At 39.7% G+C, this 142,750-nt stretch overlaps 10 protein-coding genes across 15 annotated transcripts in view; 2 read left to right on the forward strand and 8 right to left on the reverse strand.

Moving 5' to 3' along the window:
• Positions 1-9,665, reverse strand: part of LOC104456633 (COP1-interactive protein 1) — a 12,331-nt gene extending 2,666 nt beyond the window's left edge. The window contains exons 1-8 of one of the 3 annotated variants that reach the window (XM_010071480.3): positions 9,055-9,662; positions 8,574-8,818; positions 6,862-6,999; positions 6,285-6,485; positions 5,974-6,096; positions 5,761-5,798; positions 5,552-5,675; positions 1-4,536 (exon numbers count right to left, since the gene is read on the reverse strand). The exon at positions 1-4,536 is cut by the window's left edge and continues 816 nt beyond it. In XM_010071480.3, coding sequence (XP_010069782.2) covers positions 1-4,536; positions 5,552-5,675; positions 5,761-5,798; positions 5,974-6,096; positions 6,285-6,485; positions 6,862-6,939 — 5,100 coding nt within the window. In that variant the 5' untranslated portion in view covers positions 6,940-6,999; positions 8,574-8,818; positions 9,055-9,662. Of the gene's footprint in view, positions 4,537-5,551; positions 5,676-5,760; positions 5,799-5,973; positions 6,097-6,284; positions 6,486-6,861; positions 7,000-8,573 lie in introns of all 3 variants that reach the window. The other 2 variants (XM_010071481.3, XM_010071479.3) reach the window with 2 other exon arrangements.
• A 44,053-nt stretch (positions 9,666-53,718) lies between these two features.
• Positions 53,719-60,690, reverse strand: LOC104416356 (probable LL-diaminopimelate aminotransferase, chloroplastic). Its single transcript, XM_010027758.3, has 10 exons — positions 60,541-60,690; positions 60,338-60,378; positions 59,444-59,511; positions 59,195-59,311; positions 57,702-57,764; positions 55,610-55,714; positions 55,045-55,095; positions 54,585-54,905; positions 54,255-54,461; positions 53,719-54,150 (listed from the first exon to the last, which is right to left on the reverse strand). Exons 1-10 carry the CDS (start codon positions 60,618-60,620, stop codon positions 53,857-53,859), a joined length of 1,347 nt encoding a protein of 448 aa, XP_010026060.3. The 5' UTR covers positions 60,621-60,690; the 3' UTR covers positions 53,719-53,856.
• Positions 60,691-68,030: 7,340 nt separating this feature from the next.
• Positions 68,031-71,409, forward strand: LOC104456636 (tRNA (carboxymethyluridine(34)-5-O)-methyltransferase). The gene is made up of 3 exons (XM_010071484.3): positions 68,031-68,158; positions 69,411-70,508; positions 70,840-71,409. The coding sequence occupies exons 2-3, from the start codon at positions 69,445-69,447 to the stop codon at positions 70,925-70,927; spliced, it is 1,152 nt and encodes a 383-aa protein (XP_010069786.2). The 5' UTR covers positions 68,031-68,158; positions 69,411-69,444; the 3' UTR covers positions 70,928-71,409.
• A 1,377-nt stretch (positions 71,410-72,786) lies between these two features.
• Positions 72,787-75,099, reverse strand: LOC104456637 (pentatricopeptide repeat-containing protein At4g18520, chloroplastic). Its single transcript, XM_010071485.3, has one exon. The coding sequence runs from the start codon at positions 74,866-74,868 to the stop codon at positions 72,958-72,960; it is 1,911 nt and encodes a 636-aa protein (XP_010069787.2). The 5' UTR covers positions 74,869-75,099; the 3' UTR covers positions 72,787-72,957.
• A 1,041-nt stretch (positions 75,100-76,140) lies between these two features.
• Positions 76,141-87,112, reverse strand: LOC104456638 (vacuolar protein sorting-associated protein 51 homolog). 2 transcript variants are annotated; one of them, XM_010071486.3, is made up of 20 exons: positions 86,753-87,112; positions 86,182-86,321; positions 85,929-85,983; positions 85,684-85,791; positions 85,139-85,237; positions 84,919-84,996; positions 83,765-83,842; positions 83,292-83,447; positions 81,854-81,954; positions 81,682-81,749; positions 80,186-80,259; positions 79,975-80,041; positions 79,522-79,625; positions 78,912-79,178; positions 78,672-78,788; positions 77,893-77,964; positions 77,761-77,811; positions 77,321-77,551; positions 77,062-77,238; positions 76,141-76,458 (listed from the first exon to the last, which is right to left on the reverse strand). In XM_010071486.3, the coding sequence occupies exons 1-20, from the start codon at positions 86,924-86,926 to the stop codon at positions 76,357-76,359; spliced, it is 2,319 nt and encodes a 772-aa protein (XP_010069788.1). In that variant the 5' UTR covers positions 86,927-87,112; the 3' UTR covers positions 76,141-76,356. The 2 variants fall into 2 exon arrangements, with proteins under 2 accessions (XP_010069788.1, XP_010069789.1); XM_010071487.3 differs by lacking the exon at positions 86,753-87,112 and having other exon boundaries at positions 85,684-85,824; positions 86,182-86,261.
• A 1,090-nt stretch (positions 87,113-88,202) lies between these two features.
• On the forward strand, positions 88,203-96,156 carry LOC104456639. Of its 3 annotated transcripts, none has more exons than XM_010071489.3 (13): positions 88,204-88,589; positions 88,766-88,853; positions 89,595-89,694; positions 89,769-89,842; positions 89,978-90,049; positions 90,592-90,669; positions 91,460-91,584; positions 91,777-91,849; positions 92,795-92,856; positions 92,933-93,313; positions 93,756-93,858; positions 94,571-94,801; positions 95,803-96,156. In XM_010071489.3, exons 1-12 carry the CDS (start codon positions 88,510-88,512, stop codon positions 94,769-94,771), a joined length of 1,437 nt encoding a protein of 478 aa, XP_010069791.2. In that variant the 5' UTR covers positions 88,204-88,509; the 3' UTR covers positions 94,772-94,801; positions 95,803-96,156. The 3 variants fall into 3 exon arrangements, with proteins under 3 accessions (XP_010069792.2, XP_010069791.2, XP_010069790.2); XM_010071488.3 differs by having other exon boundaries at positions 95,875-96,156; XM_010071490.3 differs by lacking the exon at positions 95,803-96,156 and having other exon boundaries at positions 88,203-88,589; positions 94,482-94,621.
• Positions 96,157-97,066: 910 nt separating this feature from the next.
• Positions 97,067-99,190, reverse strand: LOC104416357 (ABSCISIC ACID-INSENSITIVE 5-like protein 3). The gene is made up of 3 exons (XM_010027759.2): positions 98,522-99,190; positions 98,337-98,408; positions 97,067-97,147 (listed from the first exon to the last, which is right to left on the reverse strand). Exons 1-3 carry the CDS (start codon positions 99,188-99,190, stop codon positions 97,067-97,069), a joined length of 822 nt encoding a protein of 273 aa, XP_010026061.2.
• Positions 99,191-100,450: 1,260 nt separating this feature from the next.
• On the reverse strand, positions 100,451-103,210 carry LOC104456641. Its single transcript, XM_010071491.3, is given in 4 exon segments — positions 100,451-101,017; positions 101,019-101,404; positions 101,708-102,178; positions 102,851-103,210. Coding segments are annotated over 4 exon segments (1,281 nt in total). The 5' UTR covers positions 102,962-103,210; the 3' UTR covers positions 100,451-100,704.
• Positions 103,211-103,978: 768 nt separating this feature from the next.
• LOC104416358 (GDSL esterase/lipase EXL3) lies at positions 103,979-112,630 on the reverse strand. Its single transcript, XM_039314251.1, has 3 exons — positions 112,409-112,630; positions 104,351-104,546; positions 103,979-104,076 (listed from the first exon to the last, which is right to left on the reverse strand). The coding sequence occupies exons 1-3, from the start codon at positions 112,628-112,630 to the stop codon at positions 103,979-103,981; spliced, it is 516 nt and encodes a 171-aa protein (XP_039170185.1).
• A 3,167-nt stretch (positions 112,631-115,797) lies between these two features.
• Positions 115,798-117,517, reverse strand: LOC104416359 (GDSL esterase/lipase At5g42170). Its single transcript, XM_010027761.2, has 5 exons — positions 117,253-117,517; positions 117,004-117,134; positions 116,670-116,903; positions 116,166-116,421; positions 115,798-115,994 (listed from the first exon to the last, which is right to left on the reverse strand). Exons 1-5 carry the CDS (start codon positions 117,515-117,517, stop codon positions 115,798-115,800), a joined length of 1,083 nt encoding a protein of 360 aa, XP_010026063.1.
• Positions 117,518-142,750: the final 25,233 nt, after the last annotated feature.

Consider the following 142,750-nt stretch of genomic DNA (forward strand, 5'->3'; position numbering starts at 1 on the left):
ACTCTGTTCTTCTATTTTCCCTTCGAGTACCAGAAGTTTCACTTGCAGTTCCTCATTTACAAGTATTAGCCCATCAATCTCTTCTCCAGAAAGTATCGACAGACTCTTGAGCATTTCAACCTCAGAAGCATGCTTTCTCCTTTCCTCACATATGCTAGCATCGCAGTTTTGGTTTCTTTTTCTACATTCCTCAAGCTCTGCCTTAAGTTCATTATTAGCCTCATGGAGTTTTCTATTTTGAGCAATGAAGTCTTCTAAGTTAGAGTTCAGGCAATCAAGACTTTCAGTATGCTTTCTTCTTTCCTCGCAAATGCTAGCTTCCCACGTTTCAAATCTTAACTTATGTTCCTCGAGCTCAGCCATCAGAGCATTATTAGTCTCTTGAAGCTTCCTACTCTGAGCAACTGAGGCTTCCAAGTCAGATTTTAGGGACTCAATACAATCATCATGCTTCCTTCTTTCTTCGCTAGTACTAGCATCCCACATTTCATTCCTCTTTCCGTATTCCTCAAGCTCAGCTTTCAGGCCATTATTAGTACCTTCAAGTACTCTATGCTGAGCAATGGAGGCTTCCAAATCAGATTTTAGGGACTCAAGACTTTCAGCATGCTTGCTCCTTTCCTCACACAAACCAGCATCCAACATTGCAGTTGTATTCCTGTGTTCCTCAAGCTCAGCCTTCAGAATGCCATTAGTATCACGAAGCACTCTATTTTCAGCAATGCATGCTTCCAGATCAGATCTCAGGGACTCGATACTATCAGCATGCTCCCTCCTTTCCTCGCAAATAGTGGCTTCCCAAGATTCACTTCTTTGTCTGTGTTCTTCAATCTCAGCCTTCAGAACATTATGAGTATCATGGAGTAATCTGTTTTGAGCAATCGAAGCATCTAAATCAGATTCCAAGGACTCAAGACTTTCAGCATGCTTCCTCCTTTCCTCGCAAATACTAGCATCCAACATCCTGTTTCTCTTCCTGTGCTCCTCAAGCTCAGTCATCAGAACATTATTAACATCATGCAATTCTCTGTTTTGAGCAATTGAGGCTTCTAAATCAGATCTCAGGGACTCAAGATGTGTCGACAAAATCTCATTTTTCTTCCCGTGCTCCTCGAGCTCAGTTGTCAGAACATTATTAACATCATGCAATTCTCCGTTTTGAGCAATTGAGGCTTCTAAATCAGATCTCAGGGACTCAAGACGTGTCGACAACTTCTTACTTTCTTCAACATGATGTGCCTCATTTGCAAGACAGCAACTGAGTCTCGATTCAAGGTCAAGATTCTTCTGCTGTAACATCTCAAGGTGCCTATCTGAGAACTGAAGCTGCTGGACAAAATCTTGAATTCCTGTCTCATAATGAACTCTAGTGAGAACTTTCTGAATATCTGCAGATATCAAGAATTCATGCATTTCAAATAACTGATTTTCCAATTCAGCAACAGAAGAAGATTCTTCACGGGAAACTTTTAGACATTCTTCACTACGCAAGAGAAGATCAGAAACCCTTGCATTCTCCAGCTCTAAATTTGATACCAATTGCCTCAGGTGGAGCAGTTCAACTCTCTGTTCATCAAGACTAAGCAACTGGCAGTGCTTCTCATTCAATTCGGAGGTAAGATCAGATATACTCATCTCTAATTTTTCTATGTAGCTTCTCTGATTATGCAACTCAGTCTTCTGAGATTTCAAGTTTTCTCTCAATTCAGAAACCTCCAATTCTAGCTGAGAAGATGTTTCAGTTTTGCTCTGTAGAGATGCCATCAAAGCATGATTTTCCTCGGTACATTCTGCTATAATCAACTTACTCTGTCCGAGTTCCTCACTTATGCTTTCTAAAGCCAGGAATTTCTGAGAAAAATCTTCATTCCTTGATATGAGCTGTTCCAGCTCAAGTTCCAAGCGGCAAAGATCAGCAAGTGCTTCTTTCTGCCCCTGTTCATGTCTTTCTTCTGCTTCTGAGCTCGAGCCAAGTCTGTTAGCAAGAGCCTCAACTTCTACTTGCAGCTTCTGTACCAATGAGTTTGACGTGCTTAGTTTATCTAGCATAACACGTAAGTCATGCCCAAATTTCTCTTTCACAGAGAAAATATTAGATTCAGATGTGCTTAAGGAAGCTACTGCTAGATCTTTTTCCTTTTCTAAAGCTTTCCTCTCTTCCACGACTTGTAAATATTTATCACGTGCACTCTGCTGAATGTCCGCCAATTTTGACACAATATTGGTTAGGTACCCCGATTCAGTGTCCTGGTGGTCTGATTCTCTAAGCAGCAATTCCCCATCAAAGTTCTCCTCATGACACATTAACATACTATGCAATTTGTCTTGCAAATAGTGGACAATGTTCTGCAGATGATCCTTTGCAGATGCCACCTCCTCAATTTTCTGTTTAAGAGTTTGCAACTCTCCCTGTAGAGCAGCATTTTCGCTTCTAAGTATCGCAGAATCCTTGACTTCCTTTCTCAGTTGATCTGCCAATTCAATTCTCTCCACATCACTGGTCTCAAATTTGTGTCTGTAACTTCTATATTCAGTCATCAAAGACTCCAACTCCTTAATTTTCTGTTCAAGGAAATGGTTTTCAGAGGTTATGGTCCGTAAATTTGATTCCAACATTTGATTCTGGATAGTCATTCCGTTGTACTTTAGAGAGAAAGCTTCCTTGCAATCACTTAGGGACTGAACCTCATTCATAGCGCTTTCCAGCTTACATGTCAGTACATCTTTGGATTCTGTCACCAGCTCCAGCTGCCTCGTGAGGTAATCTACCCTGTTCTTTGTTACTGTAATATCACTACTTGCTTCACGCAAAGTTTCTCGCAAAGTCTTGGAAAACACATCCAAAAAGATTATCTCAAAATTTGCATCACACACTTCCTCTTCAACCTTCTGGTATAACTCTTCCTGCAAATTCAAGGATCTTCTTAAGTCGTCTAGAAGGATATCTCCACACACTTCTTGTTTTTTTTGCACTTTAGGCATATTCTGACGTTGCAAAAGCTTGTTTGCATGAACATCCCCTGGGTCCAGCTTCTGATTTTGCAAATGTTCAGTCGCTCCTTGAAAGCTTTGTGGTGTGGAATCTTCGAATGCTTTCTTGATGAGATTCTCATTAGCTTCATACATGGATGAAACCTGCCCAGAGAGCAGCTCAAGATCCTTCTGCAATTGGTTGACCGCAATTGAATAATTTAACCGTGCCCTTTTGAGAGCAGCCTCTGCAGTGGCAGCTCTTCTCTCGAGCTCTTTATTAAGTAAATCTAACTCACGCTTCTCCTCTGTAAATCTTAGCAGCTGTTCATTCATATCCTGGCGCATTCTATCCATTTCTGCATTAGCTGTAGAAACAGCATATATGCAAGCAGTATGCTCATTTCTAAGATTCTGCAGTTCTCCCAGCATATGCCTCTGATTTCCCTCAAGCTCTTGAACGAGAGCTTCGTAATAACATTCCATCTGGTCCATCTTACGAGTGAGGCTCTCCCTTTCAGCTTTTGACTCATCCAGCTCTCTTAGAAGTTCAACTATTCTGTCTTTCATTGGATCAGTAACATCAGCAGGACTGGGGTCATGAGACAGGCCCGATACACTAAGATGATGAAGCATGCTTTCAGGTTGATACAAGTCTGTACCGAACTCAACCGGGGAAACAAGTTTCTTGCTCTCATTTATACTTGAATCTCCTACCTGCTTTAGGGCACCTCCTTCTGGGGCTGCAAAGCTGATTCTAGAAACAGCCTGTCCGGTTCCTTGCTTGAGATCCTGCAACATAACAAGCAAGGCCTCCAAGTCAGCTCCCAGAAATCTGAAGTCCCTGTCATTAAGTCCAAAGCACGTCTTGTTCTGAAGCTCTCTGATCTTATCCTCCATAAGAAGAAGTCCCCTAAAGCATCTTAGCTTTAGATCTTGATCCTGGTCCAATCCAACCATGTCTTTTCCAACATAAGGTGAGCTTAATTTATCGATCTTCAGCATCTCAATTTGAGCTTTGAAGTTTGAACATTCAGATTTCAGCACAGCCACCTCTCGTGCCAGATTTTCTCCAGAAGCCATCTCAGCAGCGAGCTGCTGCGCAAATTTCTGTGCTTCAGCGCCTAAATTGTCAGCATGACTTTGTAAAGAGCTTACCTCTGATTTCAGCTCGTGAAGAGATGACTCCGCTGCTTCCAGGCTTCCTCTAAGTCGATTATTTTCCTCATATGTAATTGCCAAGTCATTATCTGCAGAATAATCTGAACCCCAGCCATGAACCCAGTCACTGGTCCCAACATGCCTCTGATCTGAAGGGCCTGTTTTTCCCGGCCGAGGGCTTTGACTAAGGGAAAGCCCACCCAAATCACCAGACACGGTACTCTTGATGCTGTCTATTTCATGTGCACTTGACGTATCATGTTTCTCTGCATATAAAGATTCTGAGGTATTTGAAGAACCATCTAATCCAATGGGCGAATCCACATGCTCTTCATTCAGAACCATCTCTTCTTCATTTGACGGATGCTCTCTAGATCCATGTTTGAATCTGACACTTGCATAGTCCTGTCATCATAAAGGATCACCGTACAAAACACTGATCAGGGAACATAACCTTAGAAATTAATCACAATAATCTGAGTAGAAGGCATGTGAAGAGGCTTTAAGAGAGAGAATGAATTCAGGATGCGTGGAAGCTAAATGTGTAGAACATCCCAACATTAGCACATTTTGCAAATAACTAACAAGAAAAACAACAGAAGTTTTTCAATATTTTCCAGGAGGCTAAACATGGCCTAGGCCATGGTCCTATCTAAGAGGCTGCAGGTTAACAATGCCCCTTTTTCGTGGTTCAAGGAACGTATAAAAGGAAAGGACCCCTATAAACAATGAGCTTTAAGCGTATACAAAAGAATGTGAGCACAAATCTAGTGTAGAATAAAATTAAGACTTTTGTTATCTACATTCTACAAAATAAATTTTCAATACAACAAAAGCTTAGCAAATGACATGCTAAAGAAACATAACAAACAGGTCATGCCTCACAGTAGGCAAGACGATGCACAAAAAAAAATGACCTAGGGATCACATATGTGTGTATTATGAACATACTAATCTAATTATTACAGAGGTGACAAGGCACAGCATCGAGTCCCAATTTACAGCCTCCTATGTCTCATATTGCAGGGCTACAATTTCGTAAACAAGAATTTTGTGAAAATAATATACGACATTAAACTTGAAACAAGTTCGATGTCCATATATCAATCATGACGTCAAGTGACACAACCCCAACTTGAAGAATCCTCAGACATGTGAACAAACATCACTGATTTTGTAGCCTATAGTCCATCCTTAAATAAATAACGATGGTTACATGAAATCATCACTAGTTTTTCGTTCTTTTTTTCAATTTATTAGACTTCCGTTGTTGACATGACCATATAATACTTTCAAAACCCATACAATCCTACTGGGCATCAGCTGTAATTTATACAAAACAATCAAATGAGAGCATGATTATTGGGAGATTCAACCATATATGAACCACAAGGAGACCTGTCAATATAATGAAGCTCACCGTATGGTCACCAACAACATCTTCAGATGATGGCAGTCTTCCACTAACAGATTCACTTCGACCATTTTGGTCAGAAGTAGTCACCAGGCCCCCCTCTCTGAGTTCCCTTTGCTGTTCAAACTCTCTGAAAATATAAACCAGCACGAAATGGCATAAGGTGGTGGAAACCAATGAAATGCTCTAGAATTTTGTAGTGTTTAGTGAGTTACCTGAAACCAGTTTTAGAAGTAAGCAGCTGTACCGTAACCTGCATTACAACAAATGCACTTTCTTAGAGAGAACCCTCATAAAGATCAAAAGGGGACAAAGAATTCGACCAAAAGAACATGAAGTTACCGAAGGCACTCAGCATCTAAAATCATAAAAAAACCATTCAGAACCAGCAATACTGGAGAGCTCAGATATATCCTGACAATCCTTACATGTAATATAGCTCCAGAGTCACATCCCCGAAGAGACAGCGCAACAGAAGAAGGCTTTAGAGCATCAGCATAATCAGAAAGATTGATCGTGGCTTCACCAAGGAGGCTAGACCTCGAAGAACCCTGACGTCAAGAAATTTCAGTAAAAAAGCAAAGTTAGGCACAAGGAACGCAGGACTAGAGATGTTATATCAACAAATCACAGTATCTGTAATTGGTGCATAAAATAGGTTCGGGATGGAGGAGCTTTGGGGATGAGTGATCTTGATGACTAGAAGGTTAAGAATTTATAACACAGATGGAAACTTTACCATTGCCACAACAAGTTTGTATGACTTTTCATCGTATTGTTTGGTTCTAATGTCTTGAAGAAGCCTCGTAGTTTCGTAGATGGGATCTGCCCATTTGCAGGTGCCATTTCTCACATTAGCCTTTGTCGTCTTAGCTGTTGCCTTTCCAGAATCAGCTGGAATGAATGATATAAACAATTTGTCCCATCCAGTTTGAGGAATCTGGACATATATAACATGATTATTCATTTCAGTCATTGTAGAAGTTACCTTCAAACTATTCATTGTTGGCATTTATTAACTGTCACTTCTTGAATCATCAACTATAAGACATATTGGTGTATAATAACACACAAATGCACTCGCGCGTGTGCACGTGCGTACGTGCGCACAGATACACACACACACACACACACGGATGATCATTAAGAAGGAAGCCATGAAGTTTAATTCAACATATGAACTAACAACTTAAAATTTACATTTTCTGGTGAAATTTATAAGAAGGTCAGAAAATAGAATCTTAAATAAAATCGAAAAACTAACGAAAGGGATGCTAGCATTAGCGACTAAGGTTAGGTACTGTGAAGAAACATACATGTGTGGCATGAAATTGTAGCCTAAAGACCACTTTCGTTTTTGTCTTCTCAGGCTTCCACTTGGAGATCCTTGACATCACTGAATGATCAATCAATCATTGGCAACAAGATATTAAGGTCCAGCTTTTGTCTCCTGCCTGTAAAACCAATGCAATTTGAATTGGTCATGTTATTCTCGAAATGAGTGAATGAGTATTTCATGCAAGTACAGTAAACATGAAAACCATAAATCTAAGGACAAAGTTGATGATAAGCACTCGCTCAAAAGAAGCAGTGCCATATGTTTCCTTTTTTTACACACCAAAAGTAGAATCCAAAAAACCAGAGAAGGAAAAACAAGAGAATCGGGATCTTCATCTACAATTTCACTGGAAAGAGACTAAAGATTATTGGACCAAATAGGCAAGCATTCAATCTACTTAAACAATATTGCCAACTCACAATTATTCAATTTTAGGGTTCCTATCTATTTGAAATCAACTTGTTGTCAACAGCTTTAAGTAAGAAATTGAAGGTGGGGCTAGTGTACTGCAGCTTCAAGTAGAAATCGAGAGAGAGAGAGAGCCCCAACAGAGGAGTACTAAGGGCTCAACAAGATCTAAAGGTAAAAGTCTGCAGAGCCCATTGAGGTTGAAACACATCAAGCTGGCCAAACAATCAAAACAAATCTCATAGGTAGTGACTGAAAGTCCAAATGCAAGATAGTGGGCAGCCAGAAAAATTGGGACTTCCAGACAAGACAGATGTAAGGGAAGTGGGGTGGGTAAGAGGCTGATGTCATTTATTCACCATCTAGGACAGAGCTCCATATGAAAATATTTGATAGGGGTGCAATGTGCTTCAGATTGGTCAAACTGTGACATAAACCAATTAAGGAGCTAAATTGTGACTGCATCATCATGTTCACACACTGGATTGCTCTCACAAGCTTCATACCGTGAAGTGCCTCACATGGTTCTTAACATTTTGGATGCCCAAGAACCTTCTCTAGTAAGAGCCATTCTGTGGGTCACTCAATTTGGCAAACTAAGAGACCTTGATCACTAGCCCTTCACGAGTCTAGGGCACATTATATTGGAATACAGTAATGTTTGCCAATTTACACTCAATCGAAGGGGGGGCAAAAGAAACCTTAAAACAAATCCCAGTCTTGAAGACCATTCAAGAACAGGCTGCAAACCGGCCTGATAAATCACAGCAGACTACTCCAAGGCGGGCACAAAGGCGAAGATCCTATTACTAAGCTGAAAAGCACTAAAGAAGAAACCCAAAGCAGAAAGAAAGAAGGCTGCCATGAGCAACGAGCTGCTGATTTAAACTCCAAAATGCAACATGTTCAGGATAAGTTCTTCAATTCACAATATCATATAAGACAGTTGCAACTGGGATATATATGAACACCCAATAACTAAGCGCAAAACAGCAAAAAGAACAGGCCAATGAACATCACCGACTGAACTTAGCGACTTACTAAGAAACGAACTAGTGAGATTTCGAAATGCACACATTCAACCAAAAGCCAAAAACGGTAAGACATTCCAATTTCGCAAAATGCATAAATTGGCAGCTCAGATCAAAGAGAAAGATGACATCATCTCACTCGACCAAGCAGAGAAGACTTCCACATTTGCCAAGATCGACGAATCTAGAAGCTCCAAGTCCAAAAAGATTCAAAAGAAAGGAAGAAAAAGAAGCTGAATGAGGCTCATACCTTGAATGGGGAGGCCAAGATCTTTACACCGAGCGCCAAAAAAGCATGGATTTATATTATAATCGCCCAATGCTCAAGCATAAGATTATCGGATCCGAATAGTATAGCCCGAAGCTCAGCTTTAACTTAGATTTTCCACCTCCGAAGACGACAAGCCAGACCCACTAATAAAAAAGGTTCGATAAACCGAGAGGTTCAAGAAAGGAATGCTCTTTTAACTCCGCAGCGCACTACAACCCAAGAGTCTGACACAGAGCAGAGAAGGGAAAAGCAAAGATAAATTTTAAATGAAAAGACCTTCTGTTTCCAACCCAATGCAGCAAAGAAAAAACGGAACCCAGATGAAAGTGCACGAGGAGGGAGAAGATGAAATGGAGGTCGGAAGCTGTTTTCCCTTTTTCCCTTTTTCTTCCTAATCCCTCTGCAAAGAAATCCACGGGAACCCAGAAAGAGAAAAAGCGAAGTTTGAAAGAAAAAAAACCTGCAATAATTAGACGCCCAACTCTCACGCCTACGCAAAGAAGACGCCAAAAATGGGGAGAGGGAGGAGGGAAAAAGAAATTCACCGGATTTGACAGCGGAATTGTCTGTGAGCTGGGGAGGGTGAACAGAGCATTCTAGTTGAACACTGTAAGAAGCCCGGATCGACCCAAAAAAAAAAAAAAGATTAAATTAAATTCGGCAACTCTGTTTAACCACTAAGAATAAATTAAAGGAAATTAATGTGGTTGGAAAGAGGAACAGGGGAAGGAAGAGGTTAAAAAAAAAAGAAAAGAAAGAAAAGAAAAGAAAATGGGGGGTAGGTTGCTGGATCTGGAGCTGCTTAAGTTGAAAGAAAGAGCAAAGAAGGAATCTTTGAAACCAAGGGTCCTTCTTGGAAACAGGGGAGACAAGAGACAGAGACAGAGAGATTTCAGGGGAAGGCGGTATAAGATTTCGTGTCTTGCGGGTAGAGTGAGCGAGCGAGCGAGCGAGCCCACAGGACAAACCTCATTTACAGCAAAATTGCTAATGGCGGTTAGCCTTGTTGGCTAATGCAGTATGGTGGGATTTTGAGGTGAGACATCAGCTTTCGGAGCGCTTGAGGTTCTCTGATTATGTCTAGAAAATCAAATTAAAGCGGTAGGAGAAGGGGGCGGGGGGGAAAGGGACGTCCCGCCAAAGCCTTTGCTGCTTTGCTGCTTGCTGGCTGCTGCTCCAACCTCAAAGCTTAAGCTTAAACAGCAGTAGCTTTTTGAGGTGGATTGATGATGGCGACGCGGACGGTAATTGGGTCCGGAGTTTGAAAAAATTGGATTCTTTTTTTTTAATCTTTTTGTCCTGCTTGCTTTAGTCCTAATTGAGGGAACTGGAATGACGGTTCTGCCCCCTCCCTCCCCCTTGACTTTGACTGCATTTATAGCTGGTGAGCTGGATGTAAATTTATTTCGAAGATAGATTTGGATCTGTCATCAGTCATCGACTGCCTGTTTACCACCCCAGTGGAGATTAATAAATTGGGCAGAACTTGCACGTTATTAATGGACAAAATTGGGGATGGATGACATTATCGCTACTGACGATGAGGTCACATAGTACAACAGTTAATAATTATAAAGGGTTTGTCACGGTTAAAAGTCATAAATTGATATTCATTGACATGTTGTACCTCGAATTAATTTTCATTTTACAAACTAGCACCCCATTATAAGAAAAAAATTTCAAAATGGTATCACCGTGATATATCTACTAGAAACTAATTTTCATTTCATGAAATATTTCAAACCAATAACCTAGATATGAATCAACATTCGTGCTTTAACATTTGCCCAAAATCTCACTATTGGTGAGATTAGTTCCCAATTGGATTGATTCCACCCTAAAACTAGGAACTGAATGGATTGGTCCCTAATTTAGGATTTTGGTAATTTTCTTTTCTGTACTTTTCAAATTGGTTTTGTTTGATATGGGCAATTGATTTGGCACTTGAAATCATAAACTACTTAGAATCAATAGATTCGATCCAATTCTCATGCACATCCCCTACCCACCGGTATGCATACAAACAACTGTAGCATATGTTAACAAGCATGCATTTCAACATGATACAAGATGAAATGCTAATAGAGGTATATTTTGGTTAGGTGAACCAATTTATGATTTTTAGGGAAGCAAAAAATAATTTGAAATAACCCACCCGTGGGCAGCTGCATTAGCAAGAGCTTGGTGCCTTTATCCCGAAAGTCGCATGTTCGAATCACGTGGTTGTTATTATGATTTAATGAAAGGCTCTAGCAATGGGATACTGGGCTAGTCTCTCCCGAGGTATTGACGTGACTACCGAGGCGTACGCTCAACGGTACCTCAAAGCGTAAGCTCGATGAAGGCCGTGGATCCTCGGTCATCAAAATAATAATAATAATAATAATAATAATAATGTTGTGGATATACCAATTTATCTTTTTTTTAAATGATAATGAATTTAAGATCAATGTGTCATGAAGATATCAATTTATAATTTTTAATGATATGAACCTTAAACCCATATGTCAATATTCATATACAAATGAATAATGTTTTGCTGACTATGCTCCAATATTGCCTTGTCCCGACGAACCTCGCATCGTTGGGGTTTTCTTTCTTTGTTTTCTTTTTCTTTTTCTTTTTCTTTTTTCTCGTCGAATGATTTTAACCTCGTATCGTTGGGGTTGACAAGTCGCCAAGTTGGACTCCATATTACTGCTAGGTGTATGTGATGTCAACATTTCAACGGAAATTTCGGCATATCATTTGCATTATATATACAAAAAATTGGATATCATTTACATTTAGACAATGTGATCAATAACGCATCGATTATTCTAAATATGATTTATCCATTATTTCTGTTGGTCATGAATTACCTCAAACTCACAATAAATTCTATATATTTTGCGGATGATACCCACAATTTTCAAAAATTAGAAGTTTTAATATCTATGTATGTGTAGTCTTACAAAAAATTCGAGCAAAAGATGGGGAGCTTTTGAAACTCGATGGAGCAACTATAATGGATATATCGGTATAATAGTGTAATAATAAACTGATACAACATTATGAGATGAAAGTGTAAAATTAATATATTAGATGGTAATGATTTCGGGGTGATTTTTTCAAACAAGAAAATCTCCAACATTTGAAAGTAAAATTATGATCTGCATACAAGTGATCTCAATTTGATCTTAATTTTTTTTTGTAATTACATCAATATAAATTAGAGTTTTTATTTATAGTTTCACAACAGTGAAATTCAGATACTATCGGTGAGGAATGACACGTGATATAACTAAAAAATTTGTATCTATCATATACTAAAATTCTTGCTCGTGATGTAAAAGTGTTAGCGAGAAACATAGGAATCTACCAAGTCTCCTCACATGATGATTGCACGAAAGAAGAAAAGTAAACAAAATGGAAAAAGCAAACCAGGACTCCACGCCAGAGTAATCGAGGGGGCACCAAGGGCACTTCTGTAATTGCCCACAGGCCACCTCCGTCAGCTTTGCTCTTTTTCTTGTCTCCACTACTATCTTTTTTCCTTTTTTTGCAATCCTCTCTATTCCTTTTCACTGTCTCCACTGCTCTCTTTTTGGTTGATTCTCTTTTTTTCATTGACAAAGCACGTTGGTGCACACGAACAAATCCGTGAAGAAGTAATTACATAAATAATTCACGAATTCTAATATAATATATAATATCATTCCCAAAATTTTAATTTATTTAATATAATTTATAAATCTTATCTAATACATAATATCGTCCTTAAATTTTTAATTTATCCAGTATAATCTCTAAATTTTTGATACATATTAGATATAATTCATGGACTATATGAAAATGTTTAATATTATCTCTAAGTTTAAATTAATGAAAAAATAACATTGAATATTTTCATAAATTTTAGAGATTGAATTAATTGTAGAGAAATATCAAACAAATTAAAAATTTAAGTCTCACAGTACCTATTAATGCAAAATTTCAAAAATCATACTAAACAAATTAAAAATGTAATGACGATATTACTAATTGAGTCTGAAATTCAGAAGTCACTTGCCTGGTTATTTTCCATTCGTGAATTTGGACCACAAAACGGGTCGTGGGTGCGCCCCGAACGGTGGACCCGTTTGCACATGGGGTTTGGTTTAGTGGAGTCCCGGGCAAGATCACTTTCGAAACGGTGACCTGGCATCATCATTCGTCACAAGCTCCACAGCTAAGCGGCCGTCCTTTATCACGTGACGATCCCCCGCCACCCGTCACGTGCTCTCCACACGTGGGGATGCAGCGGTGGAAGTACGTGGCCTTTTCGCTTCGGGGGGAAAAAGCGTGTTCCCGCGGAAAAATCGCATTATTTAATAATAATAATAATAATATTAATAAGAGAACCCCAAAAAAAATAAAAAATAAAAAGGGAGGTGGGTCATCCCATTCGCAAAAGCTGATTTCGACATTGCACGAGATCTCCGGGGTCCTACTAATTTCTGCTAAGCCCATTTTGTCCAAAAAGCCATATAAAAAGGGAATAACTCAAATTACATTATGGGATTAGTAAATTGCGACATTGCTTTTATATCATTGCTAGAGATATTCCTTTATAAAAGTTCAATAACCATGACATCATGGAATTGCCGGATTTCATGAGAACAATCATATTTTAAAGTGAAAGGGGCATTATGATTGATATTTAGGGAGTCCAGAGTATGGTATTGATAATTGACCGCCTGTGTTAAATGGCTCAAAGCTATCGGCCCATGGTGCTATGTCGCATCTATTTGCGCATGTATCTACACATTTGTTGTGTGTATCAATTAAGGTATTTATTGATACGAGTTGAGTAACGTGTCATAAAATTGACGATTTTCAAAGAATTGATCAATTTAGTTCACTTTTGTTAACTAGTTGGTGCATCAATAAGTGTCACATTTAATAAAGTCATCAATGGCACACAGTTGCCTCAATTTGGCAAGATGTCTTCAATTGCGTGTGCATGTATGATGTCACATGGTGCAATCGCATTTATGCTACTCAACACTAGATGAGGATGGTCGAGAAACGATATCACATGTTTGATACAAAAGGATGGGTTTAACTTGACTCGTGGATGAGTTTTAAAGTTGGAGCTACTTTTAACAAGAGATATGCAATGTTTAAGATTGTTAGGACATTTGACCAGAAATAAATCTTTCAACTTTGGCCAAAAGAAAAGGCAAAATCCTCTAGTTTACTATAGTTTCAAATCGTTCTTCTTCTTCTTCTTCTTCTTTTGACTTCTTTTTGCAATTTGATCTGTTCGAGAGTACACTTTCAAGAAATTAAAAAAAGAAGAAACTTTAAAAACAAACCGTTTTTAGCAATCCAATTAGGTAGAGCTGTTCATTTTGCGAGCTGCTCCAATATAATTATGACTTGTGAGCTTTAGCTTCCCTGTCATACAAAGTGGAAATTACTAGGCTAAAGGTATACGCTTGTTGATTAGGCTTAAGTATTAGAACAATATTTATGTAAAATAAACGCTAAACTCAATAACAATACGATCAAATCCTCTTGAACACTTAACTCGAATTATCATTTCTAGACATATATATCACACATAAACTATTTATAGCTCAACCATTCACATGAGTATCTCATGGTACAAAAAAATAGATAGAGTTAATTTATTTCCTTTAAATTTAGAAATCTCATTCTTTGTACAAACTAGGGAGAGAATGCTAAATTGTTAAGTGGAAAAACATATTTTGCTCTACATAATCTCTAGAGCAATTCCAAGGATGAAATACTGTTTGCTATGCTTAAGTTTTGAACTCACTGATTTTCATCTTAATAGTGACTAGGGGTGTCAAGAATACCCGACCCAATAGAATTGATCCGAACTAAAATTTTCGAGTTTTGACCATGATGACATATAATATATAGGACACATAAACATTTTGACATCAAATAACACACTGAAGACAATCTCTTTACGATACATGAGCCATAATAAGACACCTAACTTTGAGCCTCCAACACCATTTTTGGATGAACTTTGTGAAGCAACCACAAGAAACAACCCTGAGAGATCTTCCCTTGATCATCGAAGGTTGCTCTTCCATCTTCATCTCCTCCTTGCTTCTTCTTCTTCTTCTTCCTCTTCTTCTTCTTCTCCTTGTGCTGCTTCCTCAGCAAATAAGCTTCTGCTAGGTCAGGCCCCGCCATGGACGTGATGGACATGTCCTACGATAGAAAACAAAGTGCAATTATTGCGGGGGAGGACGAGAATAATAATTTCAACAACTAATGAGCTGAGCAGATGAGGTGACTTATAGAGGTGGCATGTTCTTGGAGAGCAAGCAAAGCATAAAGCAATAGTTTCAAACCCTAATTTTGCCATCTATAGAGAGACTTGAAAGTGAGTGGGTAGAAGTTTTTAGCTCATCAACAATATCTTAATGTTATCTTTGCCAAGTCACTGTTTATGACAGCTTCAATGTGGACAAAAGTTGGTTATGAGTGAGGAATTCGCAGATACCCTTCAACTCTATTTGAATATGACTTAGGAAATATCATCCTTGTTCTTTCTAATTTGCCCATGTCCGATAAAACTTAAAGCGATGTGGGTACATGACAATTCATAGTCTATGGGCCTTGTTTACTTGCTTGAAAGACATAATCATAAGAAGAATTGAAAAATTTGAGACACTCCTATTAACACATTCAAAACTTATAACCACATTATAAATTTATAGTCAATTTGGTAATACTTTTGTTTGGGGAATAATTTATTTTAGAAATATATATTTTTTATTTCTATTTCTTAGAACAATTTTTCAATAAAAGAACACGTTTGGTAACTACACAAAATTTCTATTTTTGGAATGGAAAAAGAATAGAAATGTGTATAATACAATTGACAACTTTTTTTATAATGTAGAATTTCTTTTGATTTTTTTATTCTTCTTTATTGCCACCGCCCGTCGTCGATGACCATCGATGATGTCGCCGGCCACTCACCACCAACCATCGGCGGTGCTGTCGACTGTAGCAAGCGGTAGGCAACATCGTCGATGGTCATCGGTTGCGATGGCGGTCAGAAGCCGGCGGTGACAATAGTTGGAAGCTGGCGGTGACAGCAGTCCGCGGTCGGTGGCGACACGATTGGTTGACAACGACGGGCGATGAGCTACAGTAGTTGGCCGGCGGCGGGCGGTAGAGGGGGTGGTGGCTGGCAAAGAAGATTAAAAGAAGAAAAAAAAAATGAAAAGAGAAAATAACTTATTTCTAAAAATTGTTCTTGAAAACAAGAATCTATTTTTTCTAGTTTTGTTTCTGTTCCAAATCCATTTCCCAACCACTTTTCTATTTTAGGGAATAAAAAAAATTAATTGATGTTATCAAATGAATTTATGTTATTTATTAGTTTCGGAGAACAAAATAACAAAAATTGGATGCAACCCAATTTGAAGGAAGTACATTTTGTCTCTGGGTTTTGATGACCTGGTCTGCCATTTGATTTGCATCACGGGAGTAATGAGCCCACCTAAGGTGAGCGAAAAGTCTTATTCTGGCCCAAGCCTCATTGATGAGCTCATTGACATCCCAACTAATTTGATATGTGGTCAACACTTTTTGTATCAGATCGGAGTGATACAATTGCAGTTCCAAACTCTCCTCAGATGGCAATTGAAGGAAATTTGGGGTTCAAGAAGAGCCAAAGCTTCAGCTTGAGTTGCAGAAGACGCCCTCACATTCCTTGCAAATCCATCGACCAAGAGACTTGAGTAATCATAAACAACATTGGCTACAACAGCTTCGTTCGTTCTTTTAAGGTAAGATCCATCTATGTTAATATTCAACGTGCCCTGTTTTGGTGGCTCCACTTCCAAGAGGATTTGATCTGACTTGTCCTCCTTTTTTTTAGCCGTCGATGCCCATCGAAAGATGTTTTCGTAAAATCATCTTGCTGATTCTAGCAGTTGGTTTGCTTCGGCATTTCAAAGGACGAGCGAGTTCAAATGACACCGAGGTATAATTAAATCCACACAACCATTCCTCTATGCTTTGCCCGTTTAGGCTCAAAAGGCTCGTGCATCATCAATCGTCTTCCGATAAATATATTCGTACGTTTCCATTATCTATGATCTCTTCTTATGTTTATGATGTGCATTTCTAAGTGCATTGTACTTGTATTCATCTAACTTTTTCTACCAGAGTAATCATATAACACTAAGGTAAAAAGAATCACTAGCAGATTTATCTACAATAGATATGTTTATTGAGAGAAAAAAATTTCTTCGTTGATATAAAAATCACAACCCATTATCTTATTCTGTTCGGTAGTGATAATTTACACGTTTGCTTATTATTTGACTATACAATTTTGACTTTATATAGTGAAAATCAATTACAATCGTTCCATAGTAGAGTTATTACCAAATAACCTTATTTTATCTTCATTGTAAAAGTGCCAAAACTTCAATGGTTATTCAGCTAATCGTGTTGGATGGATGAGAATCACTTCCTACGTCGGTGGCTGGCATGGCCCAGCCTGATAGAGGAAGAAAGGCTGCCGAAAGCACTTAGGAGCAATTGTTGCTTGTATCTCACAAATCGTTATTAAAGTGGGTCCCACATGAGGTATCTTTCATGTGAACAAGGCTATAGAGTGATGCGGACTCAAATTGGAGGTTCTCAAGTTTCAAATACGTGGAATATGAATCTCGAATGAAAGCAAATTTTCTTTTTAGGCGTGTATTATCCGGACTCCTTCATCCATTGGCCAGTATCGATCTCATTTCTCTCGACTATTTCTTCCTGCTCCGGCTTGAACTCCAGAGTGAAATATAGACTTGATCTACTATGGACCTCACTATACGTGCGAATATCCCAAGATTCATCAAAACTGAATGGTCCAAATCGCTTAGCTCATCATGAATTAATTAAACCTTTCAAGCAAATCTGAAGCGAATCAAAGCAAGTTTCTTCAAGTTCGAACCATACAACTAATTCAAGAAACCACCGGTAGTATTACAATATCACTGTTCAACACAATACCCCAGAAAAAAAAAAAGAAAAAAGAAGAAGTAAATCCTCGTGAACTCACGAGAAAAGATTCAGCTATAGACATTTGCACAAACAGAAAGGAAAGAAAAAGCAAGAAATCCCAGCTGAAGCTAAAAACCCTTCATGTCGGGGAGCTACTCCGAGGGAACGACACGGGACGCTTCTGCAGAGGAAGGATGGACATGGGCCTTTCCGAACACCCAAGACAAAGAGAAACGTCCTCTCCCTCCTCCTCTTGCCCTCCTCTCCTCCTTCTTGCGATCGCCCGCGACTGCGCCTGCGTCCTCGGCCATCTTTTCCTTCTTCATCTTCTCCTTGTGAAGCTTCCGCATCACGTACACCTCCGCAAGGCTCGAGCCCATCTGATAAACCCCCGCGCCCGACATTCCTTTCCCCTTCCTTCCTTCCTTCCGAACCCGAAAAGCTTGGATCCCTGGCGGTCGTGATGAGCGATGGAGGGGATGCTGCAAATTATGCAGGGCATGGGGATGCGGGCGTCGTATATATAGAGAGATGGGGGCGGTGTTGGGTTGGGATGGGGGAGCGAGAAGGCGACTCTGACTTTGCCTCTTGCGGGCGCCTTTGCGTGTTCTGCACATTTTCCTCCGCGCTTCGCCTCCAAACTTCGTGAGCAAGGCATAAGGCACGCGCCCGCCCGAAAGCGACCCCACCCGCCTGGGGAATTCGAACGGAAGCGCGATGCCATTGGCGGGGCGGGAGAGCAGGGATGACGCCAGCAGGAGGTGGCGTTCCGCCCTGGGTTTGGGGTTTAAACTAGATGGTAGCGGGGCCGGCCCCATTGGTATTCGGTTCAACCGTCTTTCGTGGAAGGTCGTTTTAAATTCATTTCAACTCCGTGACAGAGCTTTAATTTATATATATATATATATATATAATTTGTACATTATATATGTATTGCTAAATTTGTATTATATGAAAGTGTTTTAGTAATATAATTTTCTAAAAAAAATTAAAAACAAATTTTCCTAGATTTGGTTAAATGAATTAGGTTGGGTATTGATTGAAAAATCTGTATTATGATAAATGGGTTATGACTTAACCCAAATCCGACCTGTCCCACTTGTTTGACAGATCGAGATGAGTATGTCATGATTATAGAAAATTAAATCAAGTTATTTTATCTCCTATATATTTAGAAATTGTGCAAACTAGGGAGATAATGGAAAATTGTTACTGTTGATGATTAATATAATGTTGAGTGGAAAGGCATATTTTGCTCTAACCACAATCTTAAGAGCAATCCCAGGATGAAATACTATTTGTTATGCTTAAGTTTGAACCCACTAATTTCCATCTCGACCATGACTAGGGGTCCGTCAATAATACCTAGATTGACCCAACCCGAACAGAACCCACCCAAACTGAATTTTTCGTGTCTTGACCATGTTGACATATAATATATACATAGCAAACATAAACATTTCGAAATTGAACGAGATATTGAAGATGATCTCTCTACCCTAATGGAAGCCATAACAAGGTGCTCAACTTCGAGTCTTCAGCACCGTTTTTAGGTGAACTTTGTGAAGCCACCACGAGAAACAACCCGGAGAGATCTTCTCTTGATCATCAAAGGTTGCTCTTCCATCTTCATCTCCTCCTTGTTTCTTCCTCTTCTTCATCTTCTCCTTGTGCTGCTTCCTCAGCAAATAAGCTTCTGCTAGCTCAGGCCCTGCCATGGACGTGATGGACAAGTCCTACGATACAAAGCGAAGCGCAATTATTGCGAGGTAGGACGAGAATAATAATTTCAGAACTAATGAGCTGAGCTAATGAGGTGATTTATTGAGGTGGCATGTTCTTGGAGAGCAAGCAAAGCATAAAGCATCGATTTCAAACCCTAATTTGTCATCTATGGACAGACTTGAAAGTGAATGGGTAGAAGTTTATAACCCATCAATAATGTTTTTTGTGTTAGCTTTGCCAAGTTAGTGTTTATGGCAGCTTCAATGTGGACAAAAGTTGGTAATGAGGGAGGATTTTGCAAATACCTTTCAACTCTATTTGAATATGACCTAAGAAATGTCATCATCGTTCTTTCTCATGTGCCCATGTCCAATAAAACTTAAGCGGGTCTAGGAAGTACCAACATTCTTCGAAAATCTTCATGTCATGTTGAACACTCCGACACGTGTTCAATATTCTCTGACACTCAATCAACACATGTTGGAAAATCTGACACTTTATTAACTTTCCTGATATTTTTTGACACTCGAGTAGGAATTCCAATACGTGGGTTTCTGACACATGATTTCGACATACCATGCCAATTTTAAAATATTTCAATAAATGAGAGATTAAAATGTATATATATATAAAATAAAAAATAATAATTAAAATAATAAATGGGGAAAAAAAGAAAAATCAAATCTTCTATTCTCTTCTACTCCTCACTTTCCATGATACACAATTCACTCTCAAGTTTTTTTTTTTTGCTCTTTTCTTCTAACACATTTGACATGTGAGTCCAAAATGTGAATTGTTTTTATTCTCCAAGTTTTATGGATTATTGAAATAAAGGTGAATTTGTCAAATGGAAATAATGAATGATATTAATAAAAGGTGGATTAATGTTTTTAGTGTAAATTTATTCTAGGTTTTATTATTATTTATTTATTTGTGAATTTGAATCAAATTAATTTAATTGAAATAATCATAAAAATGTTAATTTATTATGTATATATAAAAATATATATTTAATATATAATGTATCCCAAAACGTGTCGAATTCTTTATTTTTTTAGAAACGATGTGTTGGCATGTTATGTCGTGTCGTGTCATATCGTGTTACATGTCGATGTCGGTGCCACTTAAATGTGGGCACATGACAATCAATATTCTATGGGCCTTCATTTACTTGCTTGAAAGACAAAACTATAAGTAGAATTGAAAAATTTGAGACACTCCTATTAACATGGTCTAAACTTGTAACCACATTATAAATTTACTGTTATGGCCCAAGTAATGAGCCCAAGTAAAATGATGCAATTCAAAAGGTCAGGAGTGTCCAAAAAGCTTAAGTTTGTGCATTAGTCGCAGGGGAAGGGGCTTATGCAACCCAATTTGAAGGAAGTACATTTCATCTTTGGGTTTTGATGACTTGATCTGCCACTTGATTTGCATCACGGGAGTAACGAGCCAACCTAAGGTGAGTGAAAAGTCTTATTCTAGCGCGAGCCTTATTGATGAGCACTTTGACATCGTAACTTATTCGATATGTGATCAACACTCCTTGTATCAAACTGGAGTGATACAACTACAGGTCCAAACTCTCCTCAAATGGCAATTGAAGGAAATTTGGGGTTCAAGAAGAGCCAAAGCTTCAGCTTGGGTTGCAGAAGACGCCATCCCATTCCTTGCAAATCCATCGACCAAGAGACTTGAGTGATCTTAAACAACATTGGCTACAACAGCTTCGTTCGTTCTTTTAAGGTAAGATCCATCTATGTTAACCTTCAACGCCCCCTGTTTCGGTGGCTCCAGTTCCAAGAGGAACTGATCTGATTTTTCCCTCCTTGTTTTGCCATTGATGCCCATCGAAAGATGTTTTCGTAAAATCATCTTGCTGATTCTAGCAGTTGGTCTGCTTCGGGGTTTCAAAGGTTGAGTGACATTGTTGTTCGTGACCTCCGAATCTGCCATAGAACTACAGAGAGAAGTTCAAATGACACCGAGCTATGATTAAATTCACACAACCATTCTCCTATACTTTGCCGGTTTTGGCTCAAAAGACTTGTGCATCATCAATCGTCTATGGTTCTTTGTTCATGTTTCCCTCGTTGTATTTTACCGATAAATCACGCATACGTATCCATTATTTATGATCTCTTCCGATGAATATGATGTGCATTTCTAAGTGCGCTGTACTTGTATTCATCTAAATTTTTCTGCAAGAGTAATAAATATAACACTAAAGCAAAAGAACCACTAGCAGATTTATCTGTAATAGATATGTTTATTGAGATAAGAATAAATCATGACCCATCGTCTGATTCTGATCAATAGTGATAATTTATATGTTTGCTTATCATATGACTATACAATTTTGACTTTATATGATGAAAACCAATTACAATCGTTCCATAATTGAGTTCTTACCAAATACCTTTATTTTATTTTCAGCATAAAAAGTGCCTAAATTTTAATAGTTATTCAGCTCATTGTGTTTGGATGGATGGGAATCGCATCTTGTTTCGATGCAAAGGTGGTTGGCACAGCCCGACCTGATAGAGGAAGAAAGGCTGCCAAAAGCACTTGGGAGCAATTACTGCCTGCATCCGAAACACAGAAACCCGATTCTCACAAACCGTCATATAAAGTGGGTCCCACCTGAGGCCCCTCTTTGAAGTGAACAAGGCTGGAATGATGCAGATTCGAATCGGAGGTTCTCAAGTTTCAAACACAGAGAATATAACTCTCGAATGAAAGCGAATTTTCTCTTCAGTCACGTATTATCCGGACTCCTTCGTCCATTAGCCAACATCAATCTCATTTCTATCGCCTATTTCTTTGTGCTCCAACTTGAGCTCCAGATTGAAATATAGACTCAACCTGCTATGGACCTTGCGATGCGTGCGAATCTCCCAAGATTCATCAAAATTGAATGACCCAAATCGCTTAGTTCATCGTAATGGATAAAACCTACGAATCTTGAGCAAGTCTAAAGTGAATTGAAGCAAATTCCTTTCAAGTTCGAACTATTCATTCAATTCAAGAAACCCACCAGTAGAAGTACAATATCGATATTCAACGCGATATCCCCCGAAAAAAGGGGTAAAGTCCTTGTGAACTCACGAGACAAGATTCAAGATTCAGCTATAGACATTTGTACAAGCAGAAAGAAAAGAAAAGAAAAAATCCCGGCGGAAGCTAAAAACCATTCATGGCGGGGAGCTACTTCGAGGGAGCAACGTGCGGCCCTTCTGCAGAGGAAGGATGGACAAGGGCCTTCCCGAACACCCGAGACAAAGAGAAACGTCCTCTCCCTCCGCCGCTCGCCGTCCTGTCTTTCTTCTCGCGATCGCCCGCGTCCTCAGCCATCTTTTCCTTCTTCATCTTCTCCTTGTAAAGCTTCCGCATCATGTACACCTCGGCGAGGCTCACGCCCGGCTGATAAACCCCCGCGCTCGCCATTCCTTTCCCTTCCTTCTGAACCCGAAAGGCTTGGATTTCTGCGGATCGTGATGAGATGGAGGGGATGTGTGCAAGAATTGTGCAGGGCATGGGGATGTGGGGGTGGCATATATAGAGATAAGAGTGAGAGAGAGAGATGGGGGAGCTAGCGAAGGTGACTCCGACTTTGCCTCTTGCCGGTTCTGCGCATTTTCCGCCGCGCTTCGCTTGCGAACTTGCTGAGCAAGGCATAAGGAAAGCGCCCGCCCGAAAGCGACCACCACCAAGGGGGATTCGAATGGGTGGGCGATGCGATTGGCGGGCCGGGAGAGGAGGGATGATGTCAGCGAGGAGGCGGCGCTCCACCCGTGTAAACTAGATGGACGGCTGTTGACACTTATTTTTAGCAAATCTAGAAAAATATAAAAAATAAAAATTGCATTGGAACAAATAAAAGGAAAAAATGAAAAAAAAAATGAGGAAAATTGATTTGATTGATTATGCATGAAAATTTGAAATTTGATGAGCATTCGGATTTCGTTAAATGCAGAAACAATTTAAAAATCAAGTGAATAAGATGCAAGAATTTTACAAAATGAAAAAAATCTAAGTAGGATCGGGTGATTGTGAAATAAATAAATTTGATTCTAATTTAATGCGAGAAGATGGAAACTCGAAAAATGGCCATACAAAGCGGCTATTCGGAATGAATATAAAAGAGAGCTTCATTTTTCGTAACTAAGGGGAAAAAAAATTGAGGTGAATTCAAAAGAATTTGGAGAGAAAATTCTTGCAATCGTCCATCTTAGTCAAAGGGAAAACCCTTTTTCCCTCCTTTCTCTGACAAGAAAAAGTCAAAAAGAAAATACAGCAGAGAGAAGAGACAGAGAGAGGAGACGTAGGAAGTGACGTGAGGGAGAGAAAAAAAGAAAGAAAAAAAGAGGAAACGCTATAGTGTCGTCTTCTCCAAAGGGGCCTCCCGATCATTCCAGGCGTGCCCGCGCCGTCCAGCGCGCCGGCGCCACCTCCGCGTCTCTGCCACTACCGCTTCGACGCACTGCACCCCCGGCCTCCGCCGCATCTTCGCCACCGCGCCTCTCCCCCGCCGGTGATCCCTGCTACTCGGATGGACGCCCACTGCCGCGCCTCTGCACCCGCGACCTGCTGCTGCCCAGCCTGACGCCGGAGCTCTGAAGCCTGTCGCTCCTGACCTCGCCGCCCGCCTCAGCCCAGCACCCGACACCTTTGCGGCCCCGCCTTGACTGCCCATTGCAGCAACCTGCATTGACCCCCTCTGCTCCGCCTGCAGCTACACCACCGCCCAGTAGCTCGAGGCGCTGCTGCTGTTCTCCGCCAGGCGACCCAACGCCGTTGCCTCCTGCTCGCTTGTCACCGCGCCGGAGTGCTGCCCGATTCGATGCACCCCTGCGCCGGAGCTCGACGCCGTCGCCGCCCAACAGTCCACGACGCCCCGACGCCAACCGAGCCCCGCACCGCTGCCGACGTCGCCACCCAGCAACCCGCAGTCCAGTTCCACCTCCACTCCGTTCGAACACCGCTGCCTTGTGACAACCAACGCCTGACACCCACAGTAGCCCATCGTCCTACAAATCGAGGCCACAAGCGACACCCGCGACATTTACTCGCCGCACCACCGCTCAAAGTCCGACGCCGCGCGCCTCTGCAACCGGCGACCCACCCGTCGCTAAGTCCGGCCCGTTGCTCGCCTTCCCCTCAGAATCCCGCTCACCAACGTTGCTGCAAGTCCCCTCCCCTCATTTAGGTAGTTTAGTTTATTTTTTTATGTTATTTTTATTTTATTTGATAGCATCTTTAAGTTTAGTTATCTAAATTGCAATATTGGATGTTAATATTTGTGAATTTAGTATGCATTATCCGCAGGATTTTGTCTGGAATTATTATAATTATTAATTTGATCCGAAAAACGTTGGATCATTTTTTTAATTATTTTAATTGTTGGGCTTTTTAGTGAGATTTTAATTGTTAAATTGCAATAATTATTTAATTTGGTCCGTAAGACTTCGGATCAGATTTGTAATTATTTTGATCTTTTTGCTGTGATAATTAGGGTTAGAATAACCGTTAATTTGACCTGTGAGACAACAAGTTATTTTTTCGATTATTTTAATCCTTCCTCGCTTTATTTTGTTGATAGTTTAGATTTAATAATTACTTATCTTTAAAAAAAAACTAAAAAAATCAAAATCAAAAATGAAAAAAAAAATCAAAATCTTGATTGAGCATATAGGACATATAGGTTTAATAAATTAGACACGTAGGTTTAATTAATCAAATTTTAGGATTATATTTTTAGGACTGCATTTTTAGATATTTAAAAAAAAAAAGTTAGGATTAGACTTAAATAGCCTTTTTTAGAGTCTTAGATATAATTGGCACATTTTCATATTCTCATCCTCTTTTTAAAATTAAAAAAAATTTAAACAATAGTTTTCTAAGATAGGATAGGGTTTAAGTCAAATTAATCCCTAGAATAAATTAGAAAATTATCCCTTTTTAGATAGATTAATTAGGATCTTTATAAATTCTGAATTTCAAATAAAAAAAATCCAAAATACTAGGTGCATGTTAACTAGTTTGCATAATAGGATTATTTAATCAAAACTTATTAATTAGTGAAGTTAGGTCATGAGGTGCATAATAATTAGTTTGCATAATAGGCCCATTTAATTAAAATTTGCATATTAATAAGATTAAGTCATTTAGTTTAAAATTGCATTTTCATAAAAGAATTCTAATTTTTAAGAAAATCCAAAAAAAATGATTGCTTGCTTTGTGTGATGCAATGGATTAGCACCCGTGTGGTCACCACATTTGCATGATAGTAATTTAGGTTAAAATAAATCAAAGCTGCCTGAAAAAACATTTTTAAAATTAAAAAAAAATGGTACCGAAAGGGCATTAGAAAATTCTAGTGTAATCAAGTCCCCGTACCCTTAGTCTCTGATTCGTAGGAGTAAAAAAATCCATTTATTTTACTTAGGTGTCTCGATCGACCTACCATAAACCGATTAGTGGCAACTCCTAGATAATAACCTCTTTCATGTTAGATAATTGAACCTTAAGTCGCGAATTGGTATGGGCTTGGGAGAGCCCGAGCTAAGTTTAAAAACTTAGCAGTCCATTAACCTAGTTTTAGGTGGTGCACCCGAAAAATAGGTCGCGACAGCTTGGCGACTTCGCTAGGGAAATTGTGTTGAAAAACTTAGTGGACTTAGGCCAATTTTCTTTTAAAAATGTTTTTATTTGGCAGTGAGGATTCCAGGTACGTCCCTAACATTTCTAAGGTGTTAAATGTTCTTGCAGATGGGAGGTATAAGGGGAGTAGTCTATGCTAACCTTTGTCTTGCAGGTTGGAATGTGAGATTAATGATTTATTTTTCCATGATTAGAAGTGTTGTTTGCATTTAAACTATTGTGCATGATTTATTATTTTTAGCACTACACTATTGCACACACAACCTGTGGCCGGACCTGGGCTGCGATAATATTTCTAGGATGGTGTTGAGAAGGATACTTCCTCCAAAGTGAGACTGCTATGTAGAGGTTGACCTTCTCTTCCCCGAAAGTCTTTTCATAGTGTCGAATGTGTTTGTCCATATCCGCAAGACTGCGTGACTATTGGACATTCCATTCGACTGAGCCGGAGTTAGGGGGACCTGACACGTTAATGCGAGACTGCAACGGTCAGATCATCCTCTTAGCTCCACTTTGTTAAGCCATTTAGATAGAAATCGAGCATCACATTTCATGCGTGTGTCTATGTGCTTGTCATCCCTTCTGGTGAAAGTAAGTTGTCTGAATTCTTACTTCGCAATTTACTTACTTTATTGCAATTTTGTCGGTCCATGACAATAGGTTTCGTCGCCGGTCTTGTTTTATATGCTATGGGGAGGATCGACGTACAACCACTCCTAAAAAAGAGCTCAAGATGTGGCTGGATCAGTTAGATCAAGAGGGCCAGAGGTATGTGAAGACTAGGATTGCCCGACTATCCCACTATTGGAGATCAACATCCACTCTAGTGTGATACAAGCACTCCCTCACTTCTGGTGTTCACAAACTTCTACCTTCATATTTGGTGAGTACAAATTGACTCCAACTCTTGAGGAATATAGTGTTGCCATTGGAATGCCCTTGGAAAAAGAACTTGTTAGACCCCCTATCGGTATAGATTATATTTCTGAATTATCACAGTTTTTAGAAATCGAAGCCGAAAGAGTAAGGAAAATTGTCAAGGCCAACTATTTTGCATGCCCATTTTCGTTTTTGAAAGGCTGTTTTGCAAGTCAATCAATGGTGTCAAAAGCTAAGATCTTCATGTTAGCATTTTTCGGGCTAATTATTTTTCCTTATCGAAGAAATGCCATTGATCCGTCAATTTCATGGATGGTTAATCGTGTTTGTAATGGGTTAAATTATGTCAATATGATTTTAGTTGAAATATTTTTGTCATTAAACCGTTTCAAACAAAATGAAGAAAAGACCATGCGTGCACTCCCTGAACTTTTGCAAATATGGTTTTTCTCCACATAAGAGGATTTGGGCATTTCATAAAACAATTTAAGATTGATGATTTTAGGCACCCCATACAAAAATTTGCGGTCTTAGAGTGTTTTTCTCCAAATAAACAGTACGCTTGTTGGATTATTTTTTTGAAAAATCATAATCCTAAGGCATTCCTATGGCATACTAAATGGTTCCGATTTGAGGAGGCTTGTTTCTCACACAAGCATGATGAGTCCATCCCGTTGTTGGGTCTTTCTGGTGCGACTTCTTATTACCCATATAGGGTGGCCCATGATACAAAACTCTTCAGGAAGTTCCTCTACCACTCAAGATAGAGATGTTCCAGGTTCGTTTTGTTCAAACAGACTATAACTACTTCAACGAGATCTAGATGATCATTGCCGCATGGAATGAATGCCACCCAGAGAAGATTGTGGTGCCCAAAAGACTGAAAGGGGAAGAGGAACTCCACCATGCGTCGGCATTCTACATTCAACAACACCGGATTCCTGCGACCTTGCGTCTAGTGGTGCCGATGATCGAGAAGCCCACTCAATGAGCACAAATTGAGCATCTTAAGCGGAGAGTTGAAATGATTGAAGCTGAAAATAAGAAGCTTCGCAAGGCGTTGAAATCCCGAAAGCATATAAAATGAGATCTTTTGAATTTTGATTCTTAGTCCAATGTCTAGGGAGCTTGATTTCGATTTTCAATTCAATTTTTAGTTCAATGTTTAGGGACTTGAATTTCAATTCTTAGTTCATTGTTTGGTTTAATGTTTCTAGTGAATTTTGAATAAAAATCAGGCGGTTAGACCGTTGTCATGGGCCATTTTCTATCTTGTCATTAGTTCTTACATTACCTCTTTGTTTTAGGTAAAAACAGATCCTTCACGATCTCCCGTTATTACGCGATCAAAGGCTAAAATGGCTGACCAAAGTGAGATGCGCGATCGCATGTCCTCCGTGGAAGATCAACTCAAACAGTTAGCCACTTCCATGTAGCTTGTAACAGCTCAACTTCAATTCCTCCAAGTGAACTCGATTCCTCCACCCGTTCTCCCCGAGATAGTAGTCCCAAGGCAAGCAAATAGGGCCCAAATGAGTGATGACGAAATGCCCGAGTTGGAAGATGACATGGTTCCCAAGACAGATCAGGATGAGCGCGTTGCAAAGCTGGAAGAGAAAGTGAGACAGCTGTAGGAGTCTCAAAGCTCACTCCCGTTTGACCTCTCAGTCTATGAGAAGGTTAAAATGCCGAGCAAGTTCAAAATGCCGGAGTTCGAGAAGTATGACGGAATGTCTTGTCCAAAGTCTCATTTGCAGATGTACCACGTGTGCATGGCCCAACACGTAAAAAATGAGCCCCTTATGATCCAGTCGTTTCATGCAAGTTTGACCGGACCTGCACTAAACTGGTATATGATGAAGAACGTAAACCTTCTCGAAACTTGGAATGAGGTAGCGGATGTGTTCCTCAAACAGTACAAGTTCAACATGGACATCGCGCCTTCCCGAGAAGACTTGGAGCGGATGGAAAAGAAAATGAGTGAGTCATTTAAAGAATATGCTATGAGATGGAGAAATTGGCGGCTCAAATTACTCCCGAGCCTACCAACAAGGAGTTGATGAAATTATTTGTGAAGACCATTCCATCTGATTTTCGTAACCAAATGGCCAGTACGTATGTTGAGAGCTTCATTCAGCTTATTCCTGTAGGAGAACAAATCGAGATGGGGATAAGGGAAGGATGGTTTTCTGAACCATCTACTAAAAGATTCTCTACCAAGAAAGAGAATGAAGTTGTTGAGGATGTGCATGTGACCTATAGCCCAGAAGGTACTAATCGCAACCCAGCCATCCAAATGAATCAAAGGTAACAACAAACTGCTGGTCGTCAATCATTTGCCCAAGCAAATAATAGAAGGCAGTTCTCTCCTCTCCCTAGATCTCCATCTCAGGTGTTGGTGATTCTCCGGAAGAAAGGTTTGCTTTCTAGTGAACCGAAGCGCCCTAACCGCGAAAGCAATCGAGGTTACGACCCGATGAAGAAGTGTGACTATCATGGTAGTGAACTGGGGCATTTAACTGATGAATGTTTCACCCTCAACCACAAGATCCAAAATCTCTTGGACACGAAGGCCTTTTCGTTTCAAACTGCTTGGCTGAACGTCTAGAAAAATCCGCTACCAGAGCATGAGGGTACGGTGAATGCTATCTTGGAACATGACGCCAGTCGAATCAAGAGCTTGAAGGTGCATGTGATGGACACCCTGAGGCAGCCAAATGATGGATGGGGTAGCATGGATGGACCGACACCCCAGAAACGGAGAACCCTGATGATGTGTTGGAAGGGGTTACGAACTTGTTTGATGACCTCATCATAGGCGCCGTTGATGAAGGACCCCCTTGAAGAGATGGGCTTTGGCCCACAAGAGTAACTTTTTTACTGCTTTTGCATATTCCCTTGCGTGTGAATTTTTATTATTTTCTGAGAGATGTTTTCAGTGATTAAGTGTTGCATTTTTTTCATCCAATAAATGTAATTGATTGATGAATTTCAATGAAATTACAAGTTTTATTTTGAGGGCATGATGAGGTATACCAAACCAGCCCGGTGATGATATCCAACCGATAAAAGAAAAGAAAAATCCAAAGAGAATTCTGAGGCCTGGGCTTTATCATGCTTTCTCGTGTCAAAATGTTTCAAAAAAATGCCTTTCCAAATGCTTTAAAAAATAAAATTCAAAAAAATAAAATAAAACTTGATTTACTTTGTTTGTCTTTTTGACCCATCTACTTTTTGTTTCAGACACAGTCTTGTAACATGTAAAGGTGCGGAAATGGTCTAATCCAATTCCGGAGCCTTCGCTCCATATTACAATGACCCGTATGTGGTAAAGAAGATACTTCCTGTATGTGCCTCGATATTGGTAGAAATGGACGGTCGTGAGTTTTCCACTCCTGTTAATTCAGATGCTATCAAGAAATATTACCCATGATAGAATTTGCCATGTCATGTTTTGAACTGCAAGCATTTCAATGATGAATAAATTGCTTCAATGAGTTCAATTGTTCAAATTTATTGCAAATCTTGCATTTTTTCTCCCTTGATGAATTGTGTGAGATAAATTGAATGTGTCAAATGGGATACTTTGGAATGATGAAAGGCAAGCCTTATTCCATACACTGTTTCATACACTAACCCCTAGTGAGTTGTGTGAAAAATTTCATGCCCACAAGGAAGAGGGCTATCTCGCAAAGGGTACGTCAACCAAGGTGATGAGAGGCATTCATTTCTTTATCCCAAGCACTATAGATGATCCATTGCTCAATCCCTTTGAGCCCTATACACTTATGGAGATTTTTAAAGATTATCCCTATCAAGAATCATCCCACATTGGAGCAAATTTGAAATGAATGGTAGGAATCTTCTTGCTCCCACTTGTATCAATTTTTGAATATTGCTTTTGCAGTATAACTCGTACGGTAATTTGAAGTGTTTTAGGATGACAAAGAACAGTTCTTTCTTTATCCTATACACTTTTATCCATTGCATAACCCACTTGAGCCTATGAATTTATTTCATATTAAACCCAGTTAGTGATCATCCCTCACATTGGGGCAAGGCAAAAAGAACCATTCAAGTAACATGGTTTAGAATGCTGCAAAGGATGGTTGTGCAAGTTCAAAAAATAAGTGCAAAATAATGGGGCATGAAAAAGTAGTATGCCTGGTAAAAGCAAGGCCAATGCAAAAAATAAAATCAAATCAAATCAAACTCTTGATATAGTAAGTCATATCCCCAACAAGGTGGTACAAAAAAAAACTCTCAAATGCTGTTGCAATCAATGGAGTTGTGATAAAAAATCTTCGACAGTGGAGAAGGAAAGTGGTGGAAATGTCAAGATGATCACCAACTTTAACCCTCCCCTAAACATTTTTTTGAGCCTAATGATCCTTTCATTTCTCAACCTATGAACCAAGCCTACATTACGTCCCTTGCAAAATCTCTTTGATCAGGGCACTTGAATTAACCTAGGGGTTCACATGTTTTAAGCATCGCTCGAAGAAGTGCGAGCAAGATTATTTCTTTATCATTTTGCAGGGTTCTTGACTTGTAAACCTAGAGATGATTACAGAATATCACTCATTCTTTCAAAAGCCTCGACTTAAAGAGTTCCTTTTGTTAAGCCGTTGACCAAGCCCACACTACGATCCTTGTTCAAGACCTCTCAGATTGGTAAGGTCGTATCACTTGCGAGATTGCACAAAACCTTGTTTGACATGATGACATTGAGATAGAGTGGTTGCCAAAATCCTGCATCAAAGGTCAGGATGAAACAACTCTTTTGATAAGGATGAGAGAAAAGTCATTTCAGACCAAAAGATCCCTCATTTGACACATCCATGACACTCATGTGTTCATATTGGAATATTCTTTTGAGATACTTCCCAATGGAAATTAGGTGATGCAAGATTAATGGAAATCATCATGAACCTCCATTATATTAATGCATGTTTATGATTACAAGTGCATGTTGCATCTCCTATGACCATGTTTTGCAGGAGACGTATCCCCGAAGATCGGAGATATTACTAGGTAAGTATATCTCTATCCATACCTTGAATATTTGTCATTGCACAGGTATTCCCTTTGAAGCATACCGACACTCAATTTAGTTGTCCCCAAAAGATTTTTCTCCAGATTCAATCTGATTAAGACGATCGAAGAATGGTTTGGGTCCTATCCAAGCAAAACCTTAGTCTAGGCGACCGTAGAATGGTACGGGTCCTAGACAACATTTATTGCTCTAACAGGCGACCGTAGAATGGTACGGGTCCTGGAAAAGCAATTTCCTTATTCAGTATTTGTAAAATAGTACGGGTCCTGGAAAAATAATTTTCTTTGTCAAGGCGACCGTAGAATGGTACGGATCCTTGACAGCACCTATTCCTTATTTAGGCGACCGTAGAATGGTACGGAGTCCTGAAAAAGAATCCTAGTTTAGGCGACCGTAGAATGGTACGAGTCCGGAAAAATCATTTTTTCGTTTAGGCGACCGTAGAATTGTACGGATCCTAGACACAACCAAACAATGCCATACTAGGCGACCGTAAAATGGTATGAGTCCTGGGAAAGCAGTCACTTTGTGAAGTCATGTTACTATTTTAGGCGACCGTAGAATGGTACGGGTCCTGGGAAAGTAGTCTCTTTACGAAGCCATGTTACTATTTTGGGCGATCGTAGAATGGTACGGGTCTTGGACATGTAACACCAATCTATCTTGAGTTACTCTACCATCCCCGAAGGTAAGTAATTCCAGGTAAGTTCCTTTATCATTTGCATTAGCATTTCCATGCATCATATAAATTTCATTTCAAAATGGGATTCATCTTCCCAAAAAAAAAAAAAAGAGTCACTTAGTACATCTGCATAATTAACATTTAGGTCTCAACTTGTCTTTGAAGGCAACCTCTACGAGCTCACATTCAAAGGGGGGCAGCTGTTGACACATATTTTTAGCAAATCTAGGAAAATAAAGAAAATAAAAATTGCATTGGAACAAATAAAAGGAAAAAATGAAAAAAAATGAGGGAAATTGATTTGATTGATTATGCATGGAAATTAAAAATTCTGATGAGCATTCGGATTTCATTAAATGCAGAAACAATTTAAAAATCAAGTGAATAAGAGGCAATAATTTTGCAAAATGGAAGAAATCGAGTAGGATCGGGTTGATTGCGAAATCACGCTCGATTTCATTTCTACGATTTAATGTGATAGAAGATGGAAACTTGAAAAATGCCATACAAAGCGGCCGTTCGGAATGAGTATAAAAGAGAGCTTCATTTTTCGTAACTAAGGGGCGAAAAAAATTGGGGTGAATTCAAAAGAATTTGGATAGAAAATTCTTGCGATCGTCCATCTTAGTCAAAGGGAAAACCCTTTTCCCTCCTTTTCTGACAAGAAAACAAGAAAAAGTCAAGAAGAAAATATAGCAGAGAGAGGAGACGTAGGAAGTGACGTGAGGGAGAGAAAAAAAGAAAGAAAAAAAAAGAGGAAACGCTACAGTATCGTCTTCTCCAAAGGGGCCTCCCGATCATTCCAGGCGTGCCCGCGCCGTCCAGCACGCCGGCGCCACCTTCGCCAGCCACCTCCGCGTCTCCGCCGCTACCGCTCCGACGCACTGCACCCCCGGCCTCCGCCGCATCTCCGCCACCGCGCCTCTCCCCCGCCGATGATCCCTGCTACCCGGATCGACGCCCACTGCTGCGCCTCTGCACCCGCGACCTGCTGCTGCCCAGCTTGATGCCGGAGCTCTGAAGCCTGTCACTCCTGACCTCGCCGCGCCACCGCACCGCTCGCCTCAACCCAGCACTCGACACCTTTGCGGCCCCGCCTTGACTGCCCGTTGCAGCAACCTGCACTAACCCCCTTTGCTCTGCTTGCAGCTACACCACTGCCCAGTAGCTCAAGGCGCTGCTGCTGTTCTCCGCCAGGCGACCCAACGCCGTTGCCTCCTGCTCGCTTGTCATCGCGCCAAAGTGCTGCCCGATTCGACGCACCCCTGCGTCGGAGCTCGACGCCGTTGCCGCCCAGCAGTCCGCGACGCCCCGACGCCAGCCGAGCCCCGCACCGCTGTCGACGTCGCCACCCAGCAACCCGTGGTCCAGTTCGACCTCCACTCCGTTCGAACACCGCTGCCTTGCGACAACCAACGGCCGACACCCACGGTAGCCCATCGTCCTACAAATCGAGGCCACAAGCGACACCCGCGACATTTACTCGCCGCACCACTGCTCGAAGTCCGACGCTGCGCGCCTCTGCAACCGGCGACCCACCCGTCGCTAAGTCCGGCCCGTTGCTCGCCTTCCGCCTCAGAATCCTGCTCACCAACGTTGCTGCAAGTCCCTCCCTCATTTAGGTAGTTTAGTTTTTTTTTTTATGTTATTTTTATTTTATTTGATAGCATCTTTAAGTTTAGTTATCTAAATTGCAATATTGGATGTTAATATTTGTGAATTTAGTATGCATTATCCGCATGGATTTTGTCTGGAATTATTATAATTATTAATTTGATCCGAAAGACATTGGATCATTTTATTAATTATTTTAATTGTTAAATCGCAATAATTATTTAATTTGGTCCGTAAGACTTCGGATCATATTTGTAATTATTTTGATCTCTTTGCTATGATAATTAGGGTTAGAATAACCATTAATTTGACATGTGAGACAACGGGTTATTTTTTCGATTATTTTAATCCTTCCTCGCTTGATTTTGTTGATAGTTTAGATTTAATAATTACTTATCTTTAAAAAAAACTAAAAAAAATCAAAATCAAAAATGAAAAAAAAATCAAAATCTTGATTGAGCATATAGGACATATAGGTTTAATAAATTAGACATGTAGGTTTAATTAATCAATTTTTTAGGATTATATTTTTAGGACTGCATTTTTAGATATTTAAAAAAGAAGTTAGGATTAGACTTAAATAGCCTTTTTTAGAGTCTTAGATATATGTTGACACCTAAATTTTGGTAACCCATTTAGTCATTTATATCATAAAAATTAGGGGTTAATTTTATCCCTGAAAAAAAATATTAATTGCACAAGTATATAAATTTAGGTACATTTAGTTTGCATATTTTGTATTTTTATTTATTGGAACAATGGTGGATGGGTTCGAATTAATGTTTCTGAGCTTAAATGTGACAAGTCGGTTAAAGAAAGCAGTGAAATGAGCAAATTAGCCCAAGCCCATTGTTTTTTTAAATCAATTATCTTGTGAAAAATTGAAATTTGATGCAATATTCGATGATTTTTTTGAAGATTGAGAAAACCGCATTGCAATCTCATCTTTATCAATAGGCAGTAAAATCATTAGAGATATTCAGGAGATAAGGAAAATGAGAAGATTTTGGGTGATCGGGAGGTTATAGATTATCTTCGTGTATATTGAAAAAACGAGATAAAATATTCTACGAAGATTACCTATTTTCACCTATAAAAAGCAACCGGGTAGGTGGAGATGAGGAGCTTCTTTTAAAAAAAAAAATCAGAAAAAGTGGAGAGAAGTTTTGTTTCTGCAGTAAAAGAGGGAAAGAGTACGAAGGAAGAGGGAGAGTGACGTGAGAAAAGAGAGAGAGAGAGAGAGGAGAAAAGTAAAGAGGTGATTTGACCCCTACTATTCATCATCTTTCCCAAATCGCTGCCCTTCCTCTGCATCTTCCATCCGCGAGGTTTCCGCCACCGTGTGTTCGCCACAGCTGCTTCGGTGGTCTCTCCACGAAGCTCGCCGCGCCTTCTCACGACGACCCGAAGCCCCACCGGAATCTGCTCCACTAACCCGACGAAGCCACCGCCGAGCTGATCCGCGACGACGCTGCTTCCCTTGCCTTGTCCGCGATCCGCCCACCACGCCGCCGGAATCCCTCTGCACCCGCGAGCTCGTCCCGACGCCACCCGCGACCTGCTGCTATTGCCGGACCGCTCGCTACCAATCCACTCGTTGCTGGTCCTCGCCGGAGCTCTAAACGCCGACGACCCAACCTCCGGTGATCCACCGAAGCCGCTCAGCCGTGGGTGAAGAAAGCAGGAAAAGAAAAAAGAAAAAAAGAAAAGGAAAGGGAAATTAGGTAGTTTTATTTTCTTTTTCTATTTACTTTATTTTATTTATTTCTTTTAAGTTTAGGAGTGATCTTTATTTCATGGATTTTGTAGGCATTATCCATAGGGTCTTCCCTAAAATTATTGTAATTATTAATTTGATCCGTAAGATGTCGGATCATTTTTTTAATTATATTAACTTTTGGGGTTTGTTGATAGTGTTTTAAGTCTTTGAATCAATGTAATTATTAATTTGATCCGTAAGAATTCGGATCGATTTTTAGTTATTTTGAATTCATTGTTGTGATAATTAGGTTATAATAATCGTTAATTTGACCTGTGAGACAACATGTTATTTTTCGATTATTTTGATCCTTTATTTGATTGAATATCTTGATTGGTTAGATTTAGTTGATAATTGTTTTTTTTTAAAACCACTAAAAATCTAAAAATACTTGAATTAGGATTCAATTTGTTTTAGAATATTTTTCGTTATCTTGCATATCTAGAATAGGGATTTTATTCCAAATTTATAAAATATAAAAAAAAAAAAAAAAAAAAACAAGAAGGCACATTCATTTAGGTTGTTGGTTTTATCATTATTTGAATTGCATGTGAAATTTTAATTTTGAAATTAATAAAAAACACAAAGAATCATCATGCATATATCATGTTGAATTAGGGCAATCTTTGCACGTCATCGCATATTAGATAAATTGCATGTTTAGATTAAGATAATATCTTAGTTTAAGTTAGGATTTAATGTGACTTGATCCTTAATTTAAATTAGATAGAATTTTAATTTAGCTAGATCATTTTTGCATTCTTAAATAGAAATATCAAATGCATGTCATGTAGGTTCATTTAATTAGAACTTCCTCGTTATTAGACTAAATCATTTAATAAATGTCGCATGACATATAACTCGCGTGTTAAATTATATGCGGCATGTTATCTTAGTAAATAATTTTGTATGTCATTGCATCGCATTGCATGTCATTAGAATTAGGTCATTTAGATGGCATTTAATTATTGCATTTCTTCATGTCATATAGTTTAAGTCATTCTGCCATGTCATATTAGATGCATTGCATAAGTCATGATTTTCATTAAATAAAGTGAAAACAAAAAATTGAAATTGTGTGTTAATTAGAAATCATATCTAGGCTTGATGTGATTTCGATTTAACAACGTAGATGTTTTCATTGCTCCTAGGTATGTTTTGCAATATTAAATTACTTTCTTGAGTGTTAAATTGGTGGTATGCGCACATGTATGATCACCTCACATGTTAGGAAGTTAAATTAAAATCAATTCAATTGCCAAACATTTTTTTTTTTTAAAATGAAATAAAAAGGTACCGAAAGGGCACTAGGATAGTTTAGTGTAACCAAGTCCCCGAACTCATAAATCTCTGGTTCGTAGGAGTAAAGTAAATCTTCCGTTACTTTACTTGGGTTTCTAATCGACCCACCAAAAATAGATTAGTGGCGACTCTTGATTAAAAATCATTTGCATGTTAAGAATTTAAACCTAAGTCGCGATTTGGTATGGGCTTGGGAGAGCCCGAGTTAAGTTAGGCTTAACAATCTATTAGCCAAACCCTAGGTGATTCACACCCTAAAAATTTAGGTCGTGACAATATAATTGGCACATTTTCATATTCTCATCCTCTTTTTAAAATAAAATAAAAAAATTTAAACAATAGTTTTCTAAGATAGGATAGGGTTTAAGTCAAATTAATCCCTAGAATAAATTAGAAAATTATCCCTTTTTAGATAGATTAATTAGGATCTTTATAAAGTCTGAATTTCAAATAAAAAAAAATCCAAAATACTAGGTGCATGTTAACTAGTTTGCATAATAGGATTATTTAATCGAAACTTGTTAATTAGTGAAGTTAGGTCATGAGGTGCATAATAATTAGTTTGCATAGTAGGCCCATTTAATTAAAATTTGCATATTAATAAGATTAAGTCATTTAGTTTAAAATTGCATTTTCATAAAAGAATTCTAATTTTAAGAAAATCCAAAAAAAAAAAATGATTGCTTGCTTTGTGTGATGCAATGGATTAGCACCCGTGTGGTCACCACATTTGCATGATAGTAATTTAGGTTAAAATAAATCAAAGCTGCCTGAAAAAAAAATTTAAAATTAAAAAGAAATGGTACCGAAAGGGCATTAGAAAATTCTAGTGTAACCAAGTCCCCGTACCCTTAGTCTTTGGTTCGTAGGAGTAAAATAAATCTCAATTTATTTTACTTAGGTGTCTGATCGACCTACCATAAACCGATTAGTGGCGACTCCTAGATAATAACCTCTTGCATGTTAGATAATTGAATCTTAAGTCGCGAATTGGTATGGGCTTGGGAGAGCCCGAGCTAAGTTTAAAAACTTAGCAAAGTCAATAACCTAGTTTTAGGTGGTGCACCCGAAAAATAGGTCGTGACAACGGTCAAGTATCCGGGTCTCTTGTCTTTCGTCGAAAGTCATTTTAAATTCATCTTGACTCTATTTATGATTGAATTAGTCAAAGTGTAATAAATTTTAGGACTTTTAAAAATTTTCTCCTATATTTATATCCTCGTTGATCAATTTCTAAGTATTAGAATTATATTTATGAAAAATAAACAGTAAACTCTATGATGAGTATAAACCTATCACATTGGGTCTAAAATTCATATATAGCCCTAAAAAATAAATTAGTGATATATGGGTCACCTCTACTTCAATTTTGAACATTAAATAAGTTTCAAATTTAAAAGTTAAAATAAATAGGTCTAAATAAATTGAGTTTATAACTCATTTCCAACTGACTAGGCGCTTACACACACACACACACACACTCTCTATCTCTCTGTCTCTGTCTCTCTCTCCTCCCCCCCCCCTCCCCCTCCCCTCCCTCTTCAACATTATAAAAATATTTAAAAAGTTGAAATTATAATTATTTTTATTTTTTCTTTTCTTTTTCCTTCTTCCTTCTTCCATCTTCCTTGGTCGGTGGCTAGCCACAATAATGGTGACAAAGCTTGACCTTGCTGATTGGGCAAGTCGAGGAGTGCCAACATCTAGTGCTGGTAAGGCTCGAGCTCGCCTATGTTTGGCATTGGTGAAGCTCAAGTCTCATTGATCCGATGAGACTCGAGCTTGTCGGTCTCAAGTGAGCAAGGCTCAACTTGCATGGAATCGAGTGAGCTCGAGCCTCATCAGCTTGTGGCGAGACTCGGGTTCACTTGTGGCTAATCGTTGGCCATTGTTGTGGCTGCGAGACCGATTGAAGAAAGAAAATGAAAAAATGAAAAAAAGTTAAAATTTGATTTTAAAAAATATTTAAAAGAATGTACAGAAGAAAATCAAATCAGATTTTTCATACCAAACAGCATAAAATATTTTCTAATTTATTTTCAAATTAAGGCAAATACCATAAAATATTGTTATTTTCCTTGAAAATGACTTTTTGGAAAACATTTTCCATGAAACAAACGAAACTTTAATTTAAAAAAAAATTATAAAAATTGTACAGTAGATTTATATTGCATGAGATTGTTTTAACAATACAATTTAAAAAAAAATCATAAGAAATAAATTTTCTTAGATTTAGTTAAATGGTTCGGCTCGGGTATGGGTTAAAAAATTATATTATGATAAATGAGTCATAATGGGTCAAAAGAATCAATTTGGGTTGGATTCAAACCCAACCAGATCTACCCATTTGAGAGGTCTAAATGAGTATGTCATGATTATAGAAAAATGAATTTAGTTAATTTATCTCCTATAAATTGAGAAATTGTGCAAATTAGGAGAGAATGCAAAATTGTAACTATTAATTATTAATATAATGTTGAGTGGAAAGACATATTTTGCTCTGGCTCAAAACTTTAGAGCAATTCCCTAAATGAAATACTATTTGCTATGCTTAAGTTTGAACCTGCTAATATCCATCTCGACCATAACTAGGGGTCATCAATAATACCTAGATCGACTCAAATAGAGCCCATCGGAATTGAAATTTTTGGGTCTTGACCATGATGACATGTAATACATACATACCAGATATAAACTTTTCGACATCAAACAAGATATTGAAGATAATTTCTCTACCCCGGTAGAAGCCATAACAAGGCACTCAACTTTGAGCCTCCGGCACTGATTTTGTGTGAACTTTGTGAAGCAACCACGAGAAACAACCCTGAGAGATCTTCTCTTGATCATCAATGGTTGCTCTTCCATTTTCATCGAGATCTATCGTAGAACTATGGAGAGAAGTCCAAACGGCACTAAGGTATGATTTAAATTACATAATCATTCATCTATGCTCTACCAAATTGAAAGACTTGTGCATAATCAATCATCTCTCGTTCTTTGTTCTGTTTTCCTTGTTGTATTTTTCCAATAAATTCATGCGTACATATCCATTAGCTATGATCTCTTCAGACATATGATGTGCTTTTAAGTGCACTCCACTCATATTCATCTAACTTTATTCGCAAGAGTAATCATACAACATTAAGGTAAAAGAAGCACTAGTGAATTTATCTGCAATAGATATGTTCATCGAGATAAGAAAATTTTTCAATGATACAAAAATCTTGACCCATCAATCGTTCCATGATAGAGTTATTACCGAATAACTCGATTTTATTTTCATCGTAAAAGTGCCTTAGTCTCAGCGGTTATTCAACTAATCGTGTTTGGACGGACGGTAATTGCTTCCTTTTCCGACACAAAGGTGGTTGACGTGGCCGAACCGATAGAGGAAGAAATGCTGCCGCAGAAACATGGAAACTCGATTCTCATGGACCGTTAAATACAGTTAGTCCCACATGAGGGCCTCCTTTCATGTTAATGGGGCTCAAACGATGCGAATTTGAACCACAATTCTCAAGTTTCGAACACAAAGAGTTTGAATCTTGAATGAGACAAATTTTGTTTTTAGTCATATATTAACCGGGCTCCTTCATCCATTAGCTAACGTCAGTCTCATTCCTCTCAAGTGTTTATTTGAGCTCCGGATTGAACCATAGACTCAGCGGATGATATGTGCGAATTTCCAAAATTCATCAAAACTAAATAGCCCAAAACACTTTAGTTTATCATGATGGATTAAACCTACGAATCTTGAGCAAGGCTAAAGCGAATCAAAGCAAATTCATATAGGTTCAAACTGTACTTTCAATTCAAAAAAAAAACCACCAGTAAAAATACAATATCGATATTCAACACAATACCCTGGAAAAAAGAAAAAGGGGGAAAATTCTCGTGAACTCACGAGACAAGATTCAGCTATAGACATTTGCACAAGCAAAAGGAAAGAAAAGAAAAAAGAATTCCCCGCCAGCTAAAAACCATTCATGGCAGGGAGCTACTCCGAGGGAGCTACTCCGAGGGAGCAACGTGCGGTGCTTCTGCAGAGGAAGGATGGACATGGGCCTTTCCGAACACCCGAGACAAAGAGAAACGTCCTCTCCCTCCTCCTCTCGCCGTCCTCTCCTCCTTCTTGCGATCGCCCGTGACCGCGCCCGCGTCCTCAGCTGTCTTCGCCTTCTTCATCTTCTCCTTGTGAAGCTTCCGCATCACGTACACCTCCGCGAGGCTCGCGCCCGCCTGATAAACCCCCGTGCCCGACATTTGTTTCCCCTTCCTTACGAACCCGAAAAGCTTGGATTACTGCCGGTCGCGATGAGCGATGGAGGGGATGCTGCAAATTATGCAGGGCATGGGGATAAGGGGGCGGTATATGTAGAGCGAGAGAGAGAGAGAGAGAGAGAGAGAGAGAGAAAGGGGGTGTCGTGTTGGGTTGGGGGAGCGAGAAGGCGACTCTTGAATTCGCGTCTTGCGGCAAATCGCTTAGCGTGTTCTGCACATTTTCCTCCGCGCTTCGCCTCCAAACTTCGTGAGCAAGGCATAAGGCACGCGCCCGCCCGAAAGCGACCCCACCCGCCTGGGGAATTCGAACGGGGCGGGCCGGGAGAGGAGGGATGACGCCAGCCAGGAGGTGGCGTTCCACCCCGGGTTTGGACCAGATGGGGTGGAGCGGGGCGGGGCCGGGGCCGGGGTCGGGGCCATTGGTATCTGGTTCGCTCATCTTTTGTCGAAGGTCATTTTAAATAAATTTTTTTTATAAAAATCGTACACTGAATTTTTATTACACAGAGATGTTTTATCAATATAATATCTTTAAAAATCATAAGAAACAAGCTTTTCTAAATTTGGTTAAATGGGTCAATTTTGTTTGAATCATTTATGACCCGACACAACGTGACTCCAATTTGACAAATTTAAATGAGTATGTCATGATTACAAAAAACTAAATTAAGTTGATTCATCTCATATAAATTGAGGAATCATGCAAAGTAGGAGAGAATGTAAAATTGTTATAATAAATTATTAGTATAATATTGAGGGGAAAGACATTTTTTGCTCTAACCACAGTCTTTCGAGCAATTCCTTGGATGAAATACTAATTGCTATGCTCGAGTTCAAACCTGCTAATTTCCATTTCAACCACGACTAGGGGTTGTCAATAATACCCAAACCAACCTGATCTGAATAGATCCACCCAAACTAAAATTTTCAAGTCTTGACCATGATGACATGTAATACATACAAAACAGACATAAACATTTCTACTTCAAACAACATATTGAAGACGATCTCTCTACCCTAGTGGGAGCCATAACAAGGCGCTCAACTTCAAGCCTCCGGCACCGTTTTTGGGTGAACTTTGTAAAGCCACCTCGAGAAACAACCCCGAGATTTCCTCTCTTGATCTTCAAAGGTTGGTCTTCCATCTTCATCTCCTCCTTGCTTCTTCCTCTTCTTCTTCATCATCATCTTCTCCTTGTACTGCTTCCTCAATAAATAAGCTTCTGCTAGCTCAAGCCCTGCCATGGACGTGATGGACATGTCCTAAGATGCAAAACGAAGCGCAATTATTGCGGGGAGGAGGAGAATAATAATTTTAAGAACTAATGAGATGAGTAGATGAGGTGGTTTATAGAGGTGGCATGTTCTTGGAGAGCAAGCAAAGCATAAAGCATCGGTTTCAAACCCTAATTTGTCATCTACAGTGAGACTTGAAAGTGACTGGGTAGAAGTTTATAGCCCATCACTAATATTTTTTGTGTTATCTTTGCCAAGTCACCGTTTATGGCAGCTTCATTGTGGACAAAAGTTGGCAATGAGCGAGGATTTTGCAGATACCTTTCAACTCTATTTGAATGACTTAAGAAATATCCTCCTTGTTCTTTCTCCGATGCCCATGTCCAGTAAAACTTAAGCCATGCGGGTACATGCCATTTATATTCTGTGGGCCTTATTTAACTTGCTTGAAAGATGGAACTGTAAGTAGGATTGAAAAAATCGAGAAAGTCTAAAACTGTGACCACAATATAAATTTAATATTATGGCCGAAGTAATGAGTCCAAGTAAAATGATGTAATTCAAAAGCCCAAGCGTGTCAAAAGAGCTTACGTTTGTGCATACGTCATAGAAGCTTAAAATAAGATGAGCGGAAAGCCTTAGTCTGCCCCCAAGCCTCGCTGATGGGCACAACAACGTCCCTAATAATCTAATTTGCGGTCAACACTCCTCGTATCAGATTAGGGTGATCTGACTGCAATTCCAAACTCTCCTCAGGTCGCAGTTGAAGGAAATTTGGGGTTTCAAGAAGAGCCAAAGCTTCAACTTGAGCTGCAGAAGACGCGCTCCCTTTCCTTGTGAATCCATCGACCAAGAGACCTAAGTCATCTTAAACAATTTAGGTTACAACGGTAGCTTCGGTCATTTCAGTTTTAAGAGGATTCGATATGATGTTCCCCCGTGTTATGCCGTTGATGCCGATGGAAAGATGTTTTTGTAAAATCATCTTGCCGATTCTAACAGCTAGTCTGGGAATAAGTGTCAAAAAAGCTCTAAATTTATTACACTTGTATCAATTTAGTCATAAATATTTTAATAACGTCAATTCAGTCTTAAACCTTTTGACCGAATGCCAATTTAGCTCTAACCATTTTGATCTCTAATTCAATTATTCTAACTAATTTTGGTTAAATATTGCCAAGGTGGACACCCACCAACTTATGTGGCACCCTAGCATAGACATAAACGATTTTTAATAAAATTTCAATTTTCCTTTTATTTTTTCTCTCATTTATTCTTTCTTTTGCCGATGACCAACCATCGGCCAAGGTTGAGCCTTGGTGAGGATCAACCTCACCAAATTTGTCCTAAGACAGAATCCGAGTCCGACTCGGACATAGACTGAATCGAGTCGGCTTAGACACGAGACTCGGAATCCGATGAGGAAATCGAGGAAATAAAAGAAAAGAAGAAGTTGGTAAGGAATGTTTTTGGGCACATAATTCTCATTATGCTTGAAATTCGATATATCATTGATTGATTCAAATTTTATAATGATCATATTTTTTTGATTTGCTTTATTGAAGAAAGAATTGTGTGATTTGTGATTCGAGATTTAATTTAATACGTGTGATAATTTTTTATATCATGCTTAAAGACAAATGAATTTATTTGGTTTGATTTTATACTCTCAGATTTTATCATATTTTGCCAAATAAAAATCTGTTTTACGTGATATTAATTTATGATGCAAAATATCATTGTGCATAATATTCTTTCTTTGAGTACTCTGTTATGATGAATTAAGAAAGAATATTTGGAGATTATATATTTTACTCTAACGTCATGGAAGGATCCAAATTGATGGATACCAAAAAGGAAATGAGTTGATTGCAGGAAATTCAATAAGGCAAGAATGATTATAAATCTACGCAGATTTTGGTGCAATCAGAAAATATCTCCTGTGAAAATTGGTAATGATTTTTTTTTAATCAATGGTATATTGCAAACATATACCATGGGTAAGAGAATATTTTTATTATCCCGCCTTGCAAATCTCTACGTGCATTTTGGATGATTGTTTATTGTTTATATCTTTTGTCATAAATATAAGATATTGCAATTTTGGCACGTGACAGAAATATCTATTTTCCTTTTGCAAAATGCATATCTGAAATTTATGCTCAAGAAAATCTCTTTGATCTTGAAAGATATTACTGCATATTCATGGATATTCTTGCCATATTCTTAGGAGATATATTATATCTAGCAAGTTTGATCCACAAATCAAAGGAAGATATTACGTGACATTTTTGCAAAGATTATTATCTGTTATATAAGAATTTGCAGGTCACAAAAGAATCTTCCATATGGCAAGGCCTTGTTTACAAATCTACATATTCAGAGGGGAGATTGTTAGGAAATCCCTTATGATGTTTTGAAGATGACAAAATAAATCAAAGGCTACTAACATGTTTAATGGTTAAGTAATAGACCATGCAGATGATAGTCACCTGAACGTAACATATGTCCAAAGATTTTGAAGATTTTCAGAAGGTGAAAAGGCGAAGGACTCAAGACTTGGCAAGGTCACTGAACTTGGATTCTATCTTGGGTGAGGGTGAGCACTAACAAGGGCTCCCATTGCCAAATTTGGGAAGGTTGTCATGGCCAAATCTGGTGATTTGGGATTAGCCTGCTTGACCATGGATGGTGACTAGTAAAAGGAAGAAGGAGAGAGACGGAGAGAATTTATAATTCCAAAGTCGAGCGACTTTTGAAAAAAAAGAAAGGACAAAAAAAATAAAAAACGAAAAGTTATTAAAAATTGTCTACGTCAGTTAGTGCCACGTAACTCCGCCAACATCAACGTTAGTAATGTCATGCCAAAATTAGCTAGAATGATTGAATTGGCACTAAGTTAAAATGTTTTGGACTAAATAGGTATCATTAAAAGGTTTAGATCTAAATTGCATTAAGACAATAGGTTTATGGCTTTTTTGGTACTTTTTCGACTAGTTTGCATCAGGTTTCAAAGCTCAAATGACATAGTTGTTGCACAAGATGGAGATAAGTTCAAACAATACCGATGTATGATTAAAATCGCACAACCATGGCTTTGCCAGATTGAAAGACATGTACATCATTAATCATCTCTCGTTCTTTGTTCACGTTTTCCTTGTTGTGTCTTATCAATAAATGCATGCTTACGTATCTATTGCCCATGATCTCTTCGGATATATGATGTGCTTCTAAGTGCACTCTACTCACATCATGTAATTTTATCTGCAAGAGTAATTATATAACTTTAAGGTAAAAGAACCACTAGTGAATTTATCTGCAATAAATATATTTTGCTGAAAAAAGAAATTTCTTGGATGATATAAAAATCATCACCCATCAATTGTTCCATAATAGAGTTACTGCCAAGTAACTCCATTTTATTTTCATCATGAAAGTGCCTAAATTTCAGCACTTAGCTTTTCGTGTTTAGATGGACGGTAATCCTTCCCATTCCAACACAAAGGTGGCCAGTGTGGCCCAACTGATGGAGGTAGAAAGGCCATGGGAAGCACGGATGAGCAATTATTGCTTGCATCCAAACCATGGAAACTCGATTCTCATGAACCGTTATATCAAATAGGTCCCACATGAGGTCCGTCTTTCTTATAAACAGGGCTCGAACGATGCGAATTTTAATCGGGGGTTCGCAAGTTTCAAATGCATAGAATTTAAATCGAAGCCAACTTTAATTGAGGGTTCTCAAGTTTCAAATGCATAGACTCGATCCACTATGGACCTCATGATACATGCAAATCTCCCAAGACTGATTAAAATTGAATGACCCAAATCACTTAGTTCATCATAATGGATTAGACCTACGAATCTCGAGCAAGTCCAAAGCGAATCAAAGCAAATTCTTTCGAGTTCAAACTGTACTTTCAATTCAAGAAATCCACCAGCAGAATTACAATATCAATATCCAATATAGTGCCCCCGAAAAAAAAAGAAAAAGAAAAATCCTCTCGAACTCACGAGACAAGATTCAGCTATAGACATTTGCACAAGCAGAAAGGAAAGAAAAAACGAAAAATCCCAACTGAAGCTAAAAACCATTCATCATGGCGGGAGCTACTCCAAGGGAACAACACGGGGCGCTTCTGCAGAGGAAGGATGGACATGGGCCTTCCCGAACACCCGAGACAAAGAGAAACGTCCTCTCCCTCCTCCTCTCGCCGTCCTCTCCTCCTTCTCGCGATCGCCCGCGACGGTGCCCGCGTCCTCAGCCATCTTTTCCCTCTTCATCTTCTCCTTGTAAAGCTTCCGCATCACGTACACCTCCGCGAGGCTCGCGCCCGGCTGATAAACCCCCGTGCCCGACATTTCTTTGCCCTTCCTTCCGAACCCGAAAAGCTTGGATTCCTGCTGGTCGTGATGAGCGATGATGAGCGATGGAGTGGACGCTGCAAATTATGCAGGGCATGGGGATGTGGTGGCAGTATATATAGAGCGAGAGAGAGAGAGAAAGAGATGGGGGCGGTGTTGGGTTGGGATGGGGGAGCGAGAAGGCGACTCTGACTTTGCCTCTTGCGGGCGCCTTTGCGTGTTCTGCACATTTTCCTCCGCGCTTCGCCTCCAAACTTCGGGAGCAAGGCATAAGGCACGCGCCCGCCCGAAAGCGACCCCACCCGCCTGGGGAATTCGAACGGGGCGGGCCGGGAGTGGAGGGATGACGCCAGCCAGGAGGTGGCGTTCCACCCTGGATTTGGACCAGATGGGGCGGGGCGGGGCCTGGCCCGGCGGTATCCAGCTCGCTCCTCTTTCATTGAAGGTCGTTTTAGATTTATTTCGGCTCTGTTTATGATGGTGCTTCAGTTTTTTTTTTTTTAATATTATAAATATCGTACATTAGATTTATATTACACGAAAGTGTTTTAGCAATGTTTCTTAAAAAATCATAAGACACATCATTTCCTAAATTTGATTAAATGGGTTAGGACGGGTGAGGTTGGCATTGATTGAAAAATTTGTATTACGTTAAGTGGGTTATAAACGAATTAAGTTGGGTTTAACCATTTATGACCTGGCCCGACTTGCCCGTTTGATAGGTCCGGATGAGTATGTCATAATACAGAAAAATAAATCGAGTCAATTTATTCCCTATAAATTGAGAAATTGTGCAAACCTAGAGAGAATGCGAAATTTGTAACCGTTAACTATTAATATAATGTTGAGCGGAAAGACATATTTTGCTCTAACCACAATCTTTAGAGCAATTCTCTAGATGAAATACTATTTGCTATGCTTAAGTTTGAACCCGCTAATTTTCATCTTGACCATGATTAATGATTGTCAATAATACTTCGGACCGACCCGACCTGAACAAAACCCACTTGAACTGAAATTATTGGATCTTGACCATGATGATATGTAATACATCCATAGTAGACATAAACATTTCGACATCAAACAAGATATTGAAGACGATCTCTCCACTCTAATGGGAGCCATAACAAGGCACTCAACTTCGAGCCTTCGGCACTGATTTTGGGTGAACTTTGTGAAGCAGCCATGAGAAACAACCCTGAGAGATCTTCTCTTGATCATCAATGTTTGTTGTGCCATCTTCATCTCCTCCTTGTTTCTTCTTCTTCTTCTTCTTCATCTTCTCTTTGTGCTGCTTCCTCTGCAAATAAGCTTCTGCTAGCTCAGGTCCTGCCATGGACGTGATGGACATGTCCTACGATGCAAAACGAAGCACAATTATTGTGGAGTAGGATGAGAACAATAATTTCAAGAACTAATGAGCTGAGCAGATGAGGTACTTTATAGAGGTGGCAAGTTCTTGGAGAGCAAGCAAAGCATGAAGCATCAGCCTCGAACCCTAATTTGTCATGTATAGAGGGACTTTAAAGTGACTGGGTACCAGTCCTAAGCTCATCAACAATATTTTTATCTTTGCCAAGTCACTGTTTATGGCAGCTTCAATATTGACAAAAGGTGGTAATGAGTGAGGATTTTGCAGATCTCTTTCAACTCTATTTGAATATGACTTAGTATGACTTAGGAAATACCATCCTTGTTCTTTCTCACATGCCCGTGTCCAATAAAACTTAAGCGACGTGGGTACATGACAATTAATATTCTATGGGCCTTAGTTTACTTGCTTGAAAGACAGAACTATAAGTACGATTGAAAAATTTGAGACAGCCTAAAACTGTAACCACAATATAAATTTATTATTATGGCTGAAGTAACGGGTCCAAGTAAAATGATGTAAGGGAAAATTCCAAATAAGGACCCGAAGTAAATTTATTTTCTCAAATAAGGACCAAAAGCGATTAAGTTAATCTCTATTAAGGACCTTAGCTCGCCGGCGGACATTTTCCATCGATTGAAATAGGAGCAATTTTGTCAGAAATTTGTGATTGAAAAAAAATGGAAAATTCTAAATTAATTAAGTTTAAATTGTTCATTTAGATGTTTACGTTTTCTTCTTTCTTCTCCCTCGCTGTTCATCAACCAAATTGCTGCCCGGTCATCGTCGTGACTCGATTCTCGTCGCTTCTCGCCTTGCTCGACCAGCGGAGAATTTGGGTCTCCGCAAACAAAGAAAGAAGCATATGGTTTTCTTCTTGTTTTTTAATTCATGCCTCAACCGGCGGAGAATTTGGGTTTTCGACTCTGTGGAGGATGGGTACAAGGAATGGGGAGAACTTCGGTCTTTGACTTTGCAGAGAACGGGTACAAGGAACGGGGAGACCGTAGAAAACCTAGGGTTTTTTTTTTTTTTTTTTATTTTAGGATTTGTTAATTTTCCTTATATTTTTTTTGGGACAAAATTGCCCAAACTTCAATTGTTAGAAATGTCACATGCTTGATAACCGTCGAATATTTGGCTGACCAGCAAGCTCATGTTCTTATTTGGAATTGATTTAACCACTTCGGGTCCTTATTTAAGACAATTAGTCACTTTGGATTTTTATTTGATACAAAGTTAATTTCGGGTTCTTATTTGAGAAAATCGGTCCACTTCATATTCTTATTTGGAATTTTCCCATAATGTAATTCAAAAGCCCAAGCGTGTCCAAGGTGCTTACGTTTGTGCATAGGTCATGGAAGCTTAAACTAAGATTAATGGCAAACCTTGTTCTGCCCCGAGCCTCATTAATGAGAACAACGATGTCCCTAATAATTTAATTTGCGATAAACACTCCTCGTATCAGATTAGGGTGATCTGACTGCAATTCCAAACTCTCCTCAGGTCGCAGTCGAAGGAAATTTGGGGTTTCAAGAAGAGCCGAAGCTTCAACTTGAGTTGTAGAAGATATGCTCAATTTCCTTGTGAATTTATCGACCAAGAGACCTAAGTTTTCTTAAACAATGCAAGTTACAACATTAGCTTCATTTGTTCTAGTTTCGAGAGGATTCGATATGATGTTTCCCCCCTTGTTATGTTGGAAAGATGTTTTCGTAAAATCATCTTGCCAATTCTAGGAACTAGTTTGGGGATAAGTGTCAAACAAGTCCTAAAACTATTACATTTATAACAATTTAATCATAAACATTTATAATGACATCAATTTAGTCCTATGCTTGGTGAGGTCACCTTGGCCTGGGTGAGGGCAAGCCCCAACAAGGGCTCACCTCACCAAATCCTTGGGTGAGGGTTGGTCTCGCCAAGGCCAGTTCTAATGAGGCTAGCCCTCCTAGTCACAGATGGTGGTTGGTCATCGGCAGAAGGCAAAAAAATAACAAAGAAAAAAAAATCCAAGGAAAAAGAAGAAATAATAAAAGTAAAAAAATATTAAAATATTATAAAAAATTATCTACGTCAGCGCAAGTAATGCCACGTAACCTTGCCAACATTAGCGTTAACAATATCATGTCAAAATTAATCAGAATGACTAGTACTAGATTAAAATGTTTATGAATAAATTGGCATCATTAAAATGTTTAAGTTTAAATTGACGCAAATATAATAGGTTCATGGCTCTTTTGACACTTTTCTGGCTAGTTTGCATTAGGTTTCAAAACTCAAATGACATAGTTCTTGCGCAATATGATTAAAATCACACAACCATTCCTCTATGCTTTGCCATACTGAAATACTTGCACATCATCAATCATCTCTTGTTCTTTCTTCGTGTTTTCCTAGTTGTATTTTATCAATAAATACATACTTACGTATCCATTACTTATGGTCTCTTCAGATTTACGATGTGCTTCTAAGTGCACTCTGTTCATATTCATCTAACTTTATTCACACGAATAATCACATAACATTAAGGTAAAAGAATCACTAATGGATTTATCTGCAATAGATATATTTATCGAGGATATAAAAATCATGACCTATCAATCATTCCATAATAGAGTTATTACCGAATATCTTCATTTTATTTTCAATAGTTATTCAGCTAATCATGTTTGGATGGATGGTAATTGCTTCCTACTCCGACACAAAAAGGTAGCTGGCGTGGCCCGACTGAGAGAGGAAGAAATGCTGCCACCGAAACATGGAAACTCGGTTGTCACGAATCGTTAAATCAAGTGGATCCCGCATGAGGCCCGTCTTTCATGCGGGTGGGGCTCGAACGATGCGAATTCAAAGCGAGGGTTCTCAAATTTCAAACGCAAAGAATTTGAACCTTGAATGAAGCAAATTTTCTTTTTAGTTGGATATTATCTGGACTCCTTCATCCGTTAGCTAATGTCAATCTCATTTCTCCCAACCGTTTCTTTGTGCTCTGGATTGAACTATAGACTTGATCCGTTGTGGACCTTAAGATTCATCGAAACTAAATAGCCCAAATCACTTAACACATCATTGCATGGATTAGACTTACCAATCCCGACCAAATCTAAAGCGAATCGAAGCATATTCCTTTAAGTTCGAAGTGTACTTTCACTTCAAGAAATCCACTAGTAGAAATACAACATTAATAATCCAACAGGAAATCCCCCAAAAAAAAAAGAGGGAAAAATCTCGCAAACTCATGAGACAAGATTTAGCTGCTATAGACATTTATGCTAAGCAGAAAAAACGAAAACAAAGGAAAAAAAAATCCCAGCTGAAGCTGAAACCGTTCATGAGCGCCAGCGGGGAGCTACTCCGGGGGAGCAACACGGGGTGCTTCTGCAGAGGAAGGATGGACATTGGCCTTCCCGAACACTCGGGACAAAGAGAAACGTCCTCTCCCTCCGCCGCTCGCCGGCCGCTCCTCCTTCTTGCAGTCGCCCGCGTCCTCCGCCGCCGCCGCCACCGCCGCCTCCTTCGCCTTCTTCATCTTCTCCTTGTAAAGCTTCCTCATCACGTACGCCTCCGCAAGGGCCGTGCCCGGCTGACAAACCCCCGCGCCCGACATTTTTCCCTCCCTTCCTTCCGAACGCGAAGATCTTTTTCCCGGGGATTTCTGCTGGCGTGATGGGCGACGGAGGGGATGTTGCAAATTCTGCAGAGCATCCGGATGTGGGCGTGGTAAATATAGAGAGAGAGAGAGAGAGAGAGAGAGAGAGAGAGGGTGAGAGACAGCGAGGAGGCGATTCTGACTTTGGCTCTCGGCGGGCGCTGAGCGTGTTCTGCGCATTTTCCTCCGTGCTTCGCCTCCGATCTTGGTGTGCAAGGCAAGGCACGGGCCCGCCCGAAAGCGACCACTTCCAGTGGAATTCGAGTGGGAGCGTGACGTCATTGGCGGGCCGGGCGCCGGGCGGAGGGGGACGAAGTCAGCGATGAGGTGGCGTTTTCCCCGTGGGATAAACTAGATGGGTGGGCCGGGAGGGGGATGACGTCAGCAAGGAAAATGAATTATTTAGAAACGATTTTGGTTGATTGCATTACTTGAAAGGATTAGTTGATAAAAAAAATGCTTTCATTATCGATAATAATTTATATTTGAATATTTTCGTAAACCGTAAAAATATACATTTTTATTTAATTTGTAAACAATATAAATTATCAATGTTTTAGAAAATTATTTTTTAAATCATTTGTATTTAGCAAAATAAATGCACCCGTTTTTCCAATTTTCAATGGGTGAGCAGACGTCCACATGACTGTACTCTGAAGCAGACGTCCCGGCCGGTGGGATCTGAAATGGCTCGTATTCCGTTGACCCCACGAAACATGTGGACCAGGATGAGTTGAATTAGGGCAGAGATTATGCATGCTGAATCGAAGTCCATTATAGGTTGTCTGGCCCATGGCAATTTTATGCGCACACCAGAATAGCCCATTCTAGTTCCAAGCCCAAATGGGCAAATTTTAGGGCCTAGGAAGGAGGATCAAAGTGTCAACAACATATAATTATTTTCCTATTTTGTTAGGTAAGTAAACCTTAGGTCCACGAAATAGCTATGCAGATTCAGGCAAGATGTGAGTCAAAACCTTGACTGGGCGGCTCAAATCCGAAATTTGCAATCGGAAGTCTAGAGAATCAAAGGCGTGTCATAAGCCTAATGCGCACATAAAATTCCGTTGTCTAACAGTTAAACAAAGACAGAGATTCTCTATGCCCCCGCCCGAAGCCTTTGTTTTAGGGTGTCAATAAATCTACCATGGTTATGTTAGCCATAACAATGGTCGATTGTGCACGTGGGCATGGAGAGAGTCGACAGCCAATGGCAAGGATTGGATGGAATCGCGACTAAAGTCCGTGTTTTCATTTGGTGCATTTGAGCTCTCGTGTTATTTTCTGTCGGGCGGGCCGAATTTTATGTTTTTCTTCGACTATTCGGCCCGGAACCTCGTGGCGTTCCCCTCCCCTCAGCCCACGATCATGGAACTTTTTCAGCTATGATAGAGAATAGGAAGGACTTGAATTCATCTTTAAAAACTTAGATTTTATGATGGGATAATAGATTAATAGGTATGAACCCCTTTGAAATTACCATGCTGTCTACTGTTTTAAAATATGTCATTAGTATGCATCAGAAGAACGCCGTTTGTTCCTTTATTGAAAAAAGGAAAAATCATTTGACACCCACAAGCTACAACCTCCAAGGTGAGAGGAGTATTACAGGAACCAGATGAGAACGAGCAACCCTCACAGTAACCAAAGAGGCATCACTTCAGCAGAGATTTTAGCCTCCTTGAAGCTTCCAACATGCACTCCCTACTCCCGAACGCGCTCACCCTTATGTAACCTTCGCCGCCGGGGCCAAACCCGGCCCCCGGGACGGTCACGACGTGGGCCCTCTCCAGGATCTCGTTGAACACCTCCCAAGAGCTCCGGCCCGGGAACTGCACCCACGCGTATGGCGCGTTCTTGCCGCCGTAGACTTTTAACCCGAGGGACGTGAACGCATCGATGATTATGTCTGCGTTCTCGTGGTAGTAGTCTATGGATCTGCAGAGAGCCTGAGACAAGAATTGGAAATCTTCTGTTAGATTATTGTTCTCGGTTGCTTTCGAAAGATCGAGAAACTGTTAGACAGAACGTCGATGTCGATTGATTTGATCACCTGGTAACCATCTGCAGAGAGGCAAGCTAGGCCTCCTGCCTGAGAGATGCTCGATGCGCCGTTAAAGCATGTGCACATGATCCGATTGAAGTCCTTTCTGACCGGAAATCCGTTCGAGTACTTCAGCTCCTTAGGCACGACGGCCCAGCCGAGGCGGACACCCGTGAACCCGGCAAACTTAGAAAAGGAAGAGATCTCTATTGCGACCTGCGCATAAAGAACCCTAGTCAACTTTAATCACGCCTCAATTTTTCCACCATTCGAGCTTAGGATACGTTCTAACAATCTTCTAGGTCATCGTGAGGGTTATAAGTGTGAAATGAAACAAACCTCCTTGGCTCCGGGGATCTCAAAGATCGACCTAGGGCTATCGTCCGAAATGTACGAAGCGTACGCGGAGTCATGAACTATGATCGACCCGTTCGCCTTGGCAAACTCCACAAGCCGCTCAAGCTGCGGTCGGGACGCGGCGGTGCCGGTCGGATTGTTGGGAGAGCAGAAGAAAATGACATCGGTTCGTGGGGTCGTCGCCAGGTCGGGGAAGAAGTCGTTCCAAGGACAACATCTCATGTACACGATGTTCTGAAACTTCCCGGTTTCCTCCTGGAACTTGCCCGCTTGACCCACGATTATGCTGGAATCCACGTAAGCCTGTCCATGGAGAAATATGGTTTTTTTTCTTGAGTACTTTTGACAGCTTAGTCCACGTAAATTTTTTCAACTTTTCTTGCGCCATATGTTCGCTTTATGGTGTTAACTTTTCATGCTATGGAATTATCATCGTAATTACCGGAAAAGTTGGGTCCTGAACAGCAATTGTCATTCCGGATCCCAGGAGCATCTGTTGGAGAAAATAAACATCATAAGGGTTCTCAAGCAATATTAACTCTACATTTCATTGAACCAAAATAAAAACGACCTTAAATGATAATCGTTAGCTTTCGGCTAAGAAAAGGTCCGTCATCCTTAATGATGGCAAAAAATGACAAAAATAGTTATCCTAACTTCATGTACAATACTGTTAAAAAAAAAAAAAAAACTTCATGGACAATATTAAATATACTTAGAACATTTATTTCTCGACAATATTTACATGTATATGATGGAATACACACAAAAAATTAAGATCGTTTTTGGATATTATTTTATACACTAATAAGTGAGGATGTAGGATAAATGACATTTGTGTATAATTACATTAATCGCCAATCTACATAAAACATATCTAATGCGACTCGTGGAGACCACTTTTCTCTAGCAACATTTCTTGTCCTATTTTCATTTTTATTTTATTTTTATTTTTATTTTATTTTATTTTTCTTTTTTTCTTGCTTTCTCTAGTAACATTGCTTTACCTGGAGGCGAGAGATGTCGCCTTGGGCACCGTCCGATACGAAAACTTCGTCCCACTCCACTCCCTTATCTTTGTAAACGACATTTGCGATAGCCTCCCTCAGATCCTTCACAGAAGCCAAGTCGAATCTTAATAACTCGAGTGTAGACAAGACAGCAACGACTGGACATAAGCTTCAGTAAACTAATAATAATAAGAAGAAGGAGAAGAAGAAGAAGACGCCCTCGTGACGTGATCACTCATGCACATGATGTCCTTCTCATGACGCAACGCATTTGCAATTTTCATTTGAAACCCTAATTATTGCACTATTCTTTAACCTTAACGTCGTGGGTTATGAAGCAAAGCAAGGTGGTCCATCTTATTTTTGGCTGTCAGTATGCGAAACAGAAGTTTGACCTTTGCATTGTGAACGCCACGCGAAACAACCCGTTGGCCATCTCACGTTCTCATGTGAGCAGGTATGGCTTGATTCACTGAACTCAAGAGCGGCCACCGCCTAATACGTCCAAAAAGGATCTTTCATCGCTCTTTGGTTTGGCATCTTATATGTTGATACGGATTATTATCCATACTATGAATTAAGTGCAAGAAAGAAACGATTTTCTAGGGCATTGATGTAATAATTATCTATGTGCTAACTGTACCTATTGCTCGTGATAAATAAAATTCTTGCAACATCCATGGCTATTGCTCTCCTATGTATGATCGCTACAGTATATTCTTTCACTTCCTGGATACAAATACTTGATAAAGAAGCATATTTGGAGGTACTAATTCATGGCTGGGATTTGGCAGTTGATAATGATGGTCTTTGAAGCAGAATTTTCACGGGGAAGTATTGTATCAGTATGTAGGGCTTAATTCGCAAACAAAGACAAATCGTTGAAGGCTTGAGATAAGCGAATTTTCCTATAAGGTAGCCTGACACAAGTTCTCGGGAGTTGCGTGATTCAAAATCTTAAATCTAGTGTTGGCGATGGAGCACTTTGGTCACATAACTCACATCAAAACCTTAAATTTTCCACGAATAGATAGTCAGGGATGGCTAGAAAACTAATGCTCAATGCTTATAATTCCTCCGTGCAAAGAAACCCTAAAAGGACCCACAAAAGATAGGATTATATCAGTCCTCTTCCTATTTTGTAAGCACTATGTACGTGGAAGTCAAGCAATAACTTTCCGCGAGAGTTTCCAGCTCGAAAGCTAACATTATTTATGACGCAAGCAATCAATCATACATGCACAACATTTCTAGTACATGTGTAGCTCAAGGTTCATTCACAAGTTTAAGCCTAATCAAGATGCTTCCTCCTTTTATTTTCTGACCCTCAAATTTAAAGAATCCCGGTGAGTAGAATTCAATCCGTCTTCGAAGTCTCGATTGTACATAGTTTAGGAAGATAATTATCTATGTTGAATATAATCCCATTTTGTTTCCGCCATGAGAGCTTGCTTATACAAGAAACAAGGCATAAATGCACGTGCAAAAAGTATTAGGTCTTCGCCCACTTGGCAAGGGCTAGGTTACCACAACGAGGTACGGACATTTCCTAGTATCTGCCTTAGAAAAGTCACTTCCTTTATAGAGATTATATGGTCCAACTCTTTCGAACATGTTTAGTTGTTGCAAGATTATATAATAAGATGGTCACAAGAGCTTACTCTAGGGAGTTCATACCTTGTACCTGACTTGGATTTGACTGACTCTTAAATATAAAAACAAGTCAAAGTCTAACTTGAAAAGTCAAAACGAATAGCCAGGTGTAGAGGTTGCCCCTATGGTCATGAATAGTAACGAATTTTTATATGTTATTAGTGTTTTCTAGAGCAAGAACCACAATAATAAGTATTATTTTTCAAGGTGAATCTCATGTCAATAAATACTCCTCTAAAACCGTGGACTAGACAAGATGCTAACCAAATTTTAGGTGGATAGCCCATCTAAGGACCGTTCACACTTGGTACGATGAGAAATTTAATTTATGTGGCGCACCTAATTCACACATTGAGTCTATTCTATACCGATTGAGCACATATCGCGTGATTTAATTAAATACTTTACCGATGAGAATAATCAACTAATATTTTACCTTGTTTCCTTGCTCATCTCCATATCCTGTGTATCCCGCATCGGTGGAAAGAGCAAGTGCTTTCTGCGACAGGAAACCAAATCAATAAAGAATCACTTAGATATAAGATAGAAAGATAAGAAATTATCCTAACCCTACCCACCACTTTCCTCAAGAAGGAGGAGGAGAGAGAAACTGTTCCATTAAAAAATAGTAGCGTAAGAACAAGTTCCCGTATGAGAGAGAAATGAACCACGTGCTTTGACTTTCAACCTCTGTTTAGATTCAGCTAGGGCAGCCCGGAGATTTAGGAAGTTTCTTGATCATTTGGCATGTCCTTACCTGGCTATTGCGCTATCATGCTGGGTTGCACGAGTTCTCAGGGGAGGAAAAGAAGGATCTTGTTTGGGACCATGATGTCCTGGACAATCATGTCTTACCTGGCTATTACAGACGCATGGTTATCTTCGCTCACTTATTTTCCACATTTTTGTTTCTAGTCCAGAGACAATGAACGTAGCACAATCTTTTGGAAAAGGGTATCCTCCCCGAGTCGGTTCTTAATTATTGTTGACTTATAACTTAGTCGCCAGATTCGTTCGTGGATCTTACTTGGTGTTAACTTCTCCAAAATAATGCAATGGACATATTATAATGGGTATTTGAATGAGCGAGCCATTTCCAAGCATTCTGTAAGATTTCGCATAACGATTTGTAAAATATTTTTGTAACTCAATTCTTTATAGCTTTGCTATTTCTTTCGTGGACTCTGTTATAGGTTACGCGTTACTTGTAATTTGGGATTGAATTTTTTACTTAGAAGAGTAAGATTCAAACCAAGAAGAACGGTTCAAGGTCTACAAAAGCATGGTATAGAAGTTTCTTTTTTAAAATGTTTGTGATAGGCCTTCTTTGAACGTGGAATGTGATTCACCCATTCAAAGGTACCTTTGTAATTCATCATGACACTTTGTAAATCCATTTACTAAATGAACATTAAGCTGCCTAGTATTACTATAGAAGCAGATTTATCTATCCTTCAACGAAAAAAAAAGTTCATTTAAAGCACTGTATCTCATGCATGTAATAGTGCAGTCAAGTCCTAAGCATTTGACCGAATGCAATCAAAGTCCAAAATATCTTTAAAAAGGTGCAAATATGTCCTATGATAGTCCTTCTGAAAAATGACTGGCGTGACAATTGAAAATTACCTACGCGATTAACTTATATCACTCTTTTCAATGGGAGGACTCGGTTGCATTCTAGATAAAATTAATTGAAGGTTTGAATTGATCAATTAAAAGGCTGAATCTTCGATCATGTTCTGTACTCTATCAATGACTCTGGGTACACTTTCTTTTCGTCCTTTGACCTTTTAGCCGCTGGGGCCATCGAAGGGGGGACCAAGGTGTCTATAAGGCCCACCAAAAAAATCTCTAAACCTAAAAAGAACCATCCTGAAGGTCAACTCAAACATCGACATTACCGATATCTGTCTGCATAAAGTCCTTTACCTGGGCCATGGCCGATGTTATGATGTGGGGAATAGGCCGTGTCGTGTCGCCTATTCCGAGCTTTATCAACTTTGCATGCGGGTACTTCTCAGCGTGCTCAGCCTCGCGAATCGAAATCTTTAATCCCACAACCGAAACAACAACAATAAAAAAAAAAAAAAAAAAAAAAAACATTATATGTCAGGAGAGAAAACGAAATCTCAACGGAAAAGAACTCGTCTTGATCGATCCTCACGGATGAGAGCTGACCTCGGGAAAAAGATAACCATTTTTCAGGCTTTCCATGTTGACATTTCGGGGGACTCTGGTGCAATGACCTGTGATTGGTCTCGGAAGTATGTGTTAGATACGAGAATTATTAGAAAATTTCGATGCCAATGGTCCATTCGAACGACCCAAGTTTGAATACATCAGTTACACATAAAACTAAGTCAAACACATAATGGACCGATCAACTCAGAGAGAGAGAGAGAGAGAGAGAGAGAGATGAAACGAGGACATGACTGACGATCATCACGCTTGGGGTTGACGAAGAATAATCCACCCACTTGCTCAAGATGAAGAACAGAAGTACGCCCTTTTGACTTTGTGAGTGGACACGATCAATTTATTTATTTTTTCCTCCAGGTTGAATTCTAGAAAAGGACGCATGGAGAGATGTTGAAATGCCAACTTTGTAACGACCACGTACATGTAAGACCACCATTCATGTTTGGATGTATACGTGCTTTCCTTTTTGCCATTTTTTCATCTTTGGACTTTTACTTTAAACAAATGAATTTTTGGGTAACCAATTCTTATTGTTGAGAAAAGAGAGGAGAAAAGAAAAATCCATTTTCTCATGGTGGTCAGATTAATCAGAGAATCTTGTCAGGTGATACTTCTAGAGAGAAATTAGTGTGATGTTAGCAAAGTGAGATTGATAGAGAAAAGGGTTCTATCAACTTGTGCAGAAATCCTCGCTATCAAAAGTTGATTTGTTCTAATGAAATCATGAGTATATATAATAGATAAGAATAATGTGTTTGTATGATATGTTATGATTTTAAATCGTTTAATCATGTCGCCCATGGATCAAGATTGCGCTAGTACTATGGAAAGTGCATATTCTCGGCGCCATGAGATGTGCTAGGATAGACTTACCAAGTCTTGCCTTGTCCTCCAATGCCACACTGCAAATCACCCTGAAAACACAATGAACGTGAAAAGTTACTTTAGAAGAGTACCTACACGATAACTCCGAATACATCTTCCTCATCGAACTATCTAATCCAACTTCATACGTGGTCAATAAGAGAGAATGAGAGAGAAATTTGAATCCTCATGCGTAACACGATATACCAGACCTGGACGAATAGAGCCGTGGATGGCGAGAAGAAGCTGCATGAGGCATGCGAAAGCGAGAGGATGGCAGGTGAAGATACATGGCTCTCCCTTCTTCGAGATCAGACACTCCTCGGTATCGAAAGAGCAAGAGAATGATGCTATAGATCGAATGATATGTGAGCTTAGGAGGGAATTAAAGGGCCGGTTGGAGCCCAATATATAGGGCTCGCGTACAAAGACCTAGAAAAAAATTTGACCATTCGGTAGTTGGCGGATATCTAACTCGCCATGGTATTTTCTCAGGAACTTCCAGGAAAAGAACAAAGGGAGATGAGACAGGCGCTCACGCAATCCCATCAATCATCTGGCCTCTCTCTCTCTCTCTTCCTTTCTTTGGGGCCTTCGTTTTTTTAGCATGAATTATTAGTTCCTTAGTCTAACATGCAGAGATATGAACACTCTTGCATCCCACAAGCATACGTATAACCCTCAAACTTCAAAGTACTTGCTCTCAAAATGTGCTCCGTTTATGTGGAAAGTTTGTGCGGAGGGTTACACTTTCCCCGAAATTGCATTGCCCTTTTGGCCTTTAAGAGTCCATGACAAACCGTCGCATGCAAATTAGCTTGCCTTTAGTGACTAAACAAGGAAAAATGAAATCCAAGCAAACATGGCATGGATTCTAGGAACCTGCCCCGAAGTTTACGTTCGTGCGACTTAGCCCTCCCCTGAGAGCGGAGGTCAAACGTAGGAAAAGAGGACGGGACTTTGAAAACAAAAACAAAAAAATACTTCGAACCCTGCTTTCAGCAGCTTCAACGTTATTCTCATCTAATCTGCTTTAGTAAATTAACGTTCAACAAGGAGCCGGCTGGTTCCAAGCAAAGTTTCGAACCGTCTTCTACGCTTTGGACGCAGCTTGTTCAACAAGAGAGGTTGCACACCATCTACCGATGTATGTTACGTTACATAGGTTATCCGCTATTCGTGTTGTGAAATTTCCCTTCGTTTCGCAAGTATACGCCGATCTAATGCGTAAAGCCAGGTGTCATCTGGTAATTTACATAGTTGATTGGCGATGCATCATTTCCCCGGCTTTTCCGAGAGCCGTCGAGAGTTGAAAAGTGATCGAGATGGAGACGCCAATAGAAGGATCGCGTGTAGAATCTTTGTCTTATTACCATCCTTGTCACACACGAATCATCTCCGTACCATGAATGTGTAGGGGACTTTTTTTTTGTTTTTTTGTTTTTTAATAGTGGGAAAATTCATGGCTTAAATAGGTCCATACATTTTAGATAAATTGCCTAAGGTGCAGGGCTGGCCTGTCCCCGAGCGGCAACAAGCTAGGCAGTCCGAAGACCACCCTACTGTATATAAGCCGTCCACCAAAAATTTAGACACGTCTATCTAAATTAAAATTGACTCCACCCTTATCTATCCAAAAAATCCGTCCATTTTTTTTTTTTTTTGAAGAACATATGCTTTTCGTAATTTAGGGTTTCGAAATGTCTACGATCACTTGATGTAATTTTCACATGGGGAAAATTTTTCATGTTATGGAAGATTGAGAATAAATGACCTTATCTTTCTTATGATCAGGAAATGAAATGACACAAATTTCAAAATCTTATGGGCACACATCAAGGTTCGTATTTTCCATCAACTCATTTTTTATTGACAATTGCAAATATTTGAATATCCACCCATATGCGAAATAAACTAGGACAGAATCTAACTCTAATATAATATTAAAATGTCAGACCCAAAAGCTTAAATGATAGGTGAAGAAAAATCACATGTTCCCATGATCAAAGGATGTACGATATTGCAACACCACATTTTTATGAAGCAGGTTGTTTTTTGTCCTGAAAGCAAACAAATTATTCTTATTTAACCAAATCACCAATTGATAGTCAAAGAGTTCAAACCATTAGATTAAGACCCTCAAGCACGCACTAGATTTTGGCTAGATTAAAGTGTGAAACTATATAAAAGGATTGCAAAATTACGTGGTTGGTAAGACTTAAACTGAGAACCTCTTATTTTGATATGGATTTGACATGAAATCATAGGGATGGAGATTTGTGAAAGTAGAAGGACTTAACTAGACAATCATAAAAGTATGTGGACGAAAATTATAATATTACGTAAGATTATTGTCAACTATTTAAAAAAATTGTTTTTATATAAAACATGGGTTAATATTTAAATATGTTAGGAGAAACCATGGTCTTCCTTACTCATCACCTGGTTGCTGCCGGTATGAAAACAAAACATCTCTACACTGAACTTTATATGCAGAAATACTCAACAGGGACTTTTTCCTTGCTAGTCGTTTCCCATAAGAATACAAATTTCTCTATTGCAAACTTCAATGCAGAAACATTCAACGGGAGCTTTTCTCTGAACTTACCAGACGCTGGAATCCTGTCGGATCCCACGCAACTGATCACGTCATATCGGAGCACAACAATAATTAAATGAATGAGAGTCCAATATCATAAAAATTATAAACCTTTCGCAATTTATCAATTTAATTATAATTATTTTCACACTTTATCAATTAAATTATTCTAAAAAATTTTGATTGGAAATCATTAATGTGAACGTCGATTATGCAATGTGACACAATCAATATTATTGTAGATAATTTTTCAAAAATAAATTTTATTATCACTTTTTTCTTCTTCTCAACCAAATTTGTCAAGGGCCATGACTCTCACCAACAACCAACAAGGGCTTGTGGGTTCTCGCCCAATGATTGCGACTCTCACTAGCCAAGATGAAAGGAATTAAAAAAGAAAGAATAAAATAATAAAACAAAATGAAAGAACAACAAAATAAAATATATTATTAAAAAATTGTACACATCAACGTTAGTCGTGTTACATAAGATGATCGGTATTCATGTCAATGATTTCTAACTAAAATTGACTAAATGACTCAATTGGCAAAACATCAAAAAGATTTAAAATGAAATTAATACAATTAAAAGTTTTATAATTGAATTGATACAATTACGATAGGTTTATAACTTTTTTTGCTATAGTCCCCTAAAAACAAGTGTGAACTTCACGATAGTTCCTCCTGGCATTATAAAATAAATGAGTTTCTTCACATTTGTAAGGGAGAGGATTGACGCCGGAGCCGAATATTTTTCCTGTTCAATAATATATATATATATATTTTTTTTTTTTTTTTTTTTGAAATTGCGGTCCGGCATGACTTTAGTTTGAGGTGGAAAACTATAGTTGGGGACCAGACATGGACGTTTTTAAATCATCGCTTGTCGGGACCAACAAGACAAGATGGATCGCTTTTGAAGGTGGAGAGATTGTGGCTGCTATAAACAAAGCCTAAACTTGTAGAAAACAGGAGTCGTGGTTGGGGAGAATTGCTGGTGGCTTTGGATTGATGCCATCGAATATGTGCGGTAGGAAAAAAGTTCACTTGGAAGGTGGGAGGCATGCCCTCCCCTTCTATATTCAATCCCGTCTTTACCAATACACCGTCGCCGTACCCATGAGCACCATGTGTCAATTCAGAGCTATCGTGAAAGGAAGAAAAACCTAACCCCTCCCTATGTTAACCGGCACCTTTAGCGATCTTCCACTCCATAGTCAATGCCATTATCATCACTGTCGTCGAGGAGAAGATGAGGAGAGAGAGATGATGGTAGCATGGGAGATTGGTCGTCAATGTTAGATCTAAGGACACTGTCATCATTGCCTTCGTCATTGTCATGACGGTATCACCTCCCTCAGAGGAAGGAGAGGATGAGGAGAGAGAGAGAGATAGATAGATGATGGTAGCATGGGAGGTTGGCTGTCGATGTTAGATCTAAGGACACTGTCATCATCGCCTTCGTCATCATCATGACGGTATCACCTCCCTCATAGAGAGGAGAGGATGAGGAGAGGGAGATGATGGTAGCATAGGAGGTCGGTCGTCGATGTTAAATCTAAGGATAGAGCTAAGAGTATCCGCTTTCTAATTTAGCTTGTTGGACTTGTGCAACCCCACTATCTGATTGAATTAATATATTTTCAGCTTACCCTTACACGCTTCTACATTAAAGGAAAGAATTATCATCATGAACCATTGATTATGGTGGTTTTTATTTTTTATTTATAAAAAGTACTATGGGCCTTAGTATGTGTTGTTCTTGTCAACACGCATGGTCATATAAAAGACATAAAGCATCAATCTCATCATGTGTAGAGATAAATATGTCATAAGAGTGGTGTGAAAACATTTCTCTACAGGTGAATCTAACGTAAATTCCATTAAGATATACTTACACAAGATGACTACAATAGAATATGCCGTAGAATATGCTAATATTTTTATAATGGTGTAATAAAGTGCTTCTCTTTCTTTTTCATGTTGTGAAAATTTTTATGACACCACTACCAACGCTAAAAATTTAAGTTATTAGACGAATATAAGGTTTATTATTAAAATATTTCAATACCCTCCTCACATGTAAATTTTCGATTGAAGGAACAAATAAGAGCCTAGAAGATTCGAATTCAAGACTTTTTAGCTCTGATATGAGATTTTGTTAAACCACTATTAATTATTCTAAAAGTCTAGGTATTTAGATAAATGTATGGTTTATTCTAACACATATTTACCAACAAACTTCTTAACTCACTAATGAAAAATCTAAGTGTTCCTACTTTTCCATTTAATGAATTAGATCACAATTACGTGACATCCAAGAATTATATATAAATAAAGATGCGAATGATAAGTGCATAGACATTTGGACACACGTACACAAGCTGAAATCAGGCTAAAAAATTAATCACGAAATCGCTTTTAATTCATCTCAAAAGTTTAAACCGGAGGACGAAAGTATGATTCAATATCGTTTTTAGATGCTTCGATAGTTTCCACAAACACGAGCGACAGAATCTAGCAAACTTCACGAGAAAGTTCAATGACATCGACTCATCCCTGTCGTCGCCAAATCACCACATACTAACGTGGGTTAATGTCGCCCGCCACGATTATTATCCAAGAGCCCTGTACGAACGTGGAAGTAATGCTTCTATCAAAAGTCACCCCACTCGAAACAATTCCAAATTGCCACGATCCCAACGAGCAAAAGTCTTCGACCTAATTTGACCCCACCCCTCCAAAAAAAAAAGACCCAGAAAAAAAATAATGAAAATATTTTTCGTTCAAACATTTTCTATAAACTATATAAGAGATCATTTGTAGTTAATATTATGAAATGATCAAATGCTTTTGTCTCTGATTTCAGCGAACTGAAAAAATTAAAGCCACGATCAACTATTGTGGCGCCAAATTAAAGTTGACAATATTTATTTATATTTCGATTTCTCGTTACTTCATTTTTCTTTGTTCAGTTATGCTGTTCCGAAAATTTCAGTCTATGTTAGCTTCAAGAATATGTTGGCATTACAGATGAAGGGACATAATTAAAAAAAAAAAAAAGAGGAATAAATTTACCGTTTCAAGAACTTGATTGGATAAATGCAAAAGTTGGAAAAAGAAATAAAAAAAGTAGTGCAATTTCATGGACTAAGTGTGTTTTTCTTTTAAAAAAATGACCATGTTTTCCTTGATCGCTTGTTCCAGGAAATTTCCTCGATTTAGTCTTTTTGATTGATAGATTCCACAGAAATGGGCATCAGCTTCATCTATTTTTTCACTCAAGTTTGCACGTGGATCATATTGTATAATAATCCACCAATAAGAGGGGTCTTATTTCCAACTGGAGATCGAGAGATATTGAGATCTTTCCTAAAATATTCAAAGGATTGTATACTCTTAAAAAAATAGAAAATAGTTTAACCTGCAAATTCATGGGAAATTGATCACGAAAAATCACTAATGAGTGTAGTGTGAAATGAAGAAGAAGAAGTAAAATATATTACAAATTATGAGATTTAGAAAAACTCGAGCATAAGATGTGTTCTCATCTATAACGACCACTCGGGTTAGTCATGGTTCTAATCAAATATCGAAGTTGTGACTGTGGTAGGATGCGAAATAGAAATCCAAAGCTCGAAAATTCGGCTCCATCAGTAAAACCTAATTAGTTCAGGCGGGGCTGTTTTCTTTTTTTTTTTTTTTCTTTGAGCCAATCAGTTTTTAAGCTTTTACCATGTGAAAAAGGGCTCGGAACGGCCTGAAGTTTCTTAAAACGACAACATATAAATATACATTGAAATAAATTGTCATCCCTCAATTGTTTTCCCTCAAATTATAAAAAATATTATTCTGCGATTGATGACCAGATACAAAGTTATTACTTTTCATATCTAGATGTATCCAATTGCGTATTTTCTGCACAAAGAGAACCGTAGGTTTGCTTTTTCTGCGGTCCTGCGCTCTTTTCTCTAGTCTCCACCGCACTCGACCACGGGTCAACGGAGAGCTTCGCCGCCGGTCGGCGGCTCTGCTAACACAGGACCGACGGAGGACATGGCTTTTTTCCTTAAGAGAATTTGACTTTTCGTTTCGAAGTTTCCCCAAGCTATTTCAGTAAAACGTTAGCTGTTGAATTTTGGGAAAGGATGTCCGATTCTCGACCAACGTTGGATGGAAAAAATGAGTAAATTTTGCTCGTCGATCTTAAATTTTTAAGTATTTTGGTACCTTGATATTTCATATAAAAGTTGCGAAATATTGTAAAAATTTACGACTTATTATATGTTGATGTTCTGTCGTTTGATGGATTGTGAAATCACTAAATATTTTCTCCTAGAAATAATGAGGAGGATTGATTTGAAAATAGGAATGAGCTTGAGACGTTGCCTCTCCCCACTTCCATCTCCTGTTCGCGTGGTTTTTGTTTTTTGCGCCCCGATTTGTCATTTTCCTTTTTGCATTTCTTTGTCATGTGATTCTATATTTACTTGGCTTGCGGTTTCACATTCGGTTCGTGATATTGGATTTAAAACCTGGTTTTGTTTTGTTTGGTTTCTTCAGGAATTTCCAGTTTTTTTTTTTTTAACATTCTTAAACAACCAAATTAGGCTCGTCTTGACATTTTTTTTTTTTTTTCTGAATATGGTTAACACTAAAAAAAATCTTAAATTGGTACACCTGTGGAATATTTATCCTCCATTGATTTTCGTTAAATTTTACTATCAAATTGCTGAGTTCGATGATACGTAGCAATTAATGGATATACTAGTTTGCGTGTTTCACTCTTCTTTTGTCACAAGTATACAAATTTATTAATCCAATTTAATAAAAACTAATAGAAGGTAAATTTATCACAAATATACCAATTTTGTGTTTTTTTATAGTAAATTGTTATAGGTGCACCTATTTGAAATTTTGTGGTATTAACTTGAATATATGTGGGCGGGCCTGGCCCACCTCACTCATCTATCCGGGGGGGCCCGGACTGCGAGGCAGGCCCGCGGAGTCCAACTCCGTCACCAAGGTGGGCCCGGCCCATTACGACCCGACCCGAGTGGCCCGCCCCGCTTTGGTCTGCATCTTCTCCGTGTCGGACCACTGCGTACGCTCCCCATCTCCCTCTTCAAAGCCTCAGCTCCATGAACGCATCGGCTCTCGTCCATCTTCGCATCTCCCTCTCTCTCTCTCTCGCTCGTCAGCTCGATATTGCATGGATGAAACTTTCCAGAGGTTGGCGGTGCTCCTTTCTCTACTCGATCAAATTACTGCTGAGAATTTTTATGTCCATTCCTTGCGTGGTGCGATTTCTTGATTCGACTTCCCCCTCATTCCTTGCGCGTGCGCGTGGTGGGGTGGCTGGCCTCGCCTTGAAAGGAAGCTCTTTTCCTGTTCGGTGGGGTCTCTTCGCTGTTGGGTTCTGCTCGAGAGCGTGATTGGAAGTGAAGGGCTTTCTGATTTTCCCTTTGCTGGGTCGTCGTTCTTGGTACCGATGGGGCGGGGTTTGGATTAGGGCGGTTGCTCGTGAATTCCGAGTTTCGCTTCTTCGGTGAATTTGGCCGAGGCACGGCTGCTGAGGAGTCGGGCATTGGTGGGGTTGGATTAAGTTTTCATGTTTGGAGTATGTTCATGTCAGTCTTGTTATTCGTATCGTTCGGAGTCTTTGCTAAATTTGCGTGTTTGGGGCCTTAGCTGCGGTTTGATTATGCGTTTCGAACGAGTTAGAGTTAAAATGGTCTATTTGGCGACCTGCTTTGGATTTGTATGGCATTGTGGCATAGTTCCCTCTCTTTGCTTGTTGAGATTTGCGAGAGCGAAGTGATGGTTTCGGTCATCTGAGGGTTGATTAGGCATTGTTGTACGTTCTAAAGACTTTTGTGGGCAAGGAAATTTGACATCTTAGACACTGGATCACAGGCCATTGCACGATTCAAATCATTCCGATTCTAACGAGTCCATATGCTGGTGCACTGCACTTGCCTTTTGGGATTGAAGAGCCGGTTCTAGAAGCAGTTTTTTGTCTTCTTTGGACCTATTTTTCCTGATTTTTAAGGCACACAGCTGGCCTTAGTCATCTGCTGTCAGTTTACTTGGCTTCCTGGAAGTGCTCCATGTAGTGTGGAAATTAAATGATCCACAAAGCTCTATGCATGAGCTACAACTGATTGATGAAATTACGGGGAAAATTCCAAAACTAAACATCTAAGCGTGGGATAGGTCTGATTTGATGCTGCTGGACTGCTGCATAGTTTCATAAATTCATGAAGGTCTGCTTGCATTGCGATGTATGTCAATGAAACATTAGAGCCCTAGCAATTTTCTGTTGAATTCCTCGAGATGGCACTTGAGATTTTTTTTTTTTCTCTCGAGTTTGCCTAGATAACTGCATTTGTTATTTTCCATTTATGTATGAATGGGCCTTAAATTGGCATGTTTTGGAAAGTTAGTTACATCAATATTCTAACTTGGTCTTCTTGTTCCCCAGTCTTGTGTCTGGTTAGCCACTGTGTTCCTCGTTGATGATCATTACCTTCCTGAGACAAAATAGATTCTTATCTGCAACTTGGAAGGCATTGTGTGTTCCCACAAGTTCAAGCGCCTGGCTGTCTAAGACCTATAGTACTATGCGAGAAGATAATTCCAATGTACATTCTTCTGGATGTGGTAGTGACTTAATCCAGAAATCTGCTTCCACATGTGATGACGAGAAGTGTTCCTCCAGAAATGTGGAGTCCACCCCGGAAATAGAAAAGAAGTATGTTCACCGTGTTTATGATGCTATAGCTCCTCATTTCAGTTCCACTCGATTCGCCAAGTGGCCAAAGGTTGCCACCTTTCTAAAAACTCTGCCTCCGGGATCACTCATCTTGGATGCGGGTTGTGGAAATGGGAAGTACTTGGGCTTGACTCCTGATTGCTATTTCATTGGATGTGATATAAGTGCTCCCCTGATAAAAATATGTGCAGATAGAGAGCATGAGGTTCTGGTTGCGGATGCTGTCAATCTTCCTTACAGAACTGGTTTCGGGGATGCTGCAATCTCAATAGCCGTATTGCATCACTTGAGTACGGAGAATAGGAGGAAAAGAGCAATTGAAGAGTTAGTTCGTGCCGTGAAAAAGGGCGGGCTGGTTCTGATAACTGTTTGGGCTGTAGAACAGGAAGATAAATCATTGCTTACCAAGTGGACTCCTCTAGCACCGAAATATGTGGAAGAGTGGGTAGGAGCAGGAAGTCCCGGAGTTCGCAGCCCTTCATCTTCGATTTTGGAAAGCATCCCAGAGACAGATGACCGCTCAGTGGAAAGCACGAGGGAATTTGAAGCTAATATGGCCACAAACCCAGAGAAGACTCAGAATTTGAATCATCATGGAGAAGATGATGAAATGGCATTGAGACAAGAGAAGAATATTGAGGATCAGCAGGAATACTTTGTACCTTGGCACTTACCCTATCATCGTGCTGAAGTCAGTGGAGCTTCCATGACTGCTCTTGCAAGTGGTTTGGCAAAAAAGGACGATAAGAAGGGTGCTGTAGTGTATAATAGATATTACCACGTCTTTGGTGAGGGTGAACTTGAGAGGTAAATCAATTTTATATGTTTTTAGATACAAGTACTCATATTATTAATGTAGGTACAGCAATTTTATGTGCTGTGTTTTCTATTTTTTTTTAATTAATTTTACATGCTCTTTACGGGTCTTTTGGCATCATGCTTCTTTATACACTGTTGAGCAATTTTCAGATCAAATTAAAAAGTTCTACCTGTTGGGTTTACGCTGCTCTTAAATGTTTTGATGTTTTGACTCCGTAAACTGTTTAGCAAGAAATTACTTCCCACCCATACTCAGCGCATGTGTTCAGCTGATAAAATTGACCTCTTCTTCTCGCTCTTTTTGGCTTGGCATTTGCAGGTTGGTATCTGGCATGGACAACATCATAGTTGTTGATCGTTTTTATGACAAATCAAACTGGTGTATTGTTCTCGAGAAGACATACTGACACAATCAGGTGTGGAGATTATGTATCTTTTGTGGTGGGAATTGGTACATTCTCATGCTAATTCCCAGCCCTGCAAGTTTTGAGGTCGGGCTCAATATGTGTTTTGACTATGAATTTTCAGAGAATCGTTCCTTCTCATTAATGAGTGGACAGGACGAGGGCATGATTAAGGCCAAGTTTTCACTTTTTGGCCAAAATTTTGTGAAGTTTTACTGTTAGTATAGATGGCTGGAATGTAACGGTCGGAAATGGTCGGAAATGCCAAGATGGCGTGAAGCAACTGATCACCATGATCTGCAACTCACTGTACTCATGATGTGCTTTATCTGTTTTATGTCCGCCATCTTGATTCTTTGGATTCGATGGTCATTTATGGCAAATTATATTTCGTAGGGTTTCAGGTTTCTTGGTCATAAAAAAGAGAGCTGTTCTATGAGCAGTGTGACTTTCAATAAACAATAATGTAAGGAACATGGTTTTCACGTGTTGACTTGGTATTTTTGCTGAGACCAACATCACATATAAGATGTTGGATCCTTGTTTGTTGACATGTCATTATCTTAAGCAGCAATATGTATTAGCACGCGGGTCGGTAACTTGAAAAAGCTTTTCCCACGAGATTTATCTAATGTTAAATCTGGGAGGATGAAGAAGGCCGAAGACTTGGACCAAGTTCGCGGCGCATTTTAGTTCTCATGTATCGTGTGAATGCTCAGCGATCCGTCCTAATAAGAGTGAAATTTTCAGAAAACCACTGGGTAACCATCCTGTGGTTACAGCTTGCGAGTCTTGAGACGCCGTCTTAAGATCAAATCCTTCAAAAAAGGCAAAAAAAAAAAAAGAAAAAAAAAAGAGGGAACTTACGGAAGGACGGACAGCCAAATTCTCGAAATCTTCGCCCTCATGCGTTTCCTGTAATTCTTAGAATTAGCACGAGTTTCACTCATTCTCATTATTTTAACGCATTCAAGCTGACCCGAGATCCCAATTCCATGAACCACATGGAAACATCTTTTAACAACTTGAGCAGTGGCCGAACAACTTCGAAGCCGATGACATGAACAAGTCACTCGATTCCTCCATTGTGACAAAATCAAGAAAGGAACCGAGAGGCAAGAAGAACATGTCTCGAAACTTGAAGGCAAAAGCTGATGCCAAGAGGCAAGAAGAACAATCAGTTTCGATTTCCCTTTTCAGCTCGACTTCTTTCTCAATATCTCACATCTATTTCCACGACCATTTGCATTAGTTCTCTCGTTTATACTAACAATCAGAGCAACAGAAATTTCTTTCTATATTTCTGCAGAGACAGGTCGCAGGCATATTCAATTCAACAGTCATAGCCAGTTGAAAAAGGTCAAAATCTAAATATGTGTAATTCCTTGTAGTCGTCTTATAGTCTCGTCAATGCGTCCGGCAGTACTTGCAGGTCAGTACTATCTTGTTTGACAAGGGGGAATACCAAGAACAAAATTACTAACGCGCAACTTGCAAAACTTTCCCTAGTGCTTGACAAAGGGATTGTGTATTGGATGTGATTATATATGTACAATTGCACGTCCACATCATTATCGATACAGACGATTTTCCCAGTTTAAGTGATGTGAATATAATGCAATGTACTGATCACAAATAAATTATAGGTGACCGATGAATTTTCTCGTTATGTATATATTGTCAGTTCTCCTAATCCTTCAGCCACCTGCACACCCAGCTCTCCAATGTTTACATAGCTTTGGCATTCCTGGAGATGACAAATGATACGGTGTTAAGGAGTTCGATGCTGCACTTTCCTCCTTCGCACGTTCCTTGATACTGCTGCTCGGAAGAGGGTGGATATACCGTATATAACACAGAAGTCAGGTCAATCAACCTTCCTGGCAGACTTTCTATTCCTCCCAGGCAACGTTACTTTAACAGTTATATCATCTATTTGTGAGCCAATGATTGTATAGTTATCCCCATCCCTGAGCCAATGACTACTTCATGTACAATTGGTTTCCATGGAAACCGCATTAAGAGCTGAAATGTCAACTAGACTGCAAGCAATATTCTGATGAAGTTTCATTGTCCCACTCCAAATCTCCACATGCAGTGATAACCGTGGAGAGTACATAATCATCCACCTCAATACCTTCTGCTCTCATCCGATACATGAGCTTTAAAGCCTCTCGGCAATGACCTTTCCTTGCATAGCCCATTATCATAGCCTTCCATGTTACCAAATTACGCTGCGGCATGCTGTCAAAAACTTGAGATGCCTCTGCTAGGTATCCACATTTTGCATACATATGAATTAATGCACTCCCAACAAACACATTAGACAAGGCGGGAGTCTTGTTTGCGGAGGAGTGAAGTAACTTTCCTTGTAAAAGATTTTCTAGCTTAGCACATGCCTTTAGTGCTGAAGAATACGTGAACGCATTGGGCTCCACACCTTCATCCAACATATCTTTCAAGCGCTCAAGTGCTTCTGCTCCCAGCCCGAGATGTGCGCAGCCAGATATTAACGCCGTCCAAGAGACAACATCTCTGAACGGCATCTGGCGGAGGACATTGGAGGCAGTTGAATACTTTCCGTATTTACAGTACAACCATACAAGGGTGCTTCCAATGTGGACATTAGTTTGAACAGATTTCTTGAGAATCTGTGCATGAACTTCCCTTCCCAACTCTAACTTCTTGATTGAACCACAAGCTAGGAGAATACTTACAATGGTGAGGTTATTAGCAAATATATTCCTTCTCTTCATCTCCCTGAAAAGGTTTATGGCCTCCTCACCGAGCCAATTCCGAGCATATCCAGCTATCATGGTTGTCCATGTCACTGTGTTTCTATGCTTCATTCCATCAAATACTTTTCTTGAATCTACTATCTCCCCACATTTTGCATACATATCCACTAAAGATGTCCACACAAAAATATCATTCTTGATCATCTTTTTAAATGTGATGCAGTGTAACTGTCTCCCAAATTTCAATGCCTTCTCCTCGCCGCAGACATTCAAAATGCTACACACAGTATGCTCATTAGGCAATAATTCATCCCTTAACATTTGCCCAAACATTGAAAAGGCCTCTTTTTCATGTCCTAGTTGGGAACAAGCAGTGATTATTGTTGTCCAAGACACCACATCATGCTCATCCATCCGGTCAAATGCACAGAATGCGCTATCAAGCATCCCGCACTGCGCATAGAAATGAACTATAGCACTCTCGACGATCAAGTTTCTCTGCTCATTCTTGATTATGCAGGCATGAACCTGTTTCCCGAGCTGCAAATCTAACCCCCTGCTACACAAATTCAGGACACACACGTACGTCTTGCAGTTTGCTCGGACCCCAACCCCGAGAGCATCAAGAAACAACCTCAGAGCCTCGCTGTCCAAGCCAAACCGAACGCACGCGTTAATCACGGTAGTCCAACTGACCACATTCCTCTCAGGCATTTCGTCAAACACCTTCCTGACCTCGTCCAATCTCGCATATCTCAAGTACGCAGACATCAGATTATTATTAACGTAAGCAGCACCGGCTCCTGAACACTTCAAAACCAAAGCTTGAACCTTTTGAACGTCTCTGACGCTAGAACACGACTGCAGCCAAGAAGCGAGAAGACCATCGTTCATGCATTGAGCGCCAGAGGGGCCACCGCGCGAATCGCCATCTGGGTTTTCTCGGGAGCACGGGACACTGCTGGAAAAGCAACATTCCGACGCCGAAGACAGGTACTTGGAGCACGAAGAGCGGAATCTTCCGCCGCCGCCGGTTCTTGCTTTCGAGGAAAGGCGGCGCCTTGGGGTTTGAGGCGTCCGGCGGAGGAGGGAGACGGGCGTGTCGAGTGGAGCGAGGCTTGGCGAGAGGAAGGTGTAGGAGGAGAGCATCTGCCGGAAATGGAATGGAGTTCCTTCCCGAAGAATCGGTCTGAGAAGGTCGCTCATGTCATCTGTCGGTCGGTCCGAAAGGAAGTTAAGCTTAAGTTTCAGGCTGAGCTTTGGATATGATGCTGGCTAGTGTCCATTTTCCCGCGTCCGGACAAACTACGAACGGTGGATTGAAGCAGTTCTTAGGTATATTTTTTTATGGGAAAGAGGTCCAATTTTTCAAAGAAATTGGCATCGTAGGAATGTAAAGAAACTCTCTGTTCTTTTCTGATGCTGTCAACGGCAAAAGAAAAAAACACACACACACACACACACACACACACACACATATATATAAATGCGCACGCGCGAAAAGAAACAATGGGGAAAGATTCACGAAAGAAAAGGTTTGAGTGGGACTTGTTCAGGAACTTGGTAAAAAAGATAACTTCAAGAAAATGGCTCCAAACCGCTGTAATTGAGGGGAAAAAATGCAAATACAATTTGGTATTGTTATTTATCTTACAGTAGGCATAAATATCGGTGTGGAAAGTCTGAATAAAACAATTGGTGTCGTTGGATTTTATATTGTAATGAAATAAGTTTTTTTTTTTCCTAAGGCTACATTTAGTGAACTAGCCATAATCTAAGCAATACGACTTTTATTTGGCTTGATCTTTGAGAAAAGTCTAGGAGAAATGTAAAGGACTCCAGGTAATATCAATTTTTTTTTTTTTGAAAAAATAAATAATGCTTAGCAACCTATGATGTAAATATGTAATGACAAGCAACTTTGATTAAAAATAAGGCAATTTTTTTTTTTTTGAAACTAAACCTTAAACCCTTCACCGAATGCTAACAAAGGATTTAGGTTGCCAAGAAGTCAAATCTAGCACAGCCAATCATTGCTTGAAGTTACAAAACCTCAAGCAAACTTGACAATGGTTGATCTCATATGGCCCTCGTTAAGCTTGTGTGACCTTAGGTGAGGTTCGCCAATGATTTGATCTAGCATTGGTGATGATACATAAGATAGAATATATTGAGGCATTTTTGGAATTTTGAAAATTAAGCAAGAGCAAAATTGAAAGGAAAAATAAAATGCATTAACATTCCGAAAATGTGAAAGCCCAGAACTTCATCAGACCTGTCTTTGTGCTGAGAGAATTTAGAAAATTTTGGAAAAGATATGGCCAAACGGCTTTTAGGGGCCAAATGCCTTTGGAGAAGTGGTTGCCAGATACAGCCTTAAACGTATGCCAAAGACTAAAGGACGTGCATTTGAAGTTCCTGGAGCCGATGATGTTCCGTCGTCGTGCATACAAGGCATAAGCCAAAAAGTTAAGTGGGTTTATAGAGGAATTCCTATATTTATTGATGAAAAGAGCTTTATAAGTCCAGTGGTATTGCATTCAATGGCAATACTTGGAACAGAAGAATCGCCAACGTAAACATTGTAAAGCACCAAAGGCAAAATTGTAAGGAGGAAATGATGAGAAATAAGAGTGACGAAGCAACAGGAGAAATTGCGGACATCGTCCCTATGTCCAATAAAAAAGTGTGGCTCTACTCCTTTGTTTTAGCCAACTTGGCTTGTATTAGTTTGTCCAAGATTGGAGGCTCCAGAGGGATTGGATCAAGACAACGCTCCGCAGCAGCAACAATCACCTGCCCCATACATGACGAGAACCATCACGATTACATTCTACAAACTCGAGACAAGCAATGTAAAAGAGCAGAGAACAGGAAATGTAAGTCCACAGATCACGAACACAACCTTTTTTTTTTTTTTTTTTTGACATTTGGCGAAATAACATAAACCACACATACAACTCATGAAAAGAAGCTAGGTGTCTGTGTAAATTTAATCCCAACAGGGGACAAAGTTTTAGCCGTCAAAGATGCATGGAAGGTCAAACACAACAGAAGGACATGGAAGTCCAGCATGAGAGTTAAGTTAACCCCAGCTCCAGCAAACAGTTAAGTCTCCTAGTCCTACACTCCTCTCTCAAAATCCTCAACAAAAAATTCCATAATAATAATATAGAAGACCACCGAATAGCACAACTATGAAAAGCCAAAAACTCAAAGGTAGACGCTGGAGGAAGGGTTGATGCCGTTGTGTGAATTCTTTCTCACAAATTTTTTGCTAAATTAGAATTGTAGGTTTTTCAAGAACAGGGGGATATGAAAGCTGACACCGAACTGCAGTACAACCCAAATTGATCTCCATAACAGATATGCTCGATCTTACACTATATAATAAATTACCTCATCTAGCAAGAAGTCAATGGCTGCTTCATCCTCGGCACTTTCCTTTAAAGGAGACCTTAGAAACTGAATATCCAGTTGAATTTGCTGAAACCCACTCCTATTGAAAGTTTGAAGTCGAACAAATTCTTGAAGACTTTTCAGGGACAATTTTATGATTGTATTGATGACTGACTCCTGAAATAGAGATATCGATTCAGATCATGTGATGACGAGACTGTTTACAACCACTTTTTCCTTAGCAGAAAGGGAACTAGACCTGTGTGTATTCAACTTTAGTGAAAATTTCCACTTTCTGCTTGAACAATTTTGCCAGATGTGTTTCCAAAAGCTGGCTCCTGGCCCTATTGGTATTAGATCGACCCATTTTGTCATCTCGTAATGGATTACTACGCGAAGATGTAGTGCTTCCATTGCTTTCAGAACGACGATGCTTCCGTTGGAGCCCTTGGGGTAATATCTGCTTCACTTCGGACCCTACTGCTTCCAACTATGACAGATAAAATTACCTCAATGTCAACCAAAGGAGAGAAGAATTCATATTTATCCAATTGGAGATCAACCATTAAGAATGTAGCAGTAGCATATTTGAAGACATAGCTTCCTTCTCTTTTGGATACTGCAATATTTTAAAAATAGAACAAAAGAAAAGAAAAGAAAAGAAAAGAAAAGAAAAGAAAAGAAAAGAAAAGTGCCAACCTCTCGCAATAGTAAATCAACGAACATATGAACCTCTCTAGGCTCCTTATGCTGTCAGAAAAGAAAATAGTGAAACATACTGTCAATGCAAAATAAATGCATCTCAGTCGATGAAACTATATCAATACTGACCTTGACCCAATTTGGTGTAGTAAACCTCTTTCTCAGGATGACAGAGATCCTCTGTGTACTCATTTTTATATACTGTGAAAAAGAGATACAATATCAACTTCCTTTCAAATTCCTAAATACTAGAACAGATGAAATTTGGCTATACTGATCAGTACAAATATTCATGAGAGAGAACTAATTCCTCTAGGTAGTTGACTGGTCTTAGTAATAGAAAAACCCGCAAGAATAAGTTTAGATGAACCCAATGTTCTTAACTAAAAGATAAGAAAGTCCAAGAACAACTTCTCGCATCACTTCTAGCTGAAGCATCATAAAACATCTGCAGATTCTAAAAGTAGAAAGTTTTCCATAACCTCGCCCCTTGAAAAACAAAAAACATCATGGCCAAACTTGCAATGTTGAGTTCAGAGACACATCTTGTTTATAGAATTGAAGAGACATCCTGTTTATTGAATCGGAGGATCCCCCACCAAAGTACAATCACAGTTGGCAGTAATGCTATGAAAAGGTGAAGCTTGAAGACACGTCCTGTTTATTGAATTGAAAACTTGTGAGTCAATGTGCTGATTTTGCTGCCCTAAAGGCCACATTGACGAAAGCATGTCAGGATTTAAATGACCATCCATAAAAAGGAATCATCCGGTCTATAACTGATCAATGCTTCAACATGGTACTATTTCCAACCCATGCAGATGTGGTCAGATTTATCACTAGTTTGTCATAAATGTAAGTTCTGACTTGTATATATGGATTCTCAAGTGATAAAATTCAAACCATACAAGGTGCAGAAACTTTTCGCCAGCTGATCGAAATCTGCGACAAATTTCTCCTGGAACAAAAGCAGGTCCATATTCATATCCTCGAACACCACCACCAGAAAAAGAAGCAGCGATTTCCTGGCAAGTAGAAAAGAGGGTAAAAACTCCAAAGCATGCCCCAATGATACAAGATAAAAAGCATTACAGAGACCATTAATCATAAATAAGAAACTTGACAGCTAATGATATTAAACTCCTTGCCTCAGTGATTCTCGGGATTGCACTCTGCTCAATGAAAACAGAGATTTGAGACAGCACCAGGACAATGCCCATGAGACCTTTATCACTTTGTGTCACCTCCATCATATTTTGCTCTTTATTCACAAGATTCTTCTTCCCAGAAAGCAAGTTAAAGTGATCATCCAGTGTTCTAAAGAAATCTTGGAATCCTTCTTGAACCCAATCCACAATAAAGTCTCTCAGTTTAACTAGTAACCCCAAGTTGTCTTCCAAAAGTTGCCGGAAGTCCTAAGGTAAATATACTGAATAATAGTCAGAAAGATTCGTTACCAAAATTCAGAGTCTAAGTTTAAGAAAGGTCATATTAGCCAGTAGCTGAACAAAATACTGCTAAACAATGCGAATTTAAGCACTGCATAAATGCTCACACTCCAAATAGGAACTTGCTGACATAGGAGCAAAGAAGAGTGAGGCCACTACAGGGACTATTCGCTTGAGATACTTTTCTAGTGCATAATGCAAACGTGGAGGATTGATGTGAACCTAAAATAAAAAGACATACCAGATAAATTTAACAGACTAACTACTCCATGCTTAGGTCAGCAAAACTGTCATCGCATGCATCACTCACCTGTAAAACATCCATGCTGCCTTGAAGAACACTCTTTTTGCCAGCTTCCAAGGCAATCTGCAAGGAATAACTTTCAGAGTTCTCGTTTCGCCTAAGGAGGTCATCTGCCAGTTCCCAGTCATACGAGATCAATTAGCAGTTGTCAAAAAAATAAATAAGAAAAGTTATTCCAGTATGCAGTTAAGCGATATACAGATGAAGTGGCACATCAATTAATGTAGTAAAACGCCATATATTTAATTATATCCACAAGTACACCAATGGCAAGATAATAATGTCCCGCAGCCTAGAATTGATTCTTCCTGGGTCGATGCCCGAGCGGTTAATGGGGACGGACTGTAAATTCGTTGGCACTTTCAAAGAATTACACTTACAGAATGTGTAAAATCATCATCGGTTAAAATCTCCTTTCAAGTTAAATGATCCCCATGAAAATATGGATAGGGAATTAACCTGAGATATCTTGTTGAAGGTAAGAAAATTTTCCAGCCACATACTTCTTGACAGCAACCTGGGCAGCCTGAGAAGAAATAGAAGAGGTCAGCACTGCAGAGAGCTACTTATTCACCCAAACAAGGAGGCCCCATTAAGGAAGTCATCACTTTATCAATTGCTTAAAGAATTCTAATATGAAGAAACAATGGCGTAAAGATTTCTAACTAACCTCCAGTGAGAACTCAGGTAGAGCAGCATCCTTTAGAACCTCATCCATCAGAGTCACATCCGTCCATATTGTTTCTGTATAAGATAGGGATTTAGTTAAGCATTGCTCGATTGACATGGCAAGGTAATAAGATACCCTATTATGAACACTTGAAATCCTGAATTCATAAACCAATGCCGGAGGAAGTCCACCTTTAAATGTAATTCAAACGTGATCTTATCGAACGATAGAGTGATTGATCAGACACCAAGCATCACTTATCACTAACGATACAAAGAACAGTCAGCTCCATGCCACGGGCATTGTGTTCTTGGCATCTCTATAGGGAAAGCCAACTATATGACTACCAAACCAAAACATACAAGAACTTTTACCAAAACTTGATGCTTCCAAAATTCCAATAATCTATTTGACTTGATTACTTTACCCAGATCATGGAGAATATTGTGTAATAATCATTTAAAAGAGAAGAACACCATTAAGAAGATGGTCCCCAATATTTCAGATTAAATGAGGATTGAAATTCATTAAGCATCTTTTGCCCACAAGAGAAGCTCATTAGGCATCTGACAGTCATCTGGAAGGATTGGCAAAGCAAAGCAAGCCCTAATCTCTTGACGTTTATAACTTCCTGGCTACATAGAGCTCCATGTCTACAGATCTCTTCCTTCTGTTTTCCTTTCTATACCTTTTAATTTCTTAGAGATAATAACACAAATAGTCCCTAAACTATAGTCTAACGTGCAATATCGTTCCTAGACTTTTAATTTGTGCAATATCGTCCCTAAACTTTGGCCCAATATGCAATGTTGTCCCTAGACTTCTAATTTATTCTATATGGTCCTTGAACTATTGCTAATTGTTCCGTAAAGTCCTTTAGTTTGCATATTTTTCACATAGTCTTCAGAGTAAATTGAGAATTTACCAATAGTTCAAGTACCGCATTGACCAAATTAAAAGTTCAGGGATGACATTGTATGTTGGGCTAAAGTTTAGAGATCACATTAAACAAATTAAAAATTCAAGGACGGCATTGCACACTTCATGGACCATTTGCGTAATTTCCCATATTTTCGAAATGCTGGGAGGGAGGGAACCAATAATGCCTTTATTAAGTACTAAGGAAAGTTCAAGCGCAATACCCTAATTTGACTAGAATAGAAGTAAAAAATAATACTAACAAGCATGTTCAAGGTAACAACTCCAACTTTGCATTGAATAATTTCTTTGGACAACTGAGTGAGGAGAAAATGAGAACAAACATTCTTGGAGAAAAAGAGTCATTCCTAGCCTATTAGGTACACATCATAAATATGTCCCCACGATCAAGATTACATTTTGATTTATTGTGAAAGAGCTATAGAAGAGTAAAACTTAGATTACTGGGAACAAAAGCAAATAAATCCCCAGAAAGCAACCAGTATCCTAGTCCAAAGCTTATTTAAAAAACTGTAGGGATGAGCTTCCCTAGAAAAAATGTAACAAGGTGTACTCACTAAGGATGGTAATAAGATCAGTTGAAGAAATTCGTTTCTGAAGATACTGCTCCATTGTCTCAAAGTGCCTATATAAACAAAGAAAGTCTGCTTAAACAATGTGTGAAGTATATGTCAACAAAAGGAGTTTATTAGCTGAAAGAACAGTAGACATCCATGATAATACACTTACTTAATAACTAAGTCCCGTGAAAGGGAAATAAGCTGCTTTTCTGAATCAGGAAATATGACCCGATAAGCACGGACAGCCTCCACAAACTCCCGAACAGAAGCCTACTTCACAAGTTAAAAGGCATCAGTTTAAAGATAATAAATTGTTTTTTTTTTTTTTTTAAAGGAGATGCAAGTCATATGCATCTACAGTGTAGGGGAACAAATGCTTCTCTATCATAACCTCATCGCAACTGTTTACGTGTCAATTCCAGTTAGATAAATCGACAGAGAACTAAAACAATGCTATTAATAACCAGCTTTAGTTTTCCTTAGAGGTTGAAGGAACAAATGTTAACAAATAAAACTAGTAAAAGGTTTTCGTCAGTGTCACATTTTGTATCCGAGGAAAAAATTACCTTAAATTTTGTTTTCTTTGAGAGGGAGTACAAGCGTTTGATTTAAAAGACAAAAGACGGCGTGAGAACATGCAGAACTTCATATTGGGAGGGTGAATGCAGAGAAGGATTTTAGAAGTAATGCATAGGTAAATCTAAGAATGGATGGTTTCATCCTACAGGGTTCAATGCAACCATTTTGGTGTTTTAACTGGGCTTTGGGTTTTTTTTTTTTTTTTTTGTTGGGCTTGATAGAATTTGATATTTTGTTATTAAAGGGGTTGTTATTGCCTTGAAATTTTTTTGAGTAATTCTTTTTCTTATAGATAAAATAAATTATTTATGTAGTCATTTTCTAATAGAAAGGAGGCTAAACAGGAGCTGCCTTAGTGCCACTTCTATGAATACTCTTACTAATCAGCAAAATAAATAAAAAAAGACATGTGATTGTCTTCTAATGATTGGTTGCACTCGCAGCCATGGTTGAACTGGGTTCATTACCTACCAATCTTCTGAATGATCAATGCACAACTTAAATCTGTAAGCAAGTAATCAGCTAGAATTGGGATACTAGACTTCCACTGGTCAGATCAACAAATCTCACACATAACACTGAAAAAGAGGCATCTAATTTCCGATGAAATAGAAGAACATCCAAAACTAATCAGAAATAGTGGAAAATATGAATATAGGAAATACTGCTTAATTTGGAGGTTATCCTGGATTTTTTTTGTTGAAGGCATTAATCAAAAGCTATCCCTATGATCACTTTATAGCTTGTGCAGAATGGAAATAGATAAGCCTGCGCCAAATTATAGAGATAATTCATTTGTTCACAAAGATCAAAGTCATGTATCTTCTCAAGACGCTTATAAAATTTGCCAAGCCTGAAGAACTCCTACATCATAACGATAAGAACATGCTTTATTATGTCAGCATCAAAATCAGGGAGATTAAACTGATAACTCAGAGTGAGAGTTATCAGCTTTCACTATCTCTGGAATTACAATCTTTCAAATCCTTTCCATTAAATTGCCAGATGGCAGCATATTCAGTTTTTACCTCATGAGAGGCGAGGGAGAGTGACTCAGATAAGCTTCCTCCTTTTGAATTGTCATTTGGATCCATTGAAGATTTTTCTGTTTCTTCAGCCTTGAGATTAAGGTCCATAAGAGACAGTTCCAACTTCTCAAGTAGCTTTGCCTTCAAACTTTCTACCTGCTAACACCAATCGATCAATCATAGATATAGGTGATAATGCATAAATCATAGTACTCATTATTTTATTATGAACTCAGAAAAATCCAAGCATCAAATACTTAGATAAAAAGGGACAAAACTCCAGGAGTTTGCAATAACCAATGGTAACTTGATAAGAGATAACAAGAACAAAAGCATTATTCTTCTTGCCATTTGTAATCGCAAACAGGTGAGACGGAAAAAAAAATCATTAATGTCCTCAAAACTCTTTTTTCTTTCCCCTTCAAACTCATCTACTAGGCTAAAAAAAAGTAAAGTCATGGAGCAGTACAGACCGGGAAATCTAACTGCTTGAGCAGCATTGCCGCCTCAGCTCGTGCTTGAATGGATTCAGAATCAGAGAACAGCTTTCCCTGAAAAGTTTTGCAAAAGAGAAGGAAAAAACAAGAGGAAGAATGCGTGTTATACATATTTAATTAACAAAAACAAAACAAAGGGGATAGTGAACACATTACTCAGCCTAAAATTTACTTATCGTAACTTACTATTTTATGATTCGTTAACCGATTGCAGTTGGTAAAAGTGAAGCTTCGGAACAACTCCCTCTGTAAATCTATGATTTCTACCAGATGTACAAAGTGCAACTGCTGTCTTTTGTCCAGATTAAGGTATGAACAATGTACTTTGACACTAATAGTTCCTTTTGGCATGACATGGCACAGGGTTAATACTATCTCATTCTCAAGGGCTGATTTAAAGAGGACACTCGGGGCACACGACAAAGTTGACTTATAAAGTATTTATTGGACTTGACACTTCCGACTGGTGCAGGAACAGCCCCACTAGCACGACTGTTCCCACATAAGGCCACAGTTCATAAACAGATGGACTAATTTATTTTTGGAAAATATCAGGCAAACAGATAGTGCAAAAAAGAAGATATTTCAATTTTTAGCCTGGCTGGATCTTTTTCTACCTCATTTCCCAAGCCAAATATTTTGGCAAGATGAACATGCAAGATCCACTAATAATCTTAAGAATAAAAACCTATAAGAGATCCATGCAGCCAAACCAAACTTAAATAGTTCAGACACAGATAGAAAACACCCCAATCCTTCGACGGAAAGTATCATGGGTACCACAACTGCATCAATGCTAGTCCTCCAATACGGGATAGGAAATTGCAGGTAACATAACTGCAATCAACACTCATCCTCCAATATGGCATAGGAAATTACAGAAACACAAAACTGAAAGCTTGAGCTCTAACTTGAGTAAATTAGTTGAATAATAACTATTACAAGATCAGAGGTTGGTTCTGCATTCTCTCATCTTCTGTTATGAGATTTCACTAAGCGACGTAAAGCCAATATCACTAAGCCAAAACAGAAAGATAGAGACCAAAACCTATTAAACATCCACAGTCTAGATGTTTGATCAGGTTTTGGATATTAGAAAGAGAATTACCATCATTCAAAAGAAGATATACCTGTAAGTTCTTTATGACTGTCGCCATTGCTTCTTCAGAAGCCCTTTTACAATCTTGGAACGATGAGTCCCCATATGCCTAAAGAGATTTTGAAAAGTAAGGAACACTTTAGCGATAGAGCTTTTCCTTTGTCTCATTGGCAATCTACTGTGGTTTGTTTTGACAGATAAAGAGGAAGGGAGCACACAGAAGACTACAGGAGTGTTCGACAAGAATTGACCTTGAAAATTGGCATTGCTCCAGTATAAAACTTGACTGCATCAGCATAAGCTTTGGATTTGATGCACTTGTTAAGTCTAGCCGGCAGATCATATATGAACTGTTCTGTCCATGGAAGATGAAATTGTTTTACTCATACAAGACCAAAAACAGATCTTACAAGAAGTACTGAATATCAGATACCATCCACCATTACTTTAGTAAGTACAATTAAGAAGTTCTCTCTATGCGCAATATCCCCACAATATGTCGAGAGATTATCATGGTAGTAACATAAAAGATGAGGACTAGTCACATCAATAACAAAAGGCTAGACCAACTAGCACGTCTTACTACAAAACACTCAGAGTCAACACCAGAGCTGCCAGTTCAAATATGACTTAGAAGCTAGAAATGCAACAATTCCCAATCAGCTATTCTACTAACCATCAAATCCTTTCCTTGTGAGGGTACAATGGACCAAGGTTTGGAGGACTTCGTGCCAAATTCGATCCAAATAATAAGAACATTAAAAAAGCAGGATCATATATATAATGGATCACATACCTGAACCTTCCGTAGTAGATTGCGTGTGCGATGTAATTTCTCAACGTGCTCTCTCTTTTCGAAAAGAGAGGTGTTGACACCATCACTTCTGGATTGAACCGACATTATCTGCCATAGTTTGGGTAGTCAATCAGTCCTGGTCTAAAGTTGAGAAGTCATCAGTGCACAAGAAGGCGCCTGTGCATCGACACACACACGCAAACAAGTGTGCATGCATATGCGAGAGGGGGAGACATTCCATATACCTTTTCAAGGAGCTGGTCCATATTTGTTTCCATGCCAACAATGTTGCTCTTCATTCTGTCAAGGAAAAAAAAAAACACGGTTCACCTTTAGTAAATAATGAAAATACCTATAGAAAGCTAACTAGTACCCAACAGAAACACAGCAAACAATCATTCACGCCATAAAGACTGCCTAGATGTTAAAAATGACATGATTACAATCAAGACCACGGCGAAGCTCTCTAAAACTTGAAAGATCCGATGCCTGGTTTACCTCTTGATCGTATCTGTAGCACTGATGAACTTATTGTAATTTTCATAAACCAACATCTGGAGGTCAGTATCAAGATTTTTTATCTCAGCTGCCATTTCCACGTGCCTCTTGAGCAGCCCCTCTAAATTTGACTTGTGGACCTGCACGATTCACGACGGTCACCAATTAACACCCGCGAGATTCTCCGCATCCTAATCATAAGAACAGCCACCTTACTCACTCCTATCGTACGCATCGCTTAAACCTTCCCTCTCCATCAAATTCAGTCATTGCAGTTATATCGAAATCGGAATTTACACGCATCTCCACTAAACACTGATAATAGAAAGCCAAGCCTAAAGATCTTTTAGGAGAAAGAATCGCTGACACCGCAGATCACGACGTCAACACAACTCAGCCAACGCAGGACAAGGTGCCTCGATCGCCGCCGAACCGAACCGAACCGAACCGAGCGATTCGGCGACAGGCTCGGCCTAAAGTTAAGACTCTCCTCGCACCGAGATCATCGCGAAGGACCGCGGGATGCGAATCGGACCGGGGAAGAGGGGGAAAGAGAGAGAAAGAGAGGTACCAGGAGATTCATGTACTGATCGGCGTCGAAGGAGGTGGTGTTGATGGCGTCGAGGGAGGCGGATTTGGAGGCGGCGTCGGAGGCGGCGGAAGGATCCGGGGAGTAGAAGCTGGACAGCAGATCCCTCGTCCTCTTCGCCTTGTCGTCCAACGGGACGCCGTCCTCCGCGGCCATTTCCTGGATTTTTCTCTCGCTTTCTCTTCCGAAGCTCCGCTCCGACGTCCGACGAGGAGGGCGCAATGCGGTTCGCGGCGATCCTCCTCCTCCTCCTCCTCCTTCTGCTCTTCTTCTTCGTCTTCTCCGTCTTCTTCTCTTCTCCTCCGTCTGCAGCCTTCACTGCTAGTTCAGGCCGCGGCTTCCCAAATTGCTATTTCCACGGCGGAAAATGCCCCGACGATCTGCCTCGATTGACCAAAATGCCCCTTTTCACATCTGTTTAGAAAAGGTATTGGGATGATATTGAATAAATTAAAAAATGCAGCGATTAATGGTGTCCTTATTCGTCGTGCAACACATATTGACCATGCATGGAAAAAGTTCCCGATGATTATTATATGATTGTCATAAATCTTACTTTCGACTCTTGAATTTCACTATAAACTCAATAAAGGGGACCAAGCAATTGATTAAATCCAAAAAATCAGATTTAGATACATCATTTCAAATCATAACATTTTTCATTAGATTAATTTTATCTGTCATTTTGAGAATATAGTCTCACCCTACATCTATATAATAAAATAAGTTTGATTTGGTATGTCCTACGAAAAAAATTGACCACGTAAGAAAATCAATTACTCAATATGTTAGGTACATTATGATTTTGTAAATAACAAAACTTACATGATTAGAATTTTTTAATCTAATATCAATATATACACGTAAGAAATAACATTTGTACATATGCAAAAGTAACTTTAGATTATATCTTCTATGTCAGAAACTATTTTATAGAATGAGCAAATTTGATAAAAATCATGTAAAAAAACCCATCATAACTCGTTGAAGTTGATACATGAATTGAAATCCATATAAAAGACTAGGGCATTCTAAAATTTGCCTAATTTGATCCAACTCAACTCAGTTATGAATTTGCAATTTGATGTTTTCGAAGTCGTTCTACAAAGCAATAATTGCACAAATAACTTATAAATTTGGCTCAACTTGTAATGTTGTTTATAAACTTGTAATTTGTTCAGTGCAATTCTAAATTTTAATTTACTATGTAATGTTGTTCTTAAACTTTTAATTTGTTCAATAATACCGTGAATTTTTGGTAAATATTCAATGTTATGTTTTCATGAGTTCAAATTCGAGAGCAATAATTAATAAGTTAATTTTACATAGTTTATGAACTAAAATTTTACTAGTCGGATAAATCAAAAGTTTACTTACACGTTGCACGTTTTACCAGGGCGGGTTGAGAGGATATAAAAAGAGAGATAAACCAACGCGAAAGCGATCAAACAAGATCACAGAAGCAAAGGCAGAAAAGCGTCGCCCGCGATCGTCCGATGTTCGACGATCGAAGCTTCGCAAGTGCTGCGGATCATCTCCGCTGCCTCGACTGCACGTTCGAAACCGATCGATCTCCGCCGCGATCGGGCTCCGTTCCGTGAATCGCCTCCTCGATCCTGGGGGGACAGACGCTCCTCCGGCGGCTGCTTCCGGCGGGGCTCCGTCGGGTTCGGGTCCGGGTTTTCGGTTCGGTTCTTCGAGCGCGATCCCATCGCCGTCGGCCGCCGCCGCCTGCGACGATGACCCGAAGGCCCAGCACCTGCGCCATCTGCGAGAACCTGAATCTCGCTTCCATCTGCACGGTGTGCGTCAACTACAGGTATCTCGGATCCCCGTTCGTGGACGGCGATTTCGTGTTCGTGGAGCGTGTCGAAGTGTTTGGATAGGGTTCTCGTTTGGAATTCTCTCGGTTTTAGGGCCGCCGATGGCTGGTTATCTAGCTGCGAATTCGCTGGGTGTGCAACTTGATGGAGGTGCTTTGTCTTTTGTGCGCAGGTTGAGCGAGTACAGCAATGATCTGAAAGTGCTCAAAAGCCGCCGGGACGCGCTGTATTCGAGATTGAGCGAAGTGCTTGTGGCAAAGGTTTGATTTTTGCTGTATGAAGCAACTGCATTCTCTTGTTCATTCGCGTGTGCTTCCGGGAAACCAAAAGAAATAAAGCAAGTAGGAGCGAGAGCTCGGATTTTTGTTTTCCCTCGTTTCTGTTTCTTTAATTGATGCTGATTTAGCTGTTTAAGTAGAATGGTCTTGTCACGAACCCTTTGAATCCTGAGTCCTAAGCTATCTAGAATTTTGAATTTTTCTTTTACTGTTCTCTGCTACCCTTTTCTAAAATGGCATTCTTGATACTCGTAGCATGCTTTGTATCTGTCAGTGGTGCTGATAGAGTGCCAAATAAGAATGGTTATGTAAACACTGTGTTGTTCTTGCCCGTCACAGGCCCTAATGGCACTTCGTTAAGTTGAGGTTGATAAAACGTTGTTAATCTTACTGGCTGCTTAGCCATCTATATGTAGCAGGCTGGGGCACTTTGAGATCATTGCTGTTTATAGATAATTATTGGTAACAGCAGATGAATTGTCTGTTGGCACGTGTACTCCAATTCATCTGATGTTTGTTCAGTTCATCAGGGATGTATTCACCCTTTGAAGGTTGCCTTCGCAACTTATAAAGTACACAGTGGAGATGGGACCCACCATACTCTTCTATGTCATATTTGTGTGATTAGCGTTCTTTCCACTTTTGGTAATGCTGGTGACAGCTCGGTACTTGTAAGATCACATGGCTGTTATAGTCAGTCTAAAGTTTTGTTCTGTTCATCAGGGCAAGGCGGATGATCAATATAATTGGAGAGCGACACAGGATGAGAAGCTTCAAAAATTGAGGGAAAAGTTTTATCGCAAGAAAGAACAACTCGTTCAAGGTATTTTTGAGTGCAGTGTATTAGATTTGGCTCTATAATCTTCCTAAGATGTGAGACTAAAGGATGACTTGCAGGGAAGGCTAAGGTCGAGAGACTGTCAAACGATTTGAAGGCAAAGTATGGAATGCTGGATTCTGCACTATCCAAGGTGCAACCATTTTTTCCTAATTTTATATTTTCATTCTCAGATTTACTTTGGGAGTGTTCTTTGTCACGTTCAGTATCAAGCAAATTGTGTTTCTGTTGCACCATAAGATGGTCAACTTTTGGCTTTTCTATGCAGTTGGATAGGAATCGTGCGGAACAACTGGAGAAGCTCTATCCTAACCTTATAAGCACACAGACCTTGGGACTTGTGAGGAATCAATCCTGCTACCTTTTATTTTAGATACTTTGTGATATATATGTAATTGCTCTCTTGGAGTGGGGTTATTTTGATAATTTCTATCTAAATTTTACTTTTGCTGTTCCCCATGACATACTAAATGCGTGGCGACTCCTTTGGCATCTTTCAGCTTTCTATTCTCAGCTTCCTGTAGTTGATTGATCTTTTAGTCTTTGACATCATGCATGCACTAGTTCTTTTTGACACCCGTGTCTGTGGACAAATAAGCTCTTATGTTATTGGAGATTGTTTATAAATGTTTGATGGACATTATAGATTTATTTTTTGGATTATCATAGGCGGCCGTGTAACTCTGGAGTAGAGTTTTCAGCCATTGTTTATAAATGTTTGATGGACATTATAGATTTATTTTTTGGATTAGCATAGGCAGCCATGTAACTCTAGACTAGAGTTTTCAGCCTCGATATGGAATCGTTGATCTACATTCCTGGTATGCTTTCCGAGCTGTTTAAGCTTTGGTGTTTTAACATATTTCATCTTCTTATTTGCAGATGGCTATTACCTCAGAGCGCCTTCACAAACAGTCTGTGGTCATAAAACAGATATGCAAATTGTTCCCCCAACGTAGAGTAAGATCTTAAATAGTAATTGCTTGCTAATGAGTAATTAGAAACTGCGAGTATTGATGATGCACTATAGTCTTGTTATGCTCTACGAAGGCCCTTTTCCATCTCTCGAGTGAAAAGGTTGATAACAACTAGTGAAATGTTATGTATATCTTTGATAAAGAGAGTTTGTGTATGAAATTATTGCATCACGGTGTCTTTGAATGAGAGAAATGATGGCATAAAAATTTTAAGACTCGAGAATTCACCAATTGAAGCCACATGCACAACGATCACTCTCAGTTGGGGGGACTGTTAGGCAAAGCTGCATCACAGAACATGGACTGGAATAGTGGTCGTACCTGAAAAGAAGATTGCTGGGTAGCTGTTTCTAGTTAGAGTGTTTGGCTTTTCTCTCTGAGCTCTAAAGATTTTGAGTTTGTCATTGCTTATAGTAGATGATCCTGAAGATTGCTTCTCATGGAGCTTCAGCTGACTTTGAATTAAAAATGGCATCAGCTAAACATCTAATCTTGGGCTTAGCATGTTTGCCTTTCTGCATCCGACTGTTAATGTGCACAAACAATAACTTTTGGTTAATACTTTCAAAGATTTTCTTAGGAAGTGTGCTACTCGTTGCCTAAGTTTTGTCAGAAAGGAGCTATATAGATTTCATTTTGTGGTTCATATCATTGCCAGTGTAATTGTTGTAATAAGTGTATTCCTGGCGAAAATCATTGTGAAACACTTGATAGTTATCCTTTGTTGCATAACTATTATCTTAATAGATTGGTTCATATAATTTATGCCTCAGGTGACTGTGGATGGGGAAAGGAAAGATGGATCCATTGGTCGATTTGATCAAATTTGCAATGCACGTTTACCTAGAGGACTTGATCCCCACTCTGTTCCTTCAGAGGAGCTTGGTGCTTCATTGGGGTAATTTATGGATATGGCAAAAAACTTGCAGAGATTCTCCTGTTCTAGTTAACCTTTTACTTTTACCCTCTTTCAGGCATAGTTTGTCTTTTGGTTTTCAATGATTAGTGCAGTCCTTCCTTGATAGTGTCTTGTTTCTCAACAACGTGAGTTTCTCTAAACTAACATTCTAATTACTTTGTTGCATAACAGATACATGGTTCTACTTCTTAATATTGTTGTTCAGATCTTGGCTGCACCAGCACTTCACAACTCAGGATTTGCGGTGAGGACAATTTTATAATTTGAACAACATGAACTTTTCCACTGAGTTTTATCTGTGATTCTCTCAACATCTTTGTTTTGGTTTTTTCCTTTCAGCATTTGGCCTACAGTAAAAATAGTTTTCCTATATGCAAGATACTTGAATGTGATACAAAATGAATTTGGACTCCCAACCAAACACAGGCATGTAAATAGACAGGAAATGAGAACATTAAAAAGTGCTTACTGCTCTTTCTGATGGTTACCTATCAGTTGGACTCTCGCCCTTGAACTGAAAGGCAGCTGTGATTCAAAAGTAATACTTGTTAATCTTTTCAATTCATTTGTGAAGATATGCATCAGCATTACTTTTGCGAAGGCTTGAATAAATGTGCTTACTATATTACTTACCTTTGCTTTATTGTTGCAATGCCTGTATTCTCTTTTGAGAATTAGCTGTATTTGTGGGCTTTCCTTTGTTTCACATAATGTTGATATAATATCAATTTTAGGGTTTCTTCCACCCCGGAATCTCATGATACTGTATGTCTCAACTTGAAATGGAAATTGGAGTTGTGTTTCTTTAATAGTGCAATACTATATTCTGTCATGAACCATTCCAAAAAATTTTCACTGATATCTTATTAAAAAATGGATGACTATGTCTCTTAATTAAGAATAGACTCTCTTTGTTGATTGATTGATATTTGTCCCTTCTGTTGTAATGTTGATTTAATATCAATTTTAGGGTTTCTTCCACCCCTGGATCTCATGAGGCTATATGTCTTGACTTGGAATGGAAATTGGAGTTGTTTTTCTTTAATAGTGCAATACTATATTTCATTATTAAATGTTCCAAACATTTTCACTCACATCGTATTAAAAAAAAAAGGATGATTCTATGTCTCTTAATTAAGAATAAACTCTTTATGTTGATTGACTGATATTTTTCCCCTTTGTATAATAGGGTTCTTGCTCTCGAATTTGGCAACGAGATTCTTATTGGGATGCTCGTCCATCTTCTCGAAGGTAGATTCTTGTGCAATGACATTCGACAACTTGGGTGCTCAAGCTTGCTTGTCTGAAATTTTTGTGTGCCTTGCAGCAATGAATATCCCCTTTTCATACCACGCCAAAACTATTGCTCCACTAGTGGAGAAAATTCGTGGTCAGACAGAAGCTCAAGTAATTTCGGTGTTGCTTCAATGGAGTCAGAGAGAAAGGCCCAGCTTGATTCTTGTAGAAGTAGCAGTTTTAGTTTTACTTCTGCTTCTCCTCATTCTGTCGAAACACACAAGGATTTGCAGAGAGGAATATCCCTTTTGAAGAAAAGTGTGGCATGCATCACAACATATTGCTTCAATTCTCTCTGTTTAGATGTCCCTTCTGAGGTGTCTACTTTTGAGGCATTTGCTAGATTATTGAGCATACTCTCTTCTTCGAAGGAAGTTCGCTCTGTAATTTCTCTGAAGATGGCTTGTTCAAGGTACCCACTTTCATTGCCTTTTAGCACAATGAAGAAAGTAGAAAGTGTGTTTTCAGTCTGACTTTGAATTAGTTTGTCACCTTTCTGGGTGTGTACTTGTATGGATATGCCAGAGTTAGATCACTTGTTTCTTCAGTAATAACCATTTTGAACAGGATGAGATGATGATGATAGGAGGTATATTAGTTCAAAAAGATGAGAAGTAGATATGTTTGTCAGGAACTTAAAAGCTTTCCTTTTAAAGTTGACTTGTAACTTGGAGTTTGTGCCAGAACCTCGAGGACTTCATGACTTTGAGGTCAGGTGACATAGTTTATATGTTATTCTGTATATGCAGCATTCTGCATATTGGCCATTATGCAAACTCAATACTAGTTTTTGCTAATATGCCACATTTTCTTTGCATTCCGTGTCTCACTTTTATATCTCCATTGATTTGCAGATCAAGTAAGCAAGGTCAACAGTTAAATAAGTCTGTGTGGAACGTGAACTCAGCTATCACATCAAGCACTTTACTGGAAAGTGCACATATGCTTCCTATTGTGGTATGAGTGAGAATGTATTTAGATTTTCACAGTTGATTCATATTGATGTAGTTCCTGATATTATTTGAGTACTTTTAGCTGACTTGTATTCTGAAATTTGATCCTTTTGCACTTGACCTTTGCTTACATTGAATTAAAACTGGCATATCTTAAAATGATTTTGAGATTTGGTACTTAGATTGCTTTCATTGTGCTATGTGGGACAGGTTTGCTAATTACACCATCACTCCCCCTCTTTTCTTGTCTACATTAAGATGGTGGGCAATTGTGATCACTAAATCTATTTTTCACTTTTGGTGTCACAAACTAATACTAATCTAATACTAACAGAATAGAAAAGAACTGTCTTTTCTCTATACTTTCCCCCTTCTGAATTAGTGGATGTTGCCAAAGGGAGTGGTGATGTCATATGCAAAAAGATAGAGACTGTGCATGTGAATTGTGTGCCATGATATGCAATGCAATCGATTTCTATGGTAGAGTTATATTCTATCTATTACAACTGTTGTGAAGATATCATTTGACCCTTTTTTTGGTGAATTAGTATGAGATTATCGTATAAATTCATGGTTATGTGATTAGAACTGATATTACCAATATCTCCTCTTTTCTTTTATGTTCAGCGGACAGCTTCCAAAGATGAGATTCCTTTTGCATAATCTTGGTTGGTTTACACCTTCGCTGGTTTTGATGAGCTTGCCGTGCCTTGCAGAAAAACATTGGTGATGCCAATCCTCCTAATTCAACTGCCAGCTTTCTTTATGCTACTGATTTGTCGGATATGGGAAAGAATGAGTCTCTTATTGATGGATGGGATTTAGTGGAACATCCTACTTTTCCTCCGCCACCATCACACAATGAGGATGTTGAGCATTGGACCCGAGCGATGTTTATTGATGCCACAAAGAAATGATTTGGCAACCGAACAACCTTCCTACCTTATGTAAGTTACCACACTAGTGCACTTTATTTGCCAGTTACTTAAAAGATGTAGAAAGGAACCTATCATTCTTTCAATCGTGCCTGGCAAAGTGGAAGCAGGCAGGAGCTTTGGCCTCTGTGAATTCCCACAAGTTTAGCCTTGGTATTTAGCTGTCAACTTCTTTGCTTATTCCATGATGTTGTTGAGTTACAGTGATCAGCACTCTCAGTGGCCCTTGTATTTATGCAGTATCAATGCTAAGGTTCCACTTGTGCAGAAATTTATGCAGAACTTTTAGCCTGTTTAAGAGGGCTTTTCGCACTGTCTTCTAGTCCTGGCTTTTGCTTTGAATTGAACTTGAAGCTGTTGGCACTGGAACCTAGTGAAAAGCCAATAAGTAAATCCCAGAAGTAGAAGCTAAAAGCATGTGCCTGAGCTTTTGGTTCATGCTTTTGCCTTTTGAAAAGTATGTGAGATGTGTTAAAAGTATCCTTTAAAGACTTAGAAGGAAAGAGAACCAGTTTTAAGTGTTATGACTTCTCAGTAGGCATTTTGTTTTGTTTTTATTTATAAGAAAAACTTGTTGGAGTTTTAAAACAGATTTCTACTTGGGGATTTTTTTTTCTTCTTTTCAGTTGATTGATACACTTTGGTCATATTCTGCATTTTCTTGAGTCTCAATTCAGGCCCTGAATTATATAGTCAGAGTTTCTTAAGATGCACTAAAGATATTTTGACTATAACCCTTCATCTTGGTAAGTTTTTCTTTCTAGGACAAGAATCTTGACTTTTGTTATAAATGATAGAGATGTGACTTTTCTACATTTCTTCATTGATTCTTTTGTCTGTGTGAGTATACTTCTGACCTTTTGGCAATCTTTTTTATGCATCAGTTGATTGATTCAAAGAAAACTTGTGGAAAAGGATAAAAATCTCAGACAAGTAAATTGTAAAGTCATTTGTTGCATCATTATAAGCTACTACAGCATGTGAAACATCTGCTTGGCTGTTTTTTTTTGCAGGTTTCTCTTGTTTTTCTGTCAGAGCTAGCTCTGCTGCTCTCTTTTAAGGGTTCTGGAATCTTCTCTTTACAGGTGGGAGGTTCGTCATGGAAAGGGCATACAAGAAAAGCACTTGCTCAATGCAGGGAATGAGCATTGCTTGTTGTAAATATGTGTGGATAGGGATTAGGTGTTGACATGTAAATACAAAAGGGCTGTCTCTAGTCACTAATTTGGTTGCAGAGTTTCTTTCTGTGATCTGTCGGATCATGTAACTACTTGACAGATACTAACTAGACTACACCTCGTAGATGTACATTCCCCTGCAGCAAGGACTAAATTGAAGAAAAAGAAATTCACTTATGTTCCTGATAATTCTTCCCATCTTCATTTTGTCTGAAGTCATAATGCCTTGTGAAGCAAGCTATGTTCATTATTCAGTGGATCTATGTAAGGTTCATGCCCTTCTGCAGCGAGCCTGCAAAACCCTTGGGAATTTATGTGATGTTTGGAACAAATGTGATGATTGAGGCAGTGGCACTTTGTGCTGAATAGTTTTGCGCAGGTCTGTCTGATCTCTGTCTGTAACAGATCCGTATTTATGCCACAAATTCTCTTAAGATAATGAGCAACTGTAATTGTGGACGGTCATGCTATACTCGACGAATCTTTGGTGGGGGCTGCCCGTGGAAAAACTTGTAGAACCGTAGCTGGATTGCCAATGTCTACTACAACTATAGAACGAGAAATGCAGTCGTTCGCGGTGACCTTTCAAGAATTGGAGTTGTCACAATGTCTTCCTAGGAAGCTTTGCGCCTAAGAATTGGGAATCCTGATAGCTGTGATGAGCTCATTCAGGAGCCACTGTATTTAATGCTGCATATGCCTCTGCTTGGGGTTCCCAAAAGTGCAGAACATACCTTCTGCTTTTGGGATCTGATGGCGAAGGAAATGTGCCTGATATGTGCATGATATATCACTCATCTACATGCAAGAGACGTCTATGTCTTTTCCGAGCTGAACATCCATTCTGGGCATTAGATGCTTCTGAGCAAGAGCAACAACATGAAAAGCCAGCAGGTTGGGACCCATAAAAAGCACTTTTTCTGTCTGTTTTTAAAGTGATGCTATTATTGGTATGTCTTCTTCCGCAATAGCAGCAAAAACTGGTTGACGAGTTCTTTCCAAAATTTGATGGGTGAAGTTTCCAGAAAACCAATCTTATGACTCAAGTAGATCGAAACAATAAAGAATAAAAAATCGCATATTCTATGTTTTATATATACTAGAAAAGAGATGAGCTCGTGCGCCGCAGTTGGTACTTGGGCATGGAGCTCGAATCTGAGGAAAAGAGCAGCTCCAGTTCCTACGCAAGAGGAAAATTTCAGAATTAGTAAGAACGTACGTTTTCAGTGATTTTGAGTAGGAAAATGAAATCCTTTCAAGTATGTAATAACGAGATTCAAAGGAGTGCAAATGCAACGAGATATCAAACCACGACTGAATTTCAGCCGGACAGACTTTTGATGACCAACTTAAAGGATGGTCGAATCCTCAACTACCTTGGCCTAAGAGAAACATTTACACAGTTCATGCTGGAAACCCACCTACTTCAGAGACCATTATTGGAGTCTTATGGCACAAAGAAACCCTTCCAAAACTCCGAGACGACCCATCGATTTTTGCCCAATTAGGACTTGGAGCAGAAATTCTTCCATGGAGAAATGATTGAAGAAGTCACAAAAGGAACCTCTCTACTGGAGGCATTCAAATGTGTCTACATTCTATCGTGCTTGTTAATTCTGATTTTCTCCCCAAGAGTCGCATATCTACGAACATTTACCAAATGAGAGTCCACAAAGGGAAAAATGATACTGAAAATCTAGCGGTCGTGTGGTATCTATTAAAAACACATTTGAGTTCTTCCATGATGCAGGCAACAGAACGCCCCATGATGAGCAAGCCGAAATTCTCCAAGGGATTGGAAATTCCCGACCAGAGGGGAAATTAGTGATTCTCTTACTGTGAGCGAAAGCAAGGCAGCGAACGACGTGCAAAACTAAGAAACAGAGATGCACGCGACGATGCATGTCGTTCAGCAACTAGCTTCTGTTCTCGAGAGGGAAACAGATTTTTACTGTATTGAAGTTGGATTAAACCACGTCCCAATAAAAGGCACCGCAGAACCTAGCCTCCATATGCACCTGAATAAGTCTAATGGGTCTTACAATCTCAGGCTCTAACAGAACAGTTCAATAAATCTAATTGGTCCGATTCCGTTGATTCCACCAGAGACAGCGACAAACAGATGCCACAAAACGGATGAACAGTGATAGGTAAACAAAGCTGTGATCCACGATAAGAATGCCATGAAGAACGTAGTCGTTCTATCCTTTCCCAAATAACTCCATGATCGACTTCGAAACTATAGAACAAAGGGCAATATTCTTGTCGCATAAAGGATGGAAATTTTAAATTCCGTTTCATACAATGTCATGCCAAAGGAGATCAAGAAGTCATTTATATTTTGTCAATAAAGATGGCGAAAATTATACCTTCTGTTTCCTGAGCCAGTTATTTGTTTTCCTCAAGCGAAGAGCTTGATGTTCCAAATGGTTGGTGTAGGCCTTCATCAACACAGGAGGAATACAGCTCAGAAGATAGAACACAACTTTGAAGGTGGCAAGTAGAAGATTTCAATAGGTCACAAACAACCATCAGCTCAGATCACGTGGCTAACCTGTTTCCTTGCCCTTGATCTGGCAGCTGACTCGCGATTCTTGATCATCCTCTTTTGCCTCCTCTCTACGGTCTTATCCATGACCTCATCTGAGTATCTATACTTCTTTTCGCTAGATCCCTGAGAATCAGGTGATGTAGCAGATATGGCTGGCGCTGAAATGGGCAGAGATTTTTGGTTCTCTGCATAACCTGTTTCAAAACCTTGGTTCTCGTAGGCAGAACTTGAAACATTGAAATTCGAATTAAGCACTACCAATGGCTGCTGCTGTTGGACTGAAGCCATGTGAAGTTGCACCCAGTCCATTGGCTGCGAAACCACCATCATGGGATCAACTGCCGCGGTTGGCTCCTGATTGATGGGATTCTCTTGGACATCCAAGTTGATAACGCCAGCACCGACAAGAAAATTCTCGAGTGTGGTTTCTCCGAGAGTCATCTGTGGATCAAGGGACTGGTTATTTACGGAGCCGACTTGCTCAGTATCCACAATCTCACCCCAGACATCTTCCTCTGGTTTCTTATTTTGCGTCTCATTGAGGTCGAAGTTGCCGAGGAAGACGGAAGGGGTAGAATGAGGATTCTGCTGCTGAAGGCCTTCTTCAGCTGGTGTGACTCTAGTTAATTCGTTTAAAGTCATGCCGTTGAAGGGTTTGCCAAGATTCCCCATCTGCCTATGAACATCACCAAAGGTGAGAGTGGAGAGAGATTCTTCTCTACCCAACGGAAGAAAATGTGTCCCGTGAGCTTTAATCGCAGAAGGCATGCTTTTGTCATCCATATATGATCAATGCAAAGGCTCTGAAAACTTCATCAAAGATTGAGCTTTCACTGAAACATCATTGCAAGCAAACCAGAAAACGTTGAATTTGCATTGTCTGATGAACGAGCCAACATAACCTGGAATGCTCAAGCAGACGGAGATGAGAAAATTGATGCTTTGCGAATGGTTTAAATGATCGTATAAACACGGGAGCACGCGGACTTAGAGGGGGTCAAGGAAGAAGATTACGCGGAGCGAAATGCGAGCCGCCAAAAAGATCGAAGAACCAGTTCGGTTGAAGAGTGGCGAGTGGATCATACTTTTGGAGGGGGTAGGATAAAAAGAGAATGTTCTCATCTTAACAGCAAATGCTGATTTTCATGCTACATCGTAGGGATACAATGAAGGGTCTCCCAGGACCCCAACAGCCCTCTTGAGATCACTCCACCTACCTTCCCTCTTTCTCTCTCTCTCTCTCTGCAGGAATAAATAGTCCGAGTAGGTTGACAGTTATTTCCGGTAGTGGAAAAGCCCAACTAAGACACCCGACTATAATGAGATTAGTGCCGGAAGTATCGAAACCTCTTGAAAGACGCTGAGAATTGATCAGAGATTGAGCTAATAATAAGCTCACTTGGTTATGATTTTATCGTCTATTGGAAGTTCCATAATCAGGCACCATAAAAACGATTAATCTGGTTACAGGTACCGATCGTATGGTATATTTTCTTTTATGGAGATTGGAAATGTTTGAGGCTTATTTCGTTCACATTTCTTTGTAGACTTGACAGTTCCACCCAAAATTAGAACTTTGCACAAGCAGCCCTGCTACAACAAACATGAGAAACCAAGCAAGATGAGGGGATTACAGCTTTGCTAGTCGCATTTGTTTATCACGTGGCATTGACAAGTGATGAAGCGAGCCGAACAACATAGAGATCTCTCAATACTGAAACATACTAGTACCATCCAATTACTCATGCAAGAGTCCCTAGTAGATGTCAGGAAATCAACTCTAAAATGAAGCTTTCTCCGAGGATGGCAAACGCATAGGAGACATAGGTATCACAGAGTCGATTTTTTTTTTCATCTTTTTGTTTGGTTGAGGTGAAATGTCGCCATTTAATTCTGATCAGACTTTTCGATTATGATCAGTGCAGTGTGCTGTTCAATGGCCTTCTCATTTCACCGCAAAGACGAGCTGTTCTGCAGCATTCCGGCTGGCAAGTTCTGACAGAGCATCAGAACTAGACAGCTTTCCAAGGTTCCTACCCTTTTCTCAAACATACCAATCCGCTATCATATGGTCACAATCTAAGTGATTACATGTTATAAAGAAAAGAAAGTAATCTGCCACCAACATAACTGAAGAATGCTAACACCCTACCTCAAAAAGAATTGGAACTTGACCGTGTCAGAAATTAAAAGGACCAGTTAGACCGTACCATAAAAGCTGTTAATCCGGCCTTCCCATCCGTTACATGTACAACACCAGGGCGCAGGTTGAATTTCTTGCCTATGTTGAAATTAATATAACTTTCGGCCTGAAACCGATTCCATCTAGACTGACCTTCAGACATCCCACTGAGACTCAGACCCCAGCCAAGTTCTTCATTGCAATCATTAGACAAGCTGACAGCCCATTCTACTTGTTTGGGACTTGACCTTTTCATCTCCATCCAAGCTCCTAGTCTTATATCCTCGTCCAGCTCTGACTCCAGCATCACAGCGACAGATCCAGATGGGGTGTAACCTTCTGTGCTCTCTCCTAATGGTTTGACTGGAAAATTCTCCAAATGAGGTCCGATCCCTGTCTTGCTTCAGTAAACTTATAGGAACTGAAAGGGGTCCACAAGAAAGATGTTGATTTGATAGCCTATGAAATTCATGAAGACCCAAAAGAGAGAGTTTTGTTTTTCCTGGAATTTGACACACAACTTGACCGAAAGTACTAAACAACTGCTCAATTCCGTGAGAACCGATATGCCTCCGCAATCCAGAAACACATTGACCAAGCGAAGCAGTGATATTTGATTTTCTTACGGTTAGTCCGATGGCACTGCCACTGTGATGATTTATCAGGGGAGGTCCAGAACACGGATATTCAGTGAGACCCTTTCCCTGCCACATAGAAGATGTTACTTGGGATATTGAGGGGGGAACAAGAAGCTGATGTGATCACGTGAATACATATTAGAATGCAGAGAAGTCACAGAGTTGCTGGGAAGGAGAGGGGCAATGTACATGGCATCATTAAGGAAAAAGCTCTACTTATTCCTGAACATCTATTTGACAAAGTAGATCCTAGTGCTGAAATTATTTGCCTAGTTATCTCCTATGAATGCCATTTTTTGTTCTGCACTTTGTTTTATTAAAAAATATATCAAACCAAAGTCATGAGAAAATTTGACTGACAGCTTGTACCTGATGAAAACAACTTGAAATGACACCAACATCTCTGCATTGAGCTCCAACTGGGACTGCCATCACAGAAAACCAATCACTGAGAGATGCCCTGTAGAACACTTTTGCTAGGGAAAGTGGTGGGCTTTCTGGAAAACCATTCACATGTTCTCCGCCCCTTTGACCAGCAACAAACTGTGCCACAAGCACATCTTTCTCGCGAAGGGTTGTTTCGAAAGTGAATTTCGTGTCAATTCCAGTTCGAATTCCGGCTCCTGGGAAAGCACCATAATCCTGCTGATCAACGTTATTAATCCTCAGAAGACCTCCCAACACATCAACCTCCCCCCTCACATGGGTACTAGCTTCCTGGAAAGGACTGTCCTTGGAAACCTTATAAAAAGACAGGACGCGCTCAACTTTGTCTTGCCTGTCCCTCAGTTTCATAATATCTGAGAATGCTTCCCTCTGCAACCGCTTTAAGATTTCAATCTGAGAACAAAATCACAGAAAGAACAACGAAACCCTGTCATACAACCTATCCCTACATAGGAAATCTGTATATCAGTCGATGCTGCATCCGCAAAGCAACCTACTTGAATAGTAAAACCAAGTAAAAATCAAAGCCCAGATATGGAAACATATGATAAAGCAGGACCAACCATTCATGTACATGGATTTACACGTAAAAGTATAAAATGAGACGACAGGCCTCAGATTCGGGGCAGCATTTCCTAAGAAAATTGTTCCACTATCCAGACAGGAAGTCAAAACCATCATTGCACCAATCGATCGAACAGATTGATCGCGTACAATATGCTCATCGTAGAAATTGCGTTGCCACTCTAATCCTTTAGCTTAACAAGCATACAATCTCATCCAGCTCATGGAATTCATCATCTTACATAAAAATGTCTCCTTTCTCTACAGTTCTACTAAGAAGATATAAAATTTCTATCTAAGACAGAGAAACAACGGAACACCCAACCGCTCTAGCATCATCATCATTGGCCTCTCGCGAAGTGCACAAAGAGTTCACATCTTGCGAAGCGCGAAGCTACGCGGCAGATGAATGGATTAGAGGACTGAGGCGCAGGAGGCAAGCGGCGGCAAAAGACCTGGAGATAGAGACAAGAACGAAGCGACGGGGGAACAGGAGGTTACCGGACGGCGGCGACCGGAGCCGTCACGGCGGTCGAGGACGCCGGCGACGAACTCCTGGCCGGATTTGGCCGCCCCCTTGAGCGATTCGACGAACGACGCGATCGGATCCATGCGACGGTCCCCGCCGGAGAGCCGGGCGTCCGAAAGCGGCTGAGCCGAGCCGAGCCGAGCGGGGCCGAGCTGGGCGGCGCGGTCTCGCCGTTTCCGCCTCCTCCACCTCCGTCTTACCTCGCGCGCATCGCGTTTCGCTCTCGCAACGAAGGAGAAGGAGAAGCGAGTTGGAATTGGCGAACCGGACCGGCTAAACCGGGCCTGAACTCGAGCAGACCCGACGGTCGGGCCGTTCTGCGGCTCTTTCAGACTTGCTTTGTAACGAAGCCCATTTTAATCGGTTCACCTGGTTTTATCCTGCAAATATACGTTTGCCGCCCGCGCCGCCCCCCACCCAAAAAAAAAAAAAAAAGAAAAAAAGAAATTATTTTGAAATAATTGACTTTCCGGGATTTGGTAGTGAAAATGAAAATACAAATTTACCTGGCAGTAATTATTAATTGGGTGATGAATATTATTGAATTTGAATTTTTGGACACCATAAATAAACTTGCATTATAATCGCATGAATATTTTTGAAGGTTCTTAATGATGGAATTTGCATAAATAATGGTATGCAACTCAATAAAGAAACTCAAAAATTGAGTCAATGAAGCGTTACTTTTCATTGATATATATATATACCGTCACCTATAATTATAGTGAAAGATAAAGATAGAACATAACAATTTTACAAAAAAAAAAAATAGAAAAGATCTCCAAATGATCAACTCGTTCATACTTTATTTGATTTGTTATCTTCATATTGAATTGTACAAGATTCTGCACTGCAAATATTGTGATTTTTTCTCTTTTGATTTGCTACTTCAATACTCAACGTATGACATAGAAACGAAGTCATTTGAAAAACTTGATAAGTTGTATTTAAATTTAAGCAACAAAAGATGATAAGGTGTATCGATCATTCCCTATCGGTTGTATCAGGAGTATACTTATGCATGTTCTTCAAACACACGAGCTAGTCGTCGCTCATAATATGAAGAACATAGTAAAAGATCATCGCCGCTGCCGCCGTCATCACGAGTATAGGTCGACCAGGACCTTCCCCAGCAGGCCATGGACCAGAATGTTGTAGACATTTTCCGTGGGATGAAAGCTGTCCCAGAACACATATCCTGAGACATTCGAGCATGTCAAGAGATTCCACTGGTTGCACATGAACGCTGCCTCTATTAGGCCTAAGCCGCAGCACCCTCGGTCCGAGATTTCGAACCCTGTCGCGATGGGAAAGCCGAGAAATCTATCGTCACCAAGAAGAAAATCAAGCTCGAGACCTCTGTCTCTGGTAACGAGTTGAGATTCAGTGTGCAGCCACACCGATATCATTCAAAAAGCTTTGATCGGATTATAGTTAATTTGTTACAAGGACACCTTTGTACCATGTCTTACCATATTTCCTGGGATTCTTCATGATGTCAAGTAAGGGGCCGTAGATGTCGATAAGGGCCATCCTGGCACGAGGGAAGGCTCCGTTGAGGCGATGCAACTCTGATGTCAACTTCGAGTTGAGCAGTTGGGCCATCTGGTTGTAATCCTCTGTGCATCTCCTCTCGATTCCGCCGGCCAGAGTTCTTGTTGGGAATGACTGATCCCCGAAAAACCGGATTCGACACCGAATCGAACTCCTAAATCAATGCGGAAGACGAAGCCCGGGAAAACACGTATCACCGATCGTAAAGCACACCACGGATTCGAGCGTACCTTGTTAGCCACAGATTAAGTACCAACGCCGACAAGAGGAAGAGAAACGGTCCTGTTCGATCCAATGAAGCCTTGAAGGGAAGGAAAGCACGCCGTATGCTTACTGTTCTTCCTTTTTGGGAGAGAGAGCGTGAGGAGCGAAAAGACGTACGTTGAATTGCAAAACGTTGTCTTCTCTCTCTCTCCTCCCTTTTATACCTTCCTCCTCCACGGGCCCTATTCTCGTGGGCCGGGCCTTTTGGGCCCAGCATGGGCGGACGGGCCTTAAGCCCAAATTAAATAAAGCCTTCATCTCCCACTCGCACATGGTGGGCCGAACAATATTCTCTTTACCTCTCTTCAACATTCATACCGGTGAATAATCCGTGCGACCAGCATACTTTGAGAGCTCGTTGCTATACATACGTTAGGAATATATAGCAGCTCATAATGGGCGTCACACTCCGAGTAGATTTAGTATGCGGTACCTAGATCGATCGATCACATTTATATCTCTCTTGATCTCTTTTAAACAATGATATATATTGTATTCACAATTATAATTATCACAAAGACAATCATAATTGGTCGACCAGTGAATACAAAAACTACAATGTGATTTTCCAAAATCGATCTTCCTCTTTCCTTCAAACTCTCAATTTCAGTCCAGCTTGCTTTTCTAGGAATGCCCCATTAGATCGAATCATCTCATGACCATTGGCAACACCCTAAGATAGCAAACACTAAATAGAAATCTTGAGAATAAGTAAGAGTCCTGAGGGGACTAAAAAATTGAGGAACTCTTTTCCTCAAGAGTCTCACACGTCATAAAAATTGAGATCAAACTTTTTGCCACTCTTATTGGTCGTCTTATGCATACGTAGTATGAAATACGTATTACGGTATTAACTCCTTTCCCATGGAGCGTATGTCTACACTTTTCAATACCGTACAGATGATAGTTCAGACATACCTAATGTCTAACTTGAGTTCACGTATCTACTCAATCACAAAATTCATCAGAACTCACATCTGGCATCATAGACAGATGAAGTAAAATATGTGGGGTATTTTACTTTCGGACATAGTAAGTATTATGTCCTCATCTTAACACTCAGTTAATGCGACATACGTGTTTTAAGCTTGAGCTCTCAATTATCACCTAGATAATAAGCTTAAAAACAGTCTCATCTCTATTTATCACATAGCAAATAGAGGCGATTACCCGTGTGAGTTGGCTAATCTTTTATCTGTCCGACATACTTCCTCAACTTATAATAATACACTAAGTATTAAGATGCATAAAGATCATACAAAGATTCATAGGCATTAATCAATGAAAAACAAAATTTCATAAATGTGAACAACTCAGGGAAATTACAATTCAGTACATCAGACTCTACGCAATCCTAGAAATTTTACATGATCACAAAACACATCTCTAGGTATTGGCTTTGTCATAGGATCTGCTACCATTCTATGCGTAGATATGTACTGTAAGTTCACATCCTTTCGTGCAACCATATCCTTGACAAAGTTATACTTGGTATCTATATGTTTGGTCTTGCCATGATACTTTGAATCTTTGGTGTATGCTATAGCTGCTTGGCTATCGCAATTAACCAATAATTGATTTGTAGCTTTCTCAATAACACCTAAATGATCCAAGAATCTCTTAAGCCAAACTGCTTCTTGTCTTCTGCTGATAATGCCACGAACTCAGCTTCCATCGTGGATAAGGCTATGCATGTTTGCTTCTTACTACTCCATGATATGGCGCCATTGCTCGTAAGAAAGCAAATCCAGAGGTAGATTTTCTTTCATCTAAATCTCCTCCCCAATCAGCATCTGAATAGCCTTCAAGTCGCAGATCCTTTCCTTGGTAATTCAACTTGTAATCAGCAGTTCCCTTCAGATACCTCAGTATTCTCTTAACGGCTTTCCAATGTCTTTGGACCTGGATTGGATTGGTATCTACTCACCATTCCAACTGCAAAACATATGTCGGGTCATGTACACATCATAGCGTACATCAAGCTCCCAACAACACTTGCATAAGGAACATGTTTCATTTGTTCCTTCTCTTGTGGAGTCCTTGGACACACAGTCTATGGCTCAATCCTTCACCTTTTGCAATAGGAGTGTCTATGGGTTTACAATCTTGCATACGAAACCGTTCTAGAACTTTGTTTATATAAGTTTCTTGCGAAAGAGACAACGATCTCTTGAAATCTTAACTCCAAGAATGTATGCAGCCTCACCCATATCCTTCATCTCAAAGTTGGAAGACAACCAACTCTTGACGGTCTTAACAAACTCCATATTGCTTCCAGCAATTAGTATATCATCAACATATAATGATATGATCACAAATTGATCCTTGGATCTTTTGATATATACACAATGATCCTCATCAATCATCGTAAAATCATATGCCATTATGGCATTATGAAAACGTATATACCATTGTCTTGATGACTGCTTAAGACCATATATCGACCTCAAAAGTTGACATACTTTTTCTTCTTGGCCTTTCACTATGAAACCAACAGATTGTTCCATATATATTTCTTCCTCTAATTCTCCATTGAGGAAAACAGTCTTTACATCCATTTGATGTAATTCAAGATCCAGACTAGCCACTATTGCCAGAATAATGCGAATTGAGGTAAATCTCACTACAGGAGAAAACGTATCTTCATAATCAATTCATTCTTGTTGATTATACCCCTTCGCCACAAGGCGAGCCTTATGCCTTTCAATCGAGCTATCAGCCTTTCGCTTTATTTTGAGAACCCATTTGTTCCCAATAGCTCTGCGTCCCTTTGGCAGATCAACCAGTTCCTAGACTTGGTTTGATTTCATTGACTCCATTTCCTCTTCCATTGCATTGATCCATTTTTCCTTACTAGGGCAATTCAGAGCCTCATTAATGTTTCTTGGCTCATCCTCATCTTGTGGAGCAACCATAAAAGTTTCCTCTTCAATGTTAAAACATCGACGGGGAATACTTTGACGACTTGTTCGCCGTATGGGAGATTGTACACTTTGCACATCATCCCCCATCATGCTCCCACTTGGATTAGGTAATGATGATGTCGTCTCATCACGTGGTTGCAATTGAGAATGAGTTGAATTTAATTCATCACTTCTCATATTACTCCCACTTGGATGAAGTCCACTAAGGTCATTATCTTGATCCAAGGTTTCAAATAGGGAACAATCTTCCCCTATTTCGCCCTTCTTAGGAAATTCATCCTCTAAGAATGTGACATCTCGTGATTCAAACTCAGTTATACTCCCACTTTCCTGCTCACCTATGAACACATACCCTTTTGAGTGTTCTGAGTATCTTATGAAAATACTATTCTTTCCTCACGGGACCCAATTTCCCAAACTTGTGAGAGGACTCATGTGTGTAGGCAGCACAACCCCATGGCTTAAGAAAACTTAAGTCCGGTTTTCTACTTGTCCATAACTCATATGGAGTGGAAGTAACTGATTTGGAAGGCACACGGTTAAGTATATAAGCAGCAGTTAACAAAGCATCACTCCAAAAGGTAATGGGTAAGTTAGCATGCGCCATCATGGACCTAACCATTTCCAGTAGGTTTTGTTTCTTCTCTCTGCAACACCATTTTGTTGAGAAGTATATAGAATAGACAACTGTCTTTCTATTCTTTTTTCATCACACAATTTTCTGAACTCATCAGATAAATATTCTCGACCTCGATCGGATCTCAATGCTTTTATTTTCTTGTCTAATTGATTCTCTACCAGGTTCATAAACCTTTTGAAACAACTTATTGCTTCAGATTTATGAGAAATCAAATAGACATATCCAAATCGAGTGTAATCATCTATAAAAGTGATGAAATAAACAGCCCCATGCCTTCCTTTCACATTCATTGGACCACAGATATCAGTATGGATTAAATGCAGAGGAAATTCAGCTATTTTTCATTTTCCAAATGGTTTCCTTGTCGTTTTCCCTTCTAGGCAATGCTTACATATGGGCAAATCGACTTTTTCAATATTGCCCAACAAGCTCTCTTTGGCTAGTCTATTCATACGTTGTTGGCCAATGTGACCAAGTCTAGCATGCTACACATTCACATCATTATCATATTTATTAGAAGACGTGAGAAGGGAATAACAGACATTAGTATTAACATAATCAATATCTAATACAATAAAACCATTCAGAAAATAACCACAACCATAGTAATTTGTATCCAAAAACAAATTCACACCTCTATTACGAAGTTCATATTAAAACCTAATTTAACCAACACTAATACTGAGACACTAAATTCCGACGAATCTCAGGAGCATACAGCACATCATGAAGGAACAAAGTGCGTCCACCACGCATATTCGGTTGGCATGTGCCAATTCCTTTCACTTCAGCTCGGAGTTGTTTCCCACATAGATTCACTTAGTTCCAGTTGGTACTCGTCGGAATTCCACGAAGGATCCTCTATCCTTCGCTACATGGTCCGTCGCTCCGAATCCACAGTCCACAAAGGATTAGACTCGTTAAGAACACGAGAACTCGACACAAAAGTAAAGTTCTGAAAAGTACAAGGGGTGCATACCTTCTTTGGCTCACGACAGTCGCGAGCATAGTGACCCTTCTTGTCACAGTTGTAGCATTTCACCCTTGCAAGCTTTTTCATGCGAGGACGCTTCCCTCTTTCATGTTGGTCAAACTTGGGTTTCTTCCCTGAAGGACCTGCTTCTTCCTTGCCTTTTCCCTTATCAAACCAGTTAGGGCGCTTGCGCTTGGAGCTCGAAGCTCCATTTGAGCTAGAACTAGCATGATAAAGTTCAGCATCCGGCTTAGCCGCCAACAGGCGGTCCTCTTCCAGCTCAAGATGACGCATTGCATCCTCAAAGGTTTTGATATTTTCATTGTGAGTTAGGTGCACCTTCATGTGCTCCTAACTCTGAGGCAAGGAACGAATCACTGCTTGCACCCGTTGCTCATCTGTGAGGACATGGCCAGCATCTCTCGGCTCGGTTATCATGTTTGACATCTTTCTAAGATGTTGCTTCATGGTCGACCATGAGGTTTCTTATAAGAGTCAAACCCGATAGTGAGCGCCTCGATCTAGTCACCGAAGTATGACCAAATCTAGCTGCCAATGCCTCCCACATTTCCTTGGCTTTGTCAAAACGCCGAAACTCTCGCATGACGTCATTTTCCATGCTGCTCAGCAACGTGATGCGAGCTAGAGAGTTCATTCTTTTCCACGCAGAAAAAGCTTCTTTGTCTCTTTTGTCTTTGTGCGGTGGTTCCCTCTTCGGGTTCTACCATGGTCATGACAAGAGCCTCAAGTGCTTCTTGCTCTTCCAAAGACATACTTGGATTTTCATTTGCCAAATTTCATAGTTGTCTCCATTGAGCTTTTCACATTTGTTCAGCTCGGCAACTATGCTCTTTGTGGCTGAAGCCATTGATTTGAACAAATCAGACAAATATGCACGAATTATTAATGCCTATCATTTATGCATCCCTATTTACATAGACCCATTATATTAATGAATAATTTCAAGTAAGGTTTCAGAATCAAAAGGTCACTATGTTTCCAATCATCCTCCAAAATCCTAACTTAAAACTATCATCAATATAATTTTCTTATGCAAAATCAATTCTATGAAGCTGCAAAAACTTTTAAAACTACCCACAGCTAATTACCCACAACAACCAGCAATAACAGAAAGCAATATATAATAGAACATCCAATAAAAACAATAATGCTTTCAATTAACACAATTAGGTAGTAATCATTACATAATATGTCCACAAATCATACTTAATATATATCAGCCAATACAACTAACACCAAGTCGGCACACGAAGCGGGAAAGATCCTCTTTTGTTCAATTTCTTGATCTTTTCCTTGAAACAATACAATAATATTAATTTACAAAATCCATCACAATTTTCTTATAGGAAGCAGACTCCGTTGACATCCCATATGCGATTCAACACATCTTGCCATTCGGGTGGAAGAGTGTTTATGAAAAATCGCACCATCTCGGCTTGTGACATAGGACGACCATTCCATATGACCTGTTGAATTTTCCCGTTGACTTCAAGGAAATGATCAATTAAGTCACCTCTCTCCCATCGATGATCGTAGCTCGGCTATCAACTTAGACTGACCTATCCTTTTGTTCATCCAGAATCGCGCGAATAGGTGTGCGCAACCTCGGGGAGGCATTATTCCTGCAACAAATGCATAACAAATAAGGGATCACATTATAATCCACATAGACTTAATTGAAAAAGAAACACATTCTTTTCCTTTTTTTTTTTTTTTTTTTTTTTTTTTGGGTCAACGGTCAAAGTCAACGGTCGTTGGTCAACGGTCAACGGTCGTCGGACCGGTCGGACCGGCTGAGTCGGTCGGGCCGGTGGGCCTGGCTCGCGCGAACCGACGGCACGTGCCGTGCGTGTGCGCGGGCTGACGTCACACAGACGTCAGCCGGCACGTGCCGCGCGCGTGCCGGGTCTCGCGCGGGTCGGGTCGCCGGCCGGTGACCGTCCGGCAAAACGTCGCTGTGCTGACGTCATCGATGACGTCACCCTAGCGGTTATTGACCGTTGGGTGACGTCATGTTGACGTCGCCACGCGTCGGTCCGCGGACCGGCGCGTGCCGTCTCGCCTGGCCGGGCGGTGCGCACGCGCCGGTTCGCCGACCGGCGCGTGTCTTTGCATGCACCGGGCGACGCAGCACTTCCTGGCACGTCGCGCCCACGCGCAGCGGCTTCTGGTCGCGCGTGTGGGCGTGTGCGGCGCACGACGTACCTCCAGACTCGTCTCGACGTCGCCTTTCTCCCCAACTTTTCAGAAAACAGTTTCGACATACAAAAACTCAGTAAAAAGGCCGATGAACGCTCGGGTGTCGGGATTTTTGTCCCGATCCGTACGGCCGAAAATTTCTTCGTGAAAAATCAATCAAAGAACATGAAATTGATCGGGAAAACGTGAACTAGGGCTCTGATACCAATGTTGGGAATGATTGATCCTCGAAAAACCGGATTCGACACCGAATCGAACCCCTAAATCAATGCGGAAGACGAAGCCCGGGAAAACACGCATCACCGATCGTAAAGCACACCACGGATTCGAGCGTACCTTGTTAGCCACAGATTAAGCACCAACGCCGACAAGAGGAAGAGAAACGGTCTGTTCGATCCGATGAAGCCTTGAAGGGAAGGAAAGCGCGCCGTATGCTTCTTGTTCTTCCTTTTTGGGGGAGAGAGCGTGAGGAGCGAAAAGACGTACGTTGAATTGCAAAACGTTGTCTTCTCTCTCTCTCTCCTCCCTTTTATACCTTCCCCCTCCACGGGCCCTATTCCCGTGGGCCGGGCCTTTTGGGCCCAGCATGGGCGGACGGGCCTAAAGCCCAAATTAAATAAAGCCTTCAGTTCTCATTGAGGGTGTGCACCCAAGGGGAGCCAAGCTGAAGAGGCCGATCCTCCGAGCACCCTTTGTGTGTAGTTCCTAGAGCGGTTACGCGAGACAGGATAGAGCAGATAAGCATCATGTCCCCTTGGAGATTCTAGCTTCTCTAGTGCAGCTCAATGAACCATGTATGCTTAGAGTATCATTCTTGAGTCGACGTTGGAAAGCTTGTCGAGAACAGGTGTTTGTTTCTTGCTTTCCCAATGATTCGGATGCCAAACCGACATAAATGGCACGTATACTTATATGAACGATCGAAAGCTACAATGGTTCGGTAAATTTGAAGTACCTGCAAGAAGGATGAGGCCGAGCGCGCCAAAAGTTCCGTGTAAGAAGAAACGCTGTAGTCAAATAGCCGGGTCAAGGTATGAAAATAGGTGTTCGCAATGTCGTTGCTCCCTGCAGACACGACATACAGGCCGTTGGCAACGACAGAATCCGCTCTCTTCTCTCCTATAAAGCTCTTCAGCTTCATTTTGTACTCATCGAAGAGTTGCAGTTGTCTCGACATCGGTATGACGGACTGATTTGGATCCCAGAAAGGGAGAGGAACCATCAGCAGCGTCGATGACGAATGGTTTGGTGAAAGGTCGTTTTCATAATGCTAGGAAGGGAAAGTTGTGTACCACGAGTTCTGATGTCAGAGGATCGAATCCTGCGCCGGCTGAGGCGAAGTTGACGCCTCCGATGAGGTCTTGAAGTCGCAGGTTCGGGTTCGAGGAACGCGGGCAACAGTTCTTTGATCCCCAGTTGCTGTGCTGATGGATGGAACGAAACAAAGCAGCTTAAGCTTAAATCATAACGATAAGTTTTTAAAGTGAAAGAAATTTTCAGAATGCAATATTCGGAAAGTTATGAAAGTTGTTGAAGTGTAAATGTTCTGGTGCTACCCAAGATGTCCGACGGAATCTTGCCGTTGCTGAACCTGCCTGTCGGTTTTCCTCCCATGAAATCCCTTCCATAGGGAAGAAAGTTACTCTTAACCAGAGTAAAGAGGTTGTTGTTGTTGCCTGTGTCCAATATGGAGTCGCCAAACATAAAAACGGCGGAGATTGTTGCGTTTTCTGGCGCCACCACTGCGGCCTGCAGTGTGCAGATTTGCATCATAAGGAGGAGAGAGAGAAGAATCAGAGACTGTGCCAAGATTGTGAGCATTTTGGAACTAGACCAAAGTATCTAGAAATCAATCAGATGAAAACAGGAGGGTAGAAAAATTGACTGTGTATGCTATGTTGGGTTCTTCTGCGTGGCCCTTCTTATAAGTTAACGTTCTCAGTGGGACAAACTTGAGAAACTAGTGAAGCAGAAACTTACATCTGCAAGAAGTGGGAAGAGATCTATGGAGCATAAAGCAAATAAAACGTTAACCATGTGAAAGATACAGTGGCGGCTGATGTTTGCAAGTTTTCTGTTTCATGGGACGACAGAAGCCAAAAAGATCATGCGTTCCGAGTCTGGGAAAATCGATGACGGATGATTGTTGGCATGGAGGGAATGCCCTGCACGTCTCTCGCAACAAAATATGCATGTGCCTGGCGATGGGAAAATCTATGACGGATGATTGTTAGTACTTTCCTGCCATGTCTGGTGGGGCGGTCTAGTGTTGGAATCGCCATTCCGGGCATGATTCCTCGACTCGAAAGAGCTGGAGTGCTTGTTTTAGAATGAATAGGCATTCCGTCAGATGATGGTCATTCCCTATTTTACTTTGTCCAATCTTGACCAATTGGATGCCCTGTGGCGGAAGGGCATCGGCTTTTCACTTAGGTCCGTATAGGAAAAGGAAAAGCACAGGTTATAGGCATCGGTGTCCCTCAAGACCGCCCAGATAAACCTCAGATCAGCGTGTGACGATGAATTCATTTTTTCCAGTATGGGAAACACTGGACCCACGGCATAAACGAACATGATCAAGCTGCACGCCAACACAATCAAGCCTTCTTATTGCAACTTATCGCCGGATCTTGATGACTATAAGGTAAGTGACTGGGAATGCCTAAATAAACGGTAGCTAGAACTAAACTTCAAAGAATATCCTGGCAAAAAGCAAAGATCAACTTGATCAAGTGATTTTTACATCAAAAGGTAAATAGCGACAAGCCGCTGGTGCGTGATATGCATCACGGCAATACCTGCACGGACAATTCTGCAGTTCATCCATGTACAAAAGTCACTACATGCATGAGACAGTATTTTGATGCTGTGCACGAGGTACATTTTTCACAGACAATATCTCCACGGTTCCTGCAGTGCTGCTGAAAGCTGAATCCGAAAAAACCAAAGCTGTGAGGGAAAAGGATACAGATGAACACTGAAGAGACAAGTGACAGTAGAAAAGAATGTACCCTGCGATCACAAATCCGTTCCACAAGCCGTACACTTTGAAATTGCTGCATTGGAAATCTAATAAATAGAAACCAGGGAGCATGAGTAAGTTCTATGGCAAAGAAGGTTCGTGCTATACTCTAAGAAAACAAATATATTTGATTAAACTTCAAATACTTTTAACAGTCGCTTATTATTAAGAATGAGAATAGATGCACACAAAATGCCAGCCAAAACACGATAGAATAGTATTCTAAGAATACGACTCCAAAGGGTGAACTTTTTCACGCAAAAGGAATTTACCGAAAGACATTTGCATGCGCTGACTATGATTGGCTCAGAGACATGCTTGACATTTTTTGATCCATATTATCACATCGAAACGAAATTTATACTATTATGAAGATGACACAAATGACCAACACAAGTACGACAGAAAAAAACAAAAACAAACATGAATACGATGGCATGGAACAAGTTAGCTGGCCACTATATGGCTAGTCCAAGGCTCGTAAAGGAGGAGATCCGGGATTGAAAAGGAAGTCAACATCTGCGGTTTTCAGATCTTCCATGAAATGGACAGTAAAATAGGGATGCTGAAGTGCAAAATCTTGTACAGTATGTTGTCCTGCACTCAGGAAAGATCCTCACACCAGCCATACTGGGTGGTGGGTGTTTGGCTTTCAAGGTATAAAATATGCAAGAAGCGATTTGAAGATGTTTCAGCGGATGTGATTGCTCGAGAATTGATATTGCTCAAAATGGATATCCTTCAAAAATTTGGAGCGCGCATAAGATAAGATGAAAAAAACCTGCTCAAGATTGTATCATTTCCAAAGACTAAAACTAGATGCTTCGAAAGAAAGAGGCAATTCGATGGTAAGACTGTTAGAGAACCAATCGAATGGGTGTGCAAAGACATAAGGTAAGTATATATCTGTGCCCAGATTCCGGCAAAGCCGGAAGACTTCCGATCATAAATTGGATGATAAATATATATTGGATTTGGATTTTTGGATATAATAAATAGATTTGCGACATAATTGCATAGATACTTTTGAAGGTCCTTAAATGAGCGAGCTTGGTATGCTTGTTTCTCGATGAAAATATTTAGATTTGGAGTTTTGAGTCAAATGCTAGATGATGGTATGTAACTCAACATATGACGGTAACAAAGTCATTTAAAAACTCGATAAACTGTGCGCGAACTTGACCAACAAACGATGATCAGGTTTATCTACCATGTCCGTTATGTCAAGAGTATACTTATACATGTTCCTCAGCGTACAAGAATTAATCATTGTCCAGAGTATGGAGAGCATAGTAAAAGATCATAGTCGTTGTCGTCTGTCATCATGAGTATAGCTCGACCAGGAGCTTCCGCAACTTCTCCTGGACCATGACCTTGTAGACATTTTCAGTGGGATGATAGCTGTCCCAGAACACATATTCTGAGACATTTGAGCATGTCAAGAAATCCCACTGGTTGCATAGGAACCCAGTCTCTATTAGGCCCGAGCCGCAGCACCCCCGGTCTGAGATTTCAAACCCTGTCACGATGGGAAAGCCAAGATAACTATTGTCACTGAGAGAAAATCGAGCTTGAGACCTCTGTCTCCGGTGCCAAGTTGAAGTTCAGTGTGCAACCACCGTTGACGTCCAAATGGTTTAATCGGTTTATATGTAATTTGTCACAAGGACATCTATGTACCAAATCTTACCATATTTTCTAGGACTCTTCACGATGTCGAGTACAAGGCCGTAAATGTCGATAAGGACCATCCTGGCATGAGGGAAGGCTTCGTTGAGGCGATGCAACTCAGATGACAACTTTGAGTTAAGCAGTTGAACCATTTGATTGTAATTCTCTGCACATCTTCTCTTGATTCCACCGGCCAGAGTTCTCATTGAGGGTATGCACCCAAGGGGAGTCAAGCTGAACACGCCAATCCTCCTAGCACCCTTTGCGTGGAGTTCCTAGAGTGGTTACACATGACTGGTTAGAGCACATAAGCATGTCGTCTTGGAGATTCTAGCTTATCTAGTGCAGCTCGACAAACTATGTATGGGCAGAGTGCCATTCATGAGTTCGATAATCAAAATCTTGTTGAGTAACTGGTGTCTGATTGCTTTTCCCAAAAATCGGGACAACAAACCGCCATAAATGGCATGGATAGTTACACCGAACGATCAAAAGCTACACTAATTCATTGAATTTGAAGTACCTGCAAGAATGATGAAGCCAAACGCACCAAAAGTTCTGTGTAAGAAAAAACACTGTAGTCAAATATCCGGGTCGGGGTATGAAAATAGGTATTCACAATGTCGTCGCTCCCTGCAGACACGATATACAGGCCGTTGGCAACAATAGAATCCACTCTCTCCTCTCCTATAAAGCACTTCAGCTTCATTTTGTACTCATCGAGGAGTTGTAATTGTTTAGACATTGGTATGGCAGACTGATTTCATCACGAGGAAAGAGAAAAACCATCAGCAGCGTTGAAAGAATTGTTTGGTGAAAGGTAGCTTTCATAATGCGAGAGAGGAATATGTGTTTACCACAAGTTCCGATGTCAGAGGATCAAATCCTGCGCCAGCAGAGGCAAAGTTGACGCCTCCGATGAGGTCTTGAAGTTGCAGGTTCGGGTCAAGAAATGCGGGCAACAGTTCTTTGATCCCCAGTTGTTCCACTGATAATTGAAGCAAAATGAAGTAGCTTAAGCTTAAATCATAATGACAAGTTTTCAAAGTGAAAAATATATTCAGAAAGTCATGAAAGTGATCGAAGCATGATTGTTTTGGTGCTACCAAAGAAGTCCGGGGGAATCTTGCCGTTGCTGAACCTGCCGGTCGGTTTTCCTCCCATGAAATCCCTTCCATATGGAGGAAAATTACTCTTAACCAGTGTAATGAGGTTGTTGTTGTTGCCTGTATCCACTATGGAGTCACCAAACATGAAGACGGCCGAGATTGTTGCATTTTTGGGCACCACGACCTTGGCTTGTGGTGTGCAGATTTGCATCATTAGGCAGAGAGAGAGGTACATTAGAGACTGTACCAAGACTTGGACCATTTTTTTTTTTTTTAAAGGATGAGGCCAAAGTATCTAGAAATAAGTTAAATGAATTAGGAGGACAGAAAAATCAAGTGAGTATGCTCCATTGGATGCATTGGAAGGCCCTTCTTATAAGTTAAAGTTCTCAGTGGGACAAACTCGAGACGCTATTGAAGGACAAACTTTAATTTTAAAAGTAGGTGGAAAAAGATTTAAGGAACAGATAAGCAATCAAAACGTTAATCATGCGAAAGACACAGCGGCTGATATTCACGAGTTTTCTGTTTCATGGGAAGATAGAAGCCAAAAGATCATGCATTTTGAGTTTGGCAAAATGATGGATTAGCGTTGGTATCAAGGGAATGCCATTCTCATGCAACAATATATTCATGTGGATGTAATAGGTCTTTCAGGCTTTCTCTGTGAGCATCCCCACCAAAGACTCGAATACTTGCCTGAAGTTTCATTGGGTGCTTATTAGTAAAGACGGATTCGATGATCACTGATCACTGGCTGCTTTTGTGATTACTTTTTGAGCGCATGACCACTACCCTTGTTTTGATAATTTACTGTGTTATTTAGAGCTTATTTTGATTTGAAGCTGTTTACGATTTGTCTTGATTTGCTATTGGACGAAATTATTTTTCTCTTGTATTTCTACGAGAATGACTGGAATGTTATCTTTATAAAAAAAAAAAAAAAGGTAAGAAAGAAGAACGGGCAATAGCAAACTTGGTCATAGTCACCGTCACCCTCCAAGACTGTATTTAGTATTTGGGAACGACCCCTTCCTTTCATAAAATAAAGGATGAAGCTTTTAATTAAAATAAACCATTTTCAGAAATGTACTAGTTGGATAAAACCTTGCATTAATGAAAATAATCATAAGGTCCAAGATATCATGGATGTACCCAGCTGGAATTCCTTCAGAGTCAGTCCAATAAGCTTAATAAAAATGGCAAAATAAATCCTAAAATGAATCCATAACTCTCCTCTATTCTTAAAATTTGAAGTGGAAATAAAAGGGGTGAGCAAAACCCCCGCTCAGTAAGTGATAATCACCACTTTTGTAAAATCAAGTAACGAACGATGCGATTATACAATAGCATACATACGCAGTTATTGCACCTTGTGAAATGGCTACAAGCATTGCGAGAAGGGCAACGGGAGGTAGAAGATATACCCCTTCCCTTTTGAACTTTTTGCCAATCCTTGATTTTCTGGTGTGGTTTTGGAGCATGATGATCAACATAGAGGCATGTATACAACGGCTTGGCCGCCATTGTTCTTTAATCCATTCATGAAAGGCCAGGTTTCAAGGATCTCCCATTTCAGGATTTTGTATGCTTCTTCAGTAGGAAAATTGTCCAAAAAGTCATAAACGTATTACACATTTGTCAATGTAGTCTTAAACCTTTCAATTTTGCTAATGAGTTATAAACCTTTTCATTCCTTACCAATGGAGTTCATTCAGCTAATTTTAGCCAGAAATTACTGATGTAGAAGCTAGCGGTGCTACATAAGACCATCGGTATTGACGTTGACAAATTTGAATAATATTTTAATTTTTAAAATTTTATTATTATTTTTCTGATTTTTTTTTTTTTTTTTTTTTTTTTTTTTTTTGGGCTTCTTCTTCTTATTCCTTCCATGCCAGGTTGACTAACCTCGCCCACCATAGGCAAGGCATGGCCGGGCAAGCCCTAGTGAGGGAAGCCCTTGCCGAGGCAAAAACCAGCGATGTCGACCCTTGCCTAGGCTAAGGCGGCCTTGTCCTAGGCTAGATTGGGCGAGGCCAACTGTCATTGGGTCTCGCTTGGGCGAGGGTAAGTCTTGTCGGGGCTCCCCCTCAACCGGCCGTGCCTTGCTTGCAGCAAGCGAGGCTAGTTGGCCCGACATGGCCGGTGGTCGGTCACTGACAAAAAGAAGAAGAAGAAGCAAAAAAGAAAAGAAAAGAGAAATAATAAAAAAAAAATAAAAAAATATTAAAATATTAAAATATTATTAAAAATTGTCAACATCAGCGCTGACAATCCTACATAAGACCGCCTGCATCTACGTTAGCAATTTCCAGTCAAAATTAATTGAATGTATTTAATTGATAAGAAGGGAAAAGATTCATGATTCAATTAACAAAATTGAAAGATTTATGGTTGAATTGATAAAAGTATAATAGGTTTAGAGTTTTTTGGACAATTTTCCAATATTTCAGCTGCTAACAAATTGTCTATTTTGTCTATATAGAGTCTCATATATGCTGAAGTAAGGGGTTGACTTGACTCCACTTTACTAAACTTTTTTTTTTTCCAATGGGACCATTCTTTTGCTTGCTAACTCACTTTGACTACTAGAACGCGTGCATCACCAGGCATTAATTAGTGAAAAAAGTATACGGGAGAGATCATTTCTTCAGAGAAAATTTCAAATAATGACCTAAAGTGGACTCATTGTCATAAATAAGGATTGAAAGTGGGCTTTGTCTCAAATAAAGACCTGATGTGACCAAGTTAATCTCAAATAAATGACCTCAACTCGCCGGTTGACCAAATGTTTGCTGGTGGACAGTTTCTGGCGATTATAAGAGGGGCAATGTCGTTTGGAACTTGTAATTGTCAAAAAAAAGAAAAAAAGAGGAGAAATCCCCAAATTGAATTAAGTATGCTTGTTTACGTTTCTTCCTCTTCCCCGTCGCTCCTCAACCAAATCACCGTCCGGTCCATGCCACTCTTTGCTCGATCTCGTCGCTCCTTGCCTGACCCTCGCAAGCATCAGTCTATCGTTCGCCGTCGTCTCTTCTTTCCAAGGTTTCGCTGTCCACAAGCTTGGGCGACCCTAGCAGCGAGGGGTTGTCTCTCTAGGAGGCGCTTCCATCGGTCGCAATGCTCGACAGCCAGGTAACGATGACTACATTTTAGTTGCATTTTGCTCGTCCATCTCTGATTCAGATGCCTTCTTTAATCAGATGAGGTGCTCTTCTGTTGCTGAAATTTCGAAGTTCTGGAAAATATTCAATGCTTGAGAGCGTGGTGGGAGGGAATTTTGGCCTCGTATTTTTGGTAAATTTGACTTTTGTTTGCAGTACACAGATGGTTAGTTCATTGGAGATTGAGAAGGTCGAATTCTTTCTTGGAAGTGTTACGAATACTGTTGTTAGCCAATTAATGATATTGCTGAGAGAACGAGGTTTGCAATTGATTCGTGATAGTCCAAATGAAATCAAACTGTAGTTCTCTATCATGACAAGCTGAAAATTCAACAAGTGTTGGCTGATTTCTTGCTAAATATGGTGAGAAATGCTCCATCTCCAGAGGGTTGGGTGGAGATTCACGTTAATCCAAGTGTGAAGGAAACTGCTGGAGGACTAACTCTTGTGCACAACGAATATAGGTAATTCTTTTTATATGTTTCTATCTGTTTAGAGTATGTTTTGTGGACAATGAATGCATTTTGCTATTCTGAGATGGTTCCCTGATACGGCTTTCTTTCCAAAATTTCGTCTCTGTTAATTATAAAGTGCACTTGAGGGTGGATTGCCTTGTATTTCTAGTAAATTACCAGATCTAATTTGTCTACCACATGTTGCCATTAGCATGAGTTTGCGCGATATTTTACTTCTCAATAACAAGAAAGATAGCATGTCCTCAAAATCAAAGTGGTCATTAAATAGTGTCCAGTGTCATCGACTTATACAACCGAAGTCCTTCATTGCATGTCGTCACAATTCATAGTCTTTCACAGATATGTTTCTTTCCACTTACTTGGCCGTGCATTCCGCATAAATCAGCATTGGCATGAAAATATAAGCAACTTCTGCGATGATGAAAATGGAAATGGATACAACAAGGGCTGCTCGAGATTATCAAAACAGAGTTCATGAGGTTGATTATGGTGAATGATCATGAACTATCTTCTCATCACTCATCAGGATTCTCTATTCTTACTAATTCAAGCTTATGTGATGCAAGACGACATATCGATAACAATGCTAACTGTGATAGAAGTTGTTTACCACATCGCTTGGCTACAAGTGCAGGCTCCATGCTAGTATTCGAGAAGAGAAAAGAGCAGAAACAACGATAAGAGAAATGTGATTGCAAAATGCCATGGACACAAGAATTGGAAGCTGGGGGACCAAATGATTTAAGGGTGCATTTAGGAACGTCTTCCCAAAGCCCTTTGGGCGTTCAAAGCCTTTTGGGTCAAATACTTGGTGTTTGACAATTTTTTTTTGAACTCCCTTTGCCAAATGCAAGTCTTCAAAAGGCTGAAAGCCTAAGGCAACTCGGCATGCTAGCCTTGGGGGCTAGTAAAAAAATTCTCTTGAAATTATCCTCACTAGTCTTTTGTTTTTCTAGTTTTGCCCCCGATAACGGTTCATCTTCATCTTTTTCCCTTCTCTCTGTTGAACAGGACCACATTTGTGGTTGCTGGCAAAGGATAGGCGGTCCGGTGAAGGGCAAGTAGTCCGGTTAGGGTTGCAAGACCCTCTGATGAGGGTTGCCACGTGGAGGTTTAGTGCAGTGAGGGTTGCCATGACCCCAATCCGGCGACTAAATTGGACAGCCCCAGCGACCTCCGCACGGAGGTTGTGGCACGGCGGGTCACGCAACCATCTGGTGAGGGTTGCCGCAACTCGGATCTCGCAATCTGGGTTGTCGCAACCCAGATCTCAAGATGCGACCTCTAGATGAAGGTCACAGAGGGGTGAGTCACGTGACCGTTTGGTGAGGGTCACCGCATGGTGCGACAAGGTTTGCTAAGATTACGGAGGTTGCATCACGAGATTTGGGTTGTGCGACCGTTCAGCGAGGGTCATCGCATGGTGCGACAAGGTTTGCTAAGATTACGGAGGTTGCATCGCAAGATTTGGGTTGTGCGACCATTCGGCGAGGGTCATCGCATGGTGCGACAAGGGTTGTCGTGACCTAGATCTTGTGGCCTTGGTGACCTCCAAACTGAGGTCATGGCGTGATGGGTCCCACGACCATTCAACAAAGGTCGCGGCAACCCTTGCCACGCCACACGGAGACCCTCGTCGGAGGGGCCGCGACCCTTGTCGTGCTGTGCGACGACCCTCGCCGGATGATCGCATGACCTCGTTGGAGCACTTGCCCTTTGTTGGACCGCCTGCCCTTCACTGGCGATTGTTTGCTCTTCACCAGCCAACCCCTTGGTGAGCCAACTCTCCTTTTTTTTTTTTTTTTTTTAATATAATAAAAGTCTTTTGCAAATTTAATTTCTTCAAACACTATTTTGATCAAAGGTCTTTCACAATGGACTTTTACAAATATAATTTACTAAACATAATTTGCATTTTGAAAAACTCCTTTAACTCAAAGGCCTTTGTATTTCCCCAAAGACTTTCCCAAAAGCCTTTCCAAACTCACCATAAATGATGGTCAAGGAGGCCCGGACTCCTATAGTGCTAAAACTTGGTACGAGAGATATTTAAGTTCCAAAAATTAGAAAACATACACTTAAGTGTCAAAATTAGAGTAAAATGAATAGTTAAGTGTTAATGGCGAGAAAATTTAACTAAAATATTGATGTGGCATTTTTTGACAAGACAAGTGCAAAACGATGTTGTTTTGCACGCTAACATGGAAAAAAATAAAAATAAAAAACGTCATTTTGCCTCAAATTTGAATTTGAATATAAATATTAATTAAATTAAATTTAAAACTAAATTTTAAAAGAAAAGAGATCTGATTGTAGAATTGCAAGGGCTCAGCCCTTGTCGCCACCTCCCCATTGTCATCGCCTTGACGATCTCGGCTGACTAGCAGCAAGGGCTTGCAAACCCTTGCCTTGATTTGGGACGAGGGTTGTGACCCTCCTCTAGATTTGACGAGGGTCATTGTGTTAGCTGTATGCCCTAAAACAACCATGTAATAGTTACATGTTGGGGATTATTTAATGGCAAATAAGTTTTTTCATTTATCGTCCAATTTATATGAATGAAGTCTGTAAGATCAGCTATGACTGAACATATTCTTAAGGTGTTAAGAGTATGTGTGACAGGTTTATAATTCTGCTGAATCTTTAAACAGTTCTCGGTCGATGGATCATTGAGATGATATTAATGACCTTGTCAAAATTGGTATGTTCTCAAGCTTCACTATTCAGTATTGGATACTTGAGGGGATGATGAGTCACAAGTTATTGAGTATTGTGATATCCGAGCTAGAACACATGTGCTTATCTTGGACAAGTTCACTAAATGTGACATATATAAAACGATTGGCGACATGGAAGCTTTTAGTGGGGTCAATGTTTGATCGTTCATGCTTTGGTCAGGTGTAAGATTTTTAGACCTAAGGCACGATGCTAACTTGTATGTTGGATGGCTATGGTTCATAAGTGTGCATATTAACGCTTCATCGAATCGTCTCTATACTTGATGGTCATAGTTTGTTTACATACAAAGCCACATGCGTGCACAATATGGAATCTGCCTTCTTGTTATATATAGATATACATGATTAGTGTCCTATGCGATCTAATCGTGACATTGCATTGAAATCATTGGCCGAGATTGCAATCAAGAATGAATGGTTCATGTCTCGAAGAAAAACATGTCAATTAGATTTGGGCATATGATCGAATTGGTGGCTTGACCAATAGTTCCATGGCCTTTGTTCAATCGGGACATGGTGAGACAGAAGGATCAAATTACACGGTGCCAAAACTAACATGTTCATTATGTTTTGAAAATATTTTACACTATTTGGGTAGCGATGATATATTGCTAGATGTCACTCATGATTTGTAGGAACATGTATTGATCTAGACAATCAGTTCTTTTGGTTGTCATAATGTGTTAGTACAAGTCCTGTTGCTAGCTTAGTAATGAACATAGCGATGTCACACACCATAACTAATTAGAATGACTTTGAACGAGAGAGAGAATATTACAAATGTATTTGCAATTGAGCCAATCAGATTGAGTCGAGCTAGAAATAAAAGTTCTGATGAAGGTACTTCAAAGTTTACAAGGTCTGAAGCGGATTTTAGATTCTACAGCCAAATCTAAGATCTAAAGCATGTTCAGATTCAATGATCGAATTAATAATCTGAATTGAGTTCAGAATTAATAGATATGTTAATGATTTGAAGTGAGTTTAGAATTAATCACACGATTAATAATTTGAAGTAGGGGTATGCATGGTTTGAGCGGGCAATTCCGACCTAGAATTGGGAACTGCCCGTTAAGGATTAGTTCCGAAAAATTGGAACTAGGATCCACCCATTAGTTGCATGGATTCACCCAGGAACCGGTCTCACAACATCTAACAAGCAACTGCACAACACAAGTGCTCAAGGGTATCCAATGACAAGCACTATAGGACCCTAGCTGCAAAAAGAAATTAAACAAACAAACCACTTCCTGTGACCTCAATCCCTCGTCCAACAACACAGCCCGACCCCACAAGGTGACAAAAATCAAATTGCGATCAATTTGTTCACGCTCTATCATCTTCCTTGCATAAAAAATCCCCCCGAATGGAGAAAGGGATGGATGGACTTGCTGCGATCGAGGGTTTCCTTGCAAACCCTAGCTTGAGAGGGTTCCTAGGTTTCTCAAAAGCTCCGATCTTGATGTGAAACAACTTTGGTTTTCGACCGAAATTGCTGGTTCTTCGCCCGACCTATTATTCTTCTCCTCATCCTGCAGCCCTGCTTCTTCGTGTGCTTGCTTCTTTGCATGCTTGCTTTCTGATTGGCATTTTGTCAAGGACTCAAGGTGCGCTTTGGACTTTTTAGCTTATGGACCTCTCCATTTGGTTTGACTGGAGATTACCTAGTCGAGCTGGCCAGTCTTGCTTTGGATGGCTTTGGACCTTTTAGCTTCTGGGCCAGCCTTGCTTCTTCGTGATCTTGACTTAATTTTTTTAGTTATTTGATTTTGGTTTAGTAATTAGTAATTTCAATTTTTTAATATTAAAAATTAATATATTATTTTAATGTAATCGGTCTAGTTCGGGTGGGCGAGTGGATGAATCCACCCATAGAACCAAGAATTGGACCGGTTCCCTCAAGAACCACCAATTCCGAGCGGTTCCGATCTGGTTCCGGGTGGTTCGAGCGGGTCCCGATTCTTTTGCACACCCCTAATCTGAAGTGAGTTTAGAATCAATAGCCAAATTAATGATCTAAAACAGTTTTAGACTTAATGGCTAAATTAAAGATCACGGTCACATTAAATTCTGAAACGGTTTCAAAACTTAATGGTTACATTAATGATCTGAAATGGTTTCAGAATAAATGGGCAATTTAATGATCTAAAACGGTTTTAGATTTAGATGACCATTTAATGCTCTGAAACAGTTTCGAAAGTAACGGTCAAATTAAATATTTGTAATAATTACAAAGTTAATACCCAGAATAAATACTTGTAACTGTTATAAATAAATGTATGGAATAATGCTCTGTAACAGTTATAGAGTTAATGCCGAATTAGTGTTTGTAATGGTATCATGACTTACGTCTGTTAGGAGTTACGATCGAATTAATTCTAAAACAGTTTAGAGTTAATGTGCCGATTTAAATGTGATCAGCACTAGCTATAAAAGGTAATACAGAGAGCAGATCACTGGATGATTGACAATCGGCAATAGACAATTGAAAGTGTTGATATTGCTCAACAAAATTATTCACACATGAGAGCAATTGCTAGCACAATTGTAGTTGTGAGATCTCTCAATTTTTCTCTTTTGTTCAACGTGAGAATTGGTGGTGTTAGAACTAGAGGCTCGACACTTGTGGGGCTGGATCTGAAGAACGTTAGAGCCTATGAAGAGATTAGATGTTTTGCATTTGAAGAATGTCATAATCAATGTTACCAAAAGGCGTCAGATATTTGTGGCCAGAGTTTGAAGAACGTCAGAACTACTGCTGTGAGGACATCGGACGTTCATGCTCAAAACTCGAAGAACTTCTGAACCAAATTTGAAGAACGGTACAAGGTTAATATGATTAGCCCCTTTAGCTCTTCTAAGCGTTTTTGTTAAAATGCATGAAAATGCTTTGGAAACACGTGTATAAGCATTTTTACTTTCGTTGCGATCGGACTTTTGATCTTAATTTACTTATGCACGTCTGCTTGTTTATAGAAACAAACACCAACACGTTGACCCTTGGTCAAGGCCCAGAGACCTTGGCTGACCCTCCCCCACAGTCACTAATCAGCCTTTCTCAGCGACGATGGGGAGACGGTGGTGAAGGCTCAACTCTCGCCATCCTGCAATCACATCCCCATTTCAAAATTTAATTAAATTAATATTTATATTAAATTTCAAGGAAAAATGACGTTGTTTTGGCTCTTCTTTGTTAACTCAGCTCTCCAATAAGTTACGTAGGCGAGTTATATTATTTAAAAAAATGCCATGTAGGATTTTCAGCACCTTTCACTGGTGTTGGCACTTAAATGTTCATTTAAAAAAAAAAGTGAGACTTATATGTATATTTTGTAACTTTTGGCATTTTAGTGTCTCCGTATCAAGTTTTGACACTTATACCATACTTTTATTAGTGGTCAAGAGAGAAGAGTTAGCATTCGCTAAGAAATTGTCGCCTGAAGCTTCTCTTCCTCTAGAAGCCAACCGGTGGATTCAACAGCACAACATCCTATCATGTCTTGAGTAAATATTTGACAGTACAATATCCCATCAATTCATCAGTCGAGTAGTGAAGTCTTCCGGCTTTTATTGGGTGCTTTAGATTGACTGTAGTAGGATGGCCTGTGATCATAGCATATGATTAGTGGGAGTTTGTTTTATAAACTTATTTGATGTCTTCTCTTTCTTGTAGTGTCGTGCGTTGTGCGCACATATTAAGGTTGTAAATTCGTATGCTGTTATCTCTTTTTGTAAAGGAAATATTGAAGTTCAATTAATTTAAGTGTTTAATGATGAGGTAATGATGATACTTTTTGATACTACAAGCTGTCTTAAGTTTAATTTAAGTCGGTTGTTCTATATGTTGTTGTGTACAGAGCTCAAGAAATTTGTTTTAAACTGTCCACAAGCTTTGACAGAGTCCATTGATGTTCTATATTTTTTCTTTGGCCTATGCTACAGGGCATTTTAACTTGGTGTGTTGTTGGACTTTTGTGCGCATCGCTCTATGCAGGTCATTTTTCTTGATGTTGCTATTCTATATTTTCATTTTCGTTGCTGGACTGATGAGCTCATATAAACTTGTTTTCAGTACCACTATACTACAATGAAGTGCTGGGACATTCCATAGCAAACTAAACAACATTAGATAAACTTGAATTGTTCCACAATATATGATGGCAAAGAGAAACATCCTAATACAAGAAATCTTCTCAACGTAGTTTACCTATACATACTTAAACTTTAAGATGCTTCGAAAATAAATCCATCCATATCAATTAACAACAAAACTAAAAAGAGTTTGTGTTATTGGTCTTATTGCTCTTGCCTTTCTCAAAATATTTGCTCACCTTCGACCACTTTCGTGCTCAGGTCTTTACATCCAAACAATTGAATCACAAAATAAATTATTATAAGAAATTAGCCAATACTTGTTGAATTCTCATCTGATCACCACAGCTAATATTTTGATTTCATTTGGACTTTCACGAATCAACTGCAAACCACGTTCTCCAAGCAATATCGTCACTTGGCAACAGAATTCATAACACTTCCAGGAAAGAATTCAGCCTTCTCAAGCTCTGATGAACTAGCAATCTGTGTATTGCAAACAAAAGTCAAATTTACCAAAAATACAAGGTAGAATTTCCTCCCACCACGCTCTCAAGCATCGAAAGATATTCCAAAACTCTAAAATTTCAGCAACAAAAAAGCACACCATCTGATTAAAGAAGGCATCCGCAATAGAGATGGATGAGCAAAACACGACTAAAATGCGATCACCGTTACTTGACCACCGACTATGGCGATCCACGAAAGCGCCTCCCAGAGAGACAACCCCTTGCTGCCCAGGTCGCCCCAAGCTTGTGGACAACGGAACCATGGAAAGAAGAGATGACGTGAAATGATAGACTGATGCTCGCAAGGGGCGGATGAAAATTGATGAGGATCGAGCAAGAAGCAAATAGGAACGAATGGTGATTTAGTTGAGGAGCGACGGGGGAGTGGAAGAAGAAAATGTAAACAAGGAAAACTTAATTCGATTTGGGGATTTCCTTTCCTTTTTTTATTTTTTATTTTTTTTTTTTATTTTAAGACAGTTACAAGTTTCGAACTATATTGCCCCTCTTTTAATTACCGGAAATTGTCCACCAGCAAACATTTGGCTGTCCGGCAAATTGAGGTCCTTATTTGAGATTAACTTGGCTACTTCAAGTTCTTATTTGAGACAAAGTCAACTTTGGGTCCTCATTTGAGAAAATGAGTCCACTTCATATCCTTATTTGAAATTTTCCCCACTTCTTCACTTGGACTGTTGGATTGTAGCACTAGTTCTTTGACCAAGAGCATAGGTTTCTTCAAGACTCGGGCATTCCTAGCATTTATAATTCCAGTTTTTTCTTTTTGCTTAGTTTAAATGTTGTGGTTTCCGTCATTTTTCAATTCAAAGGTCCTGAAACTGAAATATGAAGCACTTTCAAGAGTTAAGATTGAATTGACTTGACTACCGAAGAAGATTGTGCAAACATAACTCACTATCTCGCTACGCCTCGATTCGGATAGTTGTTCATGTAAAAGATAGGTTTGAAGAGTCAAAAAGAGGGAAAAAAGAAAAAGAAAAAGAAGTGTTATAAAGGGGAAAAAGGGGCCATTGGTTGGGAGCATGCCCAAAGGAGAAAAGAAGAGAGAGAGAGAGAGAGAGAGAGAGAGAGAGAGAGAGAGAGAGAGAAGAAGAAGAAGAAGAAGAAGAAGAAGAAGAAGAAGAAGAAGAAGAAGAAGAAGAAGAAAGGGGTTTGGCATGTGCATGCCCGGTAAGAGCTCGTGCCCCTCATTCATCCAATTGAAGTATTTTTTGGGTTTATGGCTCAAATTTGGAATTTTGGGAAAATCAAGCAGTGAAGTCCAATTTTTAAGTCGTTGAACCACATATTTTTATAAAAATAATAGTTTATGGTGTTTTAGAGCAATAAGATTTTATAGATTTTAATTTGAGCTAAGGGTTTGCCTAAAATAAAAATTCCAAATTTCCCACCCGTGATGAATAGTGTGCGTCCTTCCAAATTCAGGCCCATATTTTTGTTGGTTTTTGGCTTGATTTTGGGATGATTAAGTTGAGATTCTTGTAGTATGTCTGAAGGGTTTTCTATTGACTATAAGTATATTTGAAACGGGATTTGATGGAAAGAGTTATGGCTTGACGAAGTTTAGCACTCAAGCTCCGTGTTGCAGGTGACTTGAATAATCGCTTTGGATATGCTGTTTTTTTAGCGCATAGTTGTCATTTTATTGATGACTAAGCATAGTTTAGTCAAATGGTTAGTTGAGATAGCATTTTACTTGGTTTTTTTTTAATGTTATTTCTCGTTTATATGATAGGAATGCGAGTTCGTTGATTCGAGGGAGCCTCGTTCTAGGTGAGTGGTGCTATATCTTCTTTGGATTTGCAAAACCCATGCCTTGAAGTATATTTATTGAACTGAAAAGAACATAAAGTGAGATCAAGTATTTACTACATTTCGTTTATTCAAGAATGGTTTGAGAAACATATTATGAAATGAGTTGTGATAGTTTGCGTATATGTATTGTTTTATGGAAAGATTTATGAACTATTGAGAAGTGGATGAGAAATGGTAGATGGTTATGTTGCGAAAAGTTATTTGCTTGGTTTCTGGATTAGATTTCTAGTATTGGAGGATTGTTGTTTATGCTTAATATGACTATGAATCCAAATGAGGGGGTTTGGGCATTTATTACATTTCTGTAACTGTGAATGGCCTGAGAAATGTTATATATATAAACTTGGTTTATGATATGAGTTCTATAACGATTTGAGAAACATTTATGAAAGGCGATATGAAATGTCACGGGTTTATGAAATAAATTATGAAAATAATGTGAGATGTGCCTTTGTGAAATGTATGGTTCAATGAAAGGTTTGAGAAACGATATATTTTGGGTTTGTGAAACCTTCTTGTGAAAGAATTACATTGACTTGGAGTATGGTTTGATGAAAGGTGATTTGATTCGGTATGTGAAACTGATTTATATTGCGGATTCTAGATTGGTTTTGTGGAAAGAATTGATTTGTGAAAGACTTGTGAAATCAACTATGATATGAATGGTTAAAGGATTAAATGCTATACGATAATGTAACTTAATCGGAGCCACTTTTAGAGCCTTATAATCAAGAACTAAGTGCTACACAATAACGTAATATCGTGAGAGCCACATCTAAGGCCTTGTACTATTAATATATGTTGGTCAAAGCTAAGTGTTATACGATAACGTAATTTTGTGAGAGCCACCTCTAGAACCTTGTACTACTCAAGAGCTAAGTGCTACATGATGACGTGATCTTGTGAGAGTCACCTCTAGGGCCTTTAGATGTGACTGGTTATGAGATTGATTAGATGGATATGTGTTTTGATATGAGATGGATTTATGGATATATCATTGGTGTGTGATTTTAATAAGATTGACCAATGGACTTAACCATTGATGTTTATGGATAATTTTAATGAGTTTTTTTTTTTTTTGAATTACACAAAACTTGTTAAAATGAAACAACTCATATATGATTTGATATATACTACTCACCGAGCTGTAGTTGTTCACCCCTCTATTTTCCGACATTTTCAGGTTCATTAGTTAATAGCAAGTAGAGCAAGAGTGCTATTGATGGGGGCCTTTGGAAGTGGACTTTGGGCATGGTCTGAAGCTACGTCCATCAGAAGGAAGGACGGCTGTGTCACCCCATCCCTGTAGTTTTCGGTGTGTTACACCTCATTTCCCCCTTATACTATTCATACACAGTTTTTCGAAACTCTGATTTTACAACATTGAGTTTTACTTCAATTGACCGAGGGTGGCATCAAACATTGGTCTACTATAATTTCTTCTTTCAAGTTCAGAAAACTCTGAGCTCTCAGAGTCTTTCCCATTTTCCAGATGAAGTACATGAGGGAAGTTGTTGTCATGTCCCGATCCTCCGAGCACGTGTCCATCCCTGCTTGGTCGATATAATAACAACGTCTCAGGACGCATCGCTGATCCATTCATTTTTATACGCATGCAGAAACATATGAATAATCCCCAGACAATAAAACAATGAGATAGGAAAGTAGGATCAATTTTTCACAAAATACATTTTTATAAACATACCGATCTAACCACTGCCCACGGTGGTTCAGCTGGCTTTGGGCTCTCTCCCCCTCATGAAGGGGAGGAGTTCAAATTCTAGAGGCGTCGTATTTGCGTGACTTACCCGCGGTTGGGTTTGTGGTGGTGGCTCAGTCCGCCCCGAGTTTACGCCGCCGGTTGCTGGTTGTACAGTGGTTCCCGGGTCACAAAAAAAAAAAAACATACCAGTTTATACACAAGGGTTTTCAAAAGGAATCGGCCATTTACAAAATAAAGTTGTCTAACAACTAACTAGTCGGACGTGGTCATCGATTCTTCGAGCTTCACCTCATGAACTCCGGCTCCTAGTCCTTTACCCACACCATCTACGGACTTGAAAATGGTTATACAATAACTAGTGAGATGATGTCTCAACGAGTTTTACCTCCTAAGACTCGATTAGGAAGGCAATATGCCATAAAGACTACCTAAGCACAACATGGGTCAGAAGACTTACCTTGGCCCCAGTCTCCTTCCCGCAAGTTAGTACAATTCATAATCTCATCGAGTCATAATAACACATCAAATCATTCACTCAGATCGACTTATCGATCAATCAACCTAGTCGATTACATGTCAATTAGACCATTCTCTGATCATTTTAATCAATACCATACATTTTCCAAGATGATAAATCTAGTCATCGAGCCCACATGCATTCTCCAGGATGACATACCGAGTCTCCGAGCCCACGTGCCTTCTCCAATATGACATACTTAATCACCGAACCCATGTGCATTCTCCAAGATGACGTACTTAGTCACCGAGCTCAAGTGCATTCTCCAAGGTGATGTACCAACTCAACGAGCCAACAACTCATAACGTCTTTCTCCTAGATGACACACTTAGTCATCAAGCCGACGTAATACAACGTTCTTTCTCACCTTTTATCATATCCGATAAAATAGCCGTGTGTGGGTACACGGTTGGCCTTAACCAAAACTACATTAATTTCACTTTTTAAACTTTCTACTGGCTTCAGCAGTCTAGAAATATAATTCTGGCGCTATAGACCCACACTCGGTAAATATTCAACTAAATAACAAAATTAATTAATTTAAAGATAAATTCCTAATTTCACAATTAGATCAAAATCAACATAATATAAAGCTCAATTAAATAAACAGATTAAACCGCTGCCATCAGCGTAATTTTCTGGACACCGACCATCCCGGTCTAATTTTTGGAAAATAATTAATTAATTAAATAATTACAGAAAATATTAAATAAATGCAAAAAAATCCAACTTAGGCCCGTTACAGCCTAATTGGAAGCCGAGATGAACCCAGAAAATTACCGAGACTCGTTAAATGAATACTAGAGTCTATTTATTTGGTAATTGCAATAACTAACCACCTAACATGTATTGATAACTAAATTAATTTCACTAATTAAATCTAACTAACCACCTAAACATGCTTAACCTAGGCTAAATAATCACTAAGCATAATTAACATACTAATTAAGGCTTAGTGAGTGAAACTCACCAGTTTAATGTAGAAACCAGTTCACCGCGACAACGGCGCGACGGCGGCCGAAATCCAAATTTTCGGCGGCATCGATGGACTTGGACTGGGCCTAAAGCCGGCCCAAGGCTTAGTGAGTAAAACTCACTAGTTTAATGTAGAAACTAGTTCACCGCGACGACGGCACGATGGCGGCCGAAATCCAAATTTTCGACGGCATCGATGGACTTTGGCCTTGGGCTTCTGCAGGGCTGTTGGTCGTGGGCTTAGGCTTGCTTCGCGGGTCCAAGATGGTTTGGAATTGGGCTGAACTAAACTTAACCACTTTGGGCTAAGCTGCTGGGTTGATGGGTTGAAGCTACGGGCTGCAACTGCTGACTTGCGTGGGCTTAGAGAAGATGGGCTTCTGGGCTGGTTGCTGAAGCTGAAGCTGAAGCTCACGGGCTTCAAATGGCCCAACTATTGGCTCGTGAAACTCGTTGGGCTGCTGCTTGGCTCGGTGGGCTGAAACAAATGATGATGGGCTTCGTTGGTAGGGGGATGGACGAAGGCTTGGTGGGTTGGGCTGGCAGTGGAAGGAAAGGAGCTGCTACGAATGGTCGTTGACGTTGGATGAGTGGTAGAGAGAAGAAGCAAAACAGCTTCACTGGCATTGAAGACCGACTAACTTTGCTAGATTAAAAATGCAGAGGTGCTAGCAGGAGCTAGGGAATCGTGGCTTTGTTTCAGTGGATGGCAAATGGATCGGTGGGGGCTTCGGTGGGCTTGCTTCGTTGGTGCCAAATCGGTGGGGGAGGGATCAATAAAGCAGCAGCATGAGGCATCGCGTGGATGGGTAGGAAGCTACAAACGGTGTCTTTGGCGGAGAGAAGAGAGAGAGAAGCTGGCATGAATGAGAGAAAAGCGATGCAGCTGGTCTTCCGTGAAGATTGTCGCATGAAGAAGACCAAGGTGGCTGGCAAAGCTTACTTGAGATGCTATTGAAGGGAGAAGTCAACCAAGTTTATCTCTTCCATTAAAAGCTTGTCCCCCATAAAGTCTTCATATATATCCTTTATGTCCCCCCTCCAATTCTTTCTAGCCTTAATATCCACAATTAAATCAAAATAATGCCAATGTTGCACCCCCCATCCTAGGGTCCGAATTTCACCAACTTAGCCTCAAATCCCTCACTCAATTCCCCAAATTGATGGCCAATTTTGCCAAGGAAAAAGCTCATACAATTTTTGCAAGTCCCCAACACTCAAAGGCTCGGCTTGGAAGTCCAAATTTCCTTTAATTTGGCCCATCTGAATTTCCGTTATTTTTCCCGCGACGTCGGAATCAATTTTCCGTAAAAATCTCGGAATCTCTGAAAAAATTTTTTGGAGAATGAGTTGACATTCCTAAAATGATTTGTGACATGACAGAAGTTTCAATTTTAAAATCAGGTTCAAATTCACGGTTAATTTCAATCCGACACGCTTTTAGCATGACCTAGTCTACCGGGTCACTTTTAGGAATTTTTGGTGCAATTGACCCGTGACTTATGATCGATTTATCTCGAGTCACAAAATACATCTTTGACACATTGACGACCCTCGGTCGTTGTGAAAATCTTGAGGTTTTAATTACGAACACTGAGTACCAAAACGATAGAAAAATCGGTCTAGTGCCAATCGATAAGTATTTTGCAATCAAGTGGAATCACCCACGCTCTGATCACATATCTTAGTCAAATTGACATATCTTCGGTCTCTGATCAATTTTTGATAGTACTGTAATGACCCTTGCAGATCAACACGGTCGAGCAGTCGATTCCTGGTTGAATTCTCAAATCTATTGTATTAAAATCTCTTAATTGCTTCCCTAGATAGTCTAGTTTTCTCGTGAGTAATCAGCTCAGAGAATAGCACCATCGATGCATCGATGAAAGACCCAATTTATTTAATCGAAAACAAAATCTGAAAATTCAGGCTGTCACAGTTGTTTTAACATGTTTTGCATAAGGCGATATAAGTCCACTATTATGAAAAACAGAGAAGATGGTGGATGGTGAGGTACAACGTATAAGATATTAGCAGAACAAAACTTGCTTTCTTTCTAAGACATAGCATTTGTACAATAGAATCTCCTCTTGGGACAAAATGAGGATGAGTGATCTTCCTAATTTAAGCACTTTTGAGTTTGAAGTTCCGACGAAAACGAAGTCCGTATTCCCTTTAGTGCCATGTTCTTTTTGGAGCAATCAAAAGCTACTGAACTTCTAATAAAGACTCGTGCCATAGCAACATGCATGTAGCACTCAGAATAGGAACTGATTTAATGCACTCTGGGGTTATGTTAACAAGGTAAGTATGTTACATGAAACCCAAAATTGTGGCAAATGGCCGGGATTAAAAACAATTACTTTCTAATTGAATGCACCTTGAAAAGACGCATGATTGAAACTCTTCACCATGTATAAATGGAAAAGCAATGGACAAGATTTTAGAGACTTCATATAAAAATTCCATTCTGATTTTACAAGGACACTTTGCTTTCAAGATGATAACACTAGATTCATTATCAACTTAACATTGATGTAAAAGCTACTTTTTCTAAAATTTAACTTGACATGGTTACTTACCTTTCATTACCATGACACTAGTCTGATTAAGACCAGATACAAAAACAATTTGAAATATCACTTGAGTTCAAGTGTCTTCTCTCTACAAATGAAACTATATACCAATAAGTTCAGGTTTTACTTTTCCCAAAACAAAAGGCAGTTCTATATTTACTTGGGCATGAATGAAATGTAGTCCTTGACGTCATGCTGGTATGGATTAAACACTAAGTTCTTGTTGCCAGTCAAAAAACTTATCTTAAATGCAAATAAAGTTAGCACATCAGTGAGCCAAACAATAGATTAAAAAAAGCCGAGGCTGAATCAATTAGTTTAAACGATTTTGATTTTCATTTAAGATCTTAGACCTTCTTGCATGTGGTTGACAGGCAGCATCATTTATCAGATGTTATCTACTACAAATTGATCCAGTAAATGGCTTGAATCTGTTGCATGTCTCACAGCATCAGTGGCAGTCTCTGAATTTTGAACACCATGGAAAATGGTTGAACGAGCTGATGGCACCCGAGAAATCGTTTCCATTGACGACTTGAGTTGGGGATTAGCAGACACGCAAGCCACTGCAAGCTTGAAGAGGTCGGAAGTTCAACCTCGATGCCTAGAGTGGGCGTAGGCAGGCATGAATCCAATATATTCCTCAAAACAACTGAGATATCCATGTCGATTGGAGCTAACAGAGATGAAATGCTATCACCTGGATGTCTTCGCTTGATCATCTCGATGGCCACTGTTCCAAAGCTATACACACCTCATTTCTCTGTCACCTTCATTGTGTAAGCAAGCTCTACACAAAGAGGGAGACATATATATTAGCATAAAGACATTGCTTTTGCTCAGCCTTTGGATCAATAGTCAATTTTAAAAATTTACCTGGAGTTACGTAACCATATGTGTCGATGACTGCACTCTAGTTCAATGTATCCAGCTTAAGAAGCTTAGCTGTGCCAAAGTAGAAACATGTGCCTCATACTCGGAATCAAGCAGAACATTGTTATTTGAAATATCTCGATGAACAATTGGAGGGCTACAACCATGGTGCATATAAGAAAGACCATAAGCCACGCCTTTTACGATATTGACCCTCTTGCGCTAGCCCAACTCTTTGGCTTCTTCTTCTTCATTGCTCAATATTGTAGAAAGCTTCCTCTGTCCAAGTACTCATACTGTGACATCCCAAATTTTTAATCATATTTTTTATTGAACAAATCGGGCATTTCATCAACGCGCCTATAGGACTGTTCTCAAAGTTGATCATTCTCGAGATAATTAGACTATTCAGGGAAGCTATTAAGGAATTTTAATGCAATAGACTTAAGAATTCGACTATGAATCGACTTCTCGACCGTGCTCATCTTTAAAGGCCGTTACGGCACAGTTAAAAATCGATTTGAGATCAGAGATAGGTCTGTTCGACTAAGATGTGTGGCTGATTGTGGGTGACACCACTAAATTGGAAAATTCTCATCGACCGGCCTTAAACTGATTCTTCTGTCGTTTTGGTACCCTGTGTTCGTATTTGAATCATCAAAATTTTTATGACAATCAAGAGTCGCCAATGAGTCGAGTGGGTTCATTGTGGCTCGAAGAAAATTGACCACGGGTCATTTGCACTAAAAATCTCTGAAAACTACTCGGTAGCCTAGGTCACGCTAAAAACGCACTAAGTGGAATTTAACCGCGAATTCAGGTTTGATTTCAGAAATTAAAGATTCTGTCATGTTACAATAAATTTTAGGAACGTCGACTCAGTCTTAGAAAAATTTTTTGCAACCCGAGACTCTTTGGGAAAAAGTCGGCATATGACTGTTTTTGTTCAAAAAAGGCCGGGGATTATTTTGAATCACAAATTTGGGAAGCATGATGAATATATGGGTGAGGAAAAATATTGATTTGATCGATGGAGGGTCAATTGAATTTATTGAGGCCGGTTCATGATGAAACAAGCACGATCGGGTGTCCAATTGAAAGAAATTTGTATCAAATTCGTGTACCCCCTCCCCTAGCCAAAATGGACCATTTCATGAGTTGTGAGTGAGCATTGGTGGCTCAATGACAGCCAAGGAAGATACTTGGCTAGGAAAGATCTTGGAGGACAAGCTTGTGGAAGAAATAACCATGGTGGAGCCCTTGTCTCCCCACATCCTTATCCTTCCTCTCTCTCTCCCTTGGCCGACCAAACCCATTCCATTCCCCCTCTCTCTTAGCTTGTTCAACTCCAGCAACCAGTAGGAGAAATCGGAGCTGCCGTCGCCGCCTCATGCCGCCTCGCCGTTGTCGTTTCGCGCGGCACCGTCCATGCGCACCGTCGTTCGCCTAGCTGCACCTCATGCCGCTGTTCCAGTCGTGTGCCGTGAATTGAGAAGCCAAAGCAAAACCAGTCTAGCCACCGTGAGTGGCTAAGGAAGCCACCCGAGCCGCCGATTTGGACTTGAGACCATCCCCGTTGTCTCCCCCGAGCCCTGCCGCCGCTTTAGCCTAGTTTTCTTCTGTTTTTGTAGTCAAGATAGAAGGTTTAAAAGTGGGTTTCACAGCAACTTTGAAGCTTGTTTTGAGGTGTTTTGTTGACCTCAGATCTTAGGCTCACTTTGGAGAAAAGTGACCATCGCTTCGTTCTCAACATTTTGATTCAAACGGATTGTTAAACGGGTGAGTTTTACTCATTAATCCCTTATTAGTATGCTAATTATGCTTAGGGATTGCTTATATTTAATTAAGTGCAATTAGGTGATAGATTAGATTAGAGTAATTAAATTAGAGACTTATTGATGCATGTTAGGCAAATGGATAGTGTAGTTAGCAAGGAAATAAGTCTTTGTATTTATTGAATGAGTCTCGGTAATTTTCCGGGCTTGTCTCGGCTTCCAATTAGGAATTAGGGGTCTAAATTGGATTTATTGCATTTATTCAATAATTTCCATAATTAATTAATTAATTAATTATTTTCTGAAAATTAGGCCGAGATAGCCGACGATTGGAATTTTATGCTAATTGCAGTGGTACTCTATGTTTATTTATTTGAGTACTTGATTGTGCACATTGAGTGAAATAGTGTGGGTGGGTATTTTGTTCCAAAAATTGGATAATTTAGTAATTAATTGGAGAATTACCGGGCGTTGGTCTACATTGCCAAAAATTTATTTTGGGACTGCTAAAAATAGTAGGAGGTTCAAAAGTGAAAACCTTGTAATTTGGCTAAGGCTGGCTATGTACCCACACACGTGTATTTTTATCAAGTACGATAAAAAGGACAAAATCGATTGTATCTTTGAAATAATATACTATAACAGCTCGATGATTCATATGTCATCTGGAGAATGAACGTTATACTATTATAGCTCGATGACTCTCCTGTCATCTCGAGAAAGAATTGTATAAAATACCGGCTCGATGACTCTATATGTCATCTTAGAGAAAGGACGGTATGAAATACCGGCTTGGTGACTCTATATGTCACCTTAGAGAAAGGACGGTATGTCATAACGGCTCGATGACTCAACATGTCATCTTGGAGAATGGACGTTATGATGAATATACTCGGTGACTTTATATGTCATCTCGAAGAATGAATATTATAATATACTAGCTCGATAACTCGATAGGTTATCTTGGAGAATGAATAGTATATTATAGTGGCTCGGTGACTTAATATGTCATATCGGAGAATGAATCGTATAATGTATTGGCTCAGTAACTCGATAGGTTATCTTGGAGAATGGACATTATTGAATGGAATGACCGAGAAATGGCCTGATTGACATATAACTGACTAGGTTGATTGATCGATGGTTTGATCTCATTGGGTGAATTGATATGGTTTGTGTATATTTGAAATATACTATTGTGTAGGAAGCAAATAGAGGCCAAGATAAGTCATTTGACCCGTGTTGTGCTTAGGCAGCCTTTGGGGCATATTGGTTTTCTAATCGGGTCTTTAGGGGTAGAACTTGCTGAGACGTTGTCTCACTGGTTATTGTATAATCATTTTCAGGTTCCTAGGTGACGGTTGTGGAGAACCGGAAGTCCCGAAGTGTGGGAAGGTGGAAGAAATAGAATCATCAAACATGTCTGGCTTGTTAGGGCGTGCATGACAAAATTTCTATTTCTCGATTTCTCTGTTTCTCCGTTTCCCGGGATAGGTTTGGAACAGAAATCCGTTTGGTAACACAATTTGATTTCTCTATTTTTGAAACAGATTTCTATTCCAAAAATAGAGAAATTGAAGAAATCAGAAGCTGAAATTTTTAACTTCTCAGTTTCTGAAATAGAAATCAGAAGCTGAAATCAAACCATATAAAAGAACCTTGTGCTTTCTTGCAAACTTAATTCATTCATAACCACAACTTCACAAATTATTGCTAATTTTCTTTTTCTTATTTTGCTTGTGTTTTTTTTTTTTTCAATTTTTTTGATAACTTCCGAAAGGCAATCGAATGGGTCTCTAATTTTCAAAAACGACCAAAGTTCTTAAATGCTTACTTAAAAACAATGGGGATCTTTCCTCCTAGAAAGAGCACGCGTATGGCCAATTGAAGAAAAAGTTCTTACATAATAGATGAATAAAAAACGTGCCTAGAAATTTAACCTTGTTTCTTTATGGATTCAAAATTCTTGTAAAATCAAAATAATTAGATTGTTACACAATCTTAAATTTTAATTCAAAGGCAAGAGATTCAAGAGAATCTCTCTCTTTGCTATGCAAGGGCCATTAAAGGTTCATTGAGCAACAATAAAGAAATTAGGAATGAGCAACTGGACTGATTCAATTCGAGAATCAAAATAAACCGACCTTCCCCCGATTGGTTCCTAACCATAAACGTTACTTCAAGGTAGAATTCTCATATATTCCTTGACACAATCAATTTTGTTTTGTTGATAATCTTGTATAATACTAGTCTTTGATAAAATGACAGGGCTGTATAGGTGCCACCGATGGCACCCATATTCATGCTTCCGCAGTAATTGTTTGAACCTACGCAATATGAGCTTGCAAACAATACATTAATCGAGGAGGAAACCAAATAAATACACTTAGGAAAACCATTGTCAATAAAATGACAAGGGATAATAATATGCCAAAAATTCCATGAAAGTGTATTTTCAAATTTTGTAATGTATTAGTATTATTTCGACTATTATTTTGTATTTGAGGATTTCCAATGTTGTTTTAGTATTATTTTGACTATTATTTTGTATTTGAGGAATTCCTATGTTGTTATCTAATAAATTTCTATTCCTAGAAATAGAAATTTTATTCTGTTATCAAACAGATTTTTGTTTCAGAAATAGAAATTTTGAGTTGTTATCAAACGGGTTTCTTTGCTCAAAAACTTGTCCGGGGAGTAGAAATTGAGAAATTGATTTATGGTCAGAAATCAATTTCTGTTTCAGAAATTTTGTCATGCACAGCCTTAGTCATTGGACAATTTCTTTTTGGTTAAGCCGGTACTTTTGTAAGTGACCTGATGTTGTGAATAAACCTGTTTGTTATAAAAGGTTTGTTTCATTTGAAAGGTTGTGGAAAATTGGCTCTACTTTTTTTTTTTTTTTATCTCATTACTTTATTGTCTTGAGATTATTATTATATGCTCCCGCATGCATATTAAAATGAAAGAGTCGGCGATGCGTCCTAAGACGTTGCTATTAATCGGCCAAGGTGAAGGTTGGGTGTGTGCTCGAGAATTGGGGCATGACACATACACCAAGAATGAGTGTCGTGGATGTGAACAAAAGCCCTCAAGTTTCATGATATTGCGGTGTCAAATTTCTTTCAAAGCTTTGATCTCATTCAAAAATTCCTTTCAATATGTTTGCCCATTATCAACCATTTGATGAAGCTTCTCTACAGCTACTCTATCACTTGAGCTTAATATGGCCTTGAAGACACTTCCATAGCCCCCCTTCCAATACAATAAATTTCATCAAATGTCCCAATGGCTTCTATGATGTCTTCATATAAAATCTTTCCATTGTACTATGGTAGAGAAAAGACTTTAGTTGTCTTGGGTGCTAGTTCCGTTATTAAATGGAACTTCTTTCTATGGAAAATGAAGAATATTCCAAAGAAAATAAACAGAAGAACTGCTCTTGACAAAGGAAACACAATAGGAAACACTTTGCCTCCCGTCGGAAAGCTTTCCTCATCCACCATCGCTTGATCACAGGGCTCAAGTCCTTCAACATTTCCACACAATCCACTGTTGCCTTGAAATGATTATTCAGGTGCATTTTGGAATGCTGTGGTGTTGGGGATGGGACCCTCATATTTATTGTAAGAGATGTCCACCTCCATCAAACCTCGCATATCCTTGAAAGTCTTGTATATAAGGCCAGAAAGATTATAGTGTGAAAGGTCTAGTTTCACTAGGCTTTGCAGCTTTTGAATTCATCTGGGATCCCACCACTTAACAAGTTATGACTCAAGTCTAGCTTGGATAAATGAATTAGCATCCCTAATTGCCTTGGAATATCTTGGCTTAAGTGGTTGTTGCTCATATCCAAGAGGACCGAGTTTGAAGAAAGCCTTATAGTTTGCGGGATAGACATGCTTAATCTATTCCTGGACAAATCCAATTTTTGAGACCAAGTAATGGGAGAAGTACACTATTAGTGCCATAAGTTGTGTACGGCACTCACTTTGGTGCTAAAAGTTTCCGTCGGATCACTTAAGTGCCAAAATTTTTGAAAACGATCATTTCAGTGCCAACGCCGATCCGGTTGACTAGAAATCCGACATGGCAGTTTTTTATTAATTTTTGACGCTAATATGGCTCGTCGGAGAGTACAGTCAGCGTGTAAACCACCAAACGATGTCGTTTGGCATCTTAAACCCCAAGTCGAAACCCTAAATCCCCAAATCGAGAGAGAGAGAGAGAGAGAGAGA

This window comes from Eucalyptus grandis, chromosome 6 (genome assembly GCF_016545825.1).
Source record: "Eucalyptus grandis isolate ANBG69807.140 chromosome 6, ASM1654582v1, whole genome shotgun sequence".
Lineage (NCBI taxonomy): Eukaryota > Viridiplantae > Streptophyta > Magnoliopsida > Myrtales > Myrtaceae > Eucalyptus > Eucalyptus grandis.

Excerpts from the sequence above, each read along its gene's own strand:
- LOC104416356 (XM_010027758.3), bottom strand. The coding sequence starts at position 60,620 with ATGTATCTTCACCTGCCATCCTCTCGCTTTCGCATGCCTCATGCAGCT. Across the intron at positions 60,379-60,540 it reads CCACGGCTCTATTCGTCCAG|GGTGATTTGCAGTGTGGCAT; the intron begins GTCTGGTATATC and ends TTGTGTTTTCAG. Across the intron at positions 55,096-55,609 it reads GCGACATCTCTCGCCTCCAG|ATGCTCCTGGGATCCGGAAT; the intron begins GTAAAGCAATGT and ends TTTCTCCAACAG.
- LOC104456638 (XM_010071486.3), bottom strand. The coding sequence starts at position 86,926 with ATGGCCGCGGAGGACGGCGTCCCGTTGGACGACAAGGCGAAGAGGACG. Across the intron at positions 80,260-81,681 it reads TGATCTTATTACCATCCTTA|AAACAATATGGACGGATGTG; the intron begins GTGAGTACACCT and ends TATCTTATACAG. Across the intron at positions 77,965-78,671 it reads GCGAAAAGTTTCTGCACCTT|TATATAAAAATGAGTACACA; the intron begins GTATGGTTTGAA and ends TCTTTTTCACAG.
- LOC104416358 (XM_039314251.1), bottom strand. The coding sequence starts at position 112,630 with ATGTCGAGACAACTGCAACTCTTCGATGAGTACAAAATGAAGCTGAAG. Across the intron at positions 104,547-112,408 it reads CGGCCTCATCCTTCTTGCAG|TCATTCCCAACAAGAACTCT; the intron begins GTACTTCAAATT and ends TTCGGGGATCAG. Across the intron at positions 104,077-104,350 it reads GAAGAATCCCAGGAAATATG|GATATGTGTTCTGGGACAGC; the intron begins GTAAGACATGGT and ends CGAATGTCTCAG.
- LOC104456637 (XM_010071485.3), bottom strand. The coding sequence starts at position 74,868 with ATGAGCGACCTTCTCAGACCGATTCTTCGGGAAGGAACTCCATTCCAT.
- LOC104416359 (XM_010027761.2), bottom strand. The coding sequence starts at position 117,517 with ATGGTCCAAGTCTTGGTACAGTCTCTAATGTACCTCTCTCTCTGCCTA. Across the intron at positions 116,904-117,003 it reads CTCTGACATCGGAACTTGTG|TCTGCCATACCAATGTCTAA; the intron begins GTAAACACATAT and ends TGATGAAATCAG. Across the intron at positions 115,995-116,165 it reads GAAGAGTCCTAGAAAATATG|GGTTTGAAATCTCAGACCGG; the intron begins GTAAGATTTGGT and ends CCATCGTGACAG.
- LOC104456639 (XM_010071489.3), top strand. The coding sequence starts at position 88,510 with ATGACCCGAAGGCCCAGCACCTGCGCCATCTGCGAGAACCTGAATCTC. Across the intron at positions 88,854-89,594 it reads GCGAAGTGCTTGTGGCAAAG|GGCAAGGCGGATGATCAATA; the intron begins GTTTGATTTTTG and ends TCTGTTCATCAG. Across the intron at positions 91,850-92,794 it reads TTCACAACTCAGGATTTGCG|GGTTCTTGCTCTCGAATTTG; the intron begins GTGAGGACAATT and ends TTTGTATAATAG.
- LOC104456636 (XM_010071484.3), top strand. The coding sequence starts at position 69,445 with ATGATCATTACCTTCCTGAGACAAAATAGATTCTTATCTGCAACTTGG. Across the intron at positions 70,509-70,839 it reads GGTGAGGGTGAACTTGAGAG|GTTGGTATCTGGCATGGACA; the intron begins GTAAATCAATTT and ends TGGCATTTGCAG.
- LOC104416357 (XM_010027759.2), bottom strand. The coding sequence starts at position 99,190 with ATGGGGAATCTTGGCAAACCCTTCAACGGCATGACTTTAAACGAATTA. Across the intron at positions 98,409-98,521 it reads GATCAAGGGCAAGGAAACAG|GCCTACACCAACCATTTGGA; the intron begins GTTAGCCACGTG and ends GTGTTGATGAAG. Across the intron at positions 97,148-98,336 it reads ACTGGCTCAGGAAACAGAAG|GAACTGGAGCTGCTCTTTTC; the intron begins GTATAATTTTCG and ends CCTCTTGCGTAG.